The sequence below is a fragment of the Ranitomeya imitator genome, chromosome 2, assembly GCF_032444005.1.
Source record: "Ranitomeya imitator isolate aRanImi1 chromosome 2, aRanImi1.pri, whole genome shotgun sequence".
Classification (NCBI taxonomy): domain Eukaryota; kingdom Metazoa; phylum Chordata; class Amphibia; order Anura; family Dendrobatidae; genus Ranitomeya; species Ranitomeya imitator.
The window spans coordinates 302,348,957-302,493,135 of NC_091283.1; the positions used below are offsets into that span (position 1 = coordinate 302,348,957).

Consider the following 144,179-nt stretch of genomic DNA (forward strand, 5'->3'; position numbering starts at 1 on the left):
CCCTAGTGGAAAAAAAAAAATTCTTAATTTTTTTTTATTGTCCCTACCTATGGGGGTGACAAAGGGGGGGGGTGTCATTTACTATTTTTTTTTTATTTTGATCACTGAGATAGATTATATCTCAGTGATCAAAATGCACTTTGGAACGAATCTGCCGGCCGGCAGATTCGGCGGGCGCACTGCGCATGCGCCCGCCATTTTGCAAGATGGCGGCGCCCAGGGAGAAGACGGCCGGACGGACACCGGGACGCCGGGTAAGTATAAGGGAGGGAGATTAGGGCACGGGGGGGCATCGGAGCACTGGGGGGGGCATCGGAGCACGGGGCGGTGGGATTGGAGCACGGGGGGGCGGGATCGGAGCACGGGGGGGCAGCCACACTCCGCCCACGCACTTCCGCCCGCTTCCCCGCACTTCCTGCTGCAGCGGTTCTGCACCACAAACCGCAGTAAAACCCGCAGATATTTTTTTCATCTGCGGGTTTTACTGCGGGTTTGACCTCACAATGGAGGTCAATGGGTGCAGAACCGCCTGCGGCTCCGAAAAAAGAAGTGACATGGTACTTCTTTTTTCCCGCAGCTATTCAGCGCGGCTTTTTTTTTGATTTTCCGCATTGTGGGCACAGCAGTTCCTGTTTTCCATAGGGTACAATGTAATGTACCCTGCATGGAAAACAGCTGCGGACCCGCAGCGGGAAAATCGCGGCAATTCCGCATGAAAAAAGGATCGTGTGAACATGGCCTTATAGTACAAAAAAATTCAGTAAAGGTACGTCACACTGAACGATATCGCTAGCGATCCATGACGTTGCAGTGTCCTGGCTAGCGATATCATTGAGTTTGACAGGCAGCAGCGATCAGGATCCTGCTGTGCCATCGTTGGTCGGCGCAGAAAGTCCAGCACTTTATTTCATCGCTGGACTCCCTGCAGACATCGCTGAATCGGCGTGTGTGACGCCGATTCAGCGATGTCTTCACTGGTAACCAGGGTAAACATCGGGTTACTAAGCGCAGGGCCGCGCTTAGTAACCCGATGTTTACCCTGGTTACCAGCGTAAACGTGAAAAAAAAAAAAAACACTACATAATTACATTCCGGTGTCTGTCCCCCGGCGCTGTGCTTCTCTGCACTGGCTGTGAGCGCCGGCCAGCCGCTCTGCTTTCCAGCTGGCCGGCGCTCACAGTGCAGAGAAGCACAGCGCCGGAGGACAGACACCGGAATGTAAGTATGTAGTGTTTTTTTTTTTTTTCACGTTTACGCTGGTAACCAGGGTAAACATCGGGTTACTAAGCGCAGCCCTGCGCTTAGTAACCCGATGTTTACCCTGGTTACCAGGGGACTTCGGGATCGTTGGTCGCTGGAGAGCTGTCTGTGTGACAGCTCTCCAGCGACCAAACAGCGACGCTGCAGCGATCGACATCGTTGTCGGTATCGCTGCAGCGTCGCTTAGTGTGACGGTACCCTTAGTTCTAAAGTAATTTCCCATTTTCATTTAATTATATGACTGACTGTTCTGTGTTTTTGTACAATTTGTTAATAAGATACACCTGGACCCGTTGAAGCGCAGTCTGTGCGAAACGGCCGTCGTCCTCGGTCACCTTGCACTCTCGCTTATACCAGCAGCTGTTATTATGATGTCCTCAGTTCACGCTATGGCGCAATAAAGGACTTTTTATCGCAGCACAAGCTGGTGAGTGCCACATTTTTTTCTTTCTTTGTATATGTAGATACATATATAGATTCTCCCTGTCTGAGTTAGTTTTGATGGTCAACACAATACGATTTCCCAGTAATTCATTTTTTTACACTCTAGGTATGATAATGACTGCTCCCGATGTGGGATTTTTGACATTTAACCCCCTATTCCCCTTCCTGACTAGGCCAATTTTTACAATTCTGAACACATTTTATAAGGTAATAACTCTGGAACGCTTGATTCTGAGACTTTTTTTTATGACATATTGTACTTCATGATAGTGGTAAAATGTGTTTGATATGATATGCTTATTTGTGTAAAAAAAAAATCAGAAATATGCAGAAAATTTTGCAATTTTCAAACTTTTAAATTTGTATGCCCTTAAATAAGAGGTGTTATGTCACACAATAGTTAATAAGTAGTTTTTTCGCACATGTCTACTTTACATCACTACAATTTTTGAAACATAAACATGACAGAAAATACCCAAAAGTGACACCATTCTTAAAACTGCACCCCTCAAGGTGCTCAAAAGAACATTAAAGAAGTTTACAACTTCAGGTGCTTCACAAGAAATTTTTGGAAAATGGAAGGAAAAAAATAAACATTTAACTATTATTCACAAAAAAAATTCCTTTAGACCCAATTTTTTTTTACTTTCATAACTTTCGTTACACCATATGTGGGGGAAAACCACTGTCTGAGCACACAGCAGGGCTCAGAATCGAAGATGTGCCATTTGATTTTTTAATGCAAAATTTGCTGACATACAGTTAGGGCCAGAAATATTTGGACAGTGACACAAGTTTTGTTATTTTAGCTGTTTACAAAAACATGTTCAGAAATACAATTATATATATAATATGGGCTGAAAGTGCACACTCCCAGCTGCAATATGATGGTTTCCACATCCAAATCGGAGAAAGGGTTTAGGAATCATAGCTCTGTAATGCATAGCGTCCTCTTTTTCAAGGGACCAAAAGTAATTGGACAATGGACTCTAAGGGCTGCAATTAACTCTGAAGGCGTCTCCCTCATTAATCTGTAATCAATGAAGTAGTTAAAAGGTCAGGGGTGGATTCCAGGTGTGTGGTTTTGCATTTGGAAGCTGTTGCTGTGAGCAGACAACATGCGGTCAAAGGAACTCTCAATTGAGGTGAAGCAGAACATCCTGAGGCTGAAAAAAAAGAAAAAAATCCATCAGAGAGATAGCAGACATGCTTGGAGTAGCAAAATCAACAGTTGGGTACATTCTGAGAAAAAAGGAATTGACTGGTGAGCTTGGGAACTCAAAAAGGCCTGGGCGTCCACGGATGACAACAGTGGTGGATGATCGCCGCATACTTAATTTGGTGAAGAAGAACCCGTTCACAAGATCAACTGAAGTCCAGAACACTCTCAGTGAAGTAGGTGTATCTGTCTCTAAGTCAACAGTAAAGAGAAGACTCCATGACAGTAAATACAAAGGGTTCACATCTAGATGCAAACCATTCATTAATACCAAAAATAGACAGGCCAGAGTTAAATTTGCAGAAAAACGCCTCAAGAAGCCAGCTCAGTTCTGGAAAAGTATTCTATGGCAGATGAGACAAAGATCAACCTGTACCAGAATGATGGGAAGAAAAAAGTTTGGAGAAGAAAGGGAACGGCACATGATCCAAGGCACACCACATCCTCTGTAAAACATGGTGGAGGCAACGTGATGGCATGGGCATGCATGGCTTTCAATGGCACTGGGTCACTTGTGTTTATTGATGACATAAGAGCAGACAAGAGTAGCCGGATGAATTCTGAAGTGTACCGGGATATACTTTCAGCCCAGATTCAGCCAAATGCTGCAAAGTTGATTGGACGGCGCTTCATAGTACAGATGGACAATGACCCCAAGCATACAGCCAAAGCTACCCAGGAGTTCATGAGTGCCAAAAAGTGGAACATTCTGCAATGGCCAAGTCAATCTCCAGATCTAAACCCAATTGAGCATGCATTTCACTTGCTCAAATCCAGACTTAAGATGGAAAGACCCACAAACAAGCAAGACCTGAAGGCTGCGGCTGTAAAGGCCTGGCAAAGCATTAAGAAGGAGGAAACCCAGCGTTTGGTGATGTCCATGGGTTCCAGACTTAAGGCAGTGATTGCCTCCAAAGGATTTGCAACAAAATATTGAAAATAAAAATATTTTGTTTGGGTTATGTTTATTTGTCCAATTACTTTTGACCTCCTAAAATGTGGAGTGTTTGTAAAGAAATGTGTACAATTCCTACATTTTCTATCAGATATTTTTGTTCAACCCTTCAAATTAAACGTTACAATCTGCACTTGAATTCTGTTGTAGAGGTTTCATTTCAAATCCAATGTGGTGGCATGCAGAGCCCAAATCGCGAAAATTGTGTCACTGTCCAAATATTTCTGGCCCTAACTGTAAATAGCGGTTGCCATGTCGCATTTGGAGAGCCCCTGATGTGCCTAAACAGTGAAACGCCCCACAAGTGACATCATTTTGAAAAGTAGACCCCTATTTAGATGTGTATTGAGCACCTTGAACCCCCAGGTGCTTCACAGAAGTTTATAACATTGAGCTTTGGGGAAAAAAAAACACATTTTTCACACAAATGTTTTTTAGCCCAAAATTTTGTATTTCATAGGGTTAACAGGAAAAATTGCATCATACAATTTGCTGTGCAATTTCTCGTTGAGTATACCATTACCCAATATCTGGAAGAAAAACTACTTTTGAGGCATAGTTAAAGCTCAGAAAGGAAGAAGCGCCATATTGGAGTTAAGATTTTGCTAGACTGGTTTGACTGTGCCATGTCACATTAGAAGAGCCCCTGAGGTCTCAGACCCGCAGAACCCCCATAATTGACTCATTTTACAAACCACACCATTCAATAAATTCATCTAGGGATGCAGTGATCATATTGACACCACATGTGTTTCACAGAATTTTAAACCATTGGGCAGTGAAGAGAAAATAATTACCGCATTTTCGCTTTGTAAGACGCACTTTATTTCCCCCAAATTTGGGGGGGGAAGTGTGGGTGCGTCTAACAAAGTGGATATACCGCTTACCATTACAGGCTGGGATGAGGGGGTGTCAGACGCCGCTACCGCCCGCCGCCGTCGTCCGCCACCGCTGCCGGGGTTGTCCGCTGTTGCCCCAGGTGATGCTGGAGGCTCCGGTGCTGCGGGGGGGCTCTGGCGACATTTTGTGAAAGACCAGAGCCCCCCGGCAGTTCGGCCATGCGTTCCAATATGACTAATTCCGGGAAAATGGCCACCGGAATCTCGGGAGATGAGATTTCAGCGCTGAGATCTCATCTCTCGAGATTCTGGCGGCCATTTTCCCGGAGTCAGTCATACAGGAACGCATGGACAAACTGCCGGGGGCTCTGGCCTTTCACAAAATGTCGCCAGAGCCCCCCGCAGCACCGGAGACAGCCCTGCAGCACAGGAGCCCCTGCAGATCCCTCATCCCAGCTTGCAGCACAGGAGCCCCCCTGCAGACCCCTCATCCCAGCCTGCAGCACAGGAGCCCCCCTGCAGCACAGGAGCCCCCTGCAGACCCCCTCATCCCAGCCTGCAGCAATGCTCCACTCCTGCCTCCAGCAACGACCCTGGGACCCTGATCCACCACAGCCACAACCCCTGGTAAGTAATAAGACGCATGGATTATAAAACGCCCCACCAATTTATTAAAAAAAGTTTTTTCCTATTTTTCTCCTCAAAATTTGGGGTGCATCTTATAATCCGGAGCGTCTTACAAAGCGAAAAATACGGTAAATTTTTCCCACCAAGATTGTGTGTTAACCCCGGGTTTTACATTTCCATTATGGAAAATGGGTAAATATGACAGCAATATGTGTCCCTCAATTTCTGCTGAATGTAAAAATACCCTATATATAGCTGTAGAGTACTGCTTAGCCACACGGCGAGACTCGGGAGGGACAGAGCGCTAATTACCTCCTGAAGCGCAGATTTTCCAAGACTAGTTTGCAGACTCCATATACAGAGACCCTAAGTGCTAGAAAAGCGTAATCCCCATCAAGTAACCCCTTTTTGGAAATTGTAGCCTTATGGGAATTTGTCTACAGGTGTAATGACGATTTTGACTCAATGGGTGTTTTCCAGAAACAAGCAGCAGTGGATATTGCCGAGTGAAAATTGCTAATCTGCTATTGTAGTGCCTAGGGTGTTGTAGTCACCAGTATGTTATATCCAGCTTGTGCTTCTGGACACACGCATCTGTAAATTAGGCGGGCTCTCATCGCTACAGAAATGCCAAACATGTGGATGTTAAATGTATTTTAAGCACACTGAGGCTCAGAAGAGAAAGGTGGGCATTTGGATTTGTGAGTGCAGAATTCACAGGATTTCTTTTGGATGGTGAAGTGCCACAGTGCTTTTCCGTAGCCTTTGTACGATTAGTAATGTGGAATCCCCCAATATTTCTGCTAACAGGAGACAGACCCAAGTGGGGACTTGTTTTTTTGTGGTCTGAGTTGACGTTTTTATTGGGAACATTTTACATGACATTTAAGATCACATTTATGAGGCGCTCTACGCTGAGCACCTAGTTTAGGGATTCCAACTAAGTCTCTGAGTGACATCACAGGTGAAACCCCAGAGGGATCCATTCACTATAACGAGGCAGCAGAGTTACTCTGGATGCTGTCTGGCCATTGTTCAGCGGTGTTTCAGAAGTGCACAAAACTATGGCCGACTGCACTTCTCTGCTCACCTAAAAAGATGGACACCGCCAGATCACAGGTCCTATGGCGTCCACAGTACCTTCATTTGCTTCATTATAGGAAATCTTCTGACTGGGGCTCCATCTGAGTCACATATTTCAGAGATTTACACAGAAACCCTGGTGTAAGCACTCATTGTAGAGTGCAGGATAATGTGCACCGAGCCTTACTGTGATCTTTGGGAGGCAGAATGAGCAAGGTGATAGCAGGCGAAGAATTGGTTTTAATTATTTTTTACACCATTCCTCGTAATTAGACAATTTTATTCTTCAGGTAAGTATTATTACAGCAATATCACATTTATATATTTTTTTTTATGTTTTGGAGCTTTACATAATAAAAAATTTTTTTTGCATCACTGTAATCTGAGCAGCTTATTTTTTGCCGGACAAGCAAGTACCATTTTAATTTCTATTCGTCTTTATCGCGTTTTATTGCACTTTCAGTTTAGCGGTATGATGATAAAGCATAGTTTTTGCCTCTTTTTTTTCCTTTTTATTTTTTTTACGGTGTTCACTGAAGGGGTTAACTAATATAACCGTTTTATAGGTTGGGTCACTCCGGACGCGACAATACCAAATATGTGTAATTTTTTTACATAAATGTATTTATTGGAATAATATTTAGAATTGGGAGTCCTCAGTGGTTGATACCTTTTAATGGATAACTGAAATGATGGTAACAAATTGCAAACTTTAGAGACTACTCAGGTCTCTTTATCAGGCATAGAATAACACAAAATCTGAAGAATCACATATTTATACTCAACACAGCACAGAAATAATGCATTAGATAAGACAAGTGGCGTGAAGCAGAACTATCATTATGGGAGAGGGTTAAACAGTGGTGGCCTTAAATATTGTAACAGTTCATAGATAAGGAGTGTGAAAATTTTATTGTCCTCTGATTGGCGTCTAGTTCTGTGTTTTGATGTCCCCACAAGGTCTGAGGAGCAAATTCCTTAATTGATTTAAAAATACATAAATCCATGTGACACATTCATTCCTGCACTGAGTGTGTCAAAGGTTGTCATGAGGTTATACTCCCAGACTTTTCTGTCTCTCTGAGATTTCAAGTTACCTTTTAATACCGGTAATTTCATGTCCATGGTGCTGTGATCAGGGAGACAAAAATATTTGGCCACAGGTAAATCCATTCTTTTTTCTCTTATTGTGTGGCAATGAGAATTCATCCTTGTTCTAAGCTTTTGCCCTGCCCTGATGAATGTGATTCTTCAGATTTTGTATTAGTCTATGCCTGATGAAGAGACCTGGGAATTTTTTTAAATTGTTTTTACAATTTTGCAGGGCATCAGAGCACTATCTGACAGGAAGGGGGGAGGTGCGTCAACAACTGTTCTTAACAGGCGCTCACAGGCTACCTTCCCTGAAGGACCCTGCGGCCATCTTGCGGCCCTGGGTCACCAGTGAGACAATCGGCACAACACGAACGCATTGCGTTGTGCTGCTTGGAGCTCACTCCCTCTGTGATGCTCCTCAATGTTGCTGTCACTATATACAGTGCATGTTGGCAAGGGGTTAAAGGGGTTGGACAACCCCCTTCTCATTTCTCATGTTTGGTCCTGTAAAAATAACACCACTTAAATAAACCTCCCATGCTGGCATCGTTCCAGTGATGTTGGCACTTGCGCTTCTGGGGACCCTGTGAGGTTGTTACATAATGTGAATCCTGCACCCAATCAGAGCTTGCTTCACTGTCCCAATTTCAGACAAATCGAACAATAAGAGGAAGTCAGAGAGCCGCAGACTTGGCTTCCTGTTGATGTTCAATATGTCAGAAGGCAGAGACAGTGATTGGACGCAAGGCTCGTGCGATGTAACAACTTCACATGAGCACAGGGAACACAAGTATCGACATAGCATGGAAGGGGAGTATAAGTGTTTTTATTTTAACAAGGCCAAGCTTGAGGAATGACAAAGGGTTGCCCTGGTAATGGACAACCCCTTTAAGAAAATATAATTTTTCGTTAAAACATTCTGGACATGAAAAAATGCTTCTCCCCTGTGTGAATTCTCTGGTGGTCAACCAGAGACGATTCACGATTAAAGCATTTCCCACATTCTGAACATGAAAAAGGCGTCTCCTCTGTGTGGATTATCTGGTGCCTATCAAGATGCGCTTTCCGGCTAAAACATTTCCCACATTCTGAACACGAAAAAGGCTTCTCCCCTGTGTGAATTTTCTGATGTCTCATAAAACTTGATTTCTGGTTAAAACATTTCCCACAATCTGAACATGAAAAAGGCTTCTCCCCTGTGTGAATTCTCTGATGTCTGATAAAGCTTGATTTCCCTGTGTGAGTTCTTTGGTGACTATTAAGATGCACTTTACGGTCAAAACATTTTCCACATTCTGAACATGAAAAAGTGTTTCCTTCTGTGTGACTTCTATGATGTTTAATAAGAGCTGATTTCTGTGTAAAACATTTCCCGCATTCTAAACATGAAAATGGCTTCTCCCCTGTGTGAATTCTCTGGTGCTTAACCAAATCTGATTTCTGGTTGAAACATTTCTCACATTCTGAGCATGAAAAAGGCTTCTCTCCTGTGTGAATTCTCTGGTGGTCAACAAGATACGATACACGATTAAAGCATTTCCCACATTCTGAACATGAAAAAGGCTTCTCCCCTGTGTGGATTCTCTGGTGCCTATCAAGATGCGCTTTCCGGCTAAAACATTTCTCACATTCTGAACAAGAGAAAGGCTTCTCCCCTGTATGAGTTTTCTGGTGCTTAACCAATTTTGGTTTCTGTGTAAAACATTTCCCACATTCTGAACATGAAAAAGGCTTCTCCCCTGTGTGGGTTCTCTGGTGCATAACAATATCTGATTTACGGCTGAAACATTTCCCACATTCTGAACATGAAAAAGGCTTCTCCCCTGTATGGGTTCTTTGATGCATAACAACAACTGATTTCTGGTTAAAACGTTTCCCACAATCAGAACATGAAAATGGCTTCTCTCCTGTGTGAATTCTCTCATGCCTAACAAGATCTGATTTCTGGTTAAAACATTTCCCACACTCCGAACAAGAAAATCTATTTGCTGCTATTTGAATTTTTTGATGTTTAAGAAAAGACTTTTCAAGGGGAAAGCTATTTCCATTTTCTGAATGTGAAAATGGCTTCTTTGCTTTAAGAACAGTTTGTTTTTTAATGATCATATTGTGACTTTGATTTTCCTTAGTAGTCAGCAATGAATCAGAAGACAGGACCTGTTTCAAAAGATTGGATGATAGATCTTTGCTGTGAAGAGATGATGGTATATCTGGAGTAACGGCATTCACTTCCATTGTATCCTGTGGGATCTCAAGATCATCGGAATTAAAAATTGAAGATGTCAGCTGTCCCTCTGATCTCCTGGTACAGTCATCTGCCAAGAATAAAACCAATTCTTTTTTACGAAAATATCATTGAACTTTATATTTTGGAACATTTACTACTTAAACTGTCTGTAGAAATGGCAAATTGTGTAAAATTATTGAATTATTGGCAGTCTAATAGAAAATCTTATAGGATGAACCAGCAGAGCGTGGTGTTCAACTGTTTGTTCATTCTGCCTCTCAAATATGGAATAAAAAGCCACCAAATAATGTTAGGTAGGAAAAAATAATACCACTAAAAGCTTCTACTCAACTTGCAAAAATACAAGTCGCAACTCAGGTCCATCATCTGTCAATGGAAAAACAGAGTTTTCCACGATATTAGTGGATCAAATCTTGAAAAGCAACATTACTTTCAATAACCAATCTAGCATAATTCACTCTTTCAAAGTCAAGTCTCTCCCTCACTTCTGAGTCTTGAAGTGTGTCCAAACCACATTTAGCATCCATGTATTTGGTATTACTACAGTGTGAAGAACCCACTTTACGGTGTGTTTGCGTGTCTCCTGAAGCACAATCTGGGCACTATGTGTGGGGTAATAAAATGGCAAATGTGCAATTTCTACTCTCCAACTTCCACTGAGTGACAATTTCAGGAAAGTGTCTGTGGAGTCAAAATAGTCACTCTCCTATAGATTAATTCACTTAGGCTGGGTTCACATTGCGTTATGGCGGTACGTTTAACGGACTACGTTACACCGCGACATAACGCGGTGTAACGTAGTCCGTTAACGCCGCCATAGACTGCAATGTCGGACGCATCGCTAGCGCACGCCCACATGATGTGCCGTCATTTGAGTGACGGACCCGAGACGCGGGCTGCAGCGTTTCCGGGTCCGTCACTGCTAGCGCAGATGGAGCTAACAGATGCTCCATCTGCGCTAGCGCTGTGCAAAGTTGGCACTTGTGTTAGCGCAGTCCGTTTAACGTATGCGTTGAATGGACTGCACTAACGCAATGTGAACCTAGCCCTAGTGTTGTAATTTCCAAAATGGAGCCACTTTAAGGGGATTTCTAGTGCTCTGGTTTTCTGCCATTTTATTATATTGGGGCTTTTTGCAAATGGTGTGTCCCATCTCCTCTGGGATCAGCTCCTGAGACATCTGCTTTCATCACCAGGAGCCACCTTATTGATTCTGCAGGCAGCGCTGGTAATGGAGGAGACATCGTAACTAAAAGCTCAAGCCACTAATATTAGGGTGCCTGGTACCTGTAGTACCATCCATCCAATCTGGCAGTATAGGTGTGTGCGCTGTCCAGCTGAAGTAATCTGCTCATTGCTTCAGCCAATTGGAAAGCACCACACCCTACCAAATCTCAAAGCATATTTCTGGAAGCTGACAAAGTCTTTTTCTCTTCTGGTTCAGTCTTCTGTGCTCTGCTTCCAGCTGGAGTATTTGCTTCCTGTTTATTGACTACTCTTGTGTGTTCTGATTTTGTATTTATTCTGTCATCCTGGTTCTGACCCGGCTACCTGACTATTCTTCTTCCCATCTTACACTACCGAACAGTAGGTAACACTGTGGCCCAAGCCTAGGGGTCTTTGTGTAAATCCAGAACCATGTAGAGGGGTTAAAGGGTGATGAGCAAGAGAATACCTGGGATCTGGAAAATGAAGAAGTCTGCTTGTGGTGGCCATATTTTAAGCTACCAGATAACCCCAAATAGTGCTCCCAATACATTGTGTCTGCAAACTATTCCAGCTCCAGCAAGATCTGTATTTAAATAGCTAAAGGGCACTCATTATATTCTTAATCCTGCCATGTGCTCAGACAGTAGTGTACAACTGTATATAGGGTATTGTCATATTCAAGAGAAGCTGGAAAATAATTTGTACGGTCCATTTGTTTGCTATTATCCTTTGTGAAGAATTCCAAAATTATCACCACATAAAGTGACACATCAGATTTGAAAAATGGAGCCTAATTAGGATCACAAAACTGGCTCCGGGAAGTGGTTAAATCAGAGGATTATAGACAATAACATATACTGAAATTATCAAAATCAACAGGCTTAATGGGTAAAAAATTAGTAACTAGTGGTGAAACCTCTCTGGAGTAATTAGAGTATGGGGCTCAGTGGCTCTATTTAAACTATCGTAAGGGCCAATATTTTTTGTCAGATGAGTTTCAAGAAGAAAAATTAGACGTTTAAAAATAACTTTTTAATATACTGCAGAGCTGAGGTGTCTTCAATTTAGATCTCAGGCATTTGTAAGAGATAATGGAGATCTTTTTTTCTAAGATACCTAAGATACCAGGGAATTGTAGACTCACATAAGTCTCACAATCAAACTATCATACAAAAATAACTTGTAAAAAAAAAGACAAAGAATAAAAAAGTTATATCCCCTACAATAACGTATGTCTTGGGGGAAAACTCCAACATTAAACTGGAGTTGCACTCATTTATGGTGAACTATTAGAGCTACTATGAGTTCTGATCAGAAGAGTAGAGAAAGTATTAGCGCTCCACAATTCAGGAGAGATTGTGCAGTAACCTGAATTCCTTATGATCGAAAAGATAATGGAATTTATGACGTGGAGTGATTCTATGACACCAGGGCTCGAGCCAACACATCTCCTGCAGGCGTGAATAAATGTATTTTACAGCCATCAGCCACACACAGCTTAGAGATATATTATGGCACAGGTGTAATGGTTTTATGTAGTTTATCCCAATCCTGTTTGAAGTTAGTTGTTTTAAAAAGAAATTGAACAGTCAGGAGAAAGGGAAACTCTGTTATTGTACAGAAATTCACTCTTGGCCGTCACTGCACATTTAATGTTGTCAATCATAAGTGAAATTTGGCCAGAAAGACTGGACCTGGTCTTGTAAGGACCATATGAGCACATTCAGCAGCACAGAAGGGAGAGAAGGTAGATTCATCCAATAAGATATCAGTGATCTAGGAAGCCAACAGCATCATTACCCTCCGCTTTCTCTTACAGGAACATCATAATATTTTTCTTCAAGTGATTTTCTAACTTTTCAGCACATTCTACATACACTGTCATTTGGGTTTGTAGTTTACAGATCTGGGCAGGTAACGGTCAGCGTCTCCTGATCCCAGGGGGTAGGTGGATCCTCCAGGTTGTAAGTTATATAGAAAAGGGCTTTCAATGACCAAAGTCATTTGAACAGTTTTGGGTGGTGAAGAATGTTGTTGTCTAGAGGCAAAATGGTGATCGCACAATTGTGATATGGCCGCACTACACCTCCGATAAAGCAGCCACAGCCGGTGACTGAGAAGAATCTGTGACTTCTCTGTATTTAGTGGTTACTACTCACCTGGGTAGTCATATGTAGGAATCTCCTCTTTACATCGCTCATCACCTCTCACATATGTCTCTGTAGTATTAATATGGGTCAGATCTTCACCCTGAAACAAATATTGTAAGTCACTGACAGATGGAGAAGTCACACCTATGATCATCTCTAATTCTACCATCTCCACCATTCTTATTACACAAGTATAAAACAGACAGTCATGGTTGAAAGTGTTGGAACCCTTGAAATTGTTGCAGAAAATTTAGTATTTTTTCCAGAAAATTATTGCAATTACACATTTTGTTATACACCTGTTCATTTATTTTGTGTATATTCGAACACAAAAAAAAATAAAAAATTTGACAGAATTTCACACAAAACCCCCAAAATGGGCAGGACAAAATTGTTGACACCTTTCCACAATTGCAGGTAAATAACTTTGTTTCAAGCATGTGATGCTCATTTAAACTTACCTGTGGCTAGTAACAGGCGTGGGCAAAATCACACCTGAAACCAGATAAAAACAGGAGACGTTGACTTAATCTTTGCATGGTTTGTCTTTGTGTGCCACACTAAGAACCAAAAAAGAAGAGAACTGTGTGATTCCTTGAGAATCAAAATTGTTGAAAAATATCTACAATCTAAAAGTTACAAGCTCATCTGCAGAAATTTTGATGTTCCTTTGTCCACAGTGTGTAACATAATCAATAAGTTAACAGCCCATGGAGCTGTATCTAATCTCCTTGGATGTGGTCGGCAGAGAAAAACTGATGAGAAGTTGTAATGCATGATAGTCCAGATGGTGGATAAGCAGCCCCAATCAAATTCCAAAACAATTCAAGCTGTCCTGCAGCTTCAAGGTGCATCAGCGCAAACTATCCTTTGACATTTTAATGAAATTAAACATTATGGCATGAGACACAGGAGGACCCCACTGCTGACATAGAGACATAAAAAGCTAGACAGCAGTTTACCAAAATGTATGTGACTAAACAAACATCCCTCTAGGAAAGTCTTGTGAGCAAATGAGATCAAGGTAGAGCTTTTTGGCAAAGCACATAATTCTACTGTTTACCAAAAACGTAATGAGGCCCACAAAGAAAAGAACACAGTACCTACAGTCAAATATGATGGACTAGATGCTGGCCCGATTCTAACGCATCGGGTATTCTAGAATATGCATGTCCACGTAGTATATTGCCCAGCCACGTAGTATATTGCCCAGCCACGTAGTAGATTGCCCAGCCACGTAGTATATTACACAGCAACGGAGTATACAGCTCAGAGCTACGTAGTATACAGACTTAAAATAAAAAATAAACATATACTCACCCTCCGAAAGCCCGTTGAAGTTCTGGCCCTGTGTGCGGTGCACGCGGCAGCTTCCGGTCCCAGGGTTGGTATGGGCGCAGGACCTGTGATGACGTCGCTGTCACATGACCGTGACGTCATGGCAGGTCCTTCTCACATACCATCCTTGCCACCGGAACCTGCCGCTTCCATGGAGTGGTCACCGGAGCGTCGCGAGGAGCGGGAAAGGCGGTGGAAGGTGAGTATATAATGATTTTTTTTTTTATTATTATTTTTAACATTAGCTCTTTTTACTATTAATGCTGCATAGGCGGCATCAATAGTAAAAATTTGGTCACACAGGGTTAATAGCAGCGTTAATGGAGTGTGTTACACCGCGGCATAACGCGGTCCGTTAGCGCTGCCATTAACCCTGTGTGAGCGCTGACTGGAGGGGATAATGGAGCGGGCACTGGCTGCAGGGAGGAAGGAGCGGCCATTTTGTCGCCGTACTGTGGCTGTCGCTGATTGGTCGTGGCTGTTTTGCCGCGACCAATCAGCGAGTTGGATTTCTGTTGTGAATTCTGTTGTTAAGCTCCCTCCTGTGGTCATGAATGGTACTTCGGCTGGTTCTGTCCATGGGCTTCCTCTGGTGGTTGTGAGTGGGGCTGCGGCTTCTGAGGTTCCTTCCACAGGTGACGAGGTTAATTCGTTAGCTGGCTGCTCTATTTAACTCCACCTAGATCATTGCTCCATGCCACCTGTCAATGTTCCAGAATTGGTCTAGTTCGCTCCTGGATCGTTCTTGTGACCTGTCTTCCCAGCAGAAGCTAAGTTCCTGCTTGTTTTTCTCTGTTTGCTATTTTTTCTGTCCAGCTTGCTATTTTGATTTTTCTTTTGCTTGCTGGAAGCTCTGGGACGCAGAGGGAGCGCCTCCGCACCGTGAGTCGGTGCGGAGGGTCTTTTTGCGCCCTCTGCGTGGTCTTTTTGTAGTTTTTTGTGCTGACCGCAAAGTTACCTTTCCTATCCTCTGTCTGTTCAGTAAGTTGGGCCTCACTTTGCTAAATCTATTTCATCTCTGTGTTTGTAATTTTCATCTTAACTCACAGTCATTATATCTGGGGGCTGCCTGTTCCTTTGGGGAATTTCTCTGAGGCAAGGTAGGCTTAATTTTTCTATCTTTAGGGCTAGCTAGTTCCTTAGGCTGTGACGAGGCGCCTAGGGAGCATCAGGAGCGCTCCACGGCTATTTCTAGTGTGTGTGATAGGATTAGGGATTGCGATCAGCAGAGTTCCCACGTCTCAGAGCTTGTCCTGTATTGTTAGTAACTATCAGGTCATTCCGTGTGCTCTTAACCACCAGGTCCATTATTGTCCTCACCACCAGGTCATAACAGATTTCCGTGACAGACAGAGGCCACGACCAATGAATATCCGGGACAGAAAGACAGACGGAAGTACCCCTTAGACAATTATATAGTTACTAGATTGTGGCCCGATTCTAACGCATCGGGTATTCTAGAATATGCATGTCCCCGTAGTATATGGACAATGATGATTCCAGAATTCGCGGCAGACTGTGCCCGTCGCTGATTGGTCGAGGCAACCTTTATGACATCGTCGCCATGGCAACCATGATGACATCTACGTCGATACTGTGCCCGTCGCTGGCGGCCTCGACCAATCAGAGACGCGGGATTTCCAGGACAGACAGACAGACAGAAAAACCCTTAGACAATTATATATATAGATATATAGTAAATGTTCAAAGATGTTTTGGGGGTCTCTGGCACTGGATTTTTTGCCTGTGAGCAAGCCATCATGAAACGTGAAGATTACTCAAATGATTTTGGATTGCAATGTAGGTCTTCCAGCATGACCAGGACCCCAAAAACTTAATGGAAAAAGATTGAAATAAAGCCCTGGAGAGTTCTGAAGTAGCCAGCAATGAGCTTGGGTCTAAATAGCTTTGAACATCTGTGGAGAGATCTTAAAATTGCTCTTGGGAGAAGGCACCCTTCAAATAGGAGAGACCTGTAACAGGTTGCAATAGAAGAGTGGTCCAAAACTCCAGTTGAGAGTTGTAAGAAGCTTGTTGATAGTTATATGAAGTGATAGATTGCAGTTATTTATTCCAAAGGATGTACAAGCAAACATTAAGTTGATGGTGCAAATAATTTTGCCAAGCCCATTTTGAGGGTTTTGGGAGAAATTATGCAAAACTTGCCATTGTTTTATCATTTTTTTGTGTTCTTACAATACACACAAAGGACATAAAAGTGTATATCAGAACATGTGTAATTGCAATAATTTTCTGGAAGAAATACTTCACTTTCTGGAACAATTTTAACAATGCCAATAGTTTCGGCCATGACTTTATAATACTGGTGGATAACACAAGACTGAGCACAAGACCTTCACAGCTGTTTACATATCATGGGTGACATCTCATGACACCTTCTCTCCATCTACCTGATGATCCTGGGGAACATTGGGATCTTCTTGTTTACAGTTCTGTGGAAGAAGAGGACGGGGACATCTCTCTGGTGTTGTCCTCTTACTGGATAGATCTGGAGGAAACACATACAGGGACTGAATTCATTCTTTACATACAGATAATTATAGGCCGTGTGTATTTAGTCCTGTCTATTACCTGGTGATGTGAGGGGCTGGGGAATCTCCATCATGATGTCCCTGTATAGATCTCTGTGTCCTTCTAAATACTCCCACTCCTCCATGGAGAAATAGACGGCGAAATCCTGACATCTAATAGGAACCTGACACATACAATGATACCGTCATCCCCCCGATCCCTTCATAGTGTTACTGTATAATGTCCCAACATTCCCAGCAGTGTCACCTCTCCAGTCAACAGCTCAATCATTTTGTAGGTGAGTTCTAGGATCTTCTGGTCGTCGATATCCTCACGTATTAAGAGGTGAGATGGAGGTCCCTTGATTGGGTTTAATGGTCTTCCCCATCCCTCAGACACAGGGTCCTGACAGTGTTCACTAGAGGTCTTCTTCACTACTGTGCAATCCTGGTTATGGAGAGATACAATAATAAATCTCACTACAGACATTTCCAGAGTCCTCACCTCTCCAGTTCTGTCCATCTGTTATTCCCATAGATAAGAATGATGTAATGTGACGTCATCAGAATCTCTCACCTCTCCAGTAAGCCGGAAGAGGATCTCTAGGGTGAGGTGTAATATCCTCTGCGCCATCTTGTCTCTGTCCATATCCATCTTTCATGGGTAAATCCAGAAATTCTCTTATACAGAAGATCTTCACTGAGAGGATCCAATATTGTAGAGACCTGAATGAGAAGATGAGCCGATGTAACATCATAAAATCCTGTGTAATAATACAAATACTGGAGATAATAAGGGAAACATATGAAGAGATTTATTATTTTACAGTATTTAGTTTTCTTCTTTACATCTACTAATAAAACCTATATATTTAGGCCACAGACAACAAGCAGTTTCTTCCTCAGAGTCGGCAGCTGAATACGTTCCTCATAGACTCATCTTCCATAACGCTAATTCTCGTCTCATTTATCAACACTGGAATCGGCATTAGCAATACTGCAGGAGATATTCATTACACGGGACATGAGAAATAACTACTTCATGATGAGGACGACATCTTCTACTTCGGCTCTAGAAACATATTTGTCCAGAGTCGATCACTGACTCCATCACCACCGGCCGTCTATATGAAGGTTTCCCGTCTTCCCCGCACTGTAATCTTCTATCACGTTAGATCTCAGGTTTGATTCACACACAGAAGTTTGAGGCTTTTATAAAAGATTTTTTATTTCCACAAACACAGTGGACAGAAATGATCTGATCCAAAAGTCTCCATGTACAGTGTTTTATGAGATTTATGGCCTTAGGATTTCCTATATTACAAGAAGAACACCAGAAAAAGCAGATGCTAAAATGTTTCAAAAGAAACTTGGCACCAACAATTCTTGTAAAAAAAAAAAAAACATAAAAAGCAGAAGACACTTTTTATTATTTTTTAACACGTTAACCCCTTCCCGACCTGTGACACAGCGTATGCGTCATGAAAGTCGGTGCCAATCCGACCTGTGACGCATATGCTGTGTCACAGAAAGATCGCGTCCCTGCAGATCGGGTGAAAGGGTTAACTCCCATTTCACCCGATCTGCAGGGACAGGGGGAGTGGTAGTTTAGCCCAGGGGGGGTGGCTTCACCCCCCCCGTGGCTACGATCGCTCTGATTGGCTGTTGAAAGTGAAACTGCCAATCAGAGCGATTTGTAATATTTCACCTAAAAAACTGGTGAAATATTACAATCCAGCCATGGCCGATGCTGCAATATCATCGGCCATGGCTGGAAATACTAATGTGCACCCACCCCACCCCACCGATCGCCCCCCCCAGCCCCCCGATCTGTGCAGCGCTCCCCTCCGTCCTGTGCTCCGCTCCCCCGTCCTCCTGCCCGCTCCCCCCGTGCTCCAATCACACCCCCCATGCTCCAATGAAACCCCCCGTGCTCCGATCCCCCCCCGTACAACGATCCCCCCCCCGTGCTCCGATCCACCCCCCTGCACAGCGATCCCCCACCCCGTGCTCCAATCCACCCGCACGCACACCGTTCCTCATCCGTGCTCCGACGCCCCCCACCCCGTGCTCCGACGCCTCCCCCCCGTGCTCCGACGCCCCCCCCCCATGCCCTGATCTCCCCCCCCCTTATACTTACCGAGCCTGCCGGTGTCCGTCTTCTTTCCCGGGCGCCGCCATCTTCCAAAATGGCGGGCGCATGTGCAGTGCGCCCGCCGAATCTGCCGGCCGGCAGATTCGTTCCAGAGTGAATTTTGATCACTGAGATATAACCTCTCAGTGATCAAAATAAAAAAAATAGTAAATGACCCCCCCCTTTGTCACCCCCATAGGTAGGGACAATAAAAAAAAATAATAATTTTTTTTTCCACTAAGGTTGGGGTAAGAACTAGGGTTAGGGTTAGGGGTAGGGTTAGGGGTAGGGGTAGGGGTAGGGTTAGGGTTAGGGGTAGGGTTAGGGGTAGGGTTAGGGGTAGGGTTAGGGGTAGGGGTAGGGGTAGGGTTAGGGTTAGGGGTAGTGGTAGGGTTAGGGTTCGGGATGTGCACACGTATTCTGGTCCTCTGCGGATTTTTCCGCAGAGGATTTGATAAATCCGCAGTGCTAAACCGCTGTGGATTTACCGCGGTTTTTCTGCACATTTCACTGCGGTTTTACAACTGCGATTTTCTATTGGAGCAGTTGTAAAACCACTGCGGAATCCGCAGAAAAAAGTGACATGCTGCGGAATGTAAACCACTGCGTTTCCGTGCAGTTTTTCCGCAGCATGTGTACAGCGATTTTTGTTTCCCATAGGTTTACATTGAACTGTAAACTCATGGGAAACTGCTGCGGATCCGCAGCGTTTTCCGCAGCGTGTGCACATACCTTTAGAATTAAGCTATGTGCACACGGTGCGGATTTGGCTGCGGATTCGCAGCAGTGTTCCATCAGGTTTACAGTACCATGTAAACATATGGAAAACCTAATCCGCTGTGCCCATGGTGCGGAAAATACCGCGCGGAAACGCTGTGTTGTATTTTCCGCAGCATGTCAATTCTTTGTGCGGATTCCGCAGCGTTTTACACCTGTTCCTCAATAGGAATCCACAGGTGAAATCCGCACAAAAAACACTGGAAATCCGCGGTAAATCCGCAGGTAAAACGCAGTGCCTTTTACCCGCGGATTTTTCAAAAACGGAGCTGAAAAATCTCATACGAATCCGCAACGTTGGCACATAGCCTTAGGGCTAGGGTTGGGTTGGAATTAGGGTTGTGGTTAGGGGTGTGTTGGGGTTAGGGTTGTGATTAGGGTTATGGCTACAGTTGGGATTAGGTTTAGGGGTGTGTTGGGGTTAGTGTTGGAGTTAGAATTGAGGGGTTTCCACTGTTTAGGCACATCAGGGGGTCTCCAAACGCAACATGGCGCCACCATTGATTCCAGCCAATCTTGTATTCAATAAGTCAAATGGTGCTCCCTCACTTCCGAGCCCCGACGTGTGCCCAAACAGTGGTTTACCCCCACATATGGGGTACCAGCATACTCAGGATAAACTGCGCAACAATTACTGGGGTCAAATTTCTCCTGTTACCCTTGAGAAAATAAAAAATTGCTTGCTAAAACATCATTTTTGAGGAAAGAAAAATGATTTTTTATTTTCACGGCTCTGCGTTATAAGCTTCTGTAAAGCACTTGGGGGTTCAAAGTGCTCACCACATATCTAGATAAGTTCCTTGGGGGGTCTAGTTTCCAAAATGGGGTCACTTGTGGGGGGTTTCTACTGTTTAGGCACACCAGGGGCTCTGCAAACGCAACGTGACGCCCGCAGACCATTCCATCAAAGTCTGCATTTCAAAAGTCACTTCTTCCCTTCTGAGCCCCGACGTGTGCCCAAACAGTGGTTTACCCCCACACAAGGGGTATCAGCTTACTCAGGAGAAACTGGACAACAACTTTTGGGGTCCAATTTCCCCTGTAACCCTTGGGAAAATAAAAAATTCTGGGCTAAAAAATTATTTTTGAGGAAAGAAAATGTATTTATTATTTTCACGGCTCTGCGTTATAAACTTCTGTGAAGCACTTGGGGGTTGAAAGTGCTCACCACATATCTAGATAATTTCATTTCGGGGTCTAGTTTCTGAAATGGGGTGACTTGTGGGGGGTTTCTACTGTTTAGTCACATCAGGGGCTCTGCAAACGCAACGTGACGCCCGTAGAGCATTCCATCAAAGTCTGTATTTCAAAACGTCACTACTTCACTTCCGAGCCCCGGCAAGTGCCCAAATAGTAGTTTACCCCCACATATGGGGTATCACCGTACTCAGGAGAAACTGGACAACAAATATTGGGGTCAAATTTCTCCTGTTACCCTTGGGAAAATAAAAAATTGCGGGCTAAAAAATCATTTTTGAGAAAAGAAATTTTTTATTTTATTTTCATGGCTCTGCGTTATAAACTTCTGTGAAGCACTTGATGGTTCAAAGTGCTCACCACACATCTAGATTAGTTCCTTTGGGGGTCTAGTTTCCAAAATGGGGTCATTTGTGGGGGATCTCCAATGTTTAGGCACACAGGGGCTCTCCAAACGCAACATGGTGTCCGCTAATGATTGGAGCTAATTTTCCATTTAAAAAGCCAAATGGCGTGCCTTCCCTTCTGAGCCCTGCCGTGCGCCCAAACAGTGGTTTACCCCCACATATGGGGTATCTGCGTACTCAGGACAAACTGGACAACAACATTTGTGGTCCAATTTCTCCTATTACCATTGGCAAAATAGGAAATTCCAGGCTAAAAAATCATTTTTGAGAAAAGAAAAATTATTTTTTATTTTCATGGCTCTGCATTATAAACTTCTGTGAAGCACCTGGGGGTTTAAAGTGCTCAGTATGCATCTAGATAAGTTCCTTGGGGGGTCTAGTTTCCAAAATGGGGTCACTTGTGGGGGAGCTCCATTGCATAGGCACACAGGGGCGCTCCAAATGCGACATGGTGTCCGCTAACAATTGGAGCTAATTTTCCATTCAAAAAGTCAAAAGGCGCGCCTTCCCTTCCGAGCCCTGCCTTGTGCCCAAACAGTGGTTTACCCCCACATATGAGGTATCGGCGTACTCAGGAGAAATTGCTCAACAAATTTTAGGATCCATTTTATCCTATTGCCCATGTGAAAATGAAAAAATTGAGGCGAAAAGAAATTTTTTGTGAAAAAAAAAGTACTTTTTCATTTTTACGGATCAATTTGTGAAGCACCTGAGGGTTTAAAGTGCTCACTAGGCATCTATATAAGTTCCTTGGGGGGTCCAGTTTCCAAAATGGGGTCACTTGTGGGGGAGCTCCAATGCATAGGCACACAGGGGCTCTCCAAACGCGACATGGTGTCCGCTAACAATTGGAGCTAATTTTCTATTCAAAAAGTCAAAAGGCGCGCCTTCCCTTCCGAGCCCTGCCGTGTGCCCAAACAGTGGTTTACCCCCACATATGAGGTATCGGCGTACTCGGGAGAAATTGCTCAACAAATTTTAGAATCCATTTTATCCTGTTGTCCATGTGAAAATGAAAAAATTGAGGCTAAAATAATTTTTTTGTGAAAAAAAAGTACTTTTTCATTTTTACGGATCAATTTGTGAAGCACCTGGGGGTTTAAAGTGCTCACTATGCATCTAGATAAGTTCCTTGGGGCGTCTAGTTTCCAAAATGGGGTCACTTGTGGGGGAGCTCCAATTTTTAGGCACACGGGGGCTCTTCAAACGTGACATGGTGTCCGCTAAAGAGTGGAGCCAATTTTTCATTCAAAAAGTCAAATGGCGCTCCTTCCCTTCCAAGCCCTGCCGTGCGCCCAAACAGTGGTTTACCCCCACATATGAGGTATCGGTGTACTCAGGATAAATTGGACAACAACTTTCGTGGTTCAGTTTCTCTTTTTACCATTCGGAAAATAAAAAAAATTGTTGCTGAAAGATCATTTTTGTGACTAAAAAGTTAAATGTTCATTTTTTCCTTTCATGTTGCTTCTGCTGCTGTGAAGCACCTAAAGGGTTAATAAACTTCTTGAATGTGGTTTTGAGTACCTTGAGGGGTGCAGTTTTTAGAATGGTGTCACTTTTGGGTATTTTCAGCCATATAGACCCCTCAAACTGACTTCAAATGTGAGGTGGTCCCTAAAAAAAATGGTTTTGTAAATTTCGTTGTAAAGATGAGAAATCGCTGGTCAAATTTTAACCCGTATAACTTCCTAGCAAAAAAAAATTTTGTTTCCAAAATTGTGCTGATGTAAAGTAGACGTGTGGGAAATGTTATTTATTAACTATTTTGTGTCACATAACTCTCTGGTTTAACAGAATAAAAATTCAAAATGTGAAAATTGCGAAATTTTCAAAATTTTCGCCAAATTTCCGTTTTTATCACAAATAAACACAGAATTTATTGACCTAAATTTACCACTAACATGAAGCCCAATATGTCACGAAAAAACAATCTCAGAACCGCTAGGATCCGTTGAAGCGTTCCCGAGTTATTACCTCATAAAGGGACACTGGTCAGAATTGCAAAAAACGGCAAGGTCTTTAAGGTCAAAATAGGCTGGGTCATGAAGGGGTTAAACATTTGTTTTAAATTTTTGTATCCCTTTTGGGCCCCAGAACATAGATATACACTGCAGGGACAGCACATGTGCGGTTGCATCAAAAGCCCTGGCAGTTTAACCACTGGCTGCTGTCAAAAGCAAACATGGCATCTAAGAAGGTGTGACAGTTTGGCTGAATGCCCTCCTCCCCCAAGTACTCTATAGTATGGGGCGGCCTAGTTACTACGACACTTACATGCCTAATAATGGTGTCTGGGCCTGAAATGTATAAAGGTCTATTAGGCCGGGCCAGAAGCAGTGTCCAAGTTACCTTTTAATGCCCCAAACACATTAGACTAGAGTTACATGAAAGCACTGATTTTGAGGGAATTTGGTCGACTATATATTTGGGGTCTCCCGACAGATGATGTCAGCGCAGAGAAGGATCTGACATCCTGAATTTCAGAGGCTAATCCGTTTGTTCTTCCTGTAGATAATCCTCCGCTAGAGGAGTCTGGAGGTGACTCTCTCATACAGACCACAGGAAAGCTGGAATATTTGTGTGTATGAGGGAGTCGGAAGAGATGGCCGTCTGCCAAATGACCGTTCAGCCAACACTTATCTCATGTGTATGGGGCCATTAGTATTACACAGTTTTAACAATAAGAAATATCCTTCACTATAGGGAAAACAGAATCACTGCACAATGTTCGTTAAATCTCGTCCATAACAACTTTATTATACTCTATTATCCCGTACATAGTGGTGTAGATAGAAATCACAGGTCCCACAGCAGTAGCAATAGCTGGAGTTGGGCTCTACAACTATAAATAAATGAGGGAGATCAAAGTACAAAAAATAAACTTTCTTTTACTTAACAAAAACTTGATGAGAAGTATATACATCAGATTGCAGGCACATCACTCTATAAAATGCTCCTTCTGCAGTATGCAGAGTCAGGAACTTTCTGGTTACGTGTGGGGGTACATAACTTTTGTTATAAGCCGCAACAGTCCAGCAAACATGAGCTAAGGACCTCTTCCTACTTTTTGTTTCTGCTATTCTCTCTGCCTGCAATCCAGATTCTCACTGCCGTTATATCTTTGCTTTCCTTCAGAACGTACTATCTGATGTCTCCCTCCTGGCACACAACACCATATCAATTCAGGACTGCAATCATATAGAAAATGATAAATACAGACCTTTGGTCTATCTGACTCATCACAAAGAAATTGTTCTCCTATGTGCCCATGTAGCTCCCCTACAGCAACTCATGCAGTATTATGGCAACCACAACCTGCTACACAAAATAAGGATCCCCAGTCAGTATGGAGGCATTTACAGTCCACCACAGTCCCATATTCAGTATAATGACCCCTACCAGTCATACACTCAGAATGAGAGCCCAAACATCTCTTAATATTATGCCTCACAAACCTTCTATATTATTTCAAAACACTCTTTTCCGGTGATTAATTTGTATCTCCGTTCATACTGCATCCACACACAAATGATACACAATTTGAAAGGTAAACTTGCCCCCTGCAGCAAGAAAATAGCTAAACAAACCACACATCCCCTATGTCATCACAAAATACAGGTTAAACATTAATTTTCATACACCTGCAGCAAGGAAAGATGACCTGCAGGTGGCACCACACTACCCCAAAGCACACTACCACAAAGCTGCTTTCAGACATCAAAAATAAATCTAAACAGATTGCACACTTCACTGCTGGTGAGTCACATATGCAAACACATTTGGAAACATGCACTGCTTATTCTATTGGAAACATGCACTGCCTATTGTACATTTCAAGCTGCATTTGGAGGGCAGACTGCCATTGTTTGGGTTTGGAATTACTTTGCAGGATGACTAGTAAGAGGTGTATAAAAAGCAGGCCTTGAGGCAGACCAACACGAATGAGAAGTCCCAGACCTCTTCAGACACCATCTCAGCAAACATAAAACAGACTAGACAGGCTCAACAGAAGCACAGACAACAGATGGTGAATCAGGGTAGAACACTACTGCAAGAGCACTGTATTGATTTAGTTCCACCTGATTACTTCCTGCATCTACAACAAGACATCTGTGCAAGGAGGTGCCAACATTCACTTCCAAAGACACTGTTGTGCTCGCTTATTACTTCCAGACAATGAAGTTATAACCCACACTATTGGGAGTATGGATAAAGTGTGTCCGCATTGTTCAGCAAAGCTCTATTTAAGTGAAGTCGGTCGTGACCAATCTGCTTACATCTGTTGCCACAAGGGAAAGGTTAAATTACATGCCATTACTGTTTGTACAGAACTTCAGACACTTATCGAAAAGAATGATCACGTAGCTCAAACCGGTCTGTGTTCATTATCTCAGTAAATACATTTACATTTGACCAGCTTGCTTTTTCGGAAATTGCCTGCGCTCCTGATGTGCGAAAATTTTGCACCGTCCAACTAGTTCATGATATTAAAAAAAAACAAAAAACAAACACTACTCACCCAACCCTGTTCCCGAGGTGAACTGCTCCAGTCTGTGCATTGTGAGTACTGAGGCTACATACCTCAGGTGTGATGTAGTGACATCATTGTGCCTGCTGTGCACAGAGTCTCAGACTCACAGGCAAATGCTGAATGGTGGATCAGAAGCTTTCGACACCCTGATTCACTATTCTGTTCAATGGTTTCACCATCATGGAAGTGTGGATATCGCTGAAATTGTTATGATGGGAAGGAGAGGGTGCCAATGGCAAACGTACACTAAGTCATCTCAATACATGGACATCATAGCGACAGAGTGAGCTACAGTTCTGGATGATACATGTCACAGAGTCCTTCTCCAATATCACACAATCAACAGAGCAAGAGAAGAGTAAACAATCCCAAGTCCTTTATTTAGGCAAAAATACGAAAAGTACATATACAATCCACCACACAAAAGATAAGATAGTCCAGAACCCGAATGCAGTTCAGTAACAGGATAAAAGCCCTGGGAGATGAGAGTCCAACAATCCAGCAGACAGAGGATAACATAGTCCATATCCTCTTCTTTTTCTCTGAGGTGCTGTGTTCACATCATAGTTCCACACACGATCAGCTTTAGGGTCTCACCTCCCTGATATTTTAAAAGTCCCTCTCCTCATTCACAGGTCAGGGGGGGGGGGGGTCACAGGGGTTCATTGTTTCAACAAGCTAGTTCAATATTTCATTGGCATATTAGCAAACAACATGATTCACTGACCCTGTGGAAAGATAACAGTACAGTACTGTGGGAGGGTATCAGATGGCAACAAAAGCCAATCATCAATTAGCAAATAACAACTCATCCTACAAGAGAACACCATGAAAATCAGTAAAATATTAATACAAACAAAATGATACCCACATACCATGTCCCACCATCACAACCTCTCCCTCTCTTAATAAGTGAGTAAGCCATGAGGTCATACACAGACCTCTGGCCTGCTCACTTTAGTCCACTTTGCTCCACTGTTTATAGCAGAGGTCTCAAACTGCATTCCTCAAGGGCCGTAAACAGATCATGTTTTTAGGATTTCCTTGTACTGCACAGGTGATCATTTTATCACCTCCACACATAATGATTACAGCACCTTGTGCAATGCTAAGGAAATCTTGAAAACATGCATGGTTTGCGGCTCTCGAAGAATGCAGTTTGAGACCCCTGGTTTATAGTTTCTTGTACAGTGGCAGGGGTTGCAATAATCATGAGCATGTTGTCCTTCCATAAATTCCCGGGTCCTGGAGTTATGGTCATACCAGTTTTTCTCAGGGCTTTTTTTTACTGGACTGGTCCTTTCGCTCATGTTCGTTAGCCAAGGTAGCTAGCTGGGCAAGACGATCTCTGAACTCTAGAACATAGGGAATGATGGGTGTTCTGATGTCTGTGATATCTCCCTCCAATTGTTCTTTCAGAAGAGTGAGAGGCTCACGGGCCTTCCGACCAAACAGATTGCTCCCCGGTGAGGTCCGGATGTTGTGGTGCTGCCAGAAAATGACACTAACAACCCAATGTCATTTCCAAGGAGGATATCTGCAGGACGTCCTCCCATAACTCCAATCCAACACAGTTTTTCTCCAAAACCATAATCCAAACGCACCAAAGCTCGATGTATATATTTGCAGACACCCCCTGCAAGGACAATGGGAATTCCTGGGCCCTGGTGAATTGACTCGGGTCAAACCACACAGGGGTCAGCGATAGTCAGGAATGCCCCGTGTCTCTAAATCCTGACACCTTGTATCCATCAATTAATACATCCTGCAGGTGGCTTTGCCGTTGCTCTGCATTTCTGAGGGACAAAGGCCGGAGTCTGTGCACTCCAGGAGGGAGCTCGGGTCAGTGGTCCTCTCGGTTGGGGGTGGTGGTAACTCTTCCTCAGGCAGGATGGAGTGCACAAAATTCACTGGATGAGGTGGGGCTGCGTTGGGTTCCCTCCAAATCCTTGAGGGACATCTGGATTGCAAATGTGCAGGTTGCCCACACCCATAATATCTCCTCTCGGTGATACCCTCAGGTCGTGGTCAGAACTGTTGGGGCCCAGGAATGTGAGGCATGATTGTCATCAGTCTGCAGCTGGGTGGAAGGGCAGATATAGTCTGAGGGGGCCTGGGCGAGGACGCAGGCTGTGGTTTATTGTCCAGAAGCCTCCTCCATTGCAGTCGGATAGTAAAGGTACCTTCACACTAAACAACTTCACAACGATATCGCTAGCGATCCGTGACGTTGCAGCGTCCTGGCTAGCGATATCATTGTGTTTGACACAAAGCAGCGATCTGGATCCTGCTGTGACATCGTTGGTCGGAGCTAGAAGACCAGCACTTTATTTCGTCGCTGGATCTCCCGCAGGCATCGCTGAATCGGCGTGTGTGACGCCGATTCAGCGATCTCTTCACTGGTAACCAGGGTAAACATCGGGTTACTAAGCGCAGGGCCGCACTTAGTAACCCGATGTTTACCCTGGTTAACAGCGTAAACGTAAAAAAAAACCCAAACACTACATACCTACATTCCGGTGTCTGTCCCCCGGCGCTGTGCTTCTCTGCACTGTCAGCGCCGGCAAGCCGTAAAGCACAGCGGTGACGTCACCGCTTTGCTTTACGGCTAGCCGGCACTCACATAGTGCAGGAAAGCACAGTGCTGGGGGACAGACACCGGAATGTAAGTATGTAGTGTGTTTTTTTTTACGTTTACGATGGTAACCAGGGTAAACATTGGGTTACTAAGCGCGGCCCTGCGCTTAGTAACCCGATGTTTACACTGGTTACCAGGGGACTTCGCATAGTTGGTCGCTGGAGAGCTGTCTGTGTGACAGCTCTCCAGTGACCAAACAGCGACGCTGCAGCGATCGGGATCGTTGTCTAGATCACTGCAGCGTCGCTAAATGTGAAGGTACCTTAAGGGCATCGGCCAAGGCTGCAGCTCTGTCCACTGTGCACAGCATGTGCTCCCGGACCCATTCCCGTAATTCTGCGGGGCACTGGGTAAAACAATTGCTCTATAAGGAAAGCGTGTATAGCATTGTCCACGGTAAAGGTGTTTTCTGCTTCCAGCCATCTCCAACATGCCTGTGACATCTTATGGGCATATATCCTAAACAACCCCCTTTGGTGCATGTAAGGTCTTGGAACTCAGCCCTTATGTGAATAATCCAGGATAGTTCGCTTTACATTGTTATAATCCCGTTTCCGCTGTAACAATTATGTAGGTACTGGGGAATCTGATAGTGTGGGATAAAACCAGTCTGAGAACAAAGCTGCAGCAAAAAGGTGTATTTAATAAAATAGAAATGCAAACAGACTCCAACAAAGTGTTAATCCGTACAGCGGGGAAGCCTACTCAGTGCACAGGTAACTGCATGAACTGATGCTGCAAGCATGTATACAGCAGTAAGTTGTCACGCCGTTAACGGCGATAAAGGGGCAGGACGGTGTACTGGGACCCGCACCTGTCCCTGCCACTATAATGGGGCCCTGGCTTTCCCTTATCTCAGGGGTACCTATGATGGACCGCACCAGTGTAACAATGCAACACATAACAGGGTATACAGACAAGGTAAATAAAAGTCTCAAACTCACCAAATGCTCACACAACCACAGAGGAAACACAGTCCGTAGTCCGTAACGGCAAAGCGTCAGTGGGAAGTGAAAATGCCCAGGCCTGAGGGTCACCTTGTAGGAGCGATACTACAATTCCAACCCTCTGCTCCTCTGAACCAGAAGTGTGAGGACGCAACCTAAAATACAATTTACAGGCCTCCCTGAATGTAACAAATTTGTCACGCCCCCCAGAGAACCTGTCAGGTAACGCAATTTTAGGCTCCAGCGAAGCTTGTGGAGGTGTAGCAACCCCTGCAGTGGCCACTTGAGTGTGCTGTACAACCTCCGAGCGGAGGTCAGCCACCTCTAGACTGAGTTGCTACATTTGTCCAGCTAAAGCAGCAATGGGGTCCATATTGGACCAAGAAAATTTTTATGGTCAGTGATACTGTCACGCCGTTAACGGCGATAAAGGGGCAGGACGGCGTACTGGGACCCGCACCTGTCCCTGCCACTATAATGGGGCCCTGGCTTTCCCTCATCTCAGGGGTAGCTATGATGATTAGGAGACCTTAACCGCCAGCGTATCCCTGTCTCCTGTGCAGACCCTGTCAGTGGCCTTTTCTCCCCCCAAGGGAGGTGGACTGCACCAGTGTAACAATACAACAAATAACAGGGTATACAGACAAGGTGCTGTATATACTCGAGTATAAGCCGAGATTTTCAGCCCATTTTTTTGGGCAGAAAGTCCCCCTCTCGGCTTATACTCGAGTCATACCTGGGGTCGGCAGGTGAGGGGGGGCGGGGGCTGTCTAATTATACTTACCTACTGCTGGCACAGTCCCTGCACGTCCCTGCTTCTTCCAGCGCTGCAGATTCTTCCTGTACTGAGCAGTCACATGGTACCACTCATTACAGTAATAAATAGCCGCATATTTATTACTGTAATGAGCGGTAACTGTGACCGCTCAATACAGGAAGAAGATGCAGCGCTGGAAGAAGCAGGGACTGCACAGCGCCAGCAGTAGGTGAGTATACGGGGAGCGCTGCGTGATATTTACCGCTCCTCGTTCCGGTGCGGCTCCGTCTTCATCGTCCTCTGGCTGTGACGCTCAGGTCAGAGGGCGCGGTGACGTAGTCAGTGCGCGCCCTCTGCTGAACATCAGTGTTGAAGACGGAGCCGCACGAGGAGCAGGTAAATATTGAAAGTGCTGGGGTCCTGAGCGAAGAGAGGGGAGTATGTGATTTTTTTTTTTATCGCAGCAAAAGCATATGGGGCAAGTGACTGTACGGAGCATCTTATGGGGCCATAACATTTGTGCAGCATTATAATGGGGCAAGTGACTGTACGGAGCATTTTATGGGGCCATAATGCTTGTGCAGCATTATAACGGGGCAAATGACTGTACGGAGCATCTTATGGGACCATAACGCTTGTGCAGCATTATAATGGGGCAAGTGACTGTACGGAGCATCTTCTGGGGCCATAACGCTTGTGTAGTATTATAATGGGGCAAGTGACTGTACGGAGCATCTTATGGGGCCATAACGCTTGTGCAGTATTATAATGGGGCAAGTGACTGTACGGAGCATCTTATGGGGCCATAACGCTTGTGCAGTATTATAATGGGGCAAGTGACTGTACGGAGCATCTTATGGGGCCATAACGCTTGTGCAGCATTATAATGGGGCAAGTGACTGTACGGAGCATCTTCTGGGGCCATAACGCTTGTGCAGTATTATAATGGGGCAAGTGACTGTACGGAGCATCTTCTGGGGCCATAACGCTTGTGCAGTATTATAATGGGGCAAGTGACTGTACGGAGCATCTTATGGGGCCATAACGCTTGTGCAGCATTATAATGGGGCAAGTGACTGTATGGAGCATCTTATGGGGCCATAACGCTTGTGCAGCATTATATGTGGAAGTGACTGTATGGAGCATCTTATGGGGCCATAACGCTTGTGCAGCATTATATGGGGCAAGTGTCTGTATGGAGCATCTTATGGGGCCATAACGTTTGTGCAGCACTATATAGGGCAAATATCTCTATGGAGCATCTTATGGGGCCCTTATTACCCTTTATGCGGGATTATATGGGGCATATTTTAATATGGAGCATCTAATGGGGCCCATCAAACTTATTGGAACATTATATGGGGCTCCAGATTCAATATGGATATTCAAAAACACGTAACCTACTGATGTCTCAATTAATTTTACTTTTATTGGTATCTATTTTTACTTTTGAAATTTACCGGTGCTGCATTTTCCACCCTAGGCTTAATACTCGAGTCATTACGTTTTCCGAGTTTTTTGTGGCAAAATTAGGGGGGTCAGCTTATACTCGGGTCGGCTTATACTCGAGTATATACGGTAACTAAAAGTCTCAAACTCACCAAATGCTCACACAACCACAGAGGAAACACAGAGAAGGGAAGAGAAGGAATAAACTAGGAAGGAAAACAGGTTTAACATGCAACCAAAACAGCAGACACCAATCTCTGTAAATATACCTCCAACTCCAACACTACGCTCCTTCAACCTCCAAGCCAGGCAGTAGAACTGATCACTGACAATAGCTGAAGTCAGTACTGGGTCTATATATAGGATCAGATTACAAAATCCACTTCAGCTGAGAGACCCAATTCTCAGCAACTCAGCAATAAGGTTAACTCCTGCACTGCTGGCACAAAGCAGCCAGGTCAGAATACAGGAGAAGAGCTTCTGTTCACGGTGTGTGAACCAGGTCCAGAGCACTGCGGTTCTCTGGAACCTCTCTGTCGCGGTAGCCCGTGACATAAGTGCTCTGTGACTCGGGGTACCATTCCAAAGAAAGTAGCCACAATGGATACAAAAAGCCGGATTACGTACCGGTAATGCTCTTTTAATGAGTCCACGACAGCACCCCACATGAGAGAGAGGGATCCGCCCATAGGAACAGGAAACCTACAGAATAAAAGGAGGCGGTCCCCTCTCCTCCTCAGTTTAGTTTACAGAGTATAAAAAGGAACCGCAAAAGTTTTAGTATTCATTCTTATTCAGCAACATAAATTTCTTAACTCTGTACAACCATTACTTGTGAACTTAAAGGAAAAACTGTGCAGAATTTAGGGAGGGTAATACATGGGTGCTGTCGTGGACTCATTAAAAGAGCATTACCGGTACGTAATCTGGCTTTTTACCCTTCGCCACGACAGCACCCCACATGAGAGACTTTCAGAGAGTCATTATTTGGGTGGGATCACTGTACTAAGAACAGCTCTACCAAAGGCCAGATCAGAAGATGTAGAAAAATCAAGTCTGTAATGGTTGTAAAAGGTAGAAGGTGTAGACCAGGTTGCGACCTTACATATTGAGTGGATCGGTACATCTGCTTGTTCCGCCCAGGAGGAAGCCATGGCTCGTGTTGAATGTGCCTTTATCCCCACTGGAGGGTTTTAGCCCTTTGATGTGTAGGCCAAACAGATCGCTTCTCTGATCCACCGAGATATGGTAGCTCTAGTGACCCCATGTCCTTTCTTGTGGCCCTGAAAGGAGATAAGCAGAGCCCTACTCTGCCTCCATGTCTGAGACCTCTCTATATACGTCAAGATGGCTCTTCTGACATCTAAGGTGTGAAACTTATGCTGTTCTGGAGTTACAGGTTTAATCAAAAAAGGAAGGTAGAAAAATTTCCTGAGATCTGTGATAGGTGGATGCAACTTTAGGGAGGTATGAGGGGTCAGGCTTTAAGACTATTCTATCCTGAAATACCAGTAAGAAAGGCGGGTCAACTGATAGGGCCTGGATGTCACTAACCCTTCTAGCTGAGGTTAGGGCTACTTTATATGTTAGGATCTTTAGAGGTATGGAATCTAGTGGCGCAAATGGGGAGCCAGTTAAGGACTCTAAAACTAAATATAAATCCCACGGAGGTAGACGGGGAATATGGACCGGATTACTACGTTCACAAGACTTAAACCTGGAGACCCACTTGTTAGCTGCTATGTTCTCTCCATATAGGGCTCCTAATGCTGAGACCTGAACTCTCAGGGTGTTTACCGATAGACCTAATTCTCTACCTTTTTGTAGGAACTCTAGAATAGGAATTACCGGAACCTGGTTAGTGAACGGTTTTGTATGAAAATTTAAGAATTTTTTCCATACCCTACTATATAATAGGGTGGTAGATATTTTCCTACTTAACAACAGGGTGTTATCCAGTTGTTCTGAGAACCCCCTTGAACTTAATAACTGCCGCTCAAATTCCACGCTGTCAAGTGAAGCCCTTTCACTTGCGGGTGGAAAAATGGGCCCTGAGACAGCAGTTCTTTGTCTAATGGGAGTATCCATGGATCGCATAGACACATGCTCTGGAGACAGGAGAACCATGGTCTCTTTGGCCAAAAGGGCGCAATCAGGATTATTCTTGCTTGTTCCCTCCTGATCTTCCTGATCACTAGTGGTATCAGAGACATCAGAGGAAAGGCGTATGCCAGTTTGAATTTCTAAGGGTGGTGAAGGGAGTCCAACATGTCTGGGTGATCCATGAGTTTCAGGGAAGCAAATCTTTTTACCTGTCTGTTGCTTCTTGTGGCGAACAGATCTATTTGGGGTACGCCCCATGCTTTCGTTATTATCCTGAATATGTCTCTGTTTAACCCTGCTGTTCTGTTCGGTCTGGGGAGACCTATTTTGAACTTTGGTATTTTTTGGGGTGTTCAAGATGCGGTTCTGAAACTTGTGGTTGATTGACTTAAATGAGGATGGGTCGGTCGGCCACGGGTTTCAGAGCCGCATCTTGAATATTTTAAAGAATATTGAAGTTCAAAGTCGGTCATTTTTGACCAACAGAACAGCAGGGTTAAAGTCCATTCTCCTTGGCGTAGCCTATTTCGACTGAGGTAGTATGCCTTGGTGTTTTCTGCCCCTCTGATGTGTAGGGCTGTTAATGATGCAAGATGAGACTCTGCCAACTGGAAGATGTCTGCTGCTATAGTCATTAGTGTTCCAGATCGCGTACCTCCCTGACGGTTTATATATGCCACGGTGGTGGAATTGTCCGACAGAACTCTCACATGTGTTCCCTGAACCAATTACTTAAGGCATATTCTACCGCTTTTAATTCTTTCCAATTGGAAGAACATGTCAACTCTGCCTAATTCCAGGTGTTTTGGACCAGATTATCTTCCATATGTGCACCCCACCCCATAGGGCTGGCGTCAGTGGTAATCATCTTAGAGGGATCTATCATCCATGGTACACCCTCTGAAAGGTGATCCATGTTTAACCACCAGGATAGGGATTTTACAACAACATCTCTGGAAAGAGTTAATTTACTCTCCAGATGTCGTCCTTTCCCCTGGACTGACAATACTTCATACTGTAATTGGCGGGTATGAAATTGGGCCCACGGTACAGCTGGTATACATGAAGATAATGATCCTAGTAAGGACATAGCTTTCCTCAGGGTCATGTAAGGTTTTTTCATTGCCTCTGACACATTTGATTGTATAATTAGTTTTTTTGAATGCGGGAGGAAGCTCTTCTGACTTACTGAATCTAGCTGGATTCCTAGAAATATTTGAATGGTGTCTGGATTCAGCCTGGATTTTTCGTAGTTCACGATCCAACCCAATTCCTGTAGGGATGAGATCGCATTAGGTAACCGCATTTCACATTGAGTTATGGAATTTCCTATTACAAGAAAATCATCCAGGTAGGGTATTATCAGAGTGTCCTGCTGGCGTAAATGAGCCATCACTTCTAGAATCAGCTTTGTAAAGATGCGGGGAGTTATACCAATAGGAACCCTTTATGTACTAAAGATAACACAGATAAAATATAGCTTTTAATTAATATACCAATTAAAACCATGCCACAAATACAACCAGATAAACACATAAAACACACAACCGTGCACTCTGGGATAACCCTGCCAAACAATAACTCTTAGTACTACCTACCTATCAGTGGAGGTTGGCACCCTAAACACAGATACGAGATTGGCGCCCCCACTCACCGTCGGCTGTCCCCATGTCTCCTAGTATGGATCCTAATATAGATGTCACATACAGACCAGCACTTACACTAGACAGGAAAAAGATAGGCAGACTAACTGGCTGATTGTATATATATATATATATATATAAACTAGGTTTGTGACAGGGTGAGATACACGGACTAAAGACCAACAATGTGCATAACAAAAAAGTGCTCGTGTATTAAAAATAGGCCTCACTACCTCTGTACCCTACTGCTGTGCAGCCTGCCTAGCTGTGGAGGTTGGCACCCTACTGGTCAGCGGAATGGCGCCCCCACTCAGCGATGACTGGCCCTGGGAAGCCCTAATATTAAATCCCAGCCTGATAATGATCAGACACAGATGTGTAAATACACAAAAAATGGCAAGGCACAAAAACATATATAGCTGCAGGGAGAAAAAAGAAAAAAAAAACCCTTATGTTCAGCCAGAGAATAGCCTAGTGCTTAGATATATGCATGGTAAACAGAGGGTGAGACCGATACTTATCAGTGTTGATATTTCATACGCGTTTCACCCCAGCGGATCATCAGGAGGCCTTGATATGTAGATGCTGCATGGAATCATGCTTGGTGCACTTATATACATGTCTTAATGAGCTTACTAATAATGGGGCGGTGTGAGCATACCAAACAACAGAGCATGGGACAACACCATTTTGGAGTAGTCCTAATATGATAGAGGGATACCTAGAGCCTATAGACTAATTGATGGCCGCTGCCTGTCATCGCAGACATGTTAGGGAGCGTGCTATAGTGTGTAAATTAGCCCCTACCATAGCGTTCTGCTCCATACAGGCAGGAAGTCCCGGTGTGCATTGCAAAACAAAAAAAAAACAAAACAAAAAATTAGCACACCAAGCACTCAGACTCACAGGGAGGAAGGGTGTGTGCGCTATCACATATGTCACCGGCGCCTGCGCACAGGACCCCGGAGTCAACAAATTACACTCACCAGCGCCGAACAGCGACGTCACCCGGCCATCCCACCACGTGCCCACACAACCACTCATGCGCAGATGGGGACAAACCAGCGTGACCGCGCACCCCCGCACCAGCGGCGTGCGCATGAGCATGACCGTGTCCACAGCGCATGCGCCAGGCACCCCCAGACACGGGATTGATGCCAGAGGCATACTATACAAATGCTCCACCACGCGCGCGCGGACAGCGCGAAGCCAAAACCATGGCAACCGCATCACATCTACCGCGCACGCGCCTACCGCTACGTGTCTCACAATGGTGCAAGCATAGCTCATAGGTCCTGCCAGTGCAGCATACTGTGTGCACAGACACAGCCAATGGCCGCATTGCTGATAAAGACAGCCATACTACTGAAGATATAGCATACCCCACATAGGGGGAGGAAAAGAAAGGATTAAAGGCAATACGCCTTTCTTTTCCTCCCCCTATGTGGGGTATGCTATATCTTCAGTAGTATGGCTGTCTTTATCAGCAATGCGGCCATTGGCTGTGTCTGTGCACATAGTATGCTGCACTGGCAGGACCTATGAGCTATGCTTGCACCATTGTGAGACACGTAGCGGTAGGCGCGTGTGCGGTAGATGTGATGCCGTTTCCATGGTTTTGGCTTTGCGCTGTCCGCGCGTGCGTGGTGGCGCATTTGTATAGTATGCCTCCGGCATCAATCCCGTGTCTGGGGGTGCCTGGCGCATGCGCTGTGGACACGGTCATGCTCATGCGCACGCCGCTGGTGCGGGGGTGCGCGGTCACGCTGGTTTGTCCCCATCTGCGCATGAGTGGTTGTGTGGGCTCGTGGCAGGATGGCCGGGTGACGTCGCTGTTCGGCGCTGGTGAGTGTAATGTGTTGACTCCGGGGTCCTGTGCGCAGGCGCCGGTGATATATGTGATAGCGCACACACCCTTCCTCCCTGTGAGTCTGAGTGCTTGGTGTGCTAATTTTTTTTTTGTTTGTTTGTTTTTTGTTTTGCAATGCACACCGGGACTTCCTGCCTGTATGGAGCAGAACGCTATGGTAGGGGCTAATTTACACACTATAGCACGCTCCCTAACATGTCTGCGATGACAGGCAGCGGCCATCAATTAGTCTATAGGCTCTAGGTATCCCTCTATCATATTAGGACTACTCCAAAATGGTGTTGTCCCATGCTCTGTTGTTTGGTATGCTCACACCGCCCCATTATTAGTAAGCTCATTAAGACATGTATATAAGTGCACCAAGCATGATTCCATGCAGCATCTACATATCAAGGCCTCCTGATGATCCGCTGGGGTGAAACGCGTATGAAATATCAACACTGATAAGTATCGGTCTCACCCTCTGTTTACCATGCATATATCTAAGCACTAGGCTATTCTCTGGCTGAAGATAAGGGTTTTTTTTTTCTTTTTTCTCCCTGCAGCTATATATGTTTTTGTGCCTTGCCATTTTTGTGTATTTACACATCTGTGTCTGATCATTATCAGGCTGGGATTTAATATTAGGGCTTCCCAGGGCCAGTCATCGCTGAGTGGGGGCGCCATTCCGCTGACCAGTAGGGTGCCAACCTCCACAGCTAGGCAGGCTGCACAGCAGTAGCGTACAGAGGTAGTGAGGCCTATTTTTAATACACGAGCACTTTTTTGTTATGCACATTGTTGGTCTTTAGTCCATGTATCTCACCCTGTCACAAACCTAGTATATATATATATATATATATATATATATATACACATACACACACAATCAGCCAGTTAGTCTGCTTATCTTTTTCCTGTCTAGTGTAAGTGCTGGTCTGTATGTGACACCTATATTAGGATCCATACTAGGAGACATAGGGACAGCCGACGGTGAGTGGGGGCGCCAATCTCGTATCTGTGTTTAGGGTGCCAACCTCCACTGATAGGTAGGTAGTACTAAGAGTTATTGTTTGGCAGGGTTATCCCAGAGTGCACGGTTGTGTGTTTTATGTGTTTATCTGGTTGTATTTGTGGCATGGTTTTAATTGCTATATTAATTAAAAGCTATATTTTATCTGTGTTATCTTTAGTACATAAAGGGTTCCTATTGGTATAATATAGATTGTCGTTGACCTTTAAGTAGCTGCTAAGACAGCTCCAAGTGGTGTAAAGATGCGGGGAGCCATAGAAAGCCCAAAGGGCATTGCTACATACTGAAAGTGACAAACCTGTCCTGCCAGGATGACTGCTACCCTTAGGTACTGCTGGTGTTCGTCATGTATGGGAAGATGATAGTAGGCATCTTTTAGGTCTATCCCGGCCATGACACACCTAGGGAACAAAAGTTTGATGGCAGAACTAATAGATTCCATTTTAAAGGTATGGTTACTCAAAAAGGAATTTAATTTCTTTAAATTTATGATGGTTCTGAATGAACCATCTGGTTTATTGATCAAAAACAAAGGGGAATAGAACCCCTTTCCTTTTTGATCCTGGGGAACCTCTATCAAGACTTTTTTAGATAGAAGAGATAGGATTTCTGTTTCTAGAGCTTCTTGTTGTTCCCGACTTTTTGGCGATGTTACAATAAAAGATTAAACTCTAATTTTAATAATATCCAGAATCCAATGGCTAGTTGTAATTTGTTCCCATTTGGAAAAGAAAAATTTCAATCTACCGCCTACTTTATAGTTAGCGGTATCTGCCACGCTTTGAATTATAGGATCCGCTAAACAGAGCACCTTTTTGTTTAGGGTCCTTTGTCTCCCAACGATCCCTTTGCGCAAACGGTTTGTTCCTGGTAAAGGGTCGTCTTCTGAAGGCTCTCCTGTAAGACGGAAGATATTGGTTAGGGAAGCCTTTCTTCCGCTCTCCTGCTTTATTCAAAAGCTCATCCAGTGTTTTCCCAAAAAGGAACTCACCCTGGCAGGGGAGCCAGGGGTGGATTAAGGGTAGCCAGGGCCCTGGGCTGTTCAGACACTGTGGGCCCCCCCGGGTCATGTGACGGGGGTCATGTGACGGGGGTCATGATATACCCGAACCAGATTATTCCAGAAAAATGGCCGGGCCCTACTCTACTGTAACCTATTAAATATTTGTTAGAATCTGCAATACAATTTAGGTATATTTTGACCAATAATATCACATACAAGGAACAAATACCACCGCACCATGACCAGACCACAAATTACAACCACAGTGATCGAATAATATCACATACAAGGAACAAATACCACCGCGCCATGACCAGACCACAAATTACAACCACAGTGATCGAATAATATCACATACAAGGAACAAGTACCACCGCACCATGTCAAGACCACATATTACCACCACTTGGTGACCAAATAGCACATACAAGGGACAAATACCACAACACCATTTCCAGACCACATATTACCACCACATAGTGACTGAATACTACAATACTGATCAGTAAAAAACAACAACACAATAATATCACCATAAGTGCCAGTATTCACAGGAGATCTGTACTTAGTATGCAGTGTCTGTGTAGAGGTAATACAGAGATCACTGGTGGTATTATACACAGGAGCTCTATATAGTATACAGTGTATAGTGTCAGTGTATAGGTAACACTGACTCACCAGTGACGTCTCTATGTGAAGTCCTTCATCATTACTTCCAGCCAGGACTCGTTTCTGCAGGAAATAACACAGTTATCTCGAGCTCCGCTTGCAGAACACATTACTTAATTTTTCACAACTTCTACATTACACCACATGAAGAAAAAAAGGCGATATAGTGTCACTCTGCACAGTAACAGGACCGACCCCCATTTAAAACAGTATACTCAAAAAATAAAATAAATACATCACTGCAGTAATAATATCCCTTAATTAGCCCCTATGGTAATAATATTCCACATCCTGGCCCTGTGTGTCTCATTCCTGGCTCCAGCCATATGCTCTCGCATCCTGCCCTCATGAGTATCCATTCTACCCCATATGATCTCCACATCCTGCCCCATATGTCTCCATCGTATCCATCCTGCCCCATGATCCAATCCTGCCCCATGTCTTTAATTCTGCCCCGTGTCTCCAATCATGCCCCGTGTCTACATTCTGCCCATGCCTCCAGTCCTGCCCCCATTGTGTCCAGCAATCTGCCCCAGTATGTCCAGCATATTGCCCCAGTGTCCAGCAATCTGCCCCAGTGTCTCCAGCATATTGCCCCCAGTGTGTCCAGCATTGCCCCCAGACAGTGTGTCCAGCAATCTGCCCCAGTGTGTCCAGCAATCTGCCCCAGTGTGTCCAGCAATCTGCCCCAGTGTGTCCAGCAATCTGCCCCAGTGCGTCCAGCATTGCCCCCAGACAGTGTGTCCAGAATATTACCACCAGTGTGTCCAGCAATCTGCCCCAGTATGTCCAGCATTTCCCCCAGTATGTCCAGCATTTCCCCCAGTGTCCTCCAGCATTGCCCCAGTGTCCTCCAGCATTGCCCCAGTGTCCTCCAGCATTGCCCCAGTGTCCTCCAGCAATCTGCCCCAGTGTCCTCCAGCATTGCCCTCAGTGTGTGTCCACCGTTATAAAAAAAAAAAAAAAAAAAAAAAACCTCACCTGTCCTCGCTCCAGCGACGAGCTCCCTCCAACAGAGCACACTCGCCGGCGACTGACAATGACGTCAGACGCCGACGACGTGTGCGCACATCAATAGGAAACCGCTGCAGCGCCGGAAGGGGCCCGGTGAGCAGATGAGACGGGGCCCGATGCGGGCCCCCTCTCTCTGCCCACCGGTTACGGCAGGGGCACATAAATGCCGGCGGCATTCACAGATGATCATCAGAGGGTCAATCTGTGCGGTAGCCCAGGGCCCCCCCAGACCACTGGGCCCTGGGCTACCGCCCATATTGACCCTCTGATAATCCGCCCCCGAGGGGAGCGCACAAAGTTTTGCTTTTCCCTGTGCGTCCCCTTTCCAGTTCTTTAACCAGAGTGCTCGCCGGGCTGTGTTCACTAGGCCGGCTGACCTGGCTGCTAAGCGTAGCGAATCCACTGAGGCATCCGCCAGGAATGCTACCGCTTCTTTAATTAGAGGGAGTTTCGGTAGGATTGATTTGTTCCTCCAGCTGTTCCATCCATACTAGCAGCGATCTTGCAGTACAGGTGCTAGATATAGCTGTTCTGAATGCTCCCGTGTTAGCCTCCCACAATCTTTTTAGTAAGGCTTCAGCCTTACGATCTAACGGGTCTGCCAGGACTCCTGAATCCTCCACTGGCAAGACCGACTGTTTAGATGTGGAAGCTACTGCGGCGTCCACCTTTGGCACTTTGGCCCAAGAATTTAACTCCTCGTCGCTGAAGGGATAGCGTCTTTTAGAGGAGGATGGCAGAAAACCTCTTGTATTCTGCTTATCCCATTCTTTTTTGACAATCTCTTTAATAGTTGGTATGACTGGGAAGGATCTGCGTTTTCTGTCCTAACCCCGCAAACATAATGTCCTGAGCGGTTTTCTTCCCTTTCTCGTCTGGGCACCCCATTGTGCTCCTGACAGATCTTACTAGGTTGTCTACACTATTATTAGGCAGACAAAGCCCCCCTTCATCTTCAGATGAACTTGGCTGGGATCCAGACTCGTCCGAGGACTTCTGTATCTCCCCTGACTCAGAACTTGCTGGGGATCGAGACCTGCTTGGTTGGCGGGTACTGATAGAACTTGTATGTGCCAATCCCTGCATTTCTTCCCGGATTATGGCTCTGACATCAGATGGAGTCATTATATTTTCCTGCCTTAGGGTCTGCATGATACACTCTGAGCATAACCCTTTAGTATAAGAATCCGGGAGGGGCTGTGAACATAAGGCACATTCCTTGTGCTTGGACTTATGCGTCCTTTTCTTTATCTAGAGGAAGGGAATACAGGAGGAACATATATCAGCATATGGGAAGAGGGACTTTTAAAAACTCACCCAGTGAAGCTGACAGGTACCGGTTCTGGAGGCGGATCTTTTTTCAGGTGATCTCTTTGTCTGGTGGTAGATCTCCTCTCTGGAGGCTGACCACCACTTTTAGTGCTGCTCTTAGCGCTCCTCTCCTTGCTGGGAGAGCACTGCTCTGTGGGCAAGTGCGCATCGTCGGCCGGTGAAGCCATCTCCTCACACACTGGTCCGACGTCAGCGCCGCTTTTTGAACATGGCGCCGAAACTCCTGCCTCCCCGGACCTAACCCGGAAGTGCTCCGACGACTTCTGGGTTAGACGCGCCGCTCTCACTCACCATGCAGCGGCCAGAGGTATTAAGACGGCCGCTGCAGCGCGCGCGTCCTCGTGGAGCCAGGCGGACCCACGGCAACCGGACCCGGTCCACGGATGGCTGACCTGACGAGGGGGGAGGCTGCAAGCAGGGGCTCCCCCGCCGCTGCTTCTGGAACCGCAGCCCCTGCCGTTCCCACAGATACCGGCGCAGGCGGGTGCATGGCCAAGGAATCCTCTTCATCTGTAGGTAAGCCGGATTCCTATAGGAACAGGAAACCTAAACTGAGGAGGAGAGGGGACCGCCTCCTTTTATTCTGTAGGTTTCCTGTTCCTATGGGCGGATCCCTCTCTCTCATGTGGGGTGCTGTCGTGACGAAGGGTAAAAATAGAAAGGAACGGCTGGCACTCACCGGTTAAAAAAAACTTCTTTATTCCAATACTTTAAAACATCGGCATTGGTGACCAGTAGAAGCGCCACTGCAGCGTGAAGCGGCTGTCGTCCATTCCACTCCTGCTCCCATTCTCCCGAAAACTGAATAGTGGGGTACGAACCAGTCCAGCAAGGATATGACGCGAGAAGGAATGCACACAGCACTTAAACGAGGAAGTCCAGCAATAACTTGATCACACGTGCGCACAGCATTTGTTTGTGGAAGTTCAATAATATGCAGATGGTGCGTTGTGAGAATGAAGTCCTGGGAAGGAGAAGATGAGAGGAAAAAGAGGTAGAGCACTATCTAAGCATAGCAGATGAGTAAATCTTCTTGGTGAGAAAAGTACAACTTGAATCTTGCTCACCTGGTGTGGTTGTGCAAGGAAGCACAACACTGGGAAAAGTTTTGCAAACAAGGGTGATCCTTCCCCTGGGGTGCTGCCATCACAGCAGTTCCAGAGGCGAGAGGCAGCACCCAAGACAACCCCAGGAAATGGAAGGCAGCTGAACGTGGCAAGGCAGACCACCGAGTAATGAACAGCAGAAGCTGGGAGTTCACCAGCAAACAGGCAGAAGCTCAGGAGCCAACAGCACAAAATACTCAAGCACAGGAGAACAGAACACATGACCTGGACTTACATAATCAGGACAGACAGGAAGTTCCATGACAGGGCAAAATCCAAGACTCCATCTTGGATCAGGGCGACCAGGCACAAGGAAAGTCGGAATCCTTACATTAATCCCCCCTCAGAAGCGGCCTCAGGATGATCCAGGACCAGGCTTGTCAGGATATTTCTGATGGAACAGAGTAATTGTTTGAAGAGCACAGATATTGCCCACCGGCTCCCAAGAGTTCTCCTCAGACAGATATCCTTGCCATTTGATGAGGTACTGCAGTTGATTCCTGCGGATCCTAGAATCCAGAATCTTCTCTACAACAAATTGTTCTTGTCCGTCCACTAACACAGTCTGAGGAGGAAGTGTAATATGACCTTGAAAAGTATTTGGAGACACTGGTTTTAACAGGGAAACAGGATGTACCTTCAAGATCCTTGGTAACCTCAGACGACAGGCAACGGAACTAACGATCCCAGAGATCTTGAACGGGCCAATTCATTTTTTTTCCCCAGTTTCTGTGATGGAATGTTCAATCAAGTTTTTAGTAGATAACCACATGAAGTCCCCTACCTTGAACATAGGTGCAGGCCTCTGAAACCTATTGGCAGATCTCTTATATCTCTCCTGTGCAGTAGACAGCGATTCCTTCAGGGTTACCAGATTATGTCTCATTGCTGCCAACCTCTCATGAACTGCAGGCACTGGTGCATCGATCAGGGATCTGGGAAGAATACTTGGATGAAAACCCAGGTTGGCAAAGAAAGGTGTTACTTTAGTAGATGAATTCTGAGAGTTGTAACAAAATTCTGCTAGCGGAAGCAACTCCAACCAGTTATCCTGCGAATGGTTAGCATAGCATCGAAGATACTGTTCCAGAGTCTGATTAGTCTGCTCCATCTGTCCATTAGTCTGAGGATGATATGCAGAAGACAGACAAACATTAACACCCAGTGCAGAGCAGAATCCCTGTCACGCCGAGTACGGCGATAAAGGGGCAGGACGGCGTATTTGGAACCCGAACCTGTCCCTGCCACTATAGGGGCCCTGGCTAACCCTTATCTCGGGGGTACCCTTGAAGGTAGGGAGGCCTGAGCCACCAGCGTAACCCTGTCTCCTATGCAGACCCTATAGTGACCCCCACTCCCCCCAAGAGTGGACTGCACCAGTGTAAACTATAACAACTTACAGGAAAACAAACAATGAAAAGGAAACCCAAACTTAGCTTAATTCTGCAAGAAACAGCACAACAGGGAGAAACACCAGATTAAACGGACACAGCAGAAGATCAGCAGATCCCAGCTAGATCCTACTCCTGGCTTGGTCGCTGAACAATGAACTAACACCGACAGTCAGCTGATGAACCAGGTGACCTTTTAAAGGATGGAGGGAGTGATCATCACAAGCATCAGCTGAGCTAGAAGCAATGCAGTAACATCAGCGGCCACCGGGGGAAAGAAACTGCATTAACCCCCGAAGACCAGAAATGAAAAAAGGTCTTTAACTGAAGCAAACCAGATCTGCCACAGATCCAAACATGGATCGTGACAGTACCCCCCTTTCAATGAGGGGCCTCTGGACCGTCAACACTGGACCTCACCAGTAAACAACCTACAGTGAGAACGTCTCGATTCACCAGAATTCACCTCCTCCGTCACCAGACCCTTAGGTTTACGGTGGACACAGCACATTGGAGATAACAACGTAGGCGGCACAAATCTCCAGAGCGCTGACCTGTGGAATGAGTTGTGTATGGGCATTACAGAGGGTAACTCCAACTGGTAAGTCTTCGGACCGACAATGGCTGACACCCGGTATGGCCCGATTACCCTTGAACTCCAGATTCCAGTTCCACCTGATATTTTTGGTGGACACCCATACGTACTCATTCACACACAGGTCCGGACCTGAACGTTTATTTTCACGCATGCGTCTGCCACAAGATGGTGAATTCTTTATAGAACCGACAACAGAGACGTCCCCCTGTGTCACCAAACTCACACCCCCACAATGCACTGAGGTAACCACCACTGTCCTCCGACCCCTCCTCCTAAGAGGTCTCTGACATACCGGGTTAGAATGTAATGAGGGTAGAGTCTTGCCCTTACTCCCTTCAAACACCTCTACTGCCCCCACAGGAGAAGAAGGGGTAGATTGTAGAAGGACGGCAGAGATCGTAGCTCCTGGACAGCAGTCCGTACACGACTGACCCCAGCTGACTACTTCTCTGGACTGCCAATCTATGACCGGGTTGTGTTTACTCAACCAAGGGAGACCTAAGACAATGGGAGTTGGTAAGTTCTCCAAGACGTAGCATGACAGGAACTCTTCATGACAAGCCCCTATACGCAAATGTATCTTGTCAATGACTTGGGTAATGCTCCCCTGGCTGAGCGGGACAGAGTCAATGGCTTGAACGCTTAGGGGTCTAGCTAGCGACCTACTCATCAGGCCATGGTTCTGGACAAAAAAAAGCATCCACCAAATTGACTCCTGCTCCACTGTCCACAAGCACTGGAATATTCTCAGTTACCCCACCTACCACCACCTCAGCAGGTAAGGTACACTGAGACGAGAAAATGGAGGAAATATACACTCCCTGGTCGCTTCCTTCCACACAACCAGAGGGACGCGGCTTTTTAGATGGAACAGGTATCTTGGCGTGCGCTGGGCAGACATTGATAAAATGACCAGTCTGCCCACAGTAAAAACTTGCTCCCACACCACGGCGAATCCCAGACAACCCCGTTTGGGAAGCAACTCCTCCCACCTGCATGGGTTCGTCCACCTGGTCAGGTGTGTCCTCCTCCCTAGCAAGGACTACCGGGGGCGCATTTGGTGTATGCCTCTCCGTCAAACGTCTATCCACCTGGATGGCAAGGGACATGGCGGCCTCCAATGACTTGGGAGCGGCGTACTGTACCAGAGTATCTTGCAACCTAGGGGACAGACTCTGCACAAAATGACTCCTAAGGGCCGGGTCATTCCACTGAGTGTCAGTGGCCCACCTCCTGAACTCTGAACAGTACTCCTCCGCCGGCCGAGCCCCCTGCTTGGTCTTACGGAGACGGGATTCCGCCAAGGAGACGCCATCCGGGTCACCATACACCAGCGCCAGAGCCGCAAAAAACTCGTCCACTGACCGTAAAGATGGAGAACCGGTCGGCAGGGAAAAGGCCCAGGATTGGGGATCACCTTTAAGAAGGGAAACGATGATTCCCACCCGTTGTTCCTCACTCCCTGATGAACGAGGGCGGAGCCTGAAGTATAACTTACAGGCCTCCTTAAAAACCAAAAATGTATCTCTCCCACCAGAGAACCTGTCAGGAAGAGACAACTTGGGCTCAGGTTGAGCATTTACCTGGGCCGAAGCCCAAAACCCCACCAACTGCTGCAGCTGCTGCACCACCTCACCACGCAGCACCTTAAACTCGTCGGTGAGGATCTGAAGCAGTTGGACAAAGGCCTGCATCTGAGCCATAGCTCACCAGAAAAAATGTGCAGGTCGGTGTTAATGTCACGCCGAGTACGGTGATAAAGGGGCAGGATGGCGTATTTGGAACCCGCACCTGTCCCTGCCACTATAGGGGCCATGGCTAACCCTCATCTCGGGGGTACCCTTGAAGGTAGGGAGGCCTGAGCCACCAGCGTAACCCTGTCTCCTATGCAGACCCTATAGTGACCCCCACTCCCCCCCCAAGAGTGGACTGCACCAGTGTAAACTATAACAACTTACAGGAAAACAAACAATGAAAAGGAAACCCAAACTTAGCTTAATTCTGCAAGAAACAGCACAACAGGGAGAAACACCAGATTAAACGGACACAGCAGAAGATCAGCAGATCCCAGCTAGATTCTACTCCTGGCTTGGTCGCTGAACAATGAACTAACACCGACAGTCAGCTGATGAACCAGGTGACCTTTTAAAGGATGGAGGGAGTGGTCATCACAAGCATCAGCTGAGCTAGAAGCAATGCAATAACATCAGTGGCCACCGGGGGAAAGAAACTGTATTAACCCCCGAAGACCAGAAATGAAAAAAGGTCTTTAACTGAAGCAAACCAGATCTGCCACAGATCCAAACATGGATCGTGACAATCCCTTCCAGAACCTGGACGTAAACTGCACTCCCGGATCGAATATGATTTCGTCCGGAACTTGTTGCAGCCGTAACACATTCTAGATGACCAGATCTACCGTCTCCTTGGCTGAGGGAAGACCACTGCAGGGAATGAAGTGAGCAGCTTTAGTAAGGCGATCTAAAACCACTAGAAAAGAATTCTCCCAGAGGTGGGCTATTCGACTATAAAGTCCATTGAAATAGACCCCCAAGGATGAGAGGGGATGGGTAGTGGTTGAAGTAGTCTAGTAGGTGATACATGAGGAGTCTTAAAATATGCACAGATCTCACAAGAGAGAACGTAGCTCTTCACGTCTTTCAGACAGGTAAGCCACCCAAAAAAAGTCTCAGAAACTCCTGTGTCTTCTTTACCCCCCGGTGACCCGCCAACTTGGAATCGCGGACAAACTTGAGGACTTGCAGCTTTATGGCCTCTGGAACGTTGATATCGGACCCACATGCCGTTTGAGAAATAAGTTCACGTCAGCAGTCGGGTTGGCGAGAAATGGATCAGCGTCATAGGCCTCCTTAATGGTCTTCCATAAGTCCTTATTCTGAATGACTCAGTCAAAGTTGGCATCAGACAAGACGGTCTTAGACGGGGTCCCAGGTACGGAATCCATGGTGCGGATTTGGGACAAAGCATCCACTTTCCCATTATGTGAACCTGGGTGGTACGAATTGACAAAATTAAATTGGTTCAAAAATAGACTCCATCGAGTTTGCTGAGGAGAAAGACATCTCGCAGATCTAAGAAATTCCAGGTTGAGATGATCCGTGAGCACAATAAACTTGCTGTGCTGCCCCCTGCAGATGGTGCCTCCATTCCTTAAATGCAGCAATAATGGCTAGAAGCTCCTCATCTCCCATATCGTAGTTCTTCTCTGCAACAGAGTCTAAAAAAAAACAGATTTAAAAAACCTTTGTCTCCCATTCTCTGTGAGAGAATGGCCCCTAGAGCACAGTCTGAGGTGTCCACTTCAACGATGTAAGGATGTGCCGGGTTAGGGTGAATCAATACAGGTGCAGGAGTACAGCGGGAGTTAAGACAATCAAAGGCTTCCTGAGCCTGTGCAGACCACAAGAAAGTCTTTTCCTTCTTGGTTAGCTGTGTAATTGATTGAACTATTTCAGAAAAATGATGAATAAATCGCCAATAAAAGTTTGCGAATTTGGTGAAACACTGGACCTCCTTGACATTTTTAGGTGCGGGCCAATCAAGAATGGCCTGGATCTTACTTTCCTCCATGTTCAGCCCCTGTGGAGAGATGACATACCCCAGAAAACAAATCTCATTGCAATGGAATTCGCATTTCTCAGGCTTAATGTAGAGGTGATTCTTTTTCAGACACCTCAGGACGGTTTTAACATGCTCTTGATGTTCCTGCAAAGAATCAGAAAAAATTAAAATGTTGTCCAGATAAATCACAACAAAATGGTCCAATAGATCTCTGAAAATATCATTAGCCAGATGTTGGAAGGTTGCCGGAGCATTGCAGAAACCGAAAGTCATCACCAGATATTCGAAATGCCCATACCGACATCTAAGTGCAGTTTTCCATTCATCTCCAGAGCGAATCCTAAATAAATTATACGTTCCTCGAAGATCCAACTTGGAGAAGATCTTAGCACTCTTTCCAGCAGTTCAGGAATCAATGGTAACGGATAGCAATTCCAAATGGTCACCTTATTGAGCTCCCGATAGTCAATACATGGTCTAAGAGTTCCATCCTTCTTAACAAAAAAGATGGGTGCTCCTGCCAGTGAGGAGGAGGGGCAAATAAAAAAAATATCAATAAGAGCAGCCCCCATCTATTCACAGTACCATATAAAATATGTGGTGGGAAAGGGTATATATATATACACAGTATGCATATATGTCCTGTACAAAAAAATATATATATATATATGCGTACACGGACACAAATATACGCAGGTTTTTTTAGCACACAATAAATACCATGCTCGGACAAAAAGGGGATAATAGTATCCAAGATGTAAAACAAGGTCTTGAAAGAAAACTTAAATGACACTATCTAACACACAACTGTGTGTATCTGGTCCAATGCCCCTGTCCGGTTGCTATACAAAACCTGTTATCCACCTAACAAATGGAGAGCCAGAGAAGGAGGCCAGTGCTCAGATCCCATGAATGGGACACCTGGAAATCCAGCAAAGAGCCATGTGAGCAAGAGGTAGTAGCGGGTGAACCCCACGCGTATTGCCACTAACAATGTGGCTTCTTCAGGGGAGAAAGTTCATGTGCACCGTGTCAAATAGATGTGCTATATATACCAACTATCGCTTATTACAAAAATGAATCACCTGGAGGAGAACTACCTGGAGAGCATGGTCCATTTTGCAAAAACAGTGCAGGAATCTGCCATCTTGTTTTTCACCGCGGATTGTCAGTGACAATAAAGTTGATTTTAGCTCCAAACTGCGCATGCGTCGGAACGAAAATGTATGCAGGTGCGCATTAAAGGTCTGAGGAATAGAATAAAGTTTGCTGAGAATCCAGCACAGGCGCAAAACATACAATTCCCGTACGAGCAGCCGGTGTACCGGCAACAATCACCCAGTGTACCGACAAGACAGGAAGGTTCAGCCCAACAAAATCATTTTTATACCCTGCCATATAAGAAAAGAAAAAAAAGGCACATACACACGCAAGTAAGAAGTATCCAATTAACTGAAAATCATAGACTTATATGCAGATGTACATATGTATAAATACATATACACAGTGCCCAAGATGGAGGTGCATAATTCACTTTGCCTGAATTAAAGAAATATAATGATAATAAACGTGGGCTTACAGATAAAGATATATATATATATATATATATATATATATATATATATATATATATATATATATATATATATATATATATATATATATATATATATACACATATACACACAGGAAAATGGGAGCTGACTAAAGTCAACCAGGAAAATTTTCTTGAATACAATATAACCCCTATGCCCATATATCGAAAATATTGAGGAAAGAAAAATAATGATGTGAAAACTAAATAAAGAAAAGAAAAAAAAAAAACATACAGACGTATGGCTAGATATTCCAAAGCATTACTTTATTATAAATATATTTTAAATAACAAATAATATATTTTGTGTGTATTGCATCCCCATATGATCACATACTGAGTGTAAAACTCCACATTGATTTTAACCCTTATAAATCCAGGATATTGAACACTACAATTGCACTTGATAAGATACTGACAAAGAGAATATATAAATGGAAAAATAAAAATAGATAAATATAAAATTCAACGTAGTAAAGTCCATTAGTCCATGATGGTTTTCAACGCTTGTTCAGTGTTATGTAGAGGCAAGAACGAGAATGGAGCAAGCCAACAGTCCAAAAAAAGGATCAGTACACACAAGTCCAAAATAGTCCAAACATTGGTCCAATGCTTCAAAAGAAAGACTATGAAGCATAATTGAAGATTTTTGCATGACCAAATAGAGCTAGATAAAGAACATACATAGCTGGCAGTCATATACCCAAAGGCTCAGATATAAATGGTTGTTAAAAGGCGCAAAAGGAGGAAAAAAAATCCCTCCTCCTTGCCAATAATACGGTACTGTGAATAGAATAAAAAGAGCCAAAAAGGGTTAGAGAGCTTAATAGTAATATTCTCAATATTACTCTGACAGCCTCTCTCTCTACATCAACAGTGGATTTCCTGGATCTCAAAATCATGAAAAATGGTACCCGAATACAGACAAAACTCTACCGAAAGATGACCGCCAAGAACAACTTACTACACTTTACCAGTTTTCACCCCCAACATCTATGGAACAACTTGCCTAAAGGTCAGTTCCTTTGGGTGAAACAAAACTGTAGTATGGATACCGATTTCCGTGAGTGTGCATCAGATCTTACGATGCGTCTAGCTGAGAGAGGTTATCCTCGGAGGGTTAGTACTAAAGCCTTTCAACATTCAGCCTCTAGTGATAGGCAGGCTCTTCTGCAGCCAAAAATCCGGGACCGACCTACCACCACCAACTTGGTAACGGTCTTTAACAATCAGTGGCGGGTCATTTGGGATGTACTAAGTAGATATTGGGGCATTTTACTCAGTGAACCAAAGCTGAGGCCCTTTATCTCTGACACCCCTAGAATGATAGCAAGAAAAGCAAAAAACATAAAAAGACCATCTTACTAGTAGTCACTTTAGGAGGACCGCCAGCAGATTGGGTACAGGCAGTCGACTTGTGGGCACTTTTCCGTGTGGAGGATGTACTATATGTATGTATATGATTGCCAATAACAACATCACCCTACCTATTTTCCCAGAAAACATCAAGACCAAGTTTTATGCAAACTGCCGTTCAAAAAATGTGGTCTATCTTCTGGTGTGCCCTTGTCCCAGGATTTATGTGGGCCAGACTAGTCATGAGGTTCATCGAAGGATACAGCAACACATATCCAACATTGGAAAAGCGAAAGGAGACCTGGAGAAGGATAAGCCTATCACCTTGGTGGCCTCTCACTTCTTGGAATGCCATGGGAGTAGACTTCAGGGTCTACATGTAATGGTGGTAGACCAAGTGCAGGGTAATATTCGGGGTAGAAATTTAACAAAGGAGTTACTTCGCTGAGAATCACGTTGGATTTATGATTTAAAAAGTACCACTCCCAACGGTTTGAACGAAGAACTGCTATTCTCTGGCTTTTATGGATAATTACCATAGTATTAAAATCTACCTTTGGATGAAGATATTACTGGATAAAGATCCCTTTTTTTTTTTTTCTTTCTTTATTTAGTTTTCACATCCTTATTTTTCTTTCCTCAATATTTTCGATATGTAGGCATAGGGGTTATATTGTATTCAAGAAAATTTTCCTGGTTGACTTTAGTCAGCTCCCATTTTCCAATATAATATATATATATATATATATATATATATATATATATATATATATATCTCTTTCTCTGTAAGCCCACGTTTATCTACTATATAATTGTCTAAGGGTCACTTCTTTCTTTCTGCCATGGTTATTCATTCGCTGATTGGTCTCGCCAGCTGCCTGTCATGGCTGCCGCGACCAATCAGCGACGGGCACAGTCCGGAAGAAAATGGCCGCTCCTTACTCCCCGCAGTCAGTGCCTGTCACCCGCATACTCCCGTCTGGTCACCGCTAACACAGGGTTAATGCCGGTGGTAACGGACCGCATTATGCCGCGGGTAACGCACTCCGTTACCGCTGCTATTAACCCTGTGTGTCCCCAACTTTTTACTATTGACGCTGCCTATGCGGCATCAATAGTAAAAAATGTAATGTTAAAAATAATAATAAAAAAAAACCCTGCTATACTCACCTTCCGTAGCCACTCGCGCCACCTGCCATCTTCCATTGCAGGTTCCGGTGGCAGAAGGACCTTCCATGACATCACGGTCATGTGACCGCGATGACATCACAGGCCCTGCGCGCTTGCGCGACAAGGACCTGCCATGACGTCACGGTCATGTGACCGCGACGTCATCACAGGCCCTGCGCGCCTGCGCTACAAAGACCTGCCATGAAGTCACTGTCATGTGACCTCGACGTCATCACAGGTCCTGCGCTCATACCAACCCTGGGACCGGAAGCTGCCGTGGACTACAAGGGTTCCCTCGGAAAGGTGAGTATATGTTTATTTTTTAACCTGTGACAAACCTGGCTGGGCTATATACTACGTAGCTGGGCAATATACTACATGACTGGCCAATATACTACGTAGCTGGGCAATATACTACGTGGCTCTGTGCTGTATACTACTTCGCTGGGAAATATACTGCGTAGCTATACTACGACACTGGGCAATATAGTATGTCACTGGGCAATATAGTACGTCACTGGGCAATACACTACGTGGCTGGGCAATACACTATGTGGCTGGGCAATACACTACGTGGCTGGGCAATATACTACGTCACTGGGCAATATACTACGTAGCTACACTACGTCACTGGGTAATATAGTACATCACTGGGCGATATAGTACGTCACTGGGCAATATACTACGTGGCTGGGCAATATACTACGTCGCTGGGCAATATACTACGTGACTGGGCAATATACTACGTGGCTGGGCAATATACTACGTGGCTGGGCAATATACTACGTGGACATGCATATTCTAGAATACCCGATGCGTTAGAATCTGGCCACCATCTAGTTATCATCATATTTCTTTAATTCAGGCAAAGTGAATTATGCCCCTCCATCTTGGGCACTGTGTATATGTATTTATACATATATACATCTGCATATAAGTCTATGATTTTCAGTTAATTAGATACTTCTTACTTGTGTGTGCATGTGCCTTTTTTTTTTCTTATATGGCAGGGTATAAAAATGATTTTGTTGGGCTCAACCTTCCTGTCTTGTGGGTATACTGGGTGATTGTTGCCGGTTCACCGGCTGCTCATACAGGAATTGTATGTTTTGCGCCTGCACTGGATTCTCAGCAAACTTTAATTATTAGACCTTTAATGCGCAGCTGCATACATTTTCGTTCCGACGCATGCGCAGTTTGGAGCTAAATCAACTTTATTGTCCCTGACAATCCGCGGTGAAAAAACAAGATGGCAGATTCCTGCACTGTCTTTGCAAAATGGACCATGCTCTCCAGGTAGTTCTCCTCCAGATGATTCATTTTTGTAATTAGCGATAGTTGGTATATATAGCACATCTATTTGACACGGTGCACATGAACTTTCTCCCCTGAAGAAGCCACATTGTTAGTGGCGATACGCGTGGGGTTCACCCGCTACTACCTCTTGCTCACATGGCTCTTTGCTGGACTTCCAGGTGTCCCATTCATGGGATCTGAGCACTGGCCTCCTTCTCTGGCTCTTCATTTGTTAGGTGGATAACAGGTTTTGTATAGCAACCGGACAGGGGCATTGGACCGGATACACACAGTTGGGTCATTAGTGTCATTTAAGTTTCCTTTCAAGACCTTGTTTTACATCTTGGATACTATTATCCCCTTTTTGTCCGAGCATGGTCTTTATTGTGTGCTAAAAAAGCCTGCGTATATTTATTTGTGTCCGTGTATGCATTTTTTTTAATTTTTTTGTACAGGACATATATGCATATATATATACCCTTTCCCACCACATATTTTATATGGTACTGTGAATAGATGGGGGCTGCTCTTATTGATATATTTATTTTCTGTATTTAACATTTATTGTTGAGTCCATGTACACAGCATCAAGCATATTTTTGGTAGTTACGGGATGTCCATGATCCATATTATTGGACATGGGCTTTGTGGATTTTCAGAACTGTTTTAAATGTTTTTAAATTGTTGTGTTTGTAGTGTCATGTTTTTTCCATAATAAATTGAGTGTTTAATTTGTTTGGGTGTTCCCTATGTATATGGGCATTCTTTTTCTTGTGTTTTGCAAGACATCAGAGGACAACAACACTACAGGGAGGAGGATATGCACGTCAGTTGCTGCTGAGGGGAGAGTAAGTAATTTATAAAGTGATTTTAGACAAAACCTGTGGCGAGATTTAGTACAGCTCCAATCATTGTATAGAGTTATGCTGGTTTCACACTTGCATGTTTTGCAATCTGTGTGAATATGGAGGCATGCGGATCCGTTTTCGTCTCTTTCGGATGGGTCCTGCGTGTGCATCCAGTTGTCACCGGTTTCCCTCGGATTCCGTGTATCTGCATATTTTACCAGACGCACAAAAATGCAACTTGTTGCAGTTCTGTGTCATCTGAAAAACACGCAGGCACACGGACATGCACGGATCTGTGGCTACACGTCTGGAATTACCATGGAGCACGGATCCAGGACAACACGTGTGCTTCCATGTGCATGGATCCGTTATTTGGGACTAAGCATGCTTGGAAGCAAGGGATGTGCTGTATGGGAAAGTGATGACATTGTAAGGGAGCAGGATGCAGACATAATGTAGACTCTGCCTGCTGTGCTGTCATACAGTGAACGGCCGCACTAGAGGAGCTTGTGCCCTATGTTATAGTGTGTTAATAAAATGTATTAAGAGCATGCATATAACATGGGGCACCTGATTTGGGGCTGCACGGGTGGGTCTGCTTTCACTCTAGTGTTTTGGTATGTTGTGATGTGTAGCAATCTTGATCCAGATTGCATCCCTAGACTTAACATATGGACGCATGGACCTGCGTTTGCATCAGGATTTTTCATGTGCTCCCAAAATGCAGTTTGTTGCGAATTTTGGGTGTTAAAAAAAAATCTGCATACATCCTGATACGTGGAAGCGCATCCAAAAACATATGATTGTCAATGTAGACGCCCCCGAATCAGGATGCCTGCGTCCAATCTGCATGTGGATGTGATACTGCGCAGGCTCGGAGAACCATATATTTTTTTTTTATTTCACTTTCACCAGTCTCTCCCCTCCTCTCTCCCCTCTGCCTCCAGAAGTCAGAATTTCACATTTCCAACCAAATCCTGATCAGGCTGCAGTTCCATGCGTTTGCAGAAAAAATACGGATGCAGATAAATAATGTCCAAGAGGGAATGACTATAGCAGTGAAGCTACAGAGTAACATAGTAACATAGTTAGTAAGGCCGAAAAAAGACATTTGTCCATCCAGTTCAGCCTATATTCCATCATAATAAATCCCCAGATCTACGTCCTTCTACAGAACCTAATAATTGTATGATACAATATTGTTCTGCTCCAGGAAGACATCCAGGCCTCTCTTGAACCCCTCGACTGAGTTCGCCATCACCACCTCCTCAGGCAAGCAATTCCAGATTCTCACTGCCCTAACAGTAAAGAATCCTCTTCTATGTTGGTGGAAAAACCTTCTCTCCTCCAGACGCAAAGAATGCCCCCTTGTGCCCGTCACCTTCCTTGGTATAAACAGATCCTCAGCGAGATATTTGTATTGTCCCCTTATATACTTATACATGGTTATTAGATCGCCCCTCAGTCGTCTTTTTTCTAGACTAAATAATCCTAATTTCGCTAATCTATCTGGGTATTGTAGTTCTCCCATCCCCTTTATTAATTTTGTTGCCCTCCTTTGTACTCTCTCTAGTTCCATTATATCCTTCCTGAGCACCGGTGCCCAAAACTGGACACAGTACTCCATGTGCGGTCTAACTAGGGATTTGTACAGAGGCAGTATAATGCTCTCATCATGTGTATCCAGACCTCTTTTAATGCACCCCATGATCCTGTTTGCCTTGGCAGCTGCTGCCTGGCACTGGCTGCTCCAGGTAAGTTTATCATTAACTAGGATCCCCAAGTCCTTCTCCCTGTCAGATTTACCCAGTGGTTTCCCGTTCAGTGTGTAATGGTGATATTGATTCCCTCTTCCCATGTGTATAACCTTACATTTATCATTGTTAAACCTCATCTGCCACCTTTCAGCCCAAGTTTCCAACTTATCCAGATCCATCTGTAGCAGAATACTATCTTCTCTTGTATTAACTGCTTTACATAGTTTTGTATCATCTGCAAATATCGATATTTTACTGTGTAAACCTTCTACCAGATCATTAATGAATATGTTGAAGAGAACAGGTCCCAATACTGACCCCTGCGGTACCCCACTGGTCACAGCGACCCAGTTAGAGACTATACCATTTATAACCACCCTCTGCTTTCTATCACTAAGCCAGTTACTAACCCATTTACACACATTTTCCCCCAGACCAAGTATTCTCATTTTGTGTACCAACCTCTTGTGCGGCACGGTATCAAACGCTTTGGAAAAATCGAGATATACCACGTCCAATGACTCACCGTGGTCCAGTCTATAGCTTACCTCTTCATAAAAACTGATTAGATTGGTTTGACAGGAGCATAGTAACATAGTAACATAGTAACATAGTTAGTAAGGCCGAAAAAAGACATTTGTCCATCCAGTTCAGCCTATATTCCATTATAATAAATACCCAGATCTACGTCCTTCTACAGAACCTAATAATTGTATGATACAATATTGTTCTGCTCCAGGAAGACATCCAGGCCTCTCTTGAACCCCTCGACTGAGTTCGCCATCACCACCTCCTCAGGCAAGCAATTCCAGATTCTCACTGCCCTAACAGTAAAGAATCCTCTTCTATGTTGGTGGAAAAACCTTCTCTCCTCCAGACGCAAAGAATGCCCCCTTGTGCCCGTCACCTTCCTTGGTATAAACAGATCCTCAGCGAGATATTTGTATTGTCCCCTTATATACTTATACATGGTTATTAGATCGCCCCTCAGTCGTCTTTTTTCTAGACTAAATAATCCTAATTTCGCTAATCTATCTGGGTATTGTAGTTCTCCCATCCCCTTTATTAATTTTGTTGCCCTCCTTTGTACTCTCTCTAGTTCCATTATATCCTTCCTGAGCACCGGTGCCCAAAACTGGACACAGTACTCCATGTGCGGTCTAACTAGGGATTTGTACAGAGGCAGTATAATGCTCTCATCATGTGTATCCAGACCTCTTTTAATGCACCCCATGATCCTGTTTGCCTTGGCAGCTGCTGCCTGGCACTGGCTGCTCCAGGTAAGTTTATCATTAACTAGGATCCCCAAGTCCTTCTCCCTGTCAGATTTACCCAGTGGTTTCCCGTTCAGTGTGTAATGGTGATATTTATTCCCTCTTCCCATGTGTATAACCTTACATTTATCATTGTTAAACCTCATCTGCCACCTTTCAGCCCAAGTTTCCAACTTATCCAGATCCATCTGTAGCAGAATACTATCTTCTCTTGTATTAACTGCTTTACATAGTTTTGTATCATCTGCAAATATCGATATTTTACTGTGTAAACCTTCTACCAGATCATTAATGAATATGTTGAAGACAACAGGTCCCAATACTGACCCCTGCGGTACCCCACTGGTCACAGCGACCCAGTTAGAGACTATACCATTTATAACCACTCTCTGCTTTCTATCACTAAGCCAGTTACTAACCCATTTACACACATTTTCCCCCAGACCAAGCATTCTCATTTTGTGTACCAACCTCTTGTGCGGCACGGTATCAAACGCTTTGGAAAAATCGAGATATACCACGTCCAATGACTCACCGTGGTCCAGCCTATAGCTTACCTCTTCATAAAAACTGATTAGATTGGTTTGACAGGAGCGATTTCTCATAAACCCATGCTGATATGGAGTTAAACAGTTATTCTCAGTGAGATAATCCAGAATAACATCCCTCAGAAACCCTTCAAATATTTTACCAACAATAGAGGTTAGACTTACTGGCCTATAATTTCCAGGTTCACTTTTAGAGCCCTTTTTGAATATTGGCACCACATTTGCTATGCGCCAATCCTGCGGAACAGACCCTGTCGCTATAGAGTCACTAAAAATAAGAAATAATGGTTTATCTATTACATTACTTAGTTCTCTTAGTACTCGTGGGTGTATGCCATCCGGACCCGGAGATTTATCTATTTTAATCTTATTTAGCCGGTTTCGCACCTCTTCTTGGGTTAGATTGGTGACCCTTAATATAGGGTTTTCATTGTTTCTTGGGATTTCACCTAGCATTTCATTTTCCACCGTGAATACCGTGGAGAAGAAGGTGTTTAATATGTTAGCTTTTTCCTCGTCATCTACAACCATTCTTTCCTCACTATTTTTTAAGGGGCCTACATTTTCAGTTTTTATTCTTTTACTATTGATATAGTTGAAGAACAGTTTGGGATTAGTTTTACTCTCCTTAGCAATGTGCTTCTCTGTTTCCTTTTTGGCAGCTTTAATTAGTTTTTTAGATAAAGTATTTTTCTCCCTATAGTTTTTTAGAGCTTCAATGGTGCCATCCTGCTTTAGTAGTGCAAATGCTTTCTTTTTACTGTTAATTGCCTGTCTTACTTCTTTGTTTAGCCACATTGGGTTTTTCCTATTTCTAGTCCTTTTATTCCCACAAGGTATAAACCGCTTACACTGCCTATTTAGGATGTTCTTAAACATTTCCCATTTATTATCTGTATTCTTATTTCTGAGGATATTGTCCCAGTCTACCAGATTAAGGGCATCTCTAAGCTGTTCAAACTTTGCCTTCCTAAAGTTCAATGTTTTTGTGACTCCCTGACAAGTCCCCCTAGTGAAAGACAGGTGAAACTGCACAATATTGTGGTCGCTATTTCCTAAATGCCCAACCACCTGCAGATTTGTTATTCTGTCAGGTCTATTAGATAGTATTAGGTCTAAAAGTGCTGCTCCTCTGGTTGGATTCTGCACCAATTGTGAAAGATAATTTTTCTTGGTTATTAGCAGAAACCTGTTGCCTTTATGGGTTTCACAGGTTTCTGTTTCCCAGTTAATATCCGGGTAGTTAAAGTCCCCCATAACCAGGACCTCATTATGGGTTGCAGCTTCATCTATCTGCTTTAGAAGTAGACTTTCCATGCTTTCTGTTATATTTGGGGGTTTGTAACAGACCCCAATGAGAATTTTGTTACCATTTTTCCCTCCATGAATTTCAACCCATATGGACTCGACATCTTCATTCCCTTCGCTAATATCCTCCCTTAAAGTGGACTTTAGACAAGACTTTACATAGAGACAAACCCCTCCTCCTCTCCGATTTTTACGATCCTTTCTAAACAGACTGTAACCCTGTAAGTTAACTGCCCAGTCACAGCTTTCATCTAACCATGTCTCGGTTATTCCCACTATGTCAAAGTTACCTGTAGATATTTCTGCTTCTAGTTCTTCCATCTTGTTTGTCAGGCTTCTGGCGTTTGCGAGCATGCAGTTTAGAGGATTTTGTTTTGTTCCAATCTCCTCGCTGTGGATTGTTTTAGAAATGTTCTTACCTCCCTTCTGAGTATGTTTTCCTGGGTCGTCTTTGTACGAGTCTAATGTTTTTCTTCCCGTCCCCTCTTCTTCTAGTTTAACGCCCTCCTGATGAGTGTAGCGAGTCTTCTGGCGAATGTGTGTTTCCCAGGTTTGTTGAGGTGTAGTCCGTCTCTGGAGAGGAGTCCATCATACCAGTAATTCACACCGTGGTCCAGGAATCCAAATCCTTGTTGTCTGCACCATCGTCTTAGCCAGTTGTTTGCATCAAGGATCCTGTTCCATCTCCTGGTGCCATGCCCATCTACTGGAAGGATAGAAGAAGTACTAGTCTGGGGGAATAGATGTCATACTGGGCTAATACTGGTTAATTATCAGATCACTATTTTTACTGCACATGGCTTTATTACATTTCTTATCCTTGCAGTATACCACTTACACGAAAGGCTGCCTACCAATAACAGACAAGAAAATGTCGGAGTGTCAAAAAAGAAGTGACATTTGGATGCATTTAAAAAAAAAAAATCAACAACATAAAGGCAGAATGTAAAAAAAAAAAAACTTTCATTCCGAGCAAGGTCTACTAACCTTCACAGGCATCTGAGATTGCTGCATCCAACTGAAACAACAGAGGGAAGAAGGCAAGATCGTGGTCAGGTTAGCCTTCCGGCTGCTGCACATGAAGTCAGTGCTTCTACTTCAGGAACAGTTTCAGCAGTAATGTCTACAGCACCAGCCACTCCTCCTGCTCCAATTAAGGCTACTTTCACACTGGCATTTTTTTGAAGTTGTTTGCAGGATGCGTTTTTGCCCCATAGAGTAACATTACCGACGCATTGCGACGTATTGACACACGTCGCAACCGTCGTGCGACGGTTGCGCCGTGTTGTGGCGGACCGCCGGGAGCAAAAAACGTTAAATGTAACATTTTTTGCTCCAGACGGACCGCTTTTTCTGACCGCGCATGCGCGGCCGGAACTCCGCCCCCACCTCACAATGGGGCAGCGGATGCGCCGGAGAAATGCATCCGCTGCACCCGTTGTGCGACGGGCCGAATCCGACGCTAGTGTGAAAGTAGCCTAATCCCCAACCTGTTGAAACAACTCAAAGCTCGATTACACAGTTTATGATAAGGATCAACCACAACAACCATACCATGGAACGCCAAAAGAGTGAACCCACACAGAGGATAAACGTCAAATAGCCTTTATTAAGGTGAAGTGGCAACAATGTATAAAAAAATCAGGATTAAAAAAATATATGAACAAGTACGCAAATTTTATGACAGGACAATTAGAAAAATATTATACAGTTATCATAATCGATATAATTAGGTGACCTCCAATATTAGCTGATACAGATAATAAAAATTATTAAAATATAAAAACCAGTGTATAAAAAAATGTATACAAAAAATGAAGTGTAAAGAAACTTTACCAATAATTACCGTATTTTTCGGACTACAAGATGCACTTTTTCCCCAAAAAAAAAGGGGGGAAAATTGGGGGTGCGTCTAATAGTCGCAATGCAGGCTTACCATGGCGGCAGAGGTGCGGGGATGAGGAGGCGCAGTAAGCGGGGTCCCTTTCTCCGGTGAGGTGATGCAGCAGCCCGGTAAGAAGCAGAGGCGGGTGAATCCTGTTGTTATCGGTGGGGGCGGCCATCTTCCTGAAGCTCACCGGGGAAAGGGACCCCTCTCACAGCACCTCCTCAGCCCGGGGCCCCTCTCACAGCACCTCCTCAGCCCAGCACCTCCTCAGCCCAGCACCTCCTCACCCGGGGACCCCTCTCACAGCACCTCCTCAGCCCAGCACCTCCTCAGCCCAGCACCTCTGCCGGTAATCACTGCTGCAACCCTCCCATGGACACCAGGCTGTGGCATCGCCCACCTAAGCAGGAAGGGACCCTGCTCAGGTGCACGCCACACCGCATCACCCCACCTCTACCGACACCATGCCTCCTGTGACCCTGCTCTGCCACCGCCATCCCTCAGGTAAGATACTGTACATTCGGACAAAAAGACGGACCCCCATCTTATAAAAAATCTTTTTTTCTGCAATTTTCACCCCAAATTTGGGGTGCGTCTTATGGTCCGGTGCTTCTTATAGTCCGAAAAATACGTCAGGGGAAGGAAGTGTTTCCGAAACGCGCGTCGGGGTGCACGGTGACGGGACTTGGTGACCCTCCTCACAGGTATTCTGCAGATATAACCTCCATTTTCGGACATTTGTCCTTTGCACTTTATCGGTGTGTCTTTCTGAGCCTGCAGCGGTGTGCTGCTTTAATCTGTGGCTCCGCACTCATATATTGTTCATCTCTTTGTACAAGTTATATTTTTTGCACACTGCACTTTATTGTTTTTCAGCCTACAGCTGTGTGCCTTTCTATTCTGTGGCTCCGCACACTGATATTTTTGCACAAGGTATATTTTTTGTACTTTCCACTTTATTCGTGCTTCTTTGAGCCCGCAACTGTGTGTTGTTCGATTATGTAGCTTTGCACATATATATTACTGTTCTAATCTGTGGCTCTGCATTCACATATCGCCCATCTCTCTGCACAAGTTATATTTTTTGCACACTGCACCTTATTGATTTTTTTTTGAGCCTGCAGCTTTGTGCTTTTCTATTCTGTGGCTCTGCACATTCATATTTTGGCACATGGTATATTTTTTGTACTGTGCACTTTATTCGTGCTTTTTTGAGCCCGCAACTGTGTGCTGTTTTATTATGTAGCTTTGCACATATATATTGTTTTTTTGCACAAGTAATTATTGGTAAAGTTTCTTTACACTTCATTTTTTGTATACATTTTTTTTATACACTGGTTTTTATTTTTTAATAATTTTTATTATCTGTATCAGCTAATATTGGAGGTCACCTACTTATATCTATTATGATAACTGTATAATATTTTTCTAATTGTCCTGTCATAAAATTCACGTACTTGTTCATATATATTTTTTTAATCCTGATTTTTTTATACATTGTTGCCACTTCACCTTAATAAAGGCTATTTGACATTTATCCTCTGTGTGGGTTCACTCCTTTGGCGTTCCATGGTATGGTTGTTGTGGTTGATCCTTATCTTAGTGTTTAGTCACTATCTTTCCACAGAGCACTGGTATTGTTCATTTTAGATCTATATTTATTATTACATTTATATATATTTTTTTATTGGTGCATCTGTGTTTTCTACAGTTTATGATAAGTACAGCGATGATACCATTAAAGCAAGCTACAGTAGATGAGAAATTGGCTGCAATGATTGCCAGAGATTTTCAACCACTTTCAATTGTGGAGGACAAAGGATTTAGAAAATTAATTTTTTCTCTCAATCCTATGTATAATATTCCAAGCAGGAAAACCATCTCCCAGACAGTCCTTCCGAGAATATATAACAGAGAAGGTGACTCAATGCAGGAGAGGGTTAAAAGAGCTACAGCAGTTTGCCTGACAACAGACTGCTGGACATCCTGGACCACCACTGCATTCATGTCAGTTACCTGCCATTTCATAGAAAACTATAAGATGGTGTCCTGTCTTCTGGACTGTGAGTTGTGTGAAAGACGCACTTCAGAGGAATGGCAGAAGAACTGCTAAGAGTCGCAAAAGCTTGGCAAATAGAAAGCAAAGTTTGTTGTGTTAGTGATAATGCGGCTAACATAACAAAAGCTATTAGAAATCTAAATTGGGCCCACAACCCCTGTCTGGCACATACTATTAATCTGATAGTGAGAGATTCCATGAAGGTTATTAAGCCCACTGTGGGCAAAGTCAAGATAATAGTGGAATATTTCCATAAGAGCACAATAGCCACAGAAAAACTGAAGTCTACTCAACGACAGATGAGTATGTCCGAGTTGGCTCAAACAAGATTGCGTTACATGATGGAATTCATCATATTATATGCTTAAACGAATTCTGGAGTCAAAAGATGCAATAATCTCAACCCTGGCCATTATCTCTGCACCTGTTCAAACGCTAAACCAAGAAGAATGGGAAGTAGTGAGAGAGGCGTGCACTGTGTTGGAGCCATTTAAACAGGTCACTGTGGAGATCAGTGCAGAAAGGTACAATAGACATTTAATAATTTATTAAAGCTAAAGGTTAAAGGGCTTGCCCAGGCTTAGGGCACATTTCTGATGTTATTGCAAATGCCAGAAGAGCCTGTCTGGTCATGGGCTGCCTTGTTTGCTACCCATACTGTTAAGAAGACATAAAAGAGCACAGTGAGGTCAAAAATACTCTGTTGCAAAAAAAAAAAAAAAAAAATCACAGTAATAAGCAAGTGCTAGTCAAAAGATGGAAAAAACAGGGTATTTAGTTGATACTTTTTTTGCAAAAAAATATATACTAAGCTGCTCCACCAATCGTCAAGGTATACCCATATAGAGCAGTCCTACCTAATGTATATAATCCCTATCTGATGTATTTAAAAACCTGATCATCTGTATAGTACCTGTATAAGCAGGGTTCAGAGAGGGAATTTTCATGTGGACATGCTGGATGGAACAGCTTTGATGCAAATGACCCATAAGGAGTGGTGGACTCCCTAGTCTTGTAGAAATAAGAGAACAATTACAGAACCAGAAACACTGGTTTCTGGTTCCATACTGTTAAAGAGTTGTGACGAAGCACAAAGTCGTTGACTCCGTCACTTACCCCAGCAGGCCATGGGTATCATTAGAAATATTGGTCTTGTAGAAAATCTTCCTTTTCTCCATCCAGGGTAATATTCGTAATACATCCCATCTGGTTCATGGGGACGGGGACGGGGACAGCATGGGCCTGTGTGATTTCAAATGCCAGGGCTGAATTTCAGCCCCAGTCCGTACCTGATTAGTATGGTGACGTTGTTTTTGCTTTTTTTGTTATTCTCCTGTTTGTTGTATTAAAAAATTACTGTTTTCTCTTTCTAAGGTACGTGACCTCCTCTAAAATGCTCATTTTGTGCAGGAGTCTGTGTTGTGAATTCTGTGGCAGAGCTCCCTCCTGTGGTCACAAGTGGTACTTCGGCTGGTTCTCTCTGTGAGCTTCCGTTGGTAGAGGAAAGTGGTACTGCAGCTTCTGAGTTTCCTTCCTCAGGTGATGTGGTGAAGTCGTTAGGTGCTGCTCTATTTAACTCCACCTAGTGCTTTGATCCTGGCCTCCAGTCAATGTTCTAGTATTGGACCTGTTTCCTCCTGGATCGTTCCTGTGGCCTGCTGCTCTGCATAGCTAAGTTCCTCTTTGCTATTTGTTTGCTGTTTTTTTCTGTCCAGCTTGTCAATTTGTTTTTTTCTGCTTGCTGGAAGCTCTGGGACGCAGAGGGTGTACCTCCGTGCCGTTAGTTCGGTACGGAGGGTCTTTTTGCCCCCTTTGCATGGTTTTTGTAGGGTTTTGTGTTGACCGCAAAGTTACCTTTCCTATCCTCGCTCTGTTCAGAAAGTTGGGCCTCACTTTGCTAAATCTATTTCATCTCTACGTTTGTCTTTTCATCTTAACTCACAGTCATTATATGTGGGGGCTGCCTTTTCTTTTGGGGTATTTCTCTGAGGCAAGGTAGGCTTATTTTCTTTCTTCAGGCTAGCTAGTTTCTCAGGCCGTGCCGAGTTGCATAGGGAGCGTTAGGCGCAATCCACGGCTGCCTTTAGTGTGGTTGGAGAGGATTAGGGATTGCGGTCAACAGAGTTCCCACGTCTCAGAGCTCGTTCTTGTTTTTTGGGTTATTGCCAGGTCACTGTATGTGCGCTGACCTCTATGTCCATTGTGGTACTGAATTACCTTTCATAACAGGTCTGCAGAGAGTCACTGCCCAACATCAGACAGATGGAACTGTAGCCACATCACAGGCAACAGAGCTCCTGACCTCACTTACTACATCTATGGACAGAAGGTTCCATAGAATGGAATAAAACATTTTACTGTCTGAATCCACCATATTGGATCCACGATTCAAAAGGTTGGCCTTTAATGATGGTCGAGCTGCTGATGAAGCACTTAAAAAAAACTGCAGCAGCAGCCAAATGCAGCTTCAGCGACCAACCAGCTTCACCAGGAGACCAAGGGAGAGAAGAAGCAACGTCATTAGAAGTGGCTCAACAAGTGTCTTCTGTATGGAATTTTTTTGATGAAAGGGCAACAGGAGAAACCGAAAGAAGGAATCCCACTGCAGATGCCATAACTGAAGTAAGAAGTTATGTTGAAGAACCCCTTATACAACGATCTGAAGACCCACTGACCTGGTGGAAGTCCAAGGCTTCAATACACCCCAGACTTGTCAAGGTGATGCAAAGGAAGAGAACAAAGAAACCGAACAAATGTCCAAATAAATTAAATAGATTTATTAGAAATAAATATAAATATACCAAATGGTAGAGGGGAAGGAAAACCAAAGAGAAGGCACAATACCAAGAAGACGGGGGCAAAAAAATAAATATATATAATCACATTGTAATCATCAGTAGTGTTGAGCGATACCTTCCAATATCGGAAAGTATCGGTATCGGTTGGGATCGGCCGATATTCAAAAAATATCGGATATCGCCGATACCGATACCCGATCCCAATGCAAGTCAATGGGACCAAAATATCGGAATTAAAATAAACCCTTTCTTTCCTTGTAGGTTCATTCTACATCAAGGAAAACAACTAAGAATAATGTAGGATGTATTGTGGGAGGTGGCGGAGACATTAAAGGCAATGAGGTTTAGCCCAATCAAATAGAATAGCATGTTTTTTTTTTTTTTTAAGACGTTCGGAGTGAAAAATATATTGAGTATGTAAATTTTTTTTTATTTTGTCAGATATTGATGTTTCACTATTCCACGCCCTTCCCCTTCTTTTTTTTTCTTTTTTTTTTACTTTTCCCACACTTTCATCTTCATCAGCATCTTTGACATCAACTTCTTCTTCACCTTATTCATCTTCTTCTTCATCTTCTACCTATTTTTTTTTTATTACATTCTTCATATTCATTTTATTCAACTATTATTATTCTTCCTATTCTACATATTCTTTTTATTCCACTGTTATTATTCTTCCTATTCTACTTCTTCATCATATTCTCATTTGTGACAGGCATTCCCGTAGTTGTTATCTATAAAAGTTGGAAGATTACACCTTCCGTTCTGCCAGTCACAAAAGTTACATTTGTCCGCGTTCAGTTTGGCCTGCAGCATCAGGCTTTATCCAGGGGCACCACGAGGAGGAACGGACTCACCCCCATACACTGCTTAGTCTTCTTCTGCATATAATTTAGATAATATCTTTTGCTCTGATATTAAGTCTTATGCTTAATGTTCTTCTGCTCTTTGTTCTGCAGCCTCTTGTTCTTCTGCTTCTCGGTCTTCCATGTCGTCGTCTCCAGGGTCGTCGTCTCCAGTGTCGTCATCTCCGCCGTCGTCGTCTCAGCCGTCGTTGTCTCCGCCGTCGTCGTCGTCATCGGGGTGGTCTTCCGGGTCGTCGACTTTAGGGTCTTCAACTTGGAAATGTAGCAGAAGGTACAAGAAGGCTGAGAAAATGCCAAGAACCAGCTGATGGAACTGGAACTCGGATGGCTACCCGAAGGTTCAAGAGCCTATGGAACTACCGAGGACCAGCTGACGTTACTGGAACCCGGTTACTAAGCAGGAGGTACCCGTGCTAAAAAGCACTACCAAGGACCGCCTGACGTTGGCGGAACTCGGATACCCAGAAGGAGGCACCTAAGCCAAAGGCTCTGCCCGGAACCAGCTGACAGTACTGGAACCAGGATGGGGAGCAGAAGGTACAAGAGCAAAAGACACTGCCGAGAACCAGCTGACGGTACTGGAACCCGGATGGGTAGCCGAAGGTCCAAGAGCCAATGGAACTACCGAGGACCAGCTGACGTTACTGGAACCCGGTTACTAAGCAGGAGGTACCCGTGCCAGAAAGCACTACCAAGGACCACCTGACGTTGGTGGAACTTGGATACCCAGAAGGAGGCACCTAAGCCAAAGGCTCTGCCCGGAACCAGCTGACGGTACTGGAACCAGGATGGGGAGCAGAAGGTACAAGAGCAAAAGACACTGCCGAGAACCAGCTGACGGTGCTGGAACCAGGTGGTGGACCTGAAGGTCCACAGGAGAGGAGAGAACAGCTAGGCCGCGAGGCAGCCGCAGTTACCGAACCCCAACAGTCCTACAGGGGGAGCTGGGCCTACTGGCACTACAGAACCAGCCTTGACTACCAGTTCACGCAGCCCACATAGGAAGCTCCTAAACTGGAGGCACCCTGGAGTTGGCTAACCCGACCGCACCACGACGGGGCAAGCATAGGCGTCTCAGTGAGCTTGACACAACCCGGAAACAGCTGGCGGTGCTGAAACCAGGCTTGGCACGAGGGAGTACCTGTGTCAAGAACACTGCCGAGAACCAGCTGGCGGTGCTGGAACCCAGATGCGTTGCCCCATTGTGCAAGAGCCAATGGCACGACCGAGGACCAGCTGACGGTGCTGGAACACGGTTACTAAGCTGTAGGTGCCCGCGCTTAAAAGCACTACCAAGGACCGCCTGACGTTGGCGGAACTCGGATACCCAGAAGGAGGCACCTAAGCCAAAGGCTCGGCCCGGAACCAGCTGACGGTGCTGGAACCAGGTGGTGGACCCGAAGGCCCACAGGAGAGGAGAGAACAGCTAGGCCGCGAGGCAGCCACAGTTACCGAACCCCAACAGTCCTACAGGGGGAGCTGGGCCTACTGGCACTACAGAACCAGCCTTGACTACCAGTTCACGCAGCCCACATAGGAAGCTCCTAAACTGGAGGCACCCTGGAGTTGGCTAACCCGACTGCAACACGACGGGGCAAACATAGGCGTCTCAGCGAGTTTGACACACCCCGGAAACAGCTGACGGTGCTGAAACCAGGTTTGGTACGAGGGAGTACCTGTGACAAAAACACTGCCGAGAACCAGCTGGCGGTGCTGGAACCCAGATGCGTTGCCCCAGTGTGCAAGAGCCAATGGCACGACCGAGGACCAGCTGGCGGTGCTGGAACCCGGTTACTAAGCTGTAGGTGCCCGCGCTTAAAAGCACTACCAAGGACCGCCTGACGTTGGCGGAACTCGGATACCCAGGAGGAGGCACCTAAGCCAAAGGCTCGGGCCGGAACCAGCTGACGGTGCTGGAACCAGGTGGTGGACCCGAAGGCCCACAGGAGAGGAGAGAACAGCTAGGCCGCGAGGCAGCCGCAGTTACCGAACCCCAACAGTCCTACAGGGGGAGCTGGGCCTACTGGCACTACAGAACCAGCCTTGACTGCCAGTTCACGCAGCCCACATAGGAAGCTCCTAAACTGGAGGCACCCTGGAGTTGGCTAACCCGACCGCACCACGATGGGGCAAGCATAGGCGTCTCAGTGAGCTTGACACAACCCGGAAACAGCTGGCGGTGCTGAAACCAGGCTTGGCACGAGGGAGTACCTGTGTCAAGAACACTGCCGAGAACCAGCTGGCGGTGCTGGAACCCAGATGCGTTGCCCCATTGTGCAAGAGCCAATGGCACGACCGAGGACCAGCTGACGGTGCTGGAACACGGTTACTAAGCTGTAGGTGCCCGCGCTTAAAAGCACTACCAAGGACCGCCTGACGTTGGCGGAACTCGGATACCCAGGAGGAGGCACCTAAGCCAAAGGCTCGGCCCGGAACCAGCTGACGGTGCTGGAACCAGGTGGTGGACCCGAAGGCCCACAGGAGAGGAGAGAACAGCTAGGCCGCGAGGCAGCCGCAGTTACCGAACCCCAACAGTCCTACAGGGGGAGCTGGGCCTACTGGCACTACAGAACCAGCCTTGACTACCAGTTCACGCAGCCCACATAGGAAGCTCCTAAACTGGAGGCACCCTGGAGTTGGCTAACCCGACTGCAACACGACGGGGCAAACATAGGCGTCTCAGCGAGTTTGACACACCCCGGAAACAGCTGACGGTGCTGAAACCAGGTTTGGCACGAGGGAGTACCTGTGACAAAAACACTGCCGAGAACCAGCTGGCGGTGCTGGAACCCAGATGCGTTGCCCCAGTGTGCAAGAGCCAATGGCACGACCGAGGACCAGCTGACGGTGCTGGAACACGGTTACTAAGCTGTAGGTGCCCGCGCTTAAAAGCACTACCAAGGACCGCCTGACGTTGGCGGAACTCGGATACCCAGGAGGAGGCACCTAAGCCAAAGGCTCGGCCCGGAACCAGCTGACGGTGCTGGAACCAGGTGGTGGACCCCAAGGCCCACAGGAGAGGAGAGAACAGCTAGGCCGCGAGGCAGCCGCAGTTACCGAACCCCAACAGTCCTACAGGGGGAGCTGGGCCTACTGGCACTACAGAACCAGCCTTGACTACCAGTTCACGCAGCCCACATAGGAAGCTCCTAAACTGGAGGCACCCTGGAGTTGGCTAACCCGACTGCAACACGACGGGGCAAACATAGGCGTCTCAGCGAGTTTGACACACCCCCGGAAACAGCTGACGGTGCTGAAACCAGGTTTGGCACGAGAGAATACCTGTGACAAAAACACTGCCGAGAACCAGCTGGCGGTGCTGGAACCCAGATGCGTTGCCCCAGTGTGCAAGAGCCAATGGCACGACCGAGGACCAGCTGGCGGTGCTGGAACACGGTTACTAAGCTGTAGGTGCCCGCGCTTAAAAGCACTACCAAGGACCGCCTGACGTTGGCGGAACTCGGATACCCAGGAGGAGGCACCTAAGCCAAAGGCTCGGCCCGGAACCAGCTGACGGTGCTGGAACCAGGTGGTGGACCCCAAGGCCCACAGGAGAGGAGAGAACAGCTAGGCCGCGAGGCAGCCGCAGTTACCGAACCCCAACAGTCCTACAGGGGGAGCTGGGCCTACTGGCACTACAGAACCAGCCTTGACTACCAGTTCACGCAGCCCACATAGGAAGCTCCTAAACTGGAGGCACCCTGGAGTTGGCTAACCCGACTGCAACACGACGGGGCAAACATAGGCGTCTCAGCGAGTTTGACACACCCCGGAAACAGCTGACGGTGCTGAAACCAGGTTTGGCACGAGGGAGTACCTGTGACAAAAACACTGCCGAGAACCAGCTGGCGGTGCTGGAACCCAGATGCGTTGCCCCAGTGTGCAAGAGCCAATGGCACGACCGAGGACCAGCTGGCGGTGCTGGAACACGGTTACTAAGCTGTAGGTGCCCGCGCTTAAAAGCACTACCAAGGACCGCCTGACGTTGGCGGAACTCGGATACCCAGGAGGAGGCACCTAAGCCAAAGGCTCGGCCCGGAACCAGCTGACGGTGCTGGAACCAGGTGGTGGACCCCAAGGCCCACAGGAGAGGAGAGAACAGCTAGGCCGCGAGGCAGCCGCAGTTACCGAACCCCAACAGTCCTACAGGGGGAGCTGGGCCTACTGGCACTACAGAACCAGCCTTGACTACCAGTTCACGCAGCCCACATAGGAAGCTCCTAAACTGGAGGCACCCTGGAGTTGGCTAACCCGACCGCACCACGACGGGGCAAGCATAGGCGTCTCAGTGAGCTTGACACAACCCGGAAACAGCTGACGGTGCTGAAACCAGGCTTGGCACGAGGGAGTACCTGTGACAAGAACACTGCCGAGAACCAGCTGGCGGTGCTGGAACCCAGATGCGTTGCCCCAGTGTGCAAGAGCCAATGGCACGACCGAGGACCAGCTGGCGGTGCTGGAACCCGGTTACTAAGCTGTAGGTGCCCGCGCTTAAAAGCACTACCAAGGACCGCCTGACGTTGGCGGAACTCGGATACCCAGGAGGAGGCACCTAAGCCAAAGGCTCGGCCTGGAATCAGCTGACGGTGCTGGAACCAGGTGGTGGACCCCAAGGCCCACAGGAGAGGAGAGAACAGCTAGGCCGCGAGGCAGCCGCAGTTACCGAACCCCAACAGTCCTACAGGGGGAGCTGGGCCTACTGGCACTACAGAACCAGCCTTGACTACCAGTTCACGCAGCCCACATAGGAAGCTCCTAAACTGGAGGCACCCTGGAGTTGGCTAACCCGACCGCACCACGACGGGGCAAGCATAGGCGTCTCAGTGAGCTTGACACGACCCAGAAACAGCTGACGGTGCTGAAACCAGGTTTGGCACGAGGGAGTACCTGTGACAAAACCACTGCCGAGAACCAGCTGGCGGTGCTGGAACCCAGATGCGTTGCCCCAGTGTGCAAGAGCCAATGGCACGACCGAGGACCAGCTGGCGGTGCTGGAACCCGGTTACTAAGCTGTAGGTGCCCGCGCTTAAAAGCACTACCAAGGACCGCCTGACGTTGGCGGAACTCGGATACCCAGGAGGAGGCACCTAAGCCAAAGGCTCGGCCTGGAACCAGCTGACGATGCTGGAACCAGGTGGTGGACCCCAAGGCCCACAGGAGAGGAGAGAACAGCTAGGCCGCGAGGCAGCCGCAGTTACCGAACCCCAACAGTCCTACAGGGGGAGCTGGGCCTACTGGCACTACAGAACCAGCCTTGACTACCAGTTCACGCAGCCCACATAGGAAGCTCCTAAACTGGAGGCACCCTGGAGTTGACTAACTCGACCGCACCACGACGGGGCAAGCATAGGCGTCTCAGTGAGCTTGACACAACCCGGAAACAGCTGACGGTGCTGAAACCAGGCTTGGCACGAGGGAGTACCTGTGACAAGAACACTGCCGAGAACCAGCTGGCGGTGCTGGAACCCAGATGCGTTGCCTATTAAAGATTGTCTTCCTAGAGCCCCAACTAGCGGTGTTGGAGCTAAGGGTAAGCAGGGGGAGCAGAGTGTAGGCCGAAGCCTGCACTGGAGGCAGCTTTGTGTCTGCGTTGCGTTTGCAGGACACTTTGCCGGCTACACAGTGGGGGAACAGCTGGCGTTGCTGAACCCCACTAGCACAATGGCGTGTGTTTTTCTCTGTGCAGCTAGCACTTGCGGTCAAAAACTAGCGATGTTAGAGCCCGTGTTGAAGCAGGAGGAGGAGGAGAGGAGCAGAGTGTAGGCCGAAGCCTATTTGAACCAATTTCAAAGGAAACCTTTAACCCCCCCTCAGGTGTTACAAAGTACAAGAGACACACCTTGTGCAGTATTAATGCTGCACAAGTGAAAGGTTGCTCTATTAATTTGTCTACTTGCACACGCTGAATGAAAGACGTACACAATTTAGCCCATTCTACAGTCAAACTGTAGTGGATGCGTGACTTGGCTTTTTAAGGAGACGCAGCACAGGTGTCCCAAATAACGCCTTGGTGCTTGGCGCAGCTTCCTGAGCGTTGTTATTTGCTGTACAGGAGTCTGCGCTCTTGTGTTATCCCTTGGCAATGCCCTGTTAGAGCTGCCCATCTTATGACCTCATTTCATGTTGGCCGGTGCGGTTAACGATGGCCATAAATCCCAGACCGACAGTGCCTTTTCATAAAGTCACACTGCGGTGCTGTGATTCGTGGCCTTGAGCAGTAAATATTTTGGCCGCTCACACACGTCCTTACACCTGCTTCAGACTGGGCGGCCTCTGCTGATCCCTTCTCGCATGCCGCGGCCATGAGGCTGCACAGTCTGAAGAAGGCGGAAGGAGATGAGTTAAGACAGGTGAAGATATGCACTGCTCGTGCCCATCAATCACACCCTCGCAGTCAAAATAAGACAACGAGGAGCATTGTTTCAGGCAGGGCGGACGCACAGGCGCAACAAGCCAACCAATGATGTCAGAAGACGGGAAGCGCTACCAAGGGGGGTGCTGCGTATCATTAGAAAGGAAAGTCACACCTCAGGGACAGTGGAATGGTCTCAATGAGACACATTTTGTACGTTTTGAGTTCCACGTGGGCAAGGACAAAAAGTCAGCCACCTTGTACAAATGCAGCAGTACTGCTGTACTAGGTGGCTGTTATACATAGAAACACCTGGGGGGGTGGGGCCATGTTCCCTTTAATTTCAGTTCATGTGCCTGCGTGGCGTTTGCAGGTCACGTTGCCGGCTACACAGCAGGGGAACAGCTGGCGTTGCTGAACTCCACTAACACATTGGCTGGTGTTTTTCTCTGTGCAGCTAGCATGTCCGGGCAGAAACTGGCGTTGTTTGAGCCCAGGGTCAGCAGGAGGAGGAGAGGAGCAAAGTGTAGGCCGAAGCCTGCACTGGTGGCAGCTTTTGTTCAGTTGTGCCAGCGTGGCTTGTGCTGGACACGATGCCGACTACACAGCAGGGGAACAGCTGGCGGTGCTGAACCCCACTAACACATTGGCTGGTGTTTTTCTCTGTGCAGCTAGCATGTCCGGGCAGAAACTGGCGTTGTTTGAGCCCAGGGTCAGCAGGAGGAGGAGAGGAGCAAAGTGTAGGCCGAAGCATGCACTGGTGGCAGCTTTTGTTCTGTTGTGCCAGCGTGGCTTGTGCTGGACACGTTGCCGACTACACAGCAGGGGAACAGCTGGCGTTGCTGAACCCCACTAACACATTGACTGGTGTTTTTCTCTGTGCAGCTAGCAGTTCCGGGCAAAAACTAGCGGTGTTTGAGCCCAGGGTCAGCAGGAGGAGTAGAGGAGCAGAGTGTAGGCCGAAGCCTAGTTGAACCAATTTCAAAGGTTACCTTTAACCCCCCCCTCAGGTGTTGCAAGGTACAAGAGCCACACCTTGAACAGCATTAATGATGCACAAGTCAAAGGTTGCTCTATTTAATTTTGCTCCTTGCACACGCTGAATTAAACACGTACACTATTTAGCCCATTATACTGTCAAACAGTAGTGGAGGCGTGACTAGTCTACTAGTCTTTTTAAGGAGACGCAGCACAGGTGTACAAATTTACACCTAGGTGCTGTGCGCAGATTCCTTACCGTTGTTATTTGCAGTACAGGAAACTGCGCTCTTGTGTTATCCCTTGGCAATACCCTGTTAGTGCAGGCCGTCTCATGACCTCATTTCATGTTGGCCGGTGCGGTTAACGATGGCCATAAATCCCAGACCCACAGTGGCTTTTCCTAAAGTCACACTGCGGTGCTGGGATTCGTGGCCTTGTGCAGAAAATATGTTCGCCGCTCACACATGTCCTTACACCTGCTTCAGACTGGGCGGCCTCAGCTGATCCCTTATCGCATGCCGCGGCCATGAGGCCGCACAGTCAGAAGAAGGCGGAAGGAGGGGAGTGAAGACAGGGGAACATATGCACTGCTCGTGCCCATCAATCACACCCTCGCAGTCAAAATATATGAGACAACGGGGGGCGTTGTGTCGGGCAGGGGGGACGCACAGGCACAGCCAGCCAACCAATGATGTCAGGAGACGGGCAGCGCTAACAATGGGGGTGCTGCGTGTCATTAAAAAGGAAAGTCACACCTCAGGGACATTGTAATGGTCTGTAATGAGACACATTTTGTACTTGTTGAGTTCCACGTGTGCAAGGAGAAAGTCAGCCACCTTGTACAAATGCAGCAGTACTGCTGTACAAGGTGGCTGTTATACATAGAAACACCTGGGGGGGTGGGGGGCAGGCTCCCTTCAATTTCAGTTCATGTGCCTGCGTGGCGTTTGCAGGACACGTTGCCAGCTACACAGCAGGGGAACAGCTGGCGGTGCTGAACCCCACTAACACATTGGCTGGTGTTTTTCTCTGTGCAGCTAGCATGTCCGGGCAGAAACTGGCGTTGTTTGAGCCCAGGGTCAGCAGGAGGAGGAGAGGAGCAAAGTGTAGGCCGAAGCCTGCACTGGTGGCAGCTTTTGTTCAGTTGTGCCAGCGTGGCTTGTGCTGGACACGATGCCGACTACACAGCAGGGGAACAGCTGGCGGTGCTGAACCCCACTAACACATTGGCTGGTGTTTTTCTCTGTGCAGCTAGCATGTCCGGGCAGAAACTGGCGTTGTTTGAGCCCAGGGTCAGCAGGAGGAGGAGAGGAGCAAAGTGTAGGCCGAAGCCTGCACTGGTGGCAGCTTTTGGTCAGTTGTGCCAGCGTGGCTTGTGCTGGACACGATGCCGACTACACAGCAGGGGAACAGCTGGCGGTGCTGAACCCCACTAACACATTGGCTGGTGTTTTTCTCTGTGCAGCTAGCATGTCCGGGCAGAAACTGGCGTTGTTTGAGCCCAGGGTCAGCAGGAGGAGTAGAGGAGCAGAGTGTAGGCCGAAGCCTAGTTGAACCAATTTCAAAGGTTACCTTTAACCCCCCCCTCAGGTGTTGCAAGGTACAAGAGCCACACCTTGAACAGCATTAATGATGCACAAGTCAAAGGTTGCTCTATTTAATTTTGCTCCTTGCACACGCTGAATAAAACACGTACACTATTTAGCCCATTATACTGTCAAACAGTAGTGGAGGCGTGACTACTAGTCTTTTTAAGGAGATGCAGCACAGGTGTCAAAATTTACACCTAGCTGCTGTGCGCAGATTCCTGAGCGTTGTTATTTGCTGTACAGGAGTCTGCGCTATTGGGATCCCTTGGCCATGCGCTGTGAGCGCTTCCTGTCTTCTGACCTTATTTAATGTCGGCCGTTACGGTTAGCGATGGACATGAATCCCAGACCCACAGTGTGTTTTCAAAAAATCACACTGCGTGGCTGGGATTCGTGGCCTTGTTCAGTAAATATGTTTGACGCTCACACATGTCCTTACACCTGCTTCAGACTGGGCGGCCTCATCTGATCCCTTATCGCCTGCCGCGGCCATGAGGACACCCAGTCTGAAGAAGGCGGAAGGAGATGAGTGAACACAGGCAAACATATGCACTGCACATGCCCATCAATCACACCCTCGCTGTTCAAAAAAATAAGACACCGAGGGGCGTTGTTTCGAGCAGGGCAGACGCACAGGCGCAGCCAGCTAACCAATGATGTCAAAAGACGGGCAGCGCTAACAAGGGTGGTGCTGCGTATCATTAGAAAGGAAAGTCACACCTCAGGGACAGTGGAATGGTCTCAATGAGACACATTTTGTACGTGTTGAGTTCCACGTGGGCAAGGAGAAAAAGTCAGCCACCTTGTACAAATGCAGCAGTACTGCTGTACAAGGTGGCTGTTTTACATAGAAACACCTGGGGGTGGGGGGCAGGCTCCCTTCAATTTCAGTTCATGTGCCTGCGTGGCGTTTGCAGGTCACGTTGCAAGCTACACAGCAGGGGAACAGCTGGCAGTGCTGAACCCCACTGACACATTGACTGGTGTTTTTCTCTGTGCAGCTCGCATGTCCGGGCAAAAACTGGCGGTGTTAGAGCCCAGGGTCAGCAGGAGGAGGAGAGGAGCAATGTGTAGGCTGAAGCCTGCACTGGTGGCAGCTTTTGTTCTGTTGTGCCAGCGTGGCTTGTGCTGGACACGATGCCGACTACACAGCAGGGGAACAGCTGGCGGTGCTGAACCTCACTAACACATTGACTGGTGTTTTTCTCTGTGCAGCTAGCAGTTCCGGGCAAAAACTAGCGGTGTTTGAGCCCAGGGTCAGCAGGAGAGGAGCAGAGTGTAGGCCGAAGCCTAGTTGAACCAATTTCAAAGGTTACCTTTAACCCCCCTCAGGTGTTGCAAGGTACAAGAGCCACACCTTGTGCAGCATTAATGCTGCACAAGTCAAAGGTTGCTCTATTTGTTTTGCTCCTTGCACACGCTGACTAAAACACGTACACTATTTAGCCCATTATACTGTCAAACAGTTGTGGAGGCGTGACTTGTCTTTTTAAGGAGACGCAGCACAGGTGTCAAAATTTGCACCTAGGTACTGGGCGCAGATTCCTGAGCGTTGTTATTTGCTGTACAGGAGTCTGCGCTATTGTGATCCCTTAGCCATGCGCTGTGAGCGCTTCCTGTCTTCTGACCTCATTTCATTTCGGCCGTTGCGGTTAGCGATGGACATGAATCCCAGACCCACAGTGTGTTTTCAAAAAATCACACTGCGTGGCTGGGATTCGTGGCCTTGTGCAGTAAATAGGTTTGCCGCTTACACATGTCCTTACACCTGCTCCAGACTGGGCGGCCTCAGCTGATCCCTTATCGCCTACCACGGCCAGGAGGCCGCACAGTCTGAAGAAGGCGGAAGGAGATGAGTTAAGACAGGCGAACATATGCACTGCTCGTGCCCATAAACCACACCCTCGCTGACAAAATAAATATGACAACGAGGGGCGTTGTTTCTAGCAGGGCGGATGCACAGGCGCAGCCAGCTAACCATGATGACAAAAGACGGGAAACGCTACCAAGGGGGGTGCTGCGTATCATTAGAAAGGAAAGTCACACCTCAGGGACAGTGGAATGGTCTCAATGAGACACATTTTGTACGTGTTGAGTTCCACGTGGGCAAGGAGAAAAAGTCAGCCACCTTGTACAAATGCAGCAGTACTGCTGTACTAGGTGGCTGTTATACATAGAAACACCTGGGGGGGTGGGGCCATGTTCCCTTTAATTTCAGTTCATGTGCCTGCGTGGCGTTTGCAGGTCACGTTGCCGGCTACACAGCAGGGGAACAGCTGGCGTTGCTGAACTCCACTAACACATTGGCTGGTGTTTTTCTCTGTGCAGCTAGCACTTCCGGGCAAAAACTAGCGGTGTTTGAGCCCAGGGTCAGCAGGAGGAGGAGAGGAGCAGAGTGTAGGCCGAAGCCTGCACTGGTGGCAGCTTTTGTTCTGTTGTGCCAGCGTGGCTTGTGCTGGACACGTTGCCGACTACACAGCAGGGGAACAGCTGGCGGTTCTGAACCCCACTGACACATCACCTAGTGTTTTTTCTGTGTAGACAACACTTCCAGGTGGCAACTGACAGTGTTGAAACCCAGGGAATCAAAGAGGAGCAGAGTGTAGGCCGAAGCCTGCAGTGGAGCAAGTTGAAAGGGAACCTTTAACCCCCCCCCCCCCCAGGCATTTGTTGCTGAAAGAGCCATCTTGTACAGCAGTAATACTGCACATGGAAAATGGTGGCTCCGAAAATTATGCTCCTTGCAAACGCTGAAGTACACACTCATATAATGTGTCTCCTCACACCGTCAAACCATCCCGGAAGTGGGACTTTCCTTTGTAATGCGACACAGCACAGCCGTCATTCCAACCCCCTTGGTGCCGGGCGCCACCTCCTCAACGTTGTTTGGTTCTGTCACGGAGCCCGCGCTGTAATGTTATCCCTTGGCCATGCACAGTTAGCGGTGCCCGTCTTCTGACATCATGTAGGTGTCAGGCAGGCAGTGCCTGTGCGTCCAAGCTGCCCGAGATCCAACCTTGCAGTGTCATCTAATGTAGTCCCACTGCGGGCCAGGGATCCATGGGCATGCGCAGTGCATATCATCGCCTCTCACTCACCTCCTTCCTGCTTCTTCAGACTGTGCGGCGTCACGGCCGTGGCATGCTATGAGGGATCAGCTGACGCCGCCTAGTCTGAAGAAGCGTGAAGAAGGGGAGTGAGAGGCTAGTATATGCACTGCGCATGGCCATGGATACCAGGCCCACTGTGGGATCACATTAGACGACACTGCGAGGTGTGATTTCGGGCAGCGTGGACGCACAGGCGCAGCCAGGACGACAACAAATGATGTCAGAGGACGGGCAGCGCAAGGCCAAGGGATAACATAACAGCGCAGGGTCCATGACGGAATCAAACAACGCTAAGGAGGCAGCGCACGGTGCCAAGGGGGTAGCAATGACGGCTGTGCTGCATCACATTACAAAGGAAAGTCCCACCTCCGGGACGGTTGGACGGTGTGAGGGGACACATTACATGAGTGTGTAGTTCAGCGTTTGCAAGGAGCATAATTTCAAGAGCGACCTTTCCCTTGTGCAGTATTAGTGCTGCACATGGTGGCTCTTTCAGTAACAAACGCCTAGGGGGGGGGGGACAGGTACCCTTACATTTTAGTTGTGCCAGCGTGGTGGTCGCATGACACGTTGCCGGATACACAGCTGGGGATGAGCTGACGTTACTGAACCCCAATAACAGAGGAGCGACTGTTGACTGTGCACACAGCACTTCCAGGCACCAACTGGCGGTGTTAGAGCCCAGGGACAGCAGGAGGAGCAGATTGGAGGTATTGCCGCACACACACCTGGGGATCAGCTGACGTTACTGAACCCCAATAACAGAGGAGCGACTGTTGACTTTGCACACAGCACCTCCAGGCACCAACTGGCGGTGTTAGAGCCCAGGGACAGCAGGAGGAGCAGAGGAACAGAGTGTAGGCCGAAGCCTGATTGGAGCAAGTTGAAAGGAAACCTTTAACCCCCCCCCCAAGACGTTTGTAGCTGAAAGAGCCATCTTGTGCAGCACTAAGGATGCAAAAGGAAAAGGTTGCTCTTTTAATTATGCTCCTTGCAAACACCGAAGTAAACACTAAAAATGTGTCCCTTTATACCGTTAAACCGTTCCGGAGGTGCGAATTTCCTTCGTAATGGGACACAGCACAGCTGTCATTCCTATCCCCTTGATGCCGTGCGCTGCCTCCTCAGCGTTGTTTTAAGCTGTCACGGAGCCTGCGCTGTTCTGTTAGCCCTTGGCCATGCCCAATTAGCGCTGCCTGTCTTCTGACATAATTTGGTGTCAGGCTGTCAGTGCCTGTGCGTCCACGCTGCTCCAGATCCCACCTCGCAGTCTCGTCTAACGTAATCCCACTGCGGGCCTTGGAACCATGGGCATGCACAGTGCATAACCTCGACTCTCACTCCCCTCCTTCCCTCTTCTTCAGACTGTGCGGTGTCACGGCCGTGGCATGCTAGGGATCAGCTGACGGCGCACAGTCTAAAGAAGGCGGAGGGAAATGAGCGAGAGCCCGAGGGGAAGATATGCACTGCGCATGCCCATGGATCCCAGGCCCGCAGTGTGACTCAATCAGAAGACACTGCGAGGCGGGATCTCGGGCAGCGCGGCCGCACAGGCGCAGCCAGCCTGACACCAAATTATGTCAGAAGACAGGCAGCGCAAATAGGGCATGCCCAAGGGATAACAGAACAGCGCAGGCTCCGTGACAGCTTAAAACAACGCTGAGGAGGCAGCGCATGGCACCAAGGGGGTAGGAATGACGGCTGTGCTGCGTCACATTACGAAGGAAAGTCCCAGCTCCGGGACGGTATAACGGTATCAGTGAACACATTTCATAAGTGTTAAGTTCTGCGTGTGCAAAGAGCTAAAAAAAAAGAGCTACCTTTTCCTTGTGCAGCATTACTGCTGCACAAGATGGCTCTTTCAGTAACAAACGACGGGGGGGGGGGGACAGGTTCCCTTACATTTAGGTTGTTGAGCCAGCGTGGCGGTCGCAGGACACATTGCCGGCTACACAGCTGGGGATCAGCTGACGTTACTGAAACCCAATAACACTGGGTCGTATGTTTTTACTGTGCAGCCTGCACTTCTGAGCCGCTACTGGCGGTGTTGGAGCCCAGGAATAGCAGTTCAGGTGGTAGAAAGATGAACACAGCAGGAGACCTGGATGACACCCAATTACTTAATCAGGCAGAGGAGTGGCAAATTCCTGCGAGATCCAGGCCTGGTTCATTTTCAGGAAAGTAAGCCGGTCAACGTTATCGGAGGATAGTCGCATGCGACGGTCTGTTAGTACACCACCTGCGGCACTAAAGACACGTTCCGATAAGACACTATCCGCAGGGCAAGCCAGCACCTCCAATGCATACTGGCTTAGCTCTGGCCATGTATCCAGCTTAGAGACCCAAAACTTGAACGGGGAAGAGCCGTCTGGGAGTACAGTAAGAGGGCAAGCCATGTAGTCTGTCACCATCTGACGGAACCGTTGCCTCCTGCTGACTGGAGCCGCCGGTGATGGTGTAGACATTTGGGGCGGGCACACAAAAGTGTGCCAGAGTTGTGCCATACTGGGCTTGCCTTGGGCAGAGGCACTGCTTCTGCTCCCTCTTTGGGCAGAGCCTCCCCCACTGCCTCGACGCACTGAGCTGCTTTGTAAAGCACTAGCAGCACTCCTCTCAGTTGGACAGGAGAAGATGATGGAATTCACCAGTGTGTCGTGGTACTCCCGCAATTTACGCTCCCGGGTCAACGCAGGAATGAGGTTTTGGACGTTGTCCCGGTAGCGAGGATCGAGGAGGGTGAACACCCAATAATCAGGCATGTTGAGAATGTGGTCGATGCGGCGGTCGTTTCTCAGGCACTGCAGCATGAAATCCACCATGTGCTGCAGAGTGCCAACTGGCCCAGAAACGCTGTCCCCTGCTTGAGACATGATCTCTGCCCGCTCGTCATCACCCCACCCTCGCTGTACACACTGACCACTGGACAATTGTGTCGCTCCCTCCTCTGGACGGAGCTCTTCCTCCTCCATTGACTCCTCCTCATCCTCCTCACAAATTGGCCCCTGCGTACCCCTTTGTGAGGAACCACGTGGCGATGACTCTCCAGAAGCTGATGGAAAAGGTGACTCCTCATCCTCCACCTCTTCCACCACATCATCCCTTAACCCTTGCAAAGTTTGCTGAAGCAGGCAGATAAGGGGGACAGTCATGCTGACTAGTGCATCATCTGCACTTGCCATCCGCGTGGAATAATCAAAAGGACGCAAAACCTGGCAGACGTCCTTCATAGTGGCCCACTCTGTGGTTGTGAAGTCTGATCGGCGCTGACTGCGACTTCTTTGCGCCTGATGCAGCTGGTACTCCATAACTGCTTGCTGCTGCTCACACAACCGCTCCAACATATGTAACGTGGAATTCCACCGGGTAGGTAGGTCACATATGATGCGGTGTTCCGGAAGGCGGAATCGGCGCTGCAGAGCAGCAATGCGGGATCTGGCCAAGCTGGAACGCCGCAAGTGAGCACACTCTAGGCGGACCTTGTGCAGCAGGGCATCAAGATCCGGATAGTCCCTCAGAAAACTCTGCACAACCAAATTGAGCACATGTGCCAGACATGGGATGTGAGTGAGGTTGCCAAGGGCCAAAGCTGCCACCAGATTTCGGCCATTGTCACACACTACCATGCCTGGCTGGAGATTCGCTGGCAGTAACCACACATCGCTCTCCTGCTTGATGGCATTCCAGAGCTCCTGCGCTGTGTGGCTTCGATGCCCCAATGAAACTAGTTTCAAGATGGCCTGCTGACGTTTGGCCACGGCTGTGCTCATGTCGGTCATAGGTAAACATTCACGGGTCCATGTGGAGGTGGACTGTGACGGATCCTGCAGAGAGGAATCAGAGGAACTGGTGTAAGAGGAGGAGTCGATGCGTACAGACTGGATTCCTGCAATCCTTGGAGTGGGCAGGACACGTCCTGCGCCACTCGCACGATCTGTACCTGGCTCAACAACATTAACCCAATGGGCAGTGAGGGAAACATATCGCCCCTGTCCATGCTGACTGGTCCACGCATCGGTGGTGAGGTGGACCTTGCTACTGACGGCGTTCAGTAGCGCATGTTTTATGTTTGCCTCAACATGCCTGTGCAGGGCAGGGACAGCCTGCCTGCTGAAGTAAAAGCGGCTGGGCACCTTGTACTGTGGGACTGCCAATGCCATCAAGTCACGGAAGCTGTCAGTCTCCACCAGCCTGAACGAGAGCATTTCCAGGGACAACAGTTTGGCAATGCCTGCATTCAGAGCCTGTGCTCGGGGGTGGTTGGCCGAGAATGCCCGCCTTTTCTCCCATGCCTGGACTACCGATGGCTGTAGAGTAGACTGGGAGTGTGAGGATGACTGGGAAGGTGGTGCTGTGGGTGGAATTACACTAGGTCTCTGGACAACAGTGGAGGAAGAGGCAACACGAGATGAAGAGGTGGTAGCTGCCGCTGTTGGTTGGCCTACGTCTTCACTGTGTTTCTGTAACTCCACCACGTGCCTGTTCCGCACATGTTTCCACATATTTGTGGTATTGAGGTTGCTGACACTTTTACCTCTTTTTACTTTCTGATGACACAGCTTGCATTTGACAAAACAAATGTCATCTGCAACTGTGTCAAAAAAGGACCAGGCACTGCAAGTCTTGGGAGCGCCCTTTTTGGCTTTGGAAAGAGACAGGCTCCTAACGGGTGCCAAAGTGGAGGCTACAGGCTCCGCAGTCTTCCCCCTCCCTCTCCCTCTTTGGCCCGTAAGGGGAAGCTCTTCCTCAGAGCTGCTCCCACCACCTTCCTGTTCCTCACGCCACGATGGGTCAAGGACCTCATCATCTCCACTACCCTCTGCCACCAACTGCTCCTCCTGGGTAGTCTCGGCAGCACAGTACGCATCAGAAAGCGGCACCTGAGTTTCATCATCAGATGCGTACTGCGCTGTGGTCACCGGAGGCACTGGCCCACCTGCCTCTTCAGAGTCAGAGAGATAAAGCTTTTGGGCATCACTGCACACTGCCTCTTCTTCCATTTCTCCAATGCTGCTTGGCTGGCCCCCTGTTTCCAAGCCAAGAGATTCAGAGAACAGAAGTAGAGACGGCTCCTGTCCTGGGCTCTCTGACTGCCTGGCCAATTTGGCAGGTGGTGAAGAGACAGATGGCTGCTCTCCAGTGCTCTGTGCCTGAGAGGATGTGGCACTAACTTAAGTCGATGCTGAGGCGTTAGCTGCCATCCACCCGACAACGGCTTCAATTTGGTCTTCACGTAGCAGCGGTGCACGGCGCTCTCCGACAAAGCTGCGCATAAAGGACTGTTCCCTGCTGAAACTGAGTGACGACGAGTCACCGGCGCCCGCAGCAGGCACAGAATCACCACGTCCTCTCCCTGCTCCTCTCCCTGCTCCGCGCCCACGCCCACGTGCCTTACTCCCTGCCCTCTTCATCTTGGTTGACAGATAAAGATAAGCAGAAAAGTACTAAGGCCTTAGTGTGCTTATTCCTGAAATGCTCCTCCTAACAGGTGTAAGAAACACTAATGTTGTAAATTGTGGACTAAACTTTATTATTTTTCAAATGTGGCCTACACAAGTGTTAAGTTGTGTTTGGTGAACTTAACTTTTTTTTTGGTGCAGATCGGGCTACAGAGCTAGTTTAAATCACACGGAGACCGTGTAGACAGCCGTAAACGGCGCTGCAAGGCCAAAAAACCCTCCTCTCGGTTATCCTATATAGTGTTTTTCCACTATTTAGCTGGATACGAGTGGAAAGACACTAATAGGAATTTTTTTTTTCAAATTTTAAACTGGCTGCACTATTTGAAAAAAAGGAAATTGTTTTTCAAGGTATGAGGCAGTAACGCACCCTGAGCTGAATCCAACCGGCTATGGCTGCACACAGACTACAGGGCGAGCTGGGCTCACACGGAGACCGTGCAGACAGCCGTAAACGGCGCTGCAAGGCCCAAAAACCCCCCTCTAGGTTATCCTATGTAGTGTTTTTCCACAATAGAGCTGGAGACTGGTGGAAAAACACTAATAGGAAATTTGAGAAAAAATGTGCAGCAGGCTGCACTAAGAGCAAAAAAGGACAACTGTGTGAGGCAGTGTGAACCCCCCCTGAGCTGAATACAACCGGGTATATGGCTGCACACAGACTACAGAGTGAGCTGCACACACACACACACACACAGAGACCTTGCAGAACGCTGTTAAAACAGCGCTGCAAGGCAAGAGCAAGGTGAACAGTGAAGAACACACAGCGTTTTGCTAAATTAGCCTTTGGAAAGGAAAATAAAGCAATTAGCTAGCTCGACTGGCCCTCAGTTAGAACACAGCGTCCTGTCCCTAACTGAAATCACAGCAGAGTGAGCGCAAAATGGCGGCAGCGTTTTTTATAGTGCAGAGTGACATCATTTCAGCAGCCAATCCAAGCCTTGCCAGTACTTACATGCCCACCATGCTAAACAGGATGTGCCCACACTTCCAATCATTCCTCATTGGCTGCTGCGTTCAGTTTGAATTCTGGGAACTTCCGATTCCGGTATCCGATACGCGGGAAGTATCGGAATTCGGTATCGGAATTCCGATACCGCAAATATCGGCCGATACCCGATACTTGCGGTATCGGAATGCTCAACACTAATCATCAGTACATGATATAACAATCTGTTCATGAGAAGCCCTACAGCACTGAAAATTATTGTATACAAAAAATTGCACAAAAAGTAAGAAAACCAAAATTACAATTTATCATATATGACCATGCACCTTGAAAAAGAGAAAAATGGCCCAGGGTACTGAATTGTGTATGTGTAATTTATACTAACCTAAAGTGCAACTAGTGCTTGATACATACCATAAAAAATATATATATATATATACAATAGTATGCTGGCATAAGGTGCAACTGGTGCCAAAAAATGTGCAATCACATGGCCTAGAGTACTGAGTTATATATGTGTGATTATTACTGACTTAAAGTGCAACTAGTGATTAATACATGGGACCCCCTGACGAAGGCTGACGCCGAAACGCGCGTCGGGGAGTGGCACATCCAAGAGACGGCAGCACTATAGGTAACATATGTTCCTGGCATTAATATCTTTTTTCAACAGCCATTATCCAATATTATGTGGTAACTTCAGTGGCCCATGCTTATGGTTATAAGTATCTTTACATACTATCAATATCTGTGGCTGCACATGCTTAGCACTAGTTATACCTTATGCCAGCATAGTATCATATATTTCTTATGGCATGTATTAATCACTAATTGCACTTTAAGTCAGTAATAATCACACATATATAACTCAGTACTCTAGGCCATGTGATTGCACATTTTTTGGCACCAGTTGCACCTTATGCCAGCATACTATTGTATATATATATTTATTTCTAATAAATCTATTTAATTTATTTGGACATTTGTTCGGTTTCTTTGTTCTCTTCCTTTGCATATATTTCCTTCCGATTTGTCCGTTATTTCGTCCATTATGGGATACATATAACATCATATATACACAAATTGCATACCTTATATTTACTAAGAATATTATGAATCTTTGTATCCCTTGCCCTGAGCTTTTTTCCTTGTCAAGGTGATGGCAGAAAGACTGTGTATTGTAGCAACATCTGTACCTTCTGAAAGAGTTTTCTCAAAAACAGGACAGATAATAACTGAGAGAAGAAACCAAATCAGCTCAGATAAACTGAAGTACTTAGTCTTTCTTAATGTTAATCTGCCCTAAATCTTGTGTTCAAGTGATCTCACATTGAAAATGCAGTCTTGTCTACTACTCAAAAACATATGTTAACTTGCTCAACTATACTTGCTCTATAACATGCTGACTGCGTATTTAATGTGACAGGTTTACTTGAGGCCAGTATCAGTATATGGAAAACGTGACTCCTAACCCTTGTAAATTAATATTGACTTTAATACTGTTTGTACTTTTAGGCCAGGATCACACATGCGAGAAATACGGCCGAGTCTCGCATGGTTATACCCGGCATTGCCGCCGTCTCTCTGGAGCGGAGCGTGCGGCTCTATGTATTGCCATGCGGTTGCACTCTCCGCTCCTGAGTGCCGGCGGCAGGGTCGGGTATTACCATGCGAGACTCGGATGTATTTCTCGCATGTGTGATCCCGACCTTATGCTGTTTCCATATAGGGTTTATGAGTAATAAATAATCCTGTATAAGGTGACAAGATTACCTCAGTGTTTTTTTTGCAGTATATTAAAGGTTTTGTCCAGTCACGCATATTGACATTATATCGACAGGATAGGTCCTCAATTTGAGATCTTTGGTGTCAGCCTCTAGCACCTCCACCTATCAGCTCTTATTGGCTCCTGTGGCCACTTAATGTAAACTATTTGAACTAAGTTGCAGAGTGCATCTATTCAATTTATGGTGGCTGCTGTGGAGTACTGTAATTTTCTTTTGAAAATAAGCGGTTTTGCAGTATCCACCAGTGGTCACTACAAACTAAATAGAGTTTTTTTTGCAGCTCAGTTCATAGTTTTATATTCAGCAGCCATTGAAGGACATGAGAGCGTGTTGGGTGGATGTTGGACATCAATATGCCTTCACCAGACAATTCTTTAATTTAACTGCTCATTTCCAAAAACATTCCTGTCGGTTGCTATGAGTTGTCACATAGCACCCAGTTAGGCAAACTGCTATAGCGGTGTTAATGTGATAGTGCTAAAATAGATATTTGGCATAGTTTTCCTGCTTGGAAGAACATTTTTTGTTACCCTGTTAAAGGTGGCAATACCACCTGAATGACTTGCCACAATTGCTCTGTTTACAGTAATTGTATACTGTTTTCCTACAGGCTGCTAAAAGTGCTGTTTAGGCCTCTTTCACACTTCAGTCTTTTGGCGTCAGTCTGAAACCGCCATTTTCCTCAAATAGCGGATCCGCCATTTTTGGGGGGGCGGATCCGCTATTTTCCCATAGACATACATTAGCGACGGATTGTGGCGGATGGTCGCCCGTACCATCCGCCATGTGACGGATCCGTCGAGATTTGGAGGACGTCATCTAGACATTGACGGACATTATAACGTTTTTTGTCTGCGCCAAAATGGCGGTTTGCGACGGATCAGTCACGTCTGCCATTCCATAGAATGGCCGCCTATGGGCGACAGATCCGTCGCGGCCGTCATTTGGCCCCAATCCTTTTTTTCAATTGCGCATGCTCCAAAAAGTAGATACTTTTCCCAGACAACACCCAAGTAACGGATCTGTCAAAAAAACGGATCCGTTAGAACCGTTCTCTCAACAATTGTGATGGATCCGTCACTATGTCGGAGCAGACTGACGCCAAACAACTGAAGTGTGAAAGAAGCCTTTGTTGCACTACTTAATGTTATTTTGCTGTATTTTTTTGCTGTATTCGTATGGGTTTAATCTAATCCAGTTGAAAGTGGCAATAACGCCTGACTTTTTTTTTACAATGATTGCACAGTTTACAGCAATTTCATGCTGTTTTTCTACCTGTTACTAGCATTAGTGGTGTTGTCTGGTTAAAAAAAGTATTGCCTATCTGCTGTATAGCTGATAACTAATAAGTGGTTGTCCAACCACTGGGACCTGCACCAATTAGCAGAAAGGTGAAATTTTAATGCTGTTGCAAAATGTTTTGGTAGGTTGGATGCCCCACTCATTCTGTTTTGGGCTGCTGAAAAACAAAAAACAGAGCCGTAGTCGTCAGACATGTGCCACACTGCTGCTATATTGTAATGGGGTGAACACCCAGTGATCAACAAGAGATCACGGATCCTGTGGATACGTAATTACCTATTTTCATCGGACAACCCATTTAAACCTGTGACTTATTTTGTTTGCACTTTGTTTTAGTTGTACTATGTACAACTATTTTATGTTGTTTTCTTATGTGGTGCTATTGATATTTACAGAGGTTGTCCATGACTAGCAGTGATGGCCTGGCATTACTTTGTCAAGGGTGGGGAACTCCAGGCCCCGAGGGCCAACAACAGTGCATGTTTTCAGCATTTCCTTAGCATTGCACAGGGGTTGGAATCATCACCAGTGTAGGTGATTATATTATCACATGTGCAATACTAAGAAAATCCTGGAAACAGGCACTGTTGGCGGACCTGGGGTTCCCCCACACCTGCTTTAGGTGATCAATGTGTGATCACGGGAGGGCGGCACCTGGCACCCCCGATGATCAGCCATTCTCAATGTTGCCGAGTTCTGAAGGTGCTCCATCTGTAGTGACTGCGGCTCGGTACTGCACCTGCTCTCCAGGGATCACACATTGATCACCTATAGTAACGCCGGGACATCAATGTTAGTCATGGACAATCTCTTTAAACTTGTTCTACGTGTAATACTACCTCAATTGTATTTACTGTAACTTAACTGTTAATAAAGTTGGTATGTAACTACGGTTGCATTGCCATATTCTGTTTGACTTTCTGGGATTTGTAGTGCTGTGCACCACCAGCAGGAGAAGTTGATACCATGGCATAGTAGCATATATACATTTCTGTTCCAGGTTGTGTTGAAATATTACTATACTATTCCGTATGCTTTGCTTACATATTTTGGTGTGTGTGTGTGTGTGTGTTAGCGCAGTGCTTGCAGCACGCCTTTATTTTTACGAATTACAATCTTATACAGCACCAACATATATCACAGCACTAATTCAGAAAGGACATGTACAAAAAACGGGGACAGGCTAAACTGCATATTGGGATGATGGGATGATGGGCTGCAATACTAGACTCCACCACTAGATGTCAGCACAAACTGTTATCGCTATATTAATGAAAAGCCGTCATATAGAGACAATAAACAGCCTATACTGACTTATTACAGCGCTATTGAATGCAGAATTACCAAGCTGTAAAAGGAAATTACTTAGCCTATTTGACGCTGTAATATAAATGTACATATAGGTATTCATTTATTATGAAGCTTAGGTGCCCACAAGTTTTTAAAGATATTTTTTCAAACAAAGCTGCAAAATTATTTGGCCTCTGTAAATATAATATTTCACATTGAATTACCATGGAGGTGAATAATTCTATTCATATTATTATGGGAAATTCATCAAATGTGGTACTGGGCATGACTATTTGGGATAAATATATATGTTCTTAAAATAATGATAAAATATGTTCCTGGCCATGTGTATTTGTGATATTTCACCCATAATCCCCATACAGATCAATAGATATACCCATATTTCTATCAGAAGTAGATGAAATATGTTCCTGGGCATGTGTATTTGTGATATTTCACCCATAATCCCCATACAGAACAATAGATATACCCATATTCCTATCAGAAGTAGATGAAGTATGTTCCTGGGCATGTGTATTTGTGATATTTCACCCATAATCCCCATACAGATCAATAGATATACCCATATTCCTATCAGAAGTAGATGAAGTATGTTCCTGGGCATGTGTATTTGTGATATTTCACCCATAATCCCCATACAGATCAATAATTATACCCATATTCCTATCAGAAGTAGATGAAGTATGTTCATGAGCATGTGTATTTGTGATATTTCACCCATAATCCCCATACAGAACAATAGATATACCCATATTCCTATCAGAAGTAGATGAAGTATGTTCCTGAGCATGTGTATTTGTGATATTTCACCCATAATCCCCATACAGAACAATAATTATACCCATATTCCTATCAGAAGTAGATGCAATATGTTCCTGAGCATGTGTATTTGTGATATTTCACCCATAATCCCCATACAGAACAATAGTTATACCCATATTCCTATCAGGAGTAGATGAAGTATGTTCCTGAGCATGTGTATTTGTGATATTTCACCCATAATCCCCATACAGATCAATAATTATACCCATATTCCTATCAGGAGTAGATGAAGTATGTTCCTGGGCATGTGTATTTGTGATATTTCACCCATAATCCCCATACAGATCAATAGATATACCCATATTCCTATCAGAAGTAGATGAAATATGTTCCTGGGCATGTGTATTTGTGATATTTCACCCATAATCCCCATACAGAACAATAGTTATACCCATATTCCTATCAGGAGTAGATGAAGTATGTTCCTGAGCATGTGTATTTGTGATATTTCACCCATAATCCCCATACAGATCAATAATTATACCCATATTCCTATCAGGAGTAGATGAAGTATGTTCCTGGGCATGTGTATTTGTGATATTTCACCCATAATCCCCATACAGATCAATAGATATACCCATATTCCTATCAGAAGTAGATGAAGTATGTTCCTGAGCATGTGTATTTGTGATATTTCACCCATAATCCCCATACAGATCAATAATTATACCCATATTCCTATCAGAAGTAGATGAAGTATGTTCCTGGGCATGTGTATTTGTGATATTTCACCCATAATCCCCATACAGATCAATAATTATACCCATATTCCTATCAGAAGTAGATGAAATATGTTCCTGGGCATGTGTATTTGTGATATTTCACCCATAATCCCCATACAGATCAATAATTATACCCATATTCCTATCAGAAGTAGATGAAATATGTTCCTGGGCATGTGTATTTGTGATATTTCACCCATAATCCCCATACAGAACAATAGATATACCCATATTCCTATCAGAAGTAGATGAAGTATGTTCCTGGGCATGTGTATTTGTGATATTTCACCCATAATCCCCATACAGATCAATAGTTATACCCATATTCCTATCAGAAGTAGATGAAATATGTTCCTGAGCATGTGTATTTGTGATATTTCACCCATAATCCCCATACAGATCAATAGTTATACCCATATTCCTATCAGAAGTAGATGAAGTATGTTCCTGAGCATGTGTATTTGTGATATTTCACCCATAATCCCCATACAGATCAATAGTTATACCCATATTCCTATCAGAAGTAGATGAAGTATGTTCCTGAGCATGTGTATTTGTGATATTTCACCCATAATCCCCATACAGAACAATAATTATACCCATATTCCTATCAGAAGTAGATGAAATATGTTCCTGGGCATGTGTATTTGTGATATTTCACCCATAATCCCCATACAGATCAATAGATATACTCATATTCCTATCAGGAGTAGATGAAGTATGTTCCTGGGCATGTGTATTTGTGATATTTCACCCATAATCCCCATACAGATCAATAATTATACCCATATTCCTATCAGAAGTAGATGAAGTATGTTCCTGGGCATGTGTATTTGTGATATTTCACCCATAATCCCCATACAGATCAATAGATATACCCATATTCCTATCAGAAGTAGATGAAGTATGTTCCTGGGCATGTGTATTTGTGATATTTCACCCATAATCCCCATACAGATCAATAGTTATACCCATATTCCTATCAGAAGTAGATGACATATGTTCCTGAGCATGTGTATTTGTGATATTTCACCCATAATCCCCATACAGAACAATAATTATACCCATATTCCTATCAGAAGTAGATGAAGTATGTTCCTGGGCATGTGTATTTGTGATATTTCACCCATAATCCCCATACAGAACAATAGATATACCCATGTTCCTATCAGAAGTAGATGAAGTATGTTCCTGGGCATGTGTATTTGTGATATTTCACCCATAATCCCCATACAGATCAATAGATATACCTATATTCCTATCAGAAGTAGATGAAATATGTTCCTGGGCATGTGTATTTGTGATATTTCACCCATAATCCCCATACAGAACAATAGATATACCCATATTCCTATCAGAAGTAGATGAAGTATGTTCCTGGGCATGTGTATTTGTGATATTTCACCCATAATCCCCATACAGATCAATAATTATACCCATATTCCTATCAGAAGTAGATGAAGTATGTTCCTGAGCATGTGTATTTGTGATATTTCACCCATAATCCCCATACAGATCAATAGATATACTCATATTCCTATCAGGAGTAGATGAAGTATGTTCCTGGGCATGTGTATTTGTGATATTTCACCCATAATCCCCATACAGAACAATAATTATACCCATATTCCTATCAGAAGTAGATGAAGTATGTTCCTGAGCATGTGTATTTGTGATATTTCACCCATAATCCCCATACAGATCAATAATTATACCCATATTCCTATCAGAAGTAGATGAAGTATGTTCCTGGGCATGTGTATTTGTGATATTTCACCCATAATCCCCATACAGAACAATAATTATACCCATATTCCTATCAGAAGTAGATGAAGTATGTTCCTGGGCATGTGTATTTGTGATATTTCACTCATAATCCCCATACAGAACAATAATTATACCCATATTCCTATCAGAAGTAGATGAAGTATGTTCCTGAGCATGTGTATTTGTGATATTTCACTCATAATCCCCATACAGAACAATAATTATACCCATATTCCTATCAGAAGTAGATGAAGTATGTTCCTGGGCATGTGTATTTGTGATATTTCACCCATAATCCCCATACAGAACAATAATTATACCCATATTCCTATCAGAAGTAGATGAAGTATGTTCCTGAGCATGTGTATTTGTGATATTTCACCCATAATCCCCATACAGAACAATAATTATACCCATATTCCTATCAGAAGTAGATGAAGTATGTTCCTGGGCATGTGTATTTGTGATATTTCACCCATAATCCCCATACAGATCAATAATTATACCCATATTCCTATCAGAAGTAGATGAAGTATGTTCCTGAGCATGTGTATTTGTGATATTTCACCCATAATCCCCATACAGAACAATAATTATACCCATATTCCTATCAGAAGTAGATGAAGTATGTTCCTGGGCATGTGTATTTGTGATATTTCACCCATAATCCCCATACAGATCAATAGATATACCCATATTCCTATCAGAAGTAGATGAAGTATGTTCCTGGGCATGTGTATTTGTGATATTTCACCCATAATCCCCATACAGAACAAGAATTATACCCATATTCCTATCAGAAGTAGATGAAATATGTTCCTGGGCATGTGTATTTGTGATATTTCACCCATAATCCCCATACAGATCAATAGATATACCTATATTCCTATCAGAAGTAGATGAAATATGTTCCTGGGCATGTGTATTTGTGATATTTCACCCATAATCCCCATACAGATCAATAGATATACCCATATTCCTATCAGAAGTAGATGAAGTATGTTCCTGGGCATGTGTATTTGTGATATTTCACCCATAATCCCCATACAGAACAATAATTATACCCATATTCCCTTCTTGCTATATTACAAGAAGTCATTTCCTGGGCTGCATTTGTAAAATGTGCTGCCATCTAGTGGTGGAGTCTAGTATTGCAGCCCATCATCCCATCATCCCAATATGCAGTTTAGTCCGTCCCCAAAAAACGGCACATATTACACAGTAATACAAGTTAGGACCACAACCGAGTAGCACGGGCCCTGTTCACAAGAGCCGACAATCTGAGGAAACAGCAATGCTAAAAACACAGTCTGTACTGCTTCACTAGATACTTACACAGGTGTATCATGAGGCTGTCACTTTACAGGCAAAGGTGTAATGGTGAATGAATCTCCAGGACCGACCTCCACCTGCAGAGCTGCACTCCCCATATGGCTGCTCTCTGTGCACACAGGACCTGTGATGAGGTCACAGGAGGGGAGGAGTCAGGGGTCACATGATCAGGGGCCTCAGTGAATGATATCCGCAGAGAAGAGGCTACATGGAAACTTCTCCTCAGTCAGTGACATTTCCGCCATTATTTGCCCTCACTACTGGCACAATTACCCCGCGCCGCCTTTTCTACACAGTGTTAGGTGTGGAATGTAACGTGTGATTTCTCTGGAGACAAATAGACCCCACACATGAGGGAATTATCACCAGTTACCGGACGGCTACTATATGGCGGCATATGATTGTGCTACCGACTCCATACCAGGAGTTAAAATGCCGAAATCTTGTTTATTTAACCCCTTCTAGAGTCCGGCTAAGGCTAGGTTCACATTAGCGTTTGAGTCCACCGCGTATCATTCGCATGCGCAAGTGCATGGAACCACGTGCTTACGCAACGTTTTTTATCCGCATCAGCTTACTCATGATGGCAAAAAATGCGTGTATGCGTTTTTTGTCTACGTTTGTGTTTTTTTTATATTTCCAGGAGGGCGTGTCTCAATCAGTTCCTGGACATGTGCAGTCTGAAGTACGCAAGCGCATCGAAGGCATGCATACACAAGTGGAGCGCCCCCAAGGGCAGCGGGGTACTCGGTACTGAGTCCTGTGGTTCTCAGGGGGATGTCACGGTGGCTGACCCGGCTTGTGGCCCTGGGACGTCCGTGTAAATGGGGAAGGTCTTTAAAGGGGAAATGTTCATGACGCCACCTGTGGTATTCGGTCAGGGTGACCGACGCTGCTTTAAGGGGTTCACAGGGGCGATGTTATGGCAGCTAGATGGTATACTTTCCCACAGGTGTAGTGTATCCCCAGGGCTTCCCAGTGTGTAGATGGTGGATGGTGAGAGGCGCAGTGAAGAACGAGGACACAAGGTTGCAGTCTCTTTACCTATTACTGAAGGCTTCAGCATCCACAGTCCAGGGTCCCAGACCACAGGGCAGGCAGCATCCGGCCGGTTTGGAGGCAAATCCAGAGTCCCCTTGTCCAGATAGAAATCAGTAGCCTTCCTCTAGCGCCGTGGTATTGTAGTACCTTACTGCTAAGCTTCTCATAAGGTCCTCACAGATGTTGAAGATGTTATAGATGTTATGTCTCTCTCTGTCCCCCAGATGGATAGGACAAACCCATATGACCGGTGGCTTGAGGCGTTTTACAGGGACTCTATCATGCCCCAGCCTCTAAGGGGTGCCACCTTGCCTCCTGGGTATAGGGAGGGCAGGTAACCTGAAATTAGCTGTCCTGCCAGTCTCTGGAGCAAGGCATAAAGGACTGTTGCTCCCTCGGTGTTCCGGGTAACGGGATCCTGCGCCTCAGAAGGAGGCAGCCTGTGTAGGGCAGAACTCCTCTGATATCCACTCCTTTGCTACGACTTCACCCTCTCTACAATACAGTCCTCCTTCAGTGTCTATTTCTAGAAGCTGCCGCACTCAGGGCAGGCACAGCTCTGTGTCCTTCTGTCTCGGCCTCTGACAGCATCCCACCCCTGTCAGGGACCAATTACCTGAGCGAAGCTCAGCCAGCAAGTAACTAACTTCCTCCCCAGGCAACCAGTTTTACCTAAATGTGAGAAGTGCCCTAATAAATAGGAGCATAGCTCCCCCTGGTGGCCTGGAGTGCAAAATGTGTTGTATGTTTGTGATACCTGGATTCAGTTGTCCTTCTTTGCCTCCAAACGTAACATCACTCCCCCCTAGAGGGAAATGACATTACTGCAATGACCAGGACCCTGGGGCGCTGCACTAGGACATGAGTACACATGCGTTCCCATAGATAGTAATGAGTTTTTAACAAACTCATCCGCATGCGCATGCCTGCGCATATTTGATGGATTTTTGACGCTTCCAAAAATGCAACATCTTGCGTCAGCTGGACCCCGCTGCACACCGAGAAATGAAGCATGCATACGCAGACGCATGCGAATTGATGCAAATGCATGTCAGTTTCATGAAACTAATCAGTTTTTATGAAGAGGTAAGCTATAGACTGGACCACGGTGAGTCATTGGACGTGGTATATCTCGATTTTTCCAAAGCGTTTGATACCGTGCCGCACAAGAGGTTGGTACACAAAATGAGAATGCTTGGTCTGGGGGAAAATGTGTGTGAATGGGTTAGCAACTGGCTTAGTGATAGAAAGCAGAGGGTGGTTATAAATGGTATAGTCTCTAACTGGGTCGCTGTGACCAGTGGGGTACCGCAGGGGTCAGTATTGGGACCTGTTCTCTTCAACATATTCATTAATGATCTGGTAGAAGGTTTACACAGTAAAATATCGATATTTGCAGATGATACAAAACTATGTAAAGCAGTTAATACAAGAGAAGATAGTATTCTGCTACAGATGGATCTGGATAAGTTGGAAACTTGGGCTGAAAGGTGGCAGATGAGGTTTAACAATGATAAATGTAAGGTTATACACATGGGAAGAGGGAATCAATATCACCATTACACACTGAACGGGAAACCACTGGGTAAATCTGACAGGGAGAAGGACTTGGGGATCCTAGTTAATGATAAACTTACCTGGAGCAGCCAGTGCCAGGCAGCAGCTGCCAAGGCAAACAGGATCATGGGGTGCATTAAAAGAGGTCTGGATACACATGATGAGAGCATTATACTGCCTCTGTACAAATCCCTAGTTAGACCGCACATGGAGTACTGTGTCCAGTTTTGGGCACCGGTGCTCAGGAAGGATATAATGGAACTAGAGAGAGTACAAAGGAGGGCAACAAAATTAATAAAGGGGATGGGAGAACTACAATACCCAGATAGTTTAGCGAAATTAGGATTATTTAGTCTAGAAAAAAGACGACTGAGGGGCGATCTAATAACCATGTATAAGTATATAAGGGGACAATACAAATATCTCGCTGAGGATCTGTTTATACCAAGGAAGGTGACGGGCACAAGGGGGCATTCTTTGCGTCTGGAGGAGAGAAGGTTTTTCCACCAACATAGAAGAGGATTCTTTACTGTTAGGGCAGTGAGAATCTGGAATTGCTTGCCTGAGGAGGTGGTGATGGCGAACTCAGTCGAGGGGTTCAAGAGAGGCCTGGATGTCTTCCTGGAGCAGAACAATATTGTATCATACAATTATTAGGTTCTGTAGAAGGACGTAGATCTGGGTATTTATTATGATGGAATATAGGCTGAACTGGATGGACAAATGTCTTTTTTCGGCCTTACTAACTATGTTACTATGTTACTATATGTATGTCCCTGCGTACACCATGTTAAAGATAGGTACGCATGATGCATGCAGATCTGTGTGGATGATACAGTGCGCACACAGACGCAAATGTGAAACCAGCCTAAGGCTCATATACGGCCATCCACCTCTCCAGTCACCATGATGTTTTTTTTGTTAAAAGGATGGAGGGCTGCATCCATGCTTGGATTTTAGAGAGATTGATAAAATCACTGTTCACAATCCCTATCCTTCACCCCTTATACCTGAGCTGTTTAACTAATTATCTGGATTTAAAAGATTTTTCAAACTCAACATGAGAGGGGCATAAAGCCTTATACATATATGCCATGGTGACGAATGGAAGACCGCATTCAATACACCTGAGGGTCAAATTGAAAATTTTGTGCTGCCATTCGTATTAACCAATGCTTCAGCAGTCTTTGAAAATGTCATTAATTATATATTTTTTTCACTGATTGGTAGACTTGCGATAATTTACTTGGATGATATATTGAGTTACTCACGTACTCTGGAGGAGCATGGTGAGTATGTCAGACAGGTTCTCCAGGTTCTATGTGACAACTATTTATTTGCTAAACTGGAGAAATGTCAATTTGAGGTACAGCAGGTCAAGTTTTTGGGACATTTAACTTCGGCAGTGGGGTTTCAAATGGATAGCGTTAAGGTGTTAAGGTCCAAGCAGGCCTTGATCGGTTTAACAATTATCCTCAAAGCGTTACAGAGATTTCTTGTAACCGAGATATTGGCGAGTAAAGAAGGTCAAAATAGGGTCTTAACCGATAACAAGATATAATGAAAATAGGGGAGTATTAGGCCAGCGTCACACTAGAGAGTTTTACGGACATATGCGAGGCGCAAAAACAATGCATTGCACATGGACCAATGATTCTCTGTGGGGCAGCTCCTATTTGGTGTATATTACACATCCGTATTTTACAGGCGTAGAAAATCGCAGCATGCTGCGTTTGTCAGCTTATTGCACAAAAAATCTGCCAATTAAAGTCTATGGGTGCGCAAAAAATACGGATTACACACGGACCAACAGTGTGACTTGCGTAAAATACGCAAGGGTTCAGCAGGGGACAGGAAATGTGCCAAGCCCTCAATCAGGAAGCTTAGACATGCAAATTAGCTGAAAAAGCCAGACAGGCATCCCAGAAGTCTGCCGCACGCCTCCACAGAGTCTCCTGCATCATGGCCAATATTATTAATGTCAAAATGCTGCTGGTCCTGGTGGGTGCAAGAGAGGCCAGAAATATGGGCTCAGTGAGATGTCCATTATTCCAACCGGGCTTGAAAAGAGACGGCATGGAGAAGCATATGTGGGATCCTTTTCCCAGAATATGAGCAGCGGCCACGTGAGGTCCAGAGGCAGATAAGTACGCTTGTGTTTCTCTATGAATAATATTGCAAACTGCATTACCTACATGAATTTGGGCCTTTTGTTATTTTCATTAAGATTAATCTCATTTGTTTATATAGCACCATTAATTACATGGTGCTGGACATGAGAAAGGGGTTACGTACAGAGTTTTATAGATGTCGTTTACATTAAACAAATTTACCATGACATACTGCTACAGAGGGGAGAGGACCCTGTCCTTATGGCCTGAAATTCTATGTATTTTCCATTATATCGTATTGTGCTGTTTGTGTTTACAATATTTATGTTGATGATATTTTTTTAAGAAATGAAGGTTACTAGGCCACATTAAACTCTGTTATATCACTGACACATTGTGGTACCACTGTGCACAATGGCCTTATACATTATTTTTTTCCCCTATCACTGCAGTGGAAGATGCTATGAGACGATGGCGCAGCATACACGACCAATATAGGAGAGAAAGGCAGCAGAGGGCCAGGAGTGGGGCAGCAGCGCCTGGAAAAAAAAAAAAAAAAAGAAAATATATTTATTATGACCAACTCTCCTTTTTAGATCCCAGTATGGATCTGAGACCATAAGTAAAAACATAAATAGAAATTACACGTTTTATAAAGGTAAAATTTAAATATTTAATTAATAATTCTCATACTTTACTTACAGAACACAGTCCAACCTCACTGAGAGGGAGACCGGCTCCGACTCGGAGACCCTGATAGATCCGGTTGGGGAAGGAGAAGAGGTGGCTGGCCCATCTTCACATCCTTCCAGTGACATCCCTCCTGCAACGTCTTCAGTTGCACCACAAGATCCGGCAACAACTGGCCAAGAAGCTGCACCACCACAAACAGCAGCACCACATCCAGGAAGCCAGGATGTTCCAGGAAACAGCAGCAGCCCTACTGTTCCACTGGAGACATCCCCCAGCCTGCTGTCATTTCCCGCCGTGGCCGCAGAAGGAGAGAGCTGCAAGAAACTCGCAGGAATGTCGACATTGGGGTCCTTAATTATTTGGCCAGGGCTGCACAGGATGATGGTGAGGAGGCCTAGCCGAGGAGCCTGGCCCGGTACCTCCGTCCCATACCCCGTGAGGTGAGGCTACGTGTGAGGGTTTTATCAAATACTTATTGATGCATGTACCCCACCAAATGAACCCTATGAATTGAGTTCAGTTGGCAGCTGTCAGCATGTAACGTCCTGCGCCTTCCATCATCTCAACAGGTGCATGCTCAACAAGTATTTGAAGCACCCCCTCCACGTGTGCCTGCACCTCTACCCGTTCCCACCCAAAACCCACCAAGGCCAGCACATTACCATATGCCATCATACCATCAACCTTCCCAATATGGCCACTTGTCCAGACCCAGTGCCGGAGGCTCGTCCCAACCTGGTTTTGGATGACATGGCCATATTGGGAAAGGGGGGGTTATGATGCAAGGCCTTATTTTTCAACCTCATGAGGGCCATACTCAAAACCCTTATTGTAGCCAATACACAACTGGCCAATATGAGCAAGGGCATCATTATGAGCAGGGACAGACATCATACACACAGGATGATGGACAATTGGCACAACAAAGGCCACCTGACCAGGACCCTGAGCTTCCGCCATCACCTCCACAAACTTACAGAAATCTGTAATGAGAATTGTTTTATGAGGATTCTTTTTTATTTTTGGTTCTAAACATGTTTTAGTTTGACTCTGCTGTGATAACACTTTGTTACATTTATCTAACAAAATGGGTTATGTCATGTTTTATGAAAAAAACATATGCTATTAATATGGTATTTAAAAACCAAAAAAGGCTTTTGCTATAATAAACAAATATAGTCAAAAGTCAATTTCAGTTTGTTTGACAAATCATCACAACATCATACTCAATTACTCAGTTGATAAACATCTGTTACATAAGTCAATGAAACACACATAGTTAAGTAATTTAAGTAATTTATGCATTTTTTCAGAAAATATATATAGATATATATGAAAAAATTACAACATAGAAACAGCATTATCTTGCCAGGGAGTAGCTCCCTGAGGAGTAACAAAATAATTTGTAAAAATATCCCTAACTTTTATGCCAGAAAGAGGACGCCGCGGAGGAAGGACTTGTGTTGTAGGCCTATCCACATTAGCCAACATGCCTTCAACACTGTCTAATGAGGAGCACTCATGAATTCTTGTGGAGTTGTGTAGAACACCACAAGATTTTTTTACTTCATTTTCATTTGCCTCACTCAGCTGAATGGCAGACTGGAGAACACACCATTTGGATGCCATAGGCGCACTCCACCAGTCGCCGTGCCCGTGAAAGTCTGACATTAAAGAAATGCCGCCGGTGGTAAAGGATGCACCGGGGATAAGGCCTCATGACATGCCTGGTCAATTGGAAGGCCTCATCTGCCACAAGTACATATGGGACTGCTTGGGCATTGGAGCCTGGGAGTTGTTGTGGTGGGTGGTCCAACAGGTTTTCACGTAGCCGCCGACCCATAATAGATGCATTGAAGACTCTAGAGTCTCCAGTTCGCTCATAGGCCCCAATATCTACAATTATAAACCTGTACTTACTGTCAACTACAGCTAACAGAACTACAGAGAAAAACTGCTTATAATTATAGAATTGGGTGCCCGAGTTCGGCGGCTTACGCACCCTGATATGTTTCCCATCCAGTGCTCCAATACAGTGCGGAAATTGATAACAGTCAGAAAATCCACAGGCTATTTTCAGCCAATCCTCCATTTTGGGATCCGGCATCACAAGTTCATGTAGTTTGTACCATATTTGAACACATGTATTACGCAATGCCTGAAATAGTGGACCGCCCTATTAGAAATTCAAGATGTAGTCCCGCATAAGATAATCCAGTTGACAGGAATCTGATAGCAAAATAAAAAATTAGCTATGTTACAATGCTTTAAAAAAAACCCCTAGTAAACCAAAGTAATATGAGGATCAAAAAAGGCAGGAGATCAGTGTACCTTCCTAAATTTACACTGGATACTAACATTTACCATTTAATACATATTTGTATATGATTTATAAAAATGTACTAATATAATTTAAATAAGATGCTATGAAAATCAAAATAGTACATAAAACATCAACATACAGAATGTGAGGATGGTGAATACATACCGTAAGGTAAGGAGAAGACGCTCCTCTGCAGATATGCATTTCCGCATCCTGGTATCCTGATATGTAATTCCTGGATGTACAATCTACAACAACATATCAAAGGTGGATATTGTCATGCGACAGTACTGGAAGAATTTGTCTGGATGTGTCCGCAGAGATGATTAGAGCTGGTGAAAATGCCCTTTAGTGAGGAGTTGCCGCAAAAATGGATGCACCCACATTCTTCTTCTCCTCCTTCGCGGATCCACTATCATGGGGTATGGCTGGCCAAAGCAGCATGACAAGACCCAATTAAATAACACCCGCTGAGTTGGTGTGAATTGCAGAAGGTCACACATGTTGCCCAATTACCACCTAAACACCTACACAAGCACAGCAACAAAATGGCCATATGGGAGGGTTTCAGCTTTTGTAGAGTCCTTAAATAGGATTTATGCTGATGATTTAAATTATTTTCAGGCCTCAAAACCGTTAAATGTCCATTTTGTAAGGTTGCGTGAAAAAAACGCAGTACGGATGCGATACGGATTAGGCTACTCTCACACTAGCGTCGGCCTGTCGCAGTGCGTCGGGCCGACTTACCGACGCATCTTGTCTCAACGCTGCACAATGGTCGGAAATGGCGGACACAATGCACCAAAAAACATTACAAGTAACGTTTTTTGGTGCCGACGGTCCGACGCAACCGTCGCACGACGGTTGCGACGTGTGGCAGTGCGTCGCAATGCATCGCTAATACAAGCCTATGGAGAAAAAACGCATCCTGCAGACAACTTTGCAGGATGCGTTTTTTCTTCAAAACGACGCATTGCGACGGAGGCCAAACGACGCTAGTGTGAAAGTAGCCTTACATACGGAGGTTAACATGCGTAAAATACGCAGACACACCCTGCCTACGGATGACATACGGAACACTGTTTTGGGATAATTTCTGCGTATTACACCTGTAAAATACAGACCATATTTCCCTACGCTGAGTGTGACGCCGGCCTTACGCTCACCTGATGCAGTTGCGCCTTTGTAACATGTTCAACACAAATCAGCTGCTGCAGGACATGGGTCCAAACCAAGGAGAATAGTTGATCCAAGTATAAATTGTCTGTACCTGTGCTGCTGGTGAAGACTGCCTGATATGGAGATTTTCCTTGACCCCCTTCAAGACATTGCCCTTTTCCGTTTTTGCATTCTCGTTTTTCACTCCCCTCTTTCCCAGAGCAATAACTTTTTGATTTTTTCGTCAATATGGCCATGTGAGGGCGGGACAAATTGGACTTTTGAATGATATCATTGGTTTTAGCATGTCCTGTACTAGAAAACCGGAAAAAAATTCCAAGTGTGGTGAAATTGCAAAAAAGTGCAATTCCACACTTGTTTTTTGTTTGGTTCACTAAATGCTAAAACTGACCTGCCATTTTGATTCTCCAGGTCATTATGAGTTCATAGACAATAAACATGTCTAGGTTATTTTTTATCTAAGTGGTAAAAAAAAATTCCAAACTTTGCTAAAAAAAGAATTGCACAATTTTCCGATACCCGTAGCAACTCCATTTTTCGTGATCTGGGGTTGGGTGATGGCTTATTTTTTGTGTGCTGAGCTGCCGCTTTTAATGATACCATTTTGGTGCAGATACATTCTTTTGATCGCCCATTATTGCATTTTAATGCAATGTCGCTGTGACCAAAAAAACGTAATTCTGGCATTTCAATTTTTTTTCTTGCTATGCTGTTTAGCGATCAGGTTAATCCTTATTTTTATTGATAGATCAGGCGATTCTGAACGCGGAGATACCAAATAAGTGTATAATTGATTTTTTTAATGGTTTTATTTTGAATGGGGCAGAGGGGTGGGGGGAATTGGCAGCGCTGATGGAGCAGGGTCACAGGAGGTGTTCGGTGTTGATCTGACTCTCATCCAAGGCTGGTGCAGCAGGTTGAGCGGTGTTTTATGGTTCGAGGGCTCAGCCGACATTTTGTCAAAGCCCGGAGCCCCTGCACAGCCATTGCTGAATGCAGTGGCCTCTGGGAAAATGGCTGCCAGAGGCGGTGCATGTGCTGAATGAGATCTCGTTGGCCATTTTCCCGGAGGCCACCACATTGCAGCAATGGAAGTGTGGGGGCACAGGGCTTTCGCAAAATGTCGGTGGAGCCCCACTCAGCACTGGGCACCACTGTACCTGCAGCACCAGCTTAGGATGGGAGTCAGGTAACCGGTTGCTGCAGTGATGTTGCCTTCCCTTCGGGAAGGTTGAGGTCACACTTGGAGGCAAGGGAGATTTTATCTTTCAGGTAAGGCACTCGCATTCAACACATCTGAGTCTAGGTCAGTAGGGGGGGCTCAGGACCTGGATTCAGGGGAGCTCCCTTAGACTTTATGTATCCTGATGTGGAGGAGGAGCTAGTTAGTTGGTCCAATGGGACCAAGGACAACAGTAGTCGAAGGACTTCTGGAGCAGACGTGTGGACCGAGCAGCCACGAGGAAGCTGCTACCCCCGGAAAGAGAAGCAGAAGGAGAGTTGAATTGTGGAGGAGCTTAGAGGAAAGAATTACAGAGGAGGAAAGGGCTCAGGAGGGGAACAGCGGAAGGACACCCTCAGAGCCAGAGCGCAGAAGCCGGGTACTGGGAGCCCGAGGCTCGGTCATTAAGTACCAAATTGGCTCTGTCACTAAGGCTGCCGTCACACTAGCAGTATTTGGTCAGTATTTTACATCAGTATTTGTAAGCCAAAACCAGGAGTGGGTGATAAATGCAGAAGTGGTGCATATGTTTCTATTATAATTTTCCTCTATTTGTTCCACTCCTGGTTTTGGCTTACAAATACTGATGTAAAATACTGACCAAATACTGCTAGTGTGACGGCAGCCTTAGTGACAGAGCCAATTTGGTACTTAATGACCGAGCCAATTTTTACAATTCTGACCACTGTCACTTTATGAGGGTATAACTCTGGAACGCTTCAACGGATCCCGCTGATTCTGAGAATATTTTTTTGTGACATATTGTACTTCATGTTAGTGGTAACATTTCTTAGATATTACTTGCGATTATTTATGAAAAAAACGGAAATATGGCGAAAATTTTTAAAATTTTGCAATTTTCAAACTTTGTATTTTTATGCCCTTAAATCAGAGAGATATGTCACGAAAAATAGTTAATAAATAACATTTCCCACATGTCTACTTTACATCAGCACAATTTTGGAAACAACATTTTTTTTTGTTAGGGAGTTATAAGGGTTGAAAGTTGACCAGCAATTTCTCATTTTTTCAACACCATTTTTTTTTAGGGACCACATCACATTTGAAGTCATTTTGAGGGGTCTATATGATAGAAAATAACGAAATGTGACACCATTCTAAAAACTACACCCCTCAAGGTTCTCAAAACCACATTCAAGAAGTTTATTAACCCTTTACGTGCTTCACAGGAACTGAAACAATGTGGAAGGAAAAAATTAACATTTAACTTTTTTTTGCAAACATCTTAATTCAGAACCTTTTTTTTATTTTCACATGTGTAAAAACAGAAATGTAGCCATACATTTTGTTATGCAATTTCTCCTGAATACGCCAATACCCCATATGTGGGGGTAAACCACTGTTTGGGCGCACCGCAGAACTTTTAGTTTAGAGAGCCCCTGATGTGCCTAAACAGTGGAAACCCCCCACAAGTGACACCATTTTGGAAACTAGACCCCCCAAGGAACTTATCTAGATGTGTGGTGAGAACTTTGAATGCCCAAGTGCTTCACAGAAGTTTAGAATGCAGAGTCGTGAAAATAAAAAATATTTTTTTTCCACAAAAAAGATTGTAGCCCCCAAGTTTTTATTTTCACAAGGGTAACAGGAGAAATTGGACTGCAATAGTTGTTGTCCAATTTATCCCGAGTACGCTGATGCGCCATATGTGGGGGTAAACCACTGTTTGGGCACACGGCAGAGCTCGGAAGGGAAGGAGCGCTGTTTTGGAATGCAGACTTAGATAGAATGGTCTGTGGGCGTTATGTTGCGTTTGCAGAGCCCCTGATGTACCTAAACAGTAGTAACCCCCCACAAGTGACCCCGTTTTGGAAACTAGACCCCCAAGGAACTTATATAGATGTGTGGTGAGAACTTTGAATGCCCAAGGGCTTCACAGAAGTTTATAATGCAGAGTCATAAAAATAAAAAATATTTTTTTTCCACAAAAAAGATTTTGTAGCCCCCAAGTTTTTATTTTCACAAGGGTAACAGGAGAAATTGGACCCCAGAAGTTGTTGTCCAATTTATCCCGAGTACGCTGATGTGGGGTAACCCACTGTTTGGGCGCACGGCAGAGCTCAGAAGGGAGGGAGCACCATTTGACTTTTTGTGCGCAAAATTGGCTGTCGTGTTTGGAAACCCCCTGATGTACCTAAACAGTGGAAACCCCCCCAATTCTAGCTCCAACCCTAACCCCAACACACCCCTAACCCTAATCCCAACCCGATCCATAATCCTAATCACTAACCCTAACGATAATCACAACCCTTACCCCAAAACAACCGTAATGTCAACCCTAACCATAACCCTAATCAAAACCCTAAATCCAACACACCCCTAATCCTAATCTCAACCCTAACCTCAAACCTAACCCTAATCCCAATACACCCCTAATCACAACCCTAACCTTAACACTGATCCCAAACCTAACCCTAATCCCAAACCTAACCCTAATCCCAAGCGTAACCCTAATGCCAACCCTAACCCTAATCCAAACCCTAACCCTAATCCCAACGCTAACCCTAACTTTAGCCCCAACCCTAGCCCTAACTTTAGCCCCAACCCTAACCCTAGCCCTAAGGCTACTTTCACACTTGCGTTGTTTGGCATCCGTCGCAATCCGTCGTTTTGGACAAGAAACGGATCCTGCAAATGTACCCGCAGGATGCGTTTTTTGCCCATAGACTTGTATTGCAGACGGATGGCCACACGTCGCGTAAGTCATGCACTGGATTAGTGTTTTGGCGGACCGTCAGCACAAAAAAAGTTCAATGTAACTTTTTTTGTACGTTGCATCCGCCATTTCTGACCGCGCATGCGTGGCCGTAACTCCGCCCCTCCTCCCCAGGACATAGATTGGGCAGCGGATGCGTTGAAAAACTACATCCGCTGCCCACGTTGTGCACAATTTTCACAACGTGCGTCGGTATGTCGGGCCGATGCATTGCGACGGCCCCGTACCGACGTAAGTAGGGTTGAGCGACCTTGACTTTTTTAGAGTCGAGTCGGGTTTCGCAAAACCCGACTATCTCAAAAGTCGAGTCGAGTGGAATCGGCCGATTATCGTGAAAAGTCGGGGATCGACCGAAACACGAAACCCAATGCAAGTCAATGGGGGAGCATAGTCGGCAGTGAGTAAAGGCCAGGAAAACACCTACAGTGCCCATTTTAATGGCAAAACACATACATTCTTGTTACTGAAGCTTGTCAATCTAAATTTACCTTATAATAATAGTAAGGCATTGGAAATTGGGGGTCATTTGGCTAAAGTTGTGGGGGAGTAGGGCTGGTTCAAGTATTTAGTGGGCCCAGGAAATCTGGGCCACGTCACGGCAGTGGAGCAGGGAGAGATAAGTATTTCAACTTTGCAAGTGCTGTGATCCTGAGCAAGCAGGGGGGGCCCACTCGTTGGCATTGGCACAGGGCCCCTCAAAGTACGGCGGTGTGTTTGCACGGCGGGGGCGCCTCCCACCGGCAGCGACACTTTTGCGTACTATGAGGGGCCCTGGGCCAGTGACGTCGCCAACGAGTATTCCTCCCCCCACCTGATGAAGGAATCTGCACCTTCCTCTTTGTCCCCGTGTAAGGTGGTATGGTATGCGGGAAGGGGAACCTGACTTTCAGCAGGGTCACAATCTTGCAGTATAGCGTGCACGGGGAATGTTGCATTATGGGTCAATGTACCAGCAGACTCATCTATCACTGGCTGGGCAATGGGCAGGATGAGGGGGAAACAGATATGGGCCCAAAGAATAAAGTGGGCTAAATGCAGTTCAAAATTGGTAACAGGTCTAACCAGGGGGCATTGCTTTGTTCAGTGGAGGACAACAGCAAGGAGCGGCAGACAACGATAGAAGGCCCCAACCCAACTAGTAGGCACACTGCAGTTTTAAAATTCCGATAGGCTGAAAACCAGATAATTGTAGGTAATTTTTTGTAAATAGGACAGCTGTATTGAGTGGCGCAGCCAGACACTACAAGTAGGCCTTACACCACAAAGTTGGCTCGACGCAGGTTTAAAAAAGGTTACATGGGTACACGGTCTGCATTGGTGTGCACAGTGGAGGACAATTGGAAGGAGGGACCGCAGAAAGACTTAGTAGGCGTAAAATAACAAAATAGGCTCTATGCAGCTTCGATTATGTGGCAACCTGGAGAACACCTTGGAGCGGCAGACACCATCTCTACGACCCAGACCCAACTTGTTGGCCTAATGTAGTGTTGTTTCAACAACTACTTAACACGAGCATGAAGATTGAAGCTATGGAGAGGCAACCTGGAGAACACCTTGGAGCGGCAGACACCATCTCTACAACCCAGACCCAACTTGTAGGCCTAATGCAGTGTTGTTTCAACAACTACTGAACGAGAGCTAGAAGATCGAAGCTATGGAGAGGCAACCTGGAGAACACCTTGGAGCGGAAGACACCGTCTCTACAACCCAGACCCAACTTGTAGGCCTAATGCAGTGTTGTTTCGACAACTACTGAACGAGAGCTAGAAGATCGAAGCTATGGAGAGGCAACCTGGAGAACACCTTGGAGCGGCAGACACCGTCTCTACAACCCAGACCCAACTTGTAGGCCTAATGCAGTGTTGTTTCAACAACTACTGAACGAGCGCTAGAAGATCGAAGCTATGGAGAGGCAACCTGGAGAACACCTTGGAGTGGAAGACACCGTCTCTACAACCCAGACCCAACTTGTAGGCCTAATGCAGTGTTGTTTCAACAACTACTGAATGAGAGCTAGAAGATAGAAGCTATGGAGAGGCAACCTGGATAACACCTTGAAGCGGCAGACACCGTTAGTAGGCCCTACCGAAGTAGTAGCCCCAATGCAGTTTTCAAATTCCTATAGGCTGAAAACCAGACTATTGACGCTCAGCTTTTTTCAGAGGAGGACAGCTGTATTGAGTGGCGCAGACAGACACAGGTAGTAGGCCTTAAACACAACATTTGGCTCAATGTAGTTTAAAAAAGGTTACAGGGGTACACAGGCAGCATTGCTCTGGTCAGTGGAGGACAATTTCAATTATGGACCGCAGACAGACTTAGTACGCCTACAATTAAAAAAAGGATGCTCTATGCAATTTAAAATAGGTTCCAGGGGTACACGGACAGCATTGGTCTGGTCAGTGGAGGACTATTGGAAGGAGGGACCGCAGACAGGCTTAGTAGGCCTAACATAACAAAAGTAGGCTGTAGGCACTTTAAAATAGCTTCCAGGGGTACACGGGCAGCATTGGTCTGGTCAGTGGAGGACTATTGGAAGGAGGGACCGCAGACAGGCTTACTAGGCCTAACATAACAAAAGTAGGCTGTAGACACTTGGAATTATCTTGCAGGGGTACACAGGCAGCATTGGTGTTGTCAGCGGAGGCCGATTGTAATGAGTGTCTGAGAGTTAGTACTCACCAAAAATAAATAGATGTTAATGTCTCGCAATACAACAAAACCAAAACACAAAAGGGTGGCATACTTTGGTTCAGGGGTGGGCTCCTCTGCTGAGTTTCAGACCTAGTAATTTGGCGCAAAGTATTTACTGGTGTAAATATAGGACACTGCCCCTGACTATTTTAAGTAGCATCATAGATGTCAACACATTGACATCCTTCAATGCCTGGCACTGACAATACCAGCGCATAGACTAAACATTGGTGGAGCTGTGAGAGACAATTTTGCAAATCGTAGAGCACTGTTTGAGCTGGGGGGGGGCCTCTCTTGTGGCCGGCGGTACAGGCCCAGGGCTCCTCATGTTACAACGGTGTGTCTGACGTTGGTTGTGCGCCACCACCGCCAGAGACACTTTATTGTACTATGAGGGACCCAGTGGCAGTGCCGTCGACCAAAAGCGTGCACACCTACCTCTTCAGACAAACGGCACTCTCCTGGGCGCTTGCGCCAAGTGGCGAGACCACGGCCCCGTGGGGGGAGTTAGACCATTTAGGGAGGTGTACACATGTCGTATGCTGGACAAACAGCTGCTGCAAATTAAGAGATTGGAACAGTCAGTAAGACCAGTCCACAAGCAAGACCTTTTTATAGGAAAGCTAGGTGTCAGCCGGGAAAGGTGGAGCAAAATAATTCGAAATCCATGAGTGGTTCATTTTAATGAAGGTTAGATCATCAACATTTTAGGTAGCCAGACGAGTCCTTTTTTCGGTCAATATTGAACCAGCAGCACTGAATACTCTTTCTGATAGCACACTAGCTGCTGGGCAAGCAAGATCCTGCAATGCATATTCTGCCAATTCAGGCCAGGTGTCTATTTTGGATGCCCAGTAATCAAATGGGAATGACGGTAGAGGGAGAACTGTTGCGAATTCTGTGGCAGAGCTCCCTCCTGTGGTCACAAGTGGTACTTCGGCTGATTCTCTCTGTGAGCTTCCGTTGGTGGAGGAGAGTGGTACTGCGGCTTCTGAGTTTCCTTCCTCAGGTGATGTGGTGAAGTCGTTAGGTGCTGCTCTATTTAACTCCACCTAGTGCTTTGATCCTGGCCTCCAGTCAATGTTCTAGTATTGGACCTGTTTCCTCCTGGATCGTTCCTGTGGCCTGCTGCTCTGCATAGCTAAGTTCAGCTTTTGTTATTTTGTTTGCTGTTTTTTTTCTGTCCAGCTTGCTTATTTGTTTTTTCTTGCTTGCTGGAAGCTCTGGGACGCAGAGGATGTACCTCCGTGCCGTTAGTTCGGTACGGAGGGTCTTTTTGCCCCCTTTGCGTGGTTGTTTGTAGGGTTTTGTGTTGACCGCAAAGTTACCTTTCCTATCCTCGCTCTGTTCAGAAAGTCGGGCCTCACTTTGCTAAATCTATTTAATCTCTACGTTTGTCTTTTCATCTTAACTCACAGTCATTATATGTGGGGGCTGCCTTTTCCTTTGGGGTATTTCTCTGAGGCAAGGTAGGCTTATTTTCTATCTTCAGGCTAGCTAGTTTCTCAGGCTGTGCCGAGTTGCATAGGGAGCGTTAGGCGCAATCCACGGCTGCCTCTAGTGTGGTTGGAGAGGATTAGGGATTGCGGTCAGCAGAGTTCCCACGTCTCAGAGCTCGTTCTATGTTTTTGGGTTATTGTCAGGTCACTGTATGTGCTCTGACTTCTATGTCCATTGTGGTACTGAATTACCTGATCATAACAGTATTGGAGGCCCTGAGTACTAATGATTCTCAATAGAGGGAAAAAAGAAGTTCTGAGACCATTTTTTTTTCTCTGCACTGTGTTTTGCCTTTTTTTTTCCCTAGACATTTGGGTGGTTCAGTACACAGGTGTAGCAATGGACATTAAAGGTCTGTCTTCATGTGTGGATCAGCTCACGGCAAGAGTACAAAAGATTCAAGACACTATTGATCAGAAATCTATGTTAGAACCTAGAATACCTATTCCTGATTTGTTTTTTGGAGATAGAACTAAGTTTCTGAGTTTCAAAAATAATTGTAAACTATTTCTGGCTTTGAAACCTCGCTCCTCTGGTGACCCAGTTCAACAAGTTAGGATCATTATTTCTTTTTTACGTGGCGACCCTCAGGACTGGGCATTTTCTCTTGCGCCAGGAGATCCTGCATTATGTAATATTGATGCATTTTTCCTGGCGCTCGGATTGCTGTACGATGAACCTAATTCGGTGGATCAGGCAGAGAAGAATTTGCTGGCTCTATGTCAGGGTCAGGATGAGATAGAGGTATATTGTCAGAAATTTAGAAAGTGGTCCGTACTCACTCAATGGAATGAAGTTGCGCTCGCAGCTATTTTCAGAAAGGGTCTCTCTGAAGCCCTTAAGGATGTCATGGTGGGATTTCCTATGCCTGCTGGTCTGAATGAATCTATGTCTTTGGCCATTCAGATCGGTCGACGCTTGCGTGAGCGTAAATCTGTGCACCATTTGGCGGTATTATCTGAGCATAAACCTGAGCCTATGCAGTGCGATAGAACTTTGACCAGAGTTGAACGGCAAGAACACAGACGTCGGATGTCCTGAATAGAAGGTGGATTCAGAAGGGTTATCATTCTACCTTCTCCACGTATGCAAGAGGAGTCTCAATCTTGGTTCCAGCGGGAGTTCAGTATGAGGAGGTGAAGGTATATGTGGATGTGGAGGGGCAGTACGTACTAATACGGTGTATATTGTATGGAGTGATGTTGTGTGTTGCCGCGATGTATATTCCGCCTCCCTACTCTAGCAGGAAAATCAGAGAAGTAATGGAGCGAGTGGAAAGATGGGGACCGACACCGTTAATAATTATCGGAGATCTAAACAACATCTGTGATGATTATTGGGACAAAAATAAGAATACTCAGAATAGGTTGGAGGGACATATAACAACATTTGGCACCTATATACAGGAGATAGGTATGATTGATCTTTGGAGGGTTAGACACGTTGGAGAGAGAGGGTACTCATGTTATTCACCAGCGCATGCCACGCTCTCTAGGATTGATATGGCTCTGGGTAACAGGATTTTGGACACACTGGTTGGGGATGTGAGATATCTGCCAAGGGCCTTGTCGGACCATAGTCCAATTGAAGTAGAAGTTAGATTGGAGGGGGCTCGCTTGCTAAGTGGGAGAGAATGGAAGATTCATCCTAATTGGTTACAGAGCATTGAGTTGGAAAGTATAGGACGGGAGGTGGCGGAATTCTTTCTTTTAAATGATGGAAGTACCGACGCTCTTACAATTTGGGATGCAATGAAGGCGTATCTGAGGGGACTACTGTTTAGGGACATTAGTAGGTGTAAGCGGAGGACGAGAGAGGCAGAAAAAGCGGCAGTTGAGGAGTTGAAGGAAGCAGAAGATGGGATGGCCACACTGGGAACCCCTGAGGCAGAGAGAAGGATGAAAAACGCACAAAATCATTTGGAAAAAATTCTGCTAGGCAAAGCTGAGAGGAAGCGGGATTTCCAAAGGGTGTTGTTTTACCAGGAGGGAGGAACAGTGGGTCATATGCTGTCGGTAGTGGCTGCTGCTCAGAGAGGTTCTTCATATATACACTCTTTGGAATCTGCAAGTGGAGGTAGAATAACGGAAACGCCTGAAATTTTGAGGACCTTCGCGGACTTCTATGCAGATTTGTATTCCTCTCGGGCTGGTGAATTGGTCGAGGACACACTGACTTTCTTGGAGGGTCTGGCTTTGCCGAGACTGAATGAGGCAGATAGGGAGAGCCTTGAGGCCCCTATCACTGAGGAGGAATTGAGTCGGGCATTGATGTCTATGGCTAATGGGAAGGCGCCTGGGGTCGATGGGCTACCCGCTGAGATCTATAAAGGGTTGGCAGAGGTGTTGATTCCTAGATTAAAAATGGTACTGGAGGAAGCTAGGTACTGTGGGCGCTTGCCAGCCTCTATGAGAGAGGCCATAATAGTGGTTATTCCAAAGAAGGATAAGGACTTGGGGAAACCGGAGTCGTACCGCCCAATTTCGTTACTAACTATTGATGTCAAGCTTCTGGCCAAGGTGTTGGCTCTCCAACTCTCTAGTGTTATTACGAGTCTGGTGCATTTGGACCAATCTGGTTTTATGCCTGACAGATCCACGGCGATTAATTTGCGGAGGTTATTTGTAAATATGCAGGTAGAGTCTGATAACGGTGGTCGAAGAGTGATTGTATCGCTGGATGCCCATAAGGCGTTTGACAGTGTTGAGTGGGGATATCTCTGGCAGGTGTTGGAATGTATGGGGTTTGGTCCGCAGTTTGTGGCCTGGATACAGCTGCTGTATTCATCACCGTCGGCTAGAATTAGAGTGAACGGGGAGCTGTCTCGACCTATAGGGCTGGCTAGGGGTACTAGGCAGGGATGCCCGCTCTCACCCCTCCTGTTCGCGCTGGCTGTAGAACCTCTTGCTGCTAAGATTCGGCAGTCTGATAGGGTCCCTGGGTTTAGGTATGGGAAAATAGAGGAAAAAATAGCGTTATACGCGGATGATGTTTTGCTGTTCCTGGCAGATCCAGACGATTCACTAAGAGGGGCCATTGAAATTGTTGAGAGATTTGGTACTGTGTCGGGATTGACAATTAATTGGGATAAGTCGGTTCTTTTTAGGGTGGATGACGTAGGTGAGAATGTGAGTGAGGATGTTGGTGATGAAAGGTTACAGGTGGTTTCTAAATTTAAATACCTTGGAATATATGTTTCAGTGCCAATTGCGGAGTACCTACAAAGGAATTTGGCTCCTGTTATGGGAGTACTCAAGGCGAAGGTAGATGCCTGGAATAAACTACATCTATCGGTCGTCGGTAGGGTAAACCTTATTAAAATGGTCCTGATACCTTACATTCTATATGTCCTACATAACGCACCAATTTGGATCCCTCGGGGGAAGTTCAGGCAGATTAATGCCCTCTTTAGAAGTTTGATATGGGGAAGACAATATCCACGTATTAGCCTGGAGACGCTTCAGCGACCTAAGGAGGATGGTGGTTTGGCTTTGCCCAACCCGGAAATATACTTCCTTGCGGCACAGAGCCAGCATTTGAAGGGCTGGGCGCGAGGGGCGTCATCCAGTGCAGTACAACATCTAATGGAAGAGGTGACGGACCGACGACCGATGGCTAGGTGTTTGGAAGATGGCTCTTTGGGCGCTTTGGGGAAAGTATACCCAACCCTGTTCCTGATTCGTAAACTATGGAATAGACTAAGGCAGATTCGTGGGGTTACAGGGTTGACTAAATTCACACCGATATGGTCTAATAGCAATTTAAAGGAATTTGAGGCTTTGGGAGGACTGATGGAATGGCAGAATAAGGGAATTTGTTTTGTTCACCAGATAATTCAGCAGCAAGCATTGAAGTCCTTTTCTCAATTGCAGGTAGAATTTGGGCTACGATCCACAGGGGTATATCAGTACGCGCAGATGAGACATGCCTTTAGAGCTCAGAAGAAGAAGGTTGATATCAGAGTTCAAGAGGATATTGTGTTGGAGTATGTGTGTGGTGACGGGACTACAAGGGGAGTTATTTCTACTCTGTACAAGGACCTTATGCACACGTTTTTGCTAGATTTCCCTATAAAGGCGAGAGCTAAGTGGGAGAGGGAAGTAGGGCCGATGGAGAATGAAACCTGGGAATCGGTGATGGAGTGGGTTCCGCGACTATCCTTGAGTGAACCATATAGACTCTCGCAGTTATATATTCTGCATAGAGTATATAAATCTCCGGAAGTGCTATACAAAGCGGGATTGCGTGCCAACTCTGAGTGCCCGAGGTGTGCGAGTGAGAATGCAGGAATATATCATATGATGTGGACGTGTCCTAGGCTAGCTGCTTTTTGGGTGGTGGTTTTGAGCCGGGTTGAAGTAGCGTATAAGTGCAGAGTTCTTAGAGACCCGATAGTATGCGTGCTGGGATATGTGGAAGAAATTGGAGTTGACAATACTTGGAAGATTGCAATTGCTAGGTTACTCTACATGGCAAGGAAAGTAATAGCACGAAATTGGATTAATGCGGAACCACCTGCGAGAAGGGAATTTCTCCAATATGTTCAACATGGTTTAAAATTGGAAAAGGGGGTGTACAAAAAAAGGGGGAGAATAGAAATGTATAATAAGATGTGGTCTCCTTGGCTTGAATTGGACTGAGGAGTATAGACGTTGAGTTTCTTAAGACCTGGATAAGGATAAACTATACGAGGCAGGGAAGGCCTCAGTGGGTGTAGATTGGGTATGAGCTGTCTTAGGGGGGAGGGGGGTAGTTGGGGTAATGTTGGGGTGTATTGAAATAAGATAATAAGAAAATGTGTATGTGACATAATGTAATGTTAATGACATCCGGATGTTCTTCTTTATATCTAATATATAATTGCCTAGAATACTACTTCCTGCAATTTGTGCCAACTTCCGTGGCTTTGTCCGGAGCTAATGTCCGGAGCTAATGTCCGGAGCTAATGTCCGGAGATAAGTGACGTCAACAGTGTCCAGTGTCTGATTGGTTGCCGCCTGCTGCGAGCGACCAATCAGAAACGTGCCGTACTGTGACACACTCCGCCCGCCATTTTGGTGTGATTTTTAGGGACACTGCGGCTTATGCCGCTGTCCCCTGACTGCTGCGCCTCCCCCCCCCCCACTCTGGTATTCGGAGATCTCCCTTTAAGTGAAGCCAAAAGGAATATGGGGTTAACTCCCTGGGAGGGGGCGTGGCTTATCCCCTGCTCTTGGCGCCGGGAAGCGCTGAAGCCACATCCGTCCCAGGACCCGGACCTGTTTGGGCTGCCGGATTATGGACCCGCTGGAGAGTGCGGTGAGGGATAGGATCGGCAGGGAAGGCAGCGCTTGGTTAGCAGCTTTGCTGACCGGGAGCAACTCCTTCCCTGCCATGGTGCAGGCGGCGCCGCCGGAGGGTCGGCGCTCTCGCAGAGCCACCCGGCCTCCGGCACGGCTGAGCCCGCCAGTACTTTCAAAGAAGAGCGCGCGCAGCTCTCATGCGCGCGCCTCTTCTGCTCTGGGCGCCAGGGAGACTGGGGGAAGCGCTTTGCAGCAGGTGGGGGAGACACAGGGGACGGCTTTGAGCGACGTAAGCTTTATACCCCCTTCTGCCCCGGGCACACTGAGAGGGAGTTCAAGTCTGCAAACGACAGCGGTGTCAGCCGGACCTCCACTTCCTCCACTTTCAAGGAGCACGGGGGAAGCTATTGCCAATATGGACAGGAGCAAGGACACGGCAGCCATAGCGCAGCAGAACATGGGATCACATCACATAATATTAGCACAAGGTCAGCATAGTGCATACTCCCAGGCTAGTTTAGGGGGCGAATCACAGTTTCCACCTTACCCACTCATCTTTAGTACCCCGTATTCGCAAATACCGGGCGGGCAAATTACTCCCTCTCAAGTGACAGTAGTTGAACACCAGGACGCCTCAGCTTCGCGTTCGCTGATGGCAACCGGTGCTCGTGCCCCAGTTCAGGGTACTGGCACCCCGGCTCTGGACAATAGGCAGAGTGCGGGTATCCGCTCCGCGCGCAGAGCATCATCGTCATCCCCCAGAGAGCATCGCAGAAGCGGACGTAGGAAGCGCGAGCGTCACGTTAGCAAACGGCGTTCGTATAGATCTAGGTCCAGCCAGCGTAGTAGACGGTCTAGAGCCTCGCGGTGGCGCTCGCCTTCTTCATCCGGTAGTTCTTCAGGCAGGTCACACAGGCAGGAGTCTTCTCGTTGTAGGTCTATACATCGCATGGAGCGTCAAGGTCCGATGACTCCCGTGGCACGGGAAGCAAGCTGTCCGGATACCGGTGCACCGTCTGGTGAGTACCCCTTTATCAGGGCATGGGGAGGGGAGAGAGCCAACACCAACCTTTCAGATACAGTAGCCAATACAAACACAGGAAACAGGATTTATGTCAATCCAAAATTGCTACAACCAGCGGGATTGTCCAGGCAGCCCCCTCCTCCCCGCCCGGATGTGTATAAAGATGGCCTATTCTGTGGGGTCCCTCCTTTAGGGGCCCACTTGGATAGCGCCATTAAGGAACAAATTTGGGCCAATGATTTCATTGACATATGGTCTCTGGTTTCCACGGATCAGCACTCGGTTGATAGAGAGAGGTGGTTGGGTGATAAAACATATGAACGCAAGCCAAAAGTTGCAAAAACCATTAATAACTGGTTGCAAGCTTTTGCGGTTCCGGGATGCGTTATGGGGGAAAGGCACCCCGAAAGGTGCTCCGAGCTATTTATATATTTAGATAGCATTTACAATTCCTATAAGGCACATGGGGGATCGGCATGGTGGAAATATGATGAAGATTTCCGCCGTCGATTGGCCGCCAATCCTCAATTGGGCTGGGGTATGAAAGCCACGGATTCGTGGCTCCGCTTGATGATGGCTCAGAGAACAACCCAATCCTTTCACGGGCCCGCTGCCGGGTCCAATAACAACGCGGCAGCAACAGCCATTCGTAGACCAGGTTCGTGCTGGTTATTTAATGAAGGGCACTGTAAGTTCTATGGGCTCTGCAAATATAGACATGAGTGTTCATCATGCGGAGGCCCCCACCCAGTGGCGAAATGCACACGTCCGCCCCAAAAAGCTATCTCCGGGAAAAACCCCTCTACAGGTGAGGTTAGCGACGCCGGTGAGCGTAAAAAGAATGGGGCCATGGCTGGACAAATACCCCAATAAGTCGGCCGCGGCCCAGCTGCGTGACGGTTTCTCCTTTGGTTTTTTCATCCCGTTTATTTGGTCACCAGAGCCACAATCAGCCCCTAACTTACAATCAGCAAAGGAATTACCCAACGTATTAGCAGAGAAGCTGGGGAAGGAAATCAGGTTGGGTCGTTTTCGTGGTCCTTTCAATTCTCCCCCTTTCCCTAACTTACGTGTTTCACCCCTGGGTATAGTCCCCAAAAAAGAAGCAGGTAAATACAGATTAATTCATCATCTTTCATACCCCAAGGGTATGTCTGTCAATGATGGTATACCCAGTGACGAAACAGCCGTCACCTATATTTCATTTGACAAAGCGGTTGACCTCGTCAGAAATGCTGGCCCGGGGGCCCTTATGGCCAAATCGGACATAGAATCTGCTTTCCGGCTGCTCCCGGTACACCCGGATTGTCACCACCTACTTGGGGCTAAATTTGAGGATCTATACTATTACGACACATGTCTTCCCATGGGGTGTTCAATTTCCTGTTTTTATTTTGAGTTATTTAGCACGTTTTTAGAATGGGTTGCTCGCAAGATTACCCGGCTAACCGCCATCACGCATTATCTTGATGACTTTTTGATAGTCGGGCCAGCGGGCTCAGACGTATGTGCCACGGCCCTTGCCCAATTCAAAGATACCATGGCACATTTTGGGGTCCCACTTTCCCCAGAGAAGACGATAGGACCAGTATCAGTGATCACATTCCTCGGGATCGAAATCGACTCGGTCGCTATGGAATTTAGGTTGCCAAAGGAAAAAATTGACAAGCTGCTGGATCTCATCAGCGGGTGTATCTCAGTTGGTAAGGTCACATTAACTCAATTACAATCTCTGCTTGGCTCCTTAAATTTTGCCTGCAGGGTCATGCCAACGGGCAGGATCTTCTCGCGCAGATTGATGTTAGCCACGAGAGGGGTGAGTCAAAGACATCATAGAATCAGGATTACAGCACAGCTACGTTCTGATTTAAACACATGGAAGCTGTTCCTCAGCAGTTACAATGGTAGGACTTGCTTTCAGGAGTCAGAATGCTCTAACGTGGACATGGGCTTGTTTTTTGCATCATCTAGTCACACGGGTTTCAGCGTTCGCTTTGGTGACAAATTGTGTACTTCAAATTGGCCTGCTTTCTGGATTTCCAGGAAGTGGAACGAAGTTCCTACTTTGATCGACCTTCTTCCTGTGGCAGTTGCCATGGAAGTCTGGAGTTCACAATTGGCCAACAAGCGTATTCGTTTACAACTCGAAACCGTTGGCGGGGCGCATGCCATCAACTATTTAGCGTCTCCTTCACTGCTGGTTTTAGACCTGATTAGGTTCATAGTATTAAAATGCTTAATGTTTAATGTTTGGTTCAAAGCGTATGCACTAACCGTCAGCAATGAGAATGTTTATGGTTTATTAACTGGGTCTTACTCGCAGGATTTACTGGGACGGCGCCTGCAGGAACCCTTGGAGGAGGTGGATTGCCCACATTCGATCTGGGATGTCCTGGGAACCTGATGCCATTAATACACTCATCAATAGCCCCGTCGACTTGGAAAGCCTATGGTAAGGCGTGGGAGGAGTGGTGTCTTTTAGCAGACGGCAAACCAGTGGGGTCTTCGGAGGATGCTCGAATGCAGGTGACAATGGCATTTCTATCAAAAATGCATGCCATGGGAGTGTCTGGTTCAGTGGCGCGTAACTGCGTGTCGGCGTTAGCGTTCCATTTCAAGCTACGAGGTTGGCCAGATTCCACGAAACACTTCCTAGTAAGTCAGCTACTGAAGGGTTGGCGACGAACGGACAAACACGGTGATAACAGGCGCCCTATCTCCTTTGAATTGCTAGTGAGCCTGGTTAAAGCTGCGGAATCTGTTTGTGATTCTAAATACGAAGCTGCGCTAACATCGGCGGCTTTTGGCATAGCATTCTTTGGGGCCATGCGGGTCAGTGAGATTGTTCCTACTGCCCTGAATAAACCTGGTGGCCTTAGGCGAGAAGACATACTAATTTGTGACGATGGTTTAAGAATCAGAATATGCAAATCCAAAACTGATCAGGACGGCAGGGGTACTTGGTTCCCAATATTTGCCATCAACAAGGGTATTTGCCCATTAATGTTAACTAGGAATTACATGCGATTCAGAAGTGATGGTTCCCAATTTTTCATTCATGAGAATGGGCTTCCCCTAGTGTCGGGCCAATTCTTAGCTATATTGAGACGAACGTTGTCACTATTGGGATTGCCCGCGGCAGAATTTGGGACTCACTCATTCCGGATAGGTGCAGCAACAGAAGCTTCTAGAGCGGGTTTATTTGAATCAGAAATTCAAAGGGTGGGTAGATGGAGATCCCGCTGTTTTACTAGATACATCAGGCCTGATTTATTGTTATAAAGTTGGTCGTTTTCGGTAATATTATATCCGGGAACAGGTTGGGTATTTCGTTGGGGAACTTCCTGGGGTTGTTGGGTTATGGGTTGTTGGCTAACTGTACATTTTTATTCCTAGATGGGGTGCGTCCCAGCGTCTGGATAGTGGGCCACTCGTACATTTACTGGGCTGCACGACGTGCCGAGTTGTGCCCAGGAGGGCGATCTTTGGGATTCAACGACGTCGACGTGATATGGCGTGGCTTGAGAGGCATGATGTGGTCCCAAGTGCTTCCGGAGATTGTGCACATTTCACGGGTGGCTTCATCCCCCACCATTGTGGTTATTCATGCCGGAGGAAATGACCTGGCTTCGTTCCCGCTGGCTGAACTGCTTACGCTGATCAGATCGGACATGGACAAGTTCCCGAGTTTCTTCCCGTTGATGCGTCTAGTTTGGTCAGAAATAATCCCAAGGCTGGTTTGGCGGGGTGCCAGAGAATTGAATGCTATGGAGAGGTCCAGACGCACGCTAAATCAGAGGATATCACGATTCGTAAGGTTTAAGAGTGGTGTAGTGGTTCGGCACCATCGGCTGGAAGGGGACAATTCCGGTTTTCTGCTTCCAGACGGAGTCCATTTGAACGAGGCGGGCTTAGACATCTTCCTCAATGGTATTAGAGAAGGGGTGGTTCAGGCGATGCATTCTTTGGGGGGGTCGTAGCTCTCTAGATTCGCTCCTCCTTGGCGGAAGGGTGGAGTTTTGTTGGTGGTGAAGATACCTGCCCGGGAGTCCGGATGGCAGTAATCTCCCTACACCCCATTTGTTGGCAGATAGTGCCTGTTTAAGCTGCGACCAAAATATTTACCCAAAGGAAAAGATGGAAATGGTTTGACTATATTTTTAAAAGTTTTGACAACTGTTGTGTTTTCACTTAATGGGAGCAAACGTTCTTGGGTCGTAGCAGTCTTAGGGACACAGCGGCTTATGCCGCTGTCCCCTGACTGCTGCGCCTTCCCCCCCCCCCACTCTGGTATTCGGAGATCTCCCTTTAAGTGAGGCCAAAAGGAATATGGGGTTAACTCCCTGGGAGGGGGCGTGGCTTATCCCCTGCTCTTGGCGCCGGGAAGCGCTGAAGCCACATCCGTCCCAGGACCCGGACCTGTTTCCTGCCCTCCCTCCCCTTTTGTTAGATGTTGATTCAGTTGCAGCTGCGGAAGGGTGGAGTTTTGTTGGTGGTGAAGATACCTGCCCGGGAGTCCGGATGGCAGTAATCTCCCTACACCCCATTTGTTGGCAGATAGTGCCTGTTTAAGCTGCGACCAAAATATTTACCCAAAGGAAAAGATGGAAATGGTTTGACTATATTTCCCAATAAAGTTTTAAAAGTTTTGACAACTGTTGTGTTTTCACTTAATGGGAGCAAACGTTCTTGGGTCGTAGCAGTCTTGAATTTTTACCTCACAGCAAGTTTCTACTGTGTGCAGGCGGGCCCAGTGACGTTGCTCTTCAAGCTCCTGCCGAATTTCGTCAAAAAAATGATAATACCATTTACCAAAACTATATATATTTAGTTGTGAAGTGGTTCAGTGACATTTTCACACCAATTTTGAACTTTTGTTTGGTGTTTTCTCCATATACTGCCTATTATTTTTGTTCTTTCTTACTATTATTTATTAATTGTATTATTCTTACATTTGAATAAATAAAGTATATATGGATTCTAGACTCCCGATTCTTTAGAATCGGGCTGCCATCTAGTTGTTAATAAAAATCTATTTAAATAAAAAAAAAAAGAACACAGACGTCAGAATGGGCTGTGTTTCTACTGTGGTGATTCCACTCATGCTATCTCTGATTGTCCTAAGCGCACTAAGCGGTTCGCTAGGTCTGCCACCATTGGTACGGTACAGTCAAAATTTCTTTTGTCCGTTACCTTGATCTGCTCTTTGTCATCTTATTCTGTCATGGCATTTGTGGATTCAGGCGCTGCCCTGAATTTGATGGACTTGGAGTATGCTAGGCGTTGTGGGTTTTTCTTGGAGCCCTTGCAGTGTCCTATTCCATTGAGAGGAATTGATGCTACGCCTTTGGCCAAGAATAAGCCTCAGTACTGGACCCAGCTGACCATGTGCATGGCTCCTGCACATCAGGAGGTTATTCGCTTTCTGGTGTTGCATGATGTGGTCCTGTTGGGGTTGCCATGGCTACAAGTCCATAATCCAGTATTAGATTGGAAATCCATGTCTGTGTCCAGCTGGAGTTGTCAGGGGGTACATGGTGATGTCCCATTTCTGTCTATTTCGTCATCCACCCCTTCTGAGGTCCCAGAGTTCTTGTCTGATTACCGGGATGTATTTGATGAGCCCAAGTCCGATACCCTACCTCCGCATAGGGATTGTGATTGTGCTATCGATTTGATTCCTGGTGGTAAATTCCCAAAAGGTCAACTGTTTAATTTATCTGTGCCTGAGCACGCCGCTATGCGGAGTTACGTGAAGGAGTCCTTGGAGAAGGGACATATTCGCCCGTCGTCGTCACCATTGGGAGCAGGGTTCTTTTTTGTGGCCAAGAAGGATGGTTCGCTGAGACCTTGTATAGATTACCGCCTTCTAAATAAGATCACGGTTAAATTTCAGTACCCCTTGCCGTTGTTATCTGATTTGTTTGCTTGGATTAAGGGGGCTAGTTGGTTCACCAAGATAGATCTTCGTGGTGCGTATAATCTTGTGCGTATTAAGCGAGGCGATGAATGGAAAACTGCATTTAATACGCCCGAGGGCCATTTTGAGTACCTAGTAATGCCATTCGGACTTGCCAATGCTCCATCAGTGTTTCAGTCCTTTATGCATGACATCTTCCGAGAGTACCTGGATAAATTCCTGATTGTATACTTGGATGATATTTTGATCTTCTCGGATGATTGGGAGTCTCATGTGAAGCAGGTCAGAACGGTGTTTCAGGTCTTGCGTGCTAATTCTTTGTTTGTGAAAGGATCAAAGTGTCTCTTTGATGTTCAGAAGGTTTCATTTTTGGGGTTCATTTTTTCCCCTTCTACTATCGAGATGGACCCTGTTAAGGTCCAAGCCATCCATGATTGGACTCAGCCGACATCTCTGAAAAGTCTGCAAAAGTTCCTGGGCTTTGCTAATTTTTATCGTCGCTTCATCTGCAATTTTTCTAGTATTGTTAAACCATTGACCGATTTGACCAAGAAGGGTGCTGATGTGGTCAATTGGTCTTCTGCTGCTGTGGAAGCTTTTCAAGAGTTGAAGCGTCGTTTTTCTTCTGCCCCTGTGTTGTGTCAACCAGATGTTTCGCTTCCATTCCAGGTCGAGGTTGATGCTTCTGAGATTGGAGCAGCGGCTGTTTTGTCGCAGAGAAGTTCTGATTGCTCGGTGATGAAACCATGCGCCTTCTTTTCCAGGAAGTTTTCGCCTGCTGAGCGAAATTATGATGTTGGCAATCGAGAGTTGCTGGCCATGAAGTGGGCATTCGAGGAGTGGCGTCATTGGCTTGAAAGAGCTAAGCATCGCGTGGTGGTCTTGACTGATCACAAGAACTTGACTTATCTCGAGTCTGCCAAGCGGTTGAATCCTAGACAGGCTCGTTGGCCGCTGTTTTTTGCCCGTTTTGACTTTGTGGTTTCGTACCTTCCGGGCTCTAAAAATGTGAAGGCGGATGCCCTGTCTAGGAGTTTTGTGCCCGACTCTTCGGGTTTATCTGAGCCGGCGGGTATTCTCAAAGAGGGAGTAATTGTGTCTGCCATCTCCCCTGATTTGCGGCGGGTGCTGCAAAAATTTCAGGCTAATAAACCTGATCGTTGCCCAGCGGAGAAACTGTTTGTCCCTGATAGGTGGACGAATAAAGTTATCTCTGAGGTTCATTGTTCGGTGTTGGCTGGTCATCCTGGAATCTTTGGTACCAGAGAGTTAGTGGCTAGATCCTTTTGGTGGCCATCTCTGTCGCGGGATGTGCGTTCTTTTGTGCAGTCCTGTGGGATTTGTGCTCGGGCTAAGCCCTGCTGTTCTCGTGCCAGTGGGTTGCTTTTGCCCTTGCCGGTCCCGAAGAGGCCTTGAACACATATCTCTATGGATTTTATTTCAGATCTTCCCGTCTCTCAAAAAATGTCAGTCATTTGGGTGGTTTGTGATCGCTTCTCTAAGATGGTCCATTTGGTACCCTTGTCTAAATTACCTTCCTCCTCTGATTTGGTGCCATTGTTCTTCCAGCATGTGGTTCGTTTACATGGCATTCCAGAGAATATCGTTTCTGACAGAGGTTCCCAGTTTGTTTCGAGGTTTTGGCGAGCCTTTTGTGGTAGGATGGGCATTGACTTGTCTTTCTCCTCGGCTTTCCATCCTCAGACTAATAGCCAGACCGAACGAACCAATCAGACCTTGGAAACATATCTGAGATGCTTTGTTTCTGCTGATCAGGATGACTGGGTGTCCTTTTTGCCTTTGGCTGAGTTCGCCCTTAATAATCGGGCCAGCTCGGCTACCTTGGTTTCGCCATTTTTCTGCAACTCTGGGTTCCATCCTCGTTTCTCTTCAGGGCAGGTTGTGTCTTCGGACTGTCCTGGTGTGGATACTGTGGTGGACAGGTTGCAGCAGATTTGGACTCATGTAGTGGACAATTTCACCTTGTCCCAGGAGAAGGCTCAACGTTTCGCTAATCGCAGACGCTGTGTGGGTCCCCGACTTCGTGTTGGGGATTTGGTTTGGTTGTCTTCTCGTCATATTCCTATGAAGGTTTCCTCTCCTAAGTTTAAACCTCGTTTCATTGGTCCGTATAGGATTTCTGAGGTTCTTAATCCTGTGTCTTTTCATTTGACCCATCCAGATTCTTTTTCCATCCATAACGTATTCCATAGGTCATTGTTGCGGAGATACGTGGCACCTATGGCTCCATCTGTTGATCCTCCTGCCCCTGTTTTGGTGGAGGGGGAGTTGGAGTATATTGTGGAGAAGATTTTGGATTCTCGTGTTTCAAGACGGAAACTCCAGTATCTGGTTAAGTGGAAGGGTTATGCTCAGGAAGATAATTCCTGGGTCTTTGCCTCTGATGTCCATGCTCCCGATCTTGTTCGTGCCTTTTATATGGCTCATCCTGGTCGTCCTGGGGGCTCTGGTGAGGGTTCGGTGACCCCTCCTCAAGGGGGGGGTACTGTTGTGAATTCTGTGGCAGAGCTCCCTCCTGTGGTCACAAGTGGTACTTCGGCTGATTCTCTCTGTGAGCTTCCGTTGGTGGAGGAGAGTGGTACTGCGGCTTCTGAGTTTCCTTCCTCAGGTGATGTGGTGAAGTCGTTAGGTGCTGCTCTGTTTAACTCCACCTAGTGCTTTGATCCTGGCCTCCAGTCAATGTTCTAGTATTGGACCTGTTTCCTCCTGGATCGTTCCTGTGGCCTGCTGCTCTGCATAGCTAAGTTCAGCTTTTGTTATTTTGTTTGCTGTTTTTTTCTGTCCAGCTTGCTTATTTGTTTTTTCTTGCTTGCTGGAAGCTCTGGGACGCAGAGGGTGTACCTCCGTGCCGTTAGTTCGGTATGGAGGGTCTTTTTGCCCCCTTTGCGTGGTTGTTTGTAGGGTTTTGTGTTGACCGCAAAGTTACCTTTCCTATCCTCGCTCTGTTCAGAAAGTCGGGCCTCACTTTGCTAAATCTATTTAATCTCTACGTTTGTCTTTTCATCTTAACTCACAGTCATTATATGTGGGGGCTGCCTTTTCCTTTGGGGTATTTCTCTGAGACAAGGTAGGCTTATTTTCTATCTTCAGGCTAGCTAGTTTCTCAGGCTGTGCCGAGTTGCATAGGGAGCGTTAGGCGCAATCCACGGCTGCCTCTAGTGTGGTTGGAGAGGATTAGGGATTGCGGTCAGCAGAGTTCCCACGTCTCAGAGCTCGTTCTATGTTTTTGGGTTATTGTCAGGTCACTGTATGTGCTCTGACTTCTATGTCCACTGTGATACTGAATTACCTGATCATAACAGAGAACTGTTATGAACTGGTGATTCAGAACCACAATGGACCTGGTGGTTAAGAGCACACAAAGTGACCTGATAGCTACTAATAACATAGGATGAGCTCTGAGACGTGGGAACTCTGCTGACCGCAATCCCTAATCCTATCACACCACACTAGAGGTAGCCGTGGAGCGCTCCTGACCAGACCTAGGCGCCTCGGGCACAGCCTGAGAAACTAGCTAGCCCTGAAGATAGAAAAATAAGCCTACCTTGCCTCAGAGAAATTCCCCAAAGGAAAAGGCAGCCCCCCACATATAATGACTGCTAGAGTTGAGCGACCTTGACCTTTTTAGAGTCGAGCCGGGTTTTGCGAAACCCGACTATGTCCAAAGTCGGGTCGAGTGAAATCGGCCGATTATGACGTAAAGTCGGGATCGACCGAAACACGAAACCCAATGCAAGTCAATGGGGCAGCATAGTCGGCAGTGAGTGGGGGCCAGGAAAACACCTAGAGTGCCCATTTTAATGTCAAAACCATCCATTCTTCTTAATGAAGCTTGTCAAGCGTAATTTACCTTAAAATAATTGGAAGGCATTTGAAATTGGGGGTCATTTGGCTAAAGTTGTGGGGGGTAGGGCTGGTTCAAGTAATTAGTGGGCCCAGTAAATCTGGACCACGTCACGGCAGTGGAGCAGGGAGAGGTAAGTATTTCAACTTTGCAAGTGCTGTGATCCTGAGCAAGCAGGGGGGGCCCACTCGTTGGCATTGGCACTGGCACAGGGCCCCTCAAAGTACAGCGGTGTGTTTGCACGGCGGGGGCGCCTCCCACCGGCAGCAACACTTTTGCGTACTATGAGAGGCCCTGTGCCAGTGACGTCGCCAACTAGTATTCCTCCCCCCACCTGATGAAGGAACCTGCACTTTCATCTGCACCTTCCTCTTTGTCCCCGTGTAAGGTGGTATGGTATGCGGGAAGAGCAACCTGACTTTCAGCAGGGTCACAATGTTGTTGTGTAGCGTGCACGGGGAATGTTGCGTTATGGGTCAATGTACCAGCAGACTCATCTATCACTGGCTGGGCAATGGGCACGATGAAGTGGAAACACAGATATAGGCCCAAAGAATAAAGTGGGCTAAATGCAGTTCAAAATTGGTAACACAGGAATAACCAGGGGGCATTGCAGTGGAGGACAACTGGAATGAGAGGCTGACACAGAGAGTAGGGCCAAATCAGTAAGTAGTCGAAATGCAGTTCAAAATTGGCAACCGTAGTAAACAGGCGGCACAGCTTTGTTCAGTGGAGGAGAACAGCAAGGAGTGGCAGACACCGATAGTAGGCCCCAACCCAACTAGTAGGCCAAATGCAGTCTAACATTAACAACTACTTAACGAGAGGCTGAAAATGGAATTTCAGGACAGGAAACCAGGAGAACAGCAAGGAGTGGCAGACACCGATAGTAGGCCCCAAACCAACTAGTACGCCAAATGCAGTTGTTCCATTTAACCACAATTTAATGAGAGCCTGAAGATAGAAGCTCAGGAAAGGCAACCTGGGGAACACCTTGGAGTGTAACACACCATCTCTCTCCACCCCATACCCATTTTGTAGGCCTAATGCTGTGTACTTTTCTACAACTACTAAACGAGAGTCGGAAGACCGAAGCAATGGCAAGGAAACCTGGGGAACACCTTGGAGTGTAACACACCATCTCTCTCCACCCGATACCCATTTTGTAGGCCTAATGCAGTGTAGTTTTCTACAACTACTAAACGAGAGTCGGAAGATCGAAGCAATGGCGAGGAAACCTGGAGAACACCTTGGAGTGTAACACACCATCTCTCTCCACCCCATTCCCCATTTTTTAGGCCTAATGCAGCCTACTTTCCGACACCTACTAAACGAGAGCATGAAGATCGAAGCTCAGGAAAGGCAACCTGGGGAACACCTTGGAGTGTAACAACAACCTCTCTCTACACCACGGAAGGGCTGATTCTTAGGAAGGAAGGCTGTTGTAAATAAGCATTGCGCGTCCGAGGGTGATTATATTCTTATTCGGTATCTACTCACCCTCGGACGCGCCATGCTTCTTGATTTGTAATTAATGTTTATTTGCAATGTGCTTTTGACTTACTCAATTATTTTTTTAATTATTGATTTTATTAAATTAATAGTTTAACATCTTATTGGAAATAATTTAAAGGAGACGCGACAGGACAACACTCGGTGGATGCCATATCTGTGTTAACAACTCCAAAAAACTTTCAGTTAACTTCTTGCAGGAGAAAGAAATTGTAGCTGTTGGACCTTTGTAGTACAGTTCCAGATATTTGTTGTGTGTTTGTTTTGATTGTTAAAATGTCTGCATTTGAGATCTCAACACGATCTTATTTTTTATAATCAAATTAATTTTTTAAATATTTTATTAGGTTGGTTCAAGGGGTACACGGGCCGCAGTAGACAGGTCAGTGGAGGCCTAGTGGAAGGAGGGACCGCAGATGCGCCACTGTTTCACCCATACACAATTAGTAGGCCTAATGCAGCGTAGTTTCCAACAGCTACTAAACGAGAGCCGGAAGATCGAAGCTCAGGAAAGGCAACCTGGGGAACACCTTGGAGTGTAACAACAACCTCTCTCTACACCACGGAAGGGCTGATTCTTAGGAAGGAAGGCTGTTGTAAATAAGCATTGCGCGCCCGAGGGTGATTATATTCTTATTCGGTATCTACTCACCCTCGGACGCGCCATGCTTCTTGATTTGTAATTAATGTTTATTTGCAATGTGCTTTTGACTTACTCAATTATTTTTTTAATTATTGATTTTATTAAATTAATAGTTTAACATCTTATTGGAAATAATTTAAAGGAGACGCGACAGGACAACACTCGGTGGATGCCATATCTGTGTTAACAACTCCAAAAAACTTTCAGTTAACTTCTTGCAGGAGAAAGAAATTGTAGCTGTTGGACCTTTGTAGTACAGTTCCAGATATTTGTTGTGTGTTTGTTTTGATTGTTAAAATGTCTGCATTTGAGATCTCAACACGATCTTATTTTTTATAATCAAATTAATTTTTTAAATATTTTATTAGGTTGGTTCAAGGGGTACACGGGCCGCAGTAGACAGGTCAGTGGAGGCCTAGTGGAAGGAGTGACCGCAGACAGGCATCGAAGGCCTAAAATAATCACACATGGCTGTAGGCAATTTTAAATTGGTTCCAGGGGTACACGGGCAGCAGTGGTGTGGTCAGTGGAGGCCTAGTGGAAGGAGTGACCACAGACAGGCATCGAAGGCCTAAAATATTAACACATGGCTGTAGGCAATTTTAAATTGGTTCCAGGGGTACTTGGGCAGCAGTGCCCTGGTCAGTGTAGTAGTAGTTGAAAGAATGGACCGCAGACAGGCATCGAAGGCCTAAAATAAAAAAATTGGGCTGGCTGTAGGCAATTTTAAATTGGTTCCAGGGGTACACGGGCAGCAGTGGTGTGGTCAGTGGAGGCCTAGTGGAAGGAGTGACCGCAGACAGGCATCGAAGGCCTAAAATAATAACACATGGCTGTAGGCAATTTTAAATTGGTTCCAGGGTTACACGGGCAGCAGTGGTGTGGTCAGTGGAGGCCTAGTGGAAGGAGTGACCGCAGACAGGCATCGAAGGCCTAAAATAATCACACATGGCTGTAGGCAATTTTAAATTGGTTCCAGGGGTACACGGGCAGCAGTGGTGTGGTCAGTGGAGGCCTAGTGGAAGGAGTGACCGCAGACAGGCATCGAAGGCCTAAAATAATCACACATGGCTGTAGGCAATTTTAAATTGGTTCCAGGGGTACACGGGCAGCAGTGGTGTGGTCAGTGGAGGCCTAGTGGAAGGAGTGACCACAGACAGGCATCGAAGGCCTAAAATATTAACACATGGCTGTAGGCAATTTTAAATTGGTTCCAGGGGTACTTGGGCAGCAGTGCCCTGGTCAGTGTAGTAGTAGTTGAAAGAATGGACCGCAGACAGGCATCGAAGGCCTAAAATAAAAAAATTGGGCTGGCTGTAGGCAATTTTAAATTGGTTCCAGGGTTACACGGGCAGCAGTGGTGTGGTCAGTGGAGGCCTAGTGGAAGGAGTGACCGCAGACAGGCATCGAAGGCCTAAAATAATCACACATGGCTGTAGGCAATTTTAAATTGGTTCCAGGGGTACACGGGCAGCAGTGGTGTGGTCAGTGGAGGCCTAGTGGAAGGAGTGACCACAGACAGGCATCGAAGGCCTAAAATATTAACACATGGCTGTAGGCAATTTTAAATTGGTTCCAGGGGTACACGGGCAGCAGTGGTCTGGTCAGTGGAAGTCTAGTGGAAGGAGTGACCGCAGACAGGCTTCGAAGGCCTAACATAACAAAAATGTCAAAACAATGGTATTGTCAGTGCCAGGCATTGAAGGATGTCAGCGCCTAGACTACACATTGGTGAAGCTGTGAGAGATAATTTTGCTAGTGGTAGAGCACTGTTTGAGCTGGGGGGGGGGGGGAACTGGCTTGTGGCCGGCGGTACAGGCACAGGGCCCCTCATATTACAACGGTGAGTCTGACGTTGGGTGCGCACCACCACCGCCAGAGACACTTTATTGTACTATGAGGGACCCAGTGGCAGTGCCGTCGACCAAAAGCGGCCACACCCACCTCTTCAGACAAACAGCACTCTCAAGGGTCCAAGCGCAAAGTGGCGATAGCACGACCCCGTGTGGGGAGTTTGGCCATTTCGTGAGGTGGAAACATGTCGTATGCTGGACAATCAGGTGAAGAAAATTACGAGATTGGAAAAGTCATTCAGAATAGTCCACAGGCAAGACCTTTTCATAGGAAAGCTAGGTGTCAGCCGGGCAGGGTGGGGCAAAAGATTTTGAAATCCAGTTGTGGTTCATTTTAATGAAGGTTAGATCATCTACATTTTGGGTAGCCAGACGAGTCCTTTTTTCTGTTAGTATTGAACCTGCAGCACTGAATACTCTTTCTGATAGGACACTAGCTGCCGGGCAAGCAAGCTCCTGCAATGCATATTCTGCCAATTCTGGCCAGGTGTCTAATTTGGATGCCCAGTAATCAAATGGGAATGACGGTTGAGGGAGAACGTCGATAAGGGATGAAAAATAGTTTGTAACCATACTGGACAAATGTTGTCTCCTGTCACTTTGAATTGATGCTGCAGTACCTGTCCTGTCTGCGGTCATAGAAAAATCACTCCACAACCTGGTCAGAAAACCCCTCTGGCCAACGCCACTTCTGATTTCTGCCCCTCTAACACCTCTGGTCTGCTGGCCCCTGGAGCTCGTGTGAGAACGATCACGGGCGCTGTGTGCAGGGAATGCCAGAAGCAAACGGTCAACAAGAGTTGATTGTTTTGTTGCTAATATTAGTTCCAAGTTCTCATGTGGCATAATATTTTGCAATTTGCCTTTATAGCGAGGATCAAGGAGGCAGGCCAACCAGTAATCGTCATCGTTCATCATTTTTGTAATGCGTGTGTCCCTTTTGAGGATACGCAAGGCATAATCCGCCATGTGGGCCAAAGTTCCCATTGTCAAATCTGCGGTTGTGCTTGGTTGAGGGGCAGTTGCAGGCAAATCTACGTCACTTGTGTCCCTCAAAAAACCAGAACCCGGCCTTGCCACGCCACCAATTTCCCGTGCCCCCGGGAAAGCTTCCTCATTAAAAATATACTCATCCCCATCATCCTCCTCATCCTCCACCTCCTCTTCGCCCGGTACCTCGTCATGTACACTGCCCTGACCAGACAATCGCTGACTGTCATCAAGGCTTTCCTCTTCCTCTGATGCAGACGCCTGATCCTTTATGTGCGTCAAACTTTGCATCAGCAGACGCATTAGGGGGATGCTCATGCTTATTATGGCGTTGTCTGCACTAACCAGCCGTGTGCATTCCTCAAAACACTGAAGGACTTGACACATGTCTTGAATCTTCGACCACTGCACACCTGACAACTCCATGTCTGCCATCCTACTGCCTGCCCGTGTATGTGTATCCTCCCACAAAAACATAACAGCCCGCCTCTGTTCGCACAGTCTCTGAAGCATGTGCAGTGTTGAGTTCCACCTTGTTGCAACGTCTATGATTAGGTGATGCTGGGGAAGGTTCAAAGAACGCTGATAGGTCTGCATACGGCTGGAGTGTACAGGCGAACGGCGGATATGTGCGCAAAGTCCACGCACTTTGAGGAGCAGGTCGGATAACCCCGGATAACTTTTCAGGAAGCACTGCACCACCAGGTTTAAGGTGTGAGCCAGGCAAGGAATGTGTTTCAGTTGGGAAAGGGAGATGGCAGCCATGAAATTCCTTCCGTTATCACTCACTACCTTGCCTGCCTCAAGATCTACAGTGCCCAGCCACGACTGCGTTTCTTGCTGCAAGAACTCGGACAGAACTTCCGCGGTGTGTCTATTGTCGCCCAAACACTTCATAGCCAATACAGCCTGCTGACGTATGCCAGTAGCTGCCCCATAATGGGAGACCTGGTGTGCAACAGTGGCAGGTGCGGATGGAGTGTTTGTGCGACTGCGGTCTGTGGATGAGCTCTTGCTTCTGCAGGAGGACGAGGAGGAGGAGGAGGAGGAGGGGGTGCGAACGGCTACAGACAACTGTTTACTAGACCGTGGGCTAGGCAGAACTGTCCCAAACTTGCTGTCCCCTGTGGACCCTGAATCCACCACATTTACCCAGTGTGCCGTGATGGACACGTAACGTCCCTGGCCATGCCTACTGGTCCATGCATCTGTTGTCAGGTGCACCTTTGTGCTCACAGATTGCCTGAGTGCATGGACGATGCGCTCTTTAACATGCTGGTGGAGGGCTGGGATGGCTTTTCTGGAAAAAAAGTGTCGACTGGGTAGCTCGTAGCGTGGTACAGCGTAGTCCATCAGGTCTTTGAAAGCTTCGCTTTCAACTAACCGGTAGGGCATCATCTCTAACGAGATTAGTCTAGCTATGTGGGCGTTCAAACCCTGTGTACGCGGATGCGAGGCTAAGTACTTCCTTTTTCTAACCATAGTCTCATGTAGGGTGAGCTGGACTGGAGAGATGGAGATCGTGGAACTAGCGGGGGTGCCGGTGGACATGGCAGACTGAGAGACGGTGGGAGATGGTATTGTTGCCGCCGGTGCCCTAGATGCAGTGTTTCCTACTACGAAACTGGTGATTCCCTGACCCTGACTGCTTTGGCCTGGCAAAGATACCTGCACAGATACAGCAGGTGGTGCGCTAAATGGTGGTCCTACACTGCCGGAAGGGATGTTGCGTTGATGACTAGCTTCATTGGCCGAGGGTGCAACAACCTTAAGGGACGTTTGGTAGTTAGTCCAAGCTTTCAAATGCATGGTGGTTAAATGTCTATGCATGCAACTAGTATTGAGACTTTTCAGATTCTGACCTCTGCTTAAGGAAGTAGAACATTTTTGACAGATGACTTTGCGCTGATCAATTGGATGTTGTTTAAAAAAATGCCAGACTGCACTCTTTCTAGCATCGGATACCTTTTCAGGCATTGCAGACTGAGCTTTAACCGGATGGCCACGCTGTCCTCCACCAGGTTTTGGCTTTGCCACGCGTTTTGGGCAAGATACGGGCCCGGCAGATGGAACCTGTGGCGATGTTGATGCCTGCTGCGGCCCCTCCTCCTCCTCTGCTTCAGAACTGCTGCCGCCTGCACCCTGTTCCCCCAATGGCTGCCAATCGGGGTCAAGAACTGGGTCATCTAATAACTCTTCTTGTACCTCCTGCGCAACTTCGTCTGTGTCACCGTGTCGTTCGGTGGTATAGCGTTCGTGATGGGGCAACATAGTCTCATCAGGGTCTGATTCTTGATCAGCACCCTGCGAGGGCAATGTTGTGGTCTGAGTCAAAGGACCAGCATAGTAGTCTGGCTGTGGCTGTGCGTCAGTGCACTCCATGTCAGATTCAATTTGTAATGGGCATGGACTGTTAACTGCTTCACTTTCTAAGCCAGGGACGGTATGTGTAAAGAGCTCCATGGAGTAACCCGTTGTGTCGCCTGCTGCATTCTTCTCTGTTGTTGTTTTTGCTGAAGAGGACAAGGAAGTGACTTGTCCCTGACCGTGAACATCCACTAACGACGCGCTGCTTTTACTTTTACCAGTTTCACGAGAGGAGGCAAAAGAGCTAGAGGCTGAGTCAGCAAGATAAGCCAAAACTTGCTCTTGCTGCTCCGGCTTTAAAAGCGGTTTTCCTAATCCCAGAAAAGGGAGCGTTCGAGGCCTTGTGTAGCCGGACGACGAACCTGGCTCCACAGCTCCAGACTTAGGTGCAATATTTTTTTCCCCACGACCACCTGATGCTCCACCACTACCACTACCCTCATTACCAGCTGACAATGAACGCCCCCGGCCACGACCTCTTCCACTAGACTTCCTCATTGTTTTAAAAACGTAACCAAACTAACGTTATTTGTTGCAGTCACACAACTTACACGGTGAGCTATAACTTCAGTATGATTTAGCTACCCCTTTACAGGTTGGTGAGACCACCGCGAAAATCAGGCACAATGTTACACACTCTTTTTTTGGTGGCTGCAAATTAGAGAGATGCCCCACACGCAGGACTGTCACTGAAGCACAAATGTTAATATTAATGTCACACTATTATTTGTTTTTTATTTTTATTTTTTTCAGGAACACTTTAGAAACCCCCCCAAAAAAAAAAAATTGATTTTTGCAGGGAGAATTTAGAAAACAAATGTAACAAACTATATGCTTTCTATGGGCCACTGAGTGAGAGATGACGCACACAGGAATCAGGAGTGGCACACAAGCCCAGAGGCCAATATTTTTCTACCAATGATTGATGGAGTTATTTTCTCTGGTAGATTTTGGAACCCAAATCAAGGAAAAAAAATATAGGCTTTCTATGGACCACAATTGGAGAGAGAGAGAGAGAGAGAGAGAGAGATGGCACACCCAGGAGTCAAGACTGGCACACAAGCAGAAAGGCCAATATTAATCTCCCACTGTTTTTTTTTTTTTTTTTTTTTTTTCAGGGAGACTTTAGAAAAAAAAATAATAAAAAAAATATGATTTTATCAGGAAGAATTTAGAAACCAAATAAAATAAAATGATTTTTTCAGGGAGAATTTAGAAAACAAATAAAACCAAAAATAGGCGTTCTATGGGCCACTGAGTGAGAGATGACGCACACAGGAATCAGGAGTGGCACACAAGCCCAGAGGCCAATATTTTTCTACCAATGATTGATGGAGTTATTTTCTCTGGTAGATTTTGGAACCCAAATCAAGGAAAAAAAATATAGGCTTTCTATGGACCACAATTGGAGAGAGAGAGAGAGAGAGAGAGAGAGAGAGATGGCACACCCAGGAGTCAAGACTGGCACACAAGCAGAAAGGCCAATATTAATCTCCCACTGTTTTTTTTTTTTTTTTTTTTTTTTCAGGGAGACTTTAGAAAAAAAAATAATAAAAAAAATACAATTTTATCAGGAAGAATTTAGAAACCAAATAAAATAAAATGATTTTTTCAGGGAGAATTTAGAAAACAAATAAAACCAAAAATAGGCGTTCTATGGGCCACTGAGTGAGAGATGACGCACACAGGAATCAGGAGTGGCACACAAGCCCAGAGGCCAATATTTTTCTACCAATGATTGATGGAGTTATTTTCTCTGGTAGATTTTGGAACCCAAATCAAGGAAAAAAAATATAGGCTTTCTATGGACCACAATTGGAGAGAGAGAGAGAGAGAGAGAGAGAGAGAGAGATGGCACACCCAGGAGTCAAGACTGGCACACAAGCAGAAAGGCCAATATTAATCTCCCACTGTTTTTTTTTTTTTTTTTTTTTTTTCAGGGAGACTTTAGAAAAAAAAATAATAAAAAAAATATGATTTTATCAGGAAGAATTTAGAAACCAAATAAAATAAAATGATTTTTTCAGGGAGAATTTAGAAAACAAATAAAACCAAAAATAGGCGTTCTATGGCCCACTGACTAAGAGAGAGAGAGAGAGATGGAACGCTTAGTACTGGCACACAAGCCCAAAGGGCAATATTAATCTCCCTTTTTTTTTCCAGGGAGAATTTCTAAAACCCCCCCCAAAAAAAAAATAGGCTTTCTATGGCCCACTATTTGTGAGAGAGATGGGACGCTCAGGACTGGCACAGATGGCACGCTCAGGACTGGCACAGAAGCCCAGAGGCCAATATTAATCTCCCTTTTTTTCTGGGAGAATTTATAAAACCAAAAAAATATTTAAATAGGCTTTCTATGGCCCACTATTTGTGAGAGAGATGGCACGCTCAGGACTGGCACAGATGGCACGCTCACAACTGGCACACAAGCCCAGAGGCCAATATTAATCTCCCTTTTTTCAGGGAAAATTTATAAAACCAAAAAAAAAATTAAATAGGCTTTCTATGGCCCACTATTTGTGAGAGAGATGGCACGCTCAGGACTGGCACAGATGGCACGCTCACAACTGGCACACAAGCCCAGAGGCCAATATTAATCTCCCTTTTTTCAGGGAAAATTTATAAAACCAAAAAAAAAATTAAATAGGCTTTCTATGGCCCACTATTTGTGAGAGAGATGGCACGCTCAGGACTGGCACAGATGGCACGCTCACAACTGGCACACAAGCCCAGAGGCCAATATTAATCTCCCTTTTTTCAGGGAAAATTTATAAAACCAAAAAAAAAATTAAATAGGCTTTCTATGGCCCACTATTTGTGAGAGAGATGGGACGCTCAGGACTGGCACAGATGGCACGCTCAGGACTGGCACAGAAGCCCAGAGGCCAATATTAATCTCCCTTTTTTTCAGGGAGAATTTATAAAACCCAAAAAAAAATAAAATAGGCTTTCTATGGCCCACTATTTGTGAGAGAGATGGCACACTCAGGACTGGCACACAAGCCCAAAGGCCAATATTAATCTCCCACTGTATTTTTATCAGGGAGAATTTATACACCCCACAAAAAAAAATACAGAAAAATGAAAAGGCTTTCTATGGCCCACTATGTGAGAGAGATGGCACACACAGGGATGGCACTCTAGCAGAAATGCCAAATTGCCAATCTTAATCTCCCACCAAAAAAAAAAAAAAAAAAAAAACAGGGAATGTCCTACAATTACTATCTCCCTGCCTGCAGTAATCTCAGCCAGGTATGGCAGGCAGCTACTATCTCCCTGCCTGCAGTAATCTCAGCCAGGTATGGCAGGCAGCAATAAGGAGTGGACTGATGCACAAATGAAATAAAAAGTGTGGACAAACAAAAAAGATAGCTGTGCAGAAAGGAAGGAACAAGAGGATTTGTGCTTTGAAAAAAGCAGTTGGTTTGCACAGCGGCGTACACACAGCAATGCAGCTATCAGGGAGCCTTCTAGGGCAGCCCAATGAGCTACAGCGCTGAGGGGAAAAAAAAAAAAAAAAACTTCCACTGTCCCTGCACACCGAGGGTGGTGTTGGACAGTGCAAATCGCTGCAGCACAAGCGGTTTTGTGGTTAATGGACCCTGCCTAACGCTATCCCTGCTTCTGACAAAGCGGCAGCAACCTCTCCCTAAGCTCAGATCAGCAGCAGTAAGATGGCGGTCGGCGGGAACGCCTCTTTATAGCCCCTGTGACGTTGCAGACAGCAAGCCAATCACTGCAATGCCCTTCTCTAAGATGGTGGGGACCAGGACCTATGTCATCACGCTGCCCACACTCTGCGTTTACCTTCATTGGCTGAGAAATGGCGCTTTTCGCGTCATTGAAACGCGACTTTGGCGCGAAAGTCGCGTACCGCATGGCCGACCCCGCACAGGGGTCGGATCGGGTTTCATGAAACCCCGACTTAGCCAAAAGTCGGCGACTTTTGAAAATGTTCGACCCGTTTCGCTCAACCCTAATGACTGCGAGTAAAGATGAAAATACAAACACAGAGATGAAATAGATTTTTGCAAAGTGAGGCCCGACTTACTGAATAGACCGGGGATAGGAAAGATAGCTTTGCAGTCAGCACAAAAACCTACAAACAACCACGCAGAGGGCGCAAAAAGACCCTCCGCACCGACTAACGGTACGGAGGTGCTCCCTCTGCGTCTCAGAGCTTCCAGCAAGCAAGAAAAACCAATAAGCAAGCTGGACAGAAAAAATAGCAAACAAAAGTAACACCAGCAGAACTTAGCTTATGCAGTGAAGGCAGGCCACAAGAATGATCCAGGAGAGAGCAAGACCAATACTGGAACATTGACTGGAGGCCAGGAACAAAGAACTAGGTGGAGTTAAATAGAGCAGCACCTAATGACTTAACCTCGTCACCTGAGGAAGGAAACTCAGAAGCCGCAGCCCCACTCACATCCACCAAAGGAAACTCATAGACAGAACCAGCCGAAGTACCACTCATGACCACAGGAGGGAGCTTGACCACAGAATTCACAACAGAGAACATCGATAAGGGATGAAAAATAGTAACCATACTGGACAAATGTTGTCTCCTGTCACTTTGAATTGATGCTGCAGTACCTGTCCTGTCTGCGGTCATTGCGAAATCACTCCACAACCTGGTCAGAAAACCCCTCTGTCCAATGCCACTTCTGATTTGTGCACCTCTAACACCTCTGCCCTGTTGCCCCCTGCAGCTCGTGTGAGAACCATCACCGGTGCTGTGTGCTGGGAATGCCTGAATCAAACGGTCTACAAGAGTTGCTTGTTTGGTTGCTAATATTTGTTCGAGGTTCTCATGTGGCATGATATTTTGCAATTTGCCTTTATAGCGAGGATCAAGGAGGCAGGCCAACCAGTAATCGTCATCGGTCATCATTTTAATAATGCGTGGGTCCCTTTTGAGGATACGTAAGGCATAATCCGCCATGTGGGCCAAAGTTCCAGTTGTCAAATCTGCGCTTGTGCTGGGTTGAGGGGCAGTTTCTGGCAAATCTACGTCACTTGTCTCCCTCAAAAAGCCTGATCCCGGCCTTGCAACACCACCAGTTTCTATCGGCCCCGGAGAAGCTTCCTCATTCAAAAAATACTCATCCCCATCATCCTCCTCGTCCTCCTCCTCTTCGCCCGCTACCTCGTCCTGTAGACTGCCCTGACCAGACAATGGCTGACTGTCATCAAGGCTTCCCTCTTCCTCGGCTGCAGACGCTTGCTCCTTTATGTGCGTCAAACTTTGCATCAGCAGACGCATTAGGGGGATGCTCATGCTTATTATGGCGTTGTCTGCACTAACCAGCCGTGTGCATTCCTCAAAACACTGAAGGACTTGACACAGGTCTTGTACCTTCGACCACTGCACACCTGACAACTCCATGTCTGCCATCCAACTGCCTGCCCGTGTATGTGAATCCTCCCACAAATACATAACAGCAGGCCTCTGTTCGCACAGTCTTTGAAGCATGTGCAGTGTGGAGTTCCACCTTGTTGCAACGTCGATGATTAGGTGATGCTGTGGAAGGTTCAAAGGCCGCTGATGGTTCTGCATACGGCTGGAGTGCATGGGCGAACGGCGGATATGTGAGCAAAGTCTGTGCACTTTGAGGAGCAGGTCGGGTAACCCCGGATAACTTTTCAGGAAGCACTGCACCACCAGGTTTAAGGTGTGAGCCAGGCAAGGAATGTGTTTCAGTTGGGAAAGGGCTATGGCAGCCATAAAATTCCTTCCATTATCACTCACTACCTTGCCTGCCTCAAGATGTACAGTGCCCAGCAATGACTGAGTTTCTTTCTGAAAGAACTCGGACAGAACTTCCGCGGTGTGTCTGTTGTCGCCCAAACACTTCATAGCCAATACAGCCTGCTGACGTTTGCCAGTAGCTGCCCCATAATGGGAGACCTGGTGTGCAACAGTGGCAGCTGCGGATGGAGTGGTTGTGCGACTGCGGTCTGTGGATGAGCTCTCGCTTCTACAGGAGGACGAGGAGGAGGAGGGGGTGCGAACGGCTACAGCCAACTGTTTCCTAGACCGTGGGCTAGGCAGAACTGTCCCAAAATTGCTGTCCCCTGTGGACCCTGCATCCACCACATTCACCCAGTGTGCCGTGATGGACACGTAACGTCCCTGGCCATGCCTACTGGTCCATGCATCTGTTGTCAGGTGCACCTTTGTACTCACAGATTGCCTGAGTGGATGGACGATGCGGTCTTTTACATGCTGGTGGAGGGCTGGGATGGCTTTTCTCGAAAAGAAGTGTCGACTGGGTAGCTCGTAGCGTGGTACAGCGTAGTCCATCAGGGCTTTGAATGCTTCGCTTTCAACTAACCGGTAGGGCATCATCTCTAACGACATTAGTCTAGCAATGTGGGCGTTCAAACCCTGTGTACGCGGATGCGAGGATGGGTACTTCCTTTTCCTACCGAGAGTCTCATGTATGGTGAGCTGGACTGGAGAGCTGCATATCGTGGAACTAGCGGGGGTGCCGGTGGACATGGCAGACTGAGAGAGGGTTGGAGATGGTATTCTTGCTTGTGCCCTACATGCAGTGTTTCCTACCACGAACCTGGTGATTCCCTGACTGCTTTGGCCTGGCAACGAAACCTGCACATTTACTGCAGGTGGTGCGGGAAATGGTGGGCTTACAGTGAGGGAAGGGATATAGCGTTGCTGACTAGCTTCATTGGCCGAGGGTGCTACAACCTTAAGGGACGTTTGGTAGTTAGTCCAGGCTTGCAAATGCATGGTGGTTAAATGTCTACGCATGCAACTTGTATTTAGACTTTTAAGATTCTGACCTCTGCTTAAGGTAGTTGAACATTTTTGACAGATGACTTTGCGCTGATCATTTGGATGTTGTTTAAAAAAATTCCAGACTGCACTCTTTCTACTATCGGATACCTTTTCAGGCATTGCAGACTGAGCTTCTTTAACCGGATGGCCATGCTGTCCTACAACTGGTTTTGGTTTTGCCACGCGTTTTTGGCCAGATACGGGCCCCGCAGATGGAACCTGTTGCGATGTTGATGCCTGCTGCTCCTCCTCCGCTTCAGAGCTACTGCCGCCTGCACACTGTTCCCCCAATGGCTGCCAATCGGGGTCAACAACTGGGTCATCTATGACCTCTTCTATCTCGTGTGCAACTTCGTCTGTGTCACCGTGTAAGCCGGTGGTATAGCGTTCGTGACGGGGCACCATAGTCTCATCAGGGTCTGATTCTGGATCAGTACACTGTGAGGGCAATGTTCTGGTCTGAGTCAAAGGAACAGCATAGTAATCTGGCTGTGGGTGTGCATCTGTGCACTCCATGTCCGATTCATCTTGTAATGGGCATGGCCTGTTTACTATTTCACTTTCTAACCCAGGAATGGTATGTGTAAAGAGCTCCATGGAGTAACCCGTTGTGTCTCCTGACGCATCCTTCTCTGTTGTTCTTGGTGAAGAAGACAAGGAAGCGACTTGTCCCTGACCGTGAACATCCACTAACGACGCGCTGCTTTTACATTTAGCAGTTTCAGAAGAGGAGGCGAAAGAGCTAGAGGCAGAGTCAGCAAGGAAAGCCAAAACTTGTTCTTGCTGCTCCGGCTTTAAAAGCGGTTTTCCTACTCCTAGAGAAAGGAGCGTTCGAGGCCTTGTGTAGCCAGACGATGAAGCTGGCTCAACAACTTGAGACTTAGGTGCTATATTGCTTTTCCCACAACCACCTGATGCTCCACCACCACTACCATCATTACCAGCTGGCAATGACCGCCCACGGCCACGACCTCTTCCACCAGACTTCCTCATTGTTTGAAAAACGTAACCAAACTAACGGTATTTGTTACTGTAAAACCAGTTACAAGGTGAACTCAAACTTCTGTTGGATTTATATATCCCTTTATAGGTGGGTGAGACTGCAGGGAAAATCAGGCCCAATGCAAACAGTACACAGCTTCAGTGGCAGACAGATATGCCACTAACAGGACTGACGCAGATGCACACACTACCAATAAAAACCTCCCCCTTTTTATTTTTTCAGGGAGAATAGTGAAAAAATGTGGCCCACTCTTATACAGTATATGTTCTGTGGCATAAAATGAAAGACAGATGCCACACACAGGACTGGCACTGAGGCAGAAATGCCAATCTTAATCTCCCACTATTTTTTTTTTCCTGGGAGAATTGTCAAGAAATCTGGCCCAGTGTTACACACTAGGTTTTATGGGGCACAAAATGAGAGACAGATGCCATACACACAGGACTGGCACTGAGGCA

At 46.1% G+C, this 144,179-nt stretch overlaps 2 protein-coding genes across 4 annotated transcripts; one reads left to right on the plus strand and one right to left on the minus strand.

The window, feature by feature from the left end:
- Positions 1-5,166: 5,166 nt before the first annotated feature.
- Positions 5,167-95,520, minus strand: LOC138663368 (oocyte zinc finger protein XlCOF7.1-like). 3 transcript variants are annotated; one of them, XM_069749542.1, is made up of 8 exons: positions 95,407-95,520; positions 60,732-61,018; positions 17,576-17,724; positions 17,267-17,446; positions 17,060-17,183; positions 16,879-16,976; positions 13,139-13,229; positions 5,167-9,837 (listed from the first exon to the last, which is right to left on the minus strand). In XM_069749542.1, the coding sequence occupies exons 3-8, from the start codon at positions 17,651-17,653 to the stop codon at positions 8,432-8,434; spliced, it is 1,977 nt and encodes a 658-aa protein (XP_069605643.1). In that variant the 5' UTR covers positions 17,654-17,724; positions 60,732-61,018; positions 95,407-95,520; the 3' UTR covers positions 5,167-8,431. The 3 variants fall into 3 exon arrangements, with proteins under 3 accessions (XP_069605643.1, XP_069605645.1, XP_069605644.1); XM_069749544.1 differs by lacking the exon at positions 60,732-61,018 and having other exon boundaries at positions 95,407-95,482; XM_069749543.1 differs by lacking the exons at positions 60,732-61,018; positions 95,407-95,520 and adding an exon at positions 32,944-33,015.
- A 22,611-nt stretch (positions 95,521-118,131) lies between these two features.
- LOC138667403 (uncharacterized) lies at positions 118,132-122,913 on the plus strand. The gene is made up of 2 exons (XM_069755624.1): positions 118,132-118,761; positions 121,090-122,913. Exons 1-2 carry the CDS (start codon positions 118,158-118,160, stop codon positions 122,046-122,048), a joined length of 1,563 nt encoding a protein of 520 aa, XP_069611725.1. The 5' UTR covers positions 118,132-118,157; the 3' UTR covers positions 122,049-122,913.
- The last annotated feature ends 21,266 nt before the right edge of the window (positions 122,914-144,179 follow it).

What these genes read in the sequence shown, in the direction of transcription:
- LOC138663368 (XM_069749542.1), bottom strand. Translation starts at nt 17,653, where the DNA reads ATGGATATGGACAGAGACAAGATGGCGCAGAGGATATTACACCTCACC. An exon ending in ATGTTCCCCAGGATCATCAG is followed by an intron (nt 13,230 to 16,878) that starts GTAGATGGAGAG and finishes TATTTGTTTCAG; the next exon opens with GGTGAAGATCTGACCCATAT. An exon ending in TCCTACATATGACTACCCAG is followed by an intron (nt 9,838 to 13,138) that starts GTGAGTAGTAAC and finishes TATTCTTGGCAG; the next exon opens with ATGACTGTACCAGGAGATCA.
- LOC138667403 (XM_069755624.1), top strand. Translation starts at nt 118,158, where the DNA reads ATGGACAGGAGCAAGGACACGGCAGCCATAGCGCAGCAGAACATGGGA. An exon ending in GGATACCGGTGCACCGTCTG is followed by an intron (nt 118,762 to 121,089) that starts GTGAGTACCCCT and finishes TCTTACTCGCAG; the next exon opens with GATTTACTGGGACGGCGCCT.